This window comes from Arvicola amphibius, chromosome 3 (assembly GCF_903992535.2).
Source record: "Arvicola amphibius chromosome 3, mArvAmp1.2, whole genome shotgun sequence".
In the NCBI taxonomy this organism is placed as follows: Eukaryota; Metazoa; Chordata; class Mammalia; order Rodentia; family Cricetidae; genus Arvicola; species Arvicola amphibius.
In genome coordinates, this window is record NC_052049.1 from 185245154 (window position 1) to 185388354 (window position 143201).

Below are 143201 nucleotides of genomic sequence, written 5' to 3' on the forward strand. Positions count from 1 at the left end.
ATTGAAATGAGCTACATATCTTAAACCAGAAATGATGTAGCAATTCCATACAGAATGAGAACTGCCCCACAATCTTCTCTTTCTCCCTCTGTCAAGTTCATTTCAGGGAAGACTGTGAGCCCAAATATTTGTCGGATTAATTATTTGATTAGTGAATGAATGATAGAAACTAAGAAGGGTTTAAAGAAACAGACTTTGAGGACTGAGGCCATGACATGTGGGTAAGAACATCTGCCAGGACAAGCACGAGGAGCTCAGTTAGGTCTCAGCACCCATTTAAAGCCAAGCATGGCTGAATGCATCTGTGACTACAGCTGGGGAGGGCAATGGCCAGCAGAGTTCTGGGCTCAGCAGGAGACCCTGCCTCAAGGGAATAAGGTAGAGGGAGAGAGATAGAGAAGAATACCCAACATCCTTCTCTGCGCCTGTGTACATGCTTAGAAAACACCACACACACATGCACACACGTGCACACATGTACATGAACACAAAGTGTACCTTTTGCAATGCAATTAAATTTCCTGTGCTTTCTAGGTTTTCCCACAGTGAAGAGACATTACTTTGATGATTGGAATAGATTGAAAACGGGGTGTGGAGGAAGAGTTCTGGAAAGGAATTCCCTGAAGGGAACTGGTAAGATCTCCTGGGTCAGAGACAGTTCCCCCGAGCCAAGGATAAACCACGAAGGGACAGTTGGAGGAGGAGGCTGGTCACAAGACTGGGCCACCAGCAGCTGGGACTGGGCTCCTCTAAATAGAAACTGTGGCAGACAAGGAGGAGATATTAATATTTATTGCACATCACTCTCTCTGAGATTGTGATGTACATGGCAAATGCAGGGTTGGTGTGAGGCAAGACATCAGACAGGCTAGGGGCTGGGATGTGACCCTCTCCTGGCACGTTAGTGGCTGTGCTTCAGACACCTGTCCAAGAGAGAGCAGAGTTTTCTAATTTCCTTCCAGCCCTAGCCCCAGCAGCCACTCACCTACACAACTGTGCACTGATTAACTATGTGCTACATTGTTAGAGATTCTATTTTTTAGATCCATACTTGAACCTCATCGTTCAGTATTTTTCATGCTTACATCTTTTCTTTTAGTAGATTATAAACGAGGGCACTGGTTTGAGCTGTTGCCTCGCTCCTGGCACCTTGTGAATAATTAATTTCCAGTTTGCTAGCTATTGATTTGATTTTCGTGGGTGTGGAGGAAATAATTCACAATCAAACTAATCTGAAATATAAATCATAGAATCATTTTGACATATTTAATGTATGTGGAGCTCATGGAACTTTTTGAAGCTTATATTACATTTTTATGGTATGCGTGTGTGTTGCAGAACTCTCTGGAACATATGTGGAGGTCAGGGAACAACTAGCAAGAGTCAAGTTCCTTCCTTTCACCATGGAAGTGCCATGGACTGAGCTCAGTTTGTTAGGCTTGGTGACAAACACTTTTGCTACCATTGGCCAGTCCTCTAGGGACTTTTACATTAGAGATTCAGGGACACTGATGGAGAAATCAGAACGCTGATTTTGATAAGATCTGTATTGTTAAGAATTTCTGTTTAAATTTGCATTACTTATAAAAATAAAAAGATACCAGAAAGGGCACACTGATGACCCCTCTCACCCTGAAAATTAAGACTCCTGTGAGTCCTGAGCTAACTGTCCTTACCTATGACCATAAAAACTCACGCTAGGATGGGAGTGGGGACTGAGGGCAGCTGGAGGGAAGTGAGCCTAATAAGAAACTGTGATGACCTCAAAGAGGCATAGGCCTCAGTCAGAGATGATGGGGACACGGGAGCCACACAGACTCAGCAGAGGGGCCATGTAAGGATTTCCCTTGGAGCTGATGAGTCCTCATGGAACAACTGAGAGAGAAGGCAAGTGTTAGAAACGGAAGTGTCCCCCGATGTCTCATGTGCTGAAGGCTTTGTCCCCAGCCCATGGTACTATTGATGGATCCTGGGACCTTTAAAATGTGGAACCTGGTGTGAGGAGGTCAGCTCATTGGGGTGTGTCCTTGAAGGAGACGAGGCCAAGCCTCTGGCTTTGCTTGTTGCTTCCTGGTTTTTGAGAGCCTTCGAATATTTCTCTACAACATTCTGTTCTGATGTCTTAGCAGAGGTCTCAAGGGTTGGCACAAGCAATTGTGGACTGAAAGTTACTCCTATCGGTTACAGTTGGGGCAGGGGAATAGGTCTGGCAAGAGAGGCATCGAAAGCAACCTGAAAGAAGCCAATAAGCAGAAAGACTGGAAACCCATGCCCCCCAGGGCTGCCTGCAGTGGACAGAGCCTGTGCAGGACACAAGTGTCGTGTACAATGTATGCAAATGCCCCATAAAGGGTCATGGCTCCCCTGCCCAAGGACCTTAGGGCTTTTAACCACTTCTTTGGCGTAGTTCTATATCTCTTTCTTAATAACCCATCCCCATTTCTACCACCATCCGCATGTACCAGGTTGAATTCTTTGTTCTGAGATACCATAACCTAGAAATTCCAGCAGCTCCCCTCTGCATTCTTACCACCTTTAACATTATGTCATAGGGATAGGAAACTGAACAACACAAGCAAGGATACCTCCCAGATTCTTTGGAGGAGCCCTGTGTGGGTTCTGGAACCATCCAGGAGCCACCCCACTTGGTAAAACAAGTGTGTTCTGTCCTGCTGGCCACAGCTCCCAAAATGAGATCAGAGAGAGCCGCAGCAGGGCAATTGTCCAACTATAGGCCCCAAACTGCATCTGAATCCTCAGGTCCTGACCCAGGGTGATGGCAGGAGAGGTGGTCATGGGCGTCAGACAGCAGGGGTGCCTCTCAGGAAGATTGGAAACGGGCTCGCCATGGCTGTTTCTTTCCCTGAAAGGTACATCTGAGCTGAGCCTGAGCAACCTCAGTGGGCAGCCATGGAGAGCCAGACGACAGTGGACCCTAATCAGATCTCATGAAGGTAGATGACAGGGACAGCCCGGCCGCCCCACCTTCACCTGGGTTTCCTGAGTTCCCACAGCAGCCCCAGATACAACTGGTTCTCTCGCTTGCATCTAATTGCTTGCTTGTCTACTTGTGATGGGTTCCTGTGTATCCCAGACTGGCCTCAAACTCTCTGTGTAGCCGAGACTGGCCTTGAACTCCTGAACCCCCTGCCACCATCTCCCAAGCCTTAGGATTACAGGCCTGCACCTGTGTCTGGCTTTCTCTTGCATCTTAAACAGAAGCAGTGAGGTGCTAAGGAGGACTGGTCCAAGTGCGTGGGAAGATCTTTGGGAATATATCACCCCAGATTCTTAGGTCCCTCACATGTGGCTCCCTGCTGCAGTGGCATCCCAGGCTGTTCTACGGCGTCTTACGACTTCTTAACAATTAAGGCACGAAGCCATTCTTCAGTACCCAGTCACGGGGCTCCTAGAGGGACCAGAGCCTTCCTTCTGCCTTCTTTGCACCTCATACCAACCCTTCAAAGTTTAGCAAAAGTGCGTAAGGTGCAATCAATATTTGATACGGCCAAGTGGTGTTCAGTACTAACAGCTGCTGTGCTTATGACGCTTGGCTACCTCCCAAATCACCGTTGCCTTCGCTTTTTATATGATTAGAGACATGAGGAGAGGGCCACTCCCCGGAGCCACTGAACACCCTCACCCACAGACCGGCACTTGCTCAATTCAACCACATCTGTCCATTTCTGGTTAGTTAGAATCCAGTTTCATCCCCATTATTCCATTCTAGTAATAGATTTATACAAGAGAACGTTTGCTTCCCCCTCCAGGGTCTATGACACACCAGCGTGTCAGCTAGAAATCCCGCAACTATTGAGGAGAAGCTGGGAGGTGTAACAAACACTCGGGCATCCTTCACTCTGACGCAGTGCGGGAGCAGGTGTCCCCATGCTAAGGATGCAAGGCTCCACTTCTGTCAGGTCTCACCCGCGTTCCCTGTTTCTGCTTCCACTCTACTGCGGCCCTGCTTTCACATCTGTACCCCAGGCAGCAAGAAGGAGAAACAAAGGTACAGGCTTTTAAGATGCACATACTAGTGAATTTGTCTCTTTCACTTTTAAATTGCATTTTTTTATTTATTGGGGGATGCAGGCCATAGATGTTTGTGGAGGTCACTTCTTCCACCGTGTGGGTCCTGGGACCTGAACTCAAGTTGTCAGGCTGGGTGGCAAGAGCCTTTACTGGCTGAGCCATCTTGCTGGCCCATAACTTGCGCCTTATCTAGTGATGTCACACTTTATGGCTGGAGAGTAGGCCATAAAAGTATAAATTCAAGGCAGGATAGAAATCATAGCTTTTTAAAATCAGGTTGCTTTGATGCCACCAATAAAATCAGGTATGTGAGTGTGTGTGTGTGTGTGAGTGTGTTTATGTGTCTGTGTATGTATGAGTGTATGTGTGTATGAGTGTCTGTGTGTGTGCATGTATGTGTGTATATGTACAAGCACAGGAATTCCAAGTATGACACACATGTAGAGGCCTCAGAACAACCCCAAGCATCAGCCCTTGCCTTCTTGTCTGAGACAGTTTCTTTGCCATCGTTGGCTTCTATGCTATGTAGCCAGGCTAGCTGGTTACAATCTGGGTTTCCCCTGTCTCTGCTCCATCTCACCATCGGGGCCCTGAGATTACAGATGCATGCTACCTTATCTAGCTTTGACATAGATTCTGGGCGTTGAGGTTGACTCTTCCTCCTTATGAGTTAGTTGCTTTGCCCACTGACCCAGCTCCCCAGCCCCAGGTTTCTTTTAAGCAGAAAAGGACAGAAATCATCTTGGGATTCTATTGCTGCAATAAAAATACCATGAGTAAAAGCTGCTTGGGGAGGAGTTGATTTCAGTTTACACTTCCACATCACAGCCCATCATCCAGGAAGACAGGACAGAAGAACTGGAGCAGAGGCCATGGAGGGGTGCTACTTACTGACTTGCTCCCCATGGCTTGTTCAGCCTGCTTCCTTATAGCACCCAGGACCACATGTCCAGGGATGGCACTGCCCACAGTGGGCTGGACCCTCAGACATTGACCACTAGTTAAGAAAATGTTCCACAGGCTTCTCTACAGCCCTAATAGAGGCATTTTTCTCAATTGTGGTTCTATCTTCTCAGATAACTCTAGCCTGTGTATAGTTGGAAAAAAACTACCAACAAAAAGCCCCAAACAAAGAACAGGATAGGAATGAATATGGAGCCTGCTTCCCACCATCACTCCGTGGGTTTACTCGTGTGTGTCTGAGTTTGCTCTCTGGAGCTTTTCACAGACACTAAGCTGGAAGTCAGTCCACCATCAGAAAGAAGCCTTGGTAGTGATGTTGTTTGTGATCTAGCAAATAAAGCTTGCCTGAAGATCAGAGTGCAGAGCTAAGCCACTAGTTAGCCACAGAGGCCAGGCAGTGGTGGCACACATCTTTAATCCCAGCCCTCGGGAGACAGGAAGAGGGATCTCTGTGAGTTCAAGGCACCCTGGGCTACACGAGATTGTCTAAAAGAGAAACAGAGCTCACACAAAGGTCATCCCAACTCTTGGGATCACAGCCTTCAATCCCAGCACTAAGGAGATGGAGACAGAAGTGCTATGGCTGGGCGGAAAGAGGAGCATAAGGCGGGAGGAGAGAGGAGCTCAGTGCAGTCTGAGCATTGGTAGAGGTAAGAACTCTCTAGTGACTGGCTGCTCCGCTTCTCTGATCTCTCAGTTTTCACCCTGATATCTGACTCCAGGTTTTTATTATTTAGAACAATTAGATCCCTGCTATAGGTCCTTGGCTCTGTTTTGAAGCCTTCCTCCCACAGCAGCCTTCCGACAAAGCTGGGAAGGGGCAGAAAGGGAGAATGAGCACTTTTGGCTTGGCGGTACCCCAGTCTGTCTGTGCCTGAGGCCCCCGAATCAGCATTAATACCACTTATCTTAGCTGGGTGGTGTTGCTGTCATAGAATACTTCAGGTAGGGCAAGATGGAAAGAAGAAAAAAATATCTTTACCATTCTGGAAACGAGAGTCCAAGGTTGAATGTGGGCACCTGTTGAGACTTTTTTACTAGACAGAGGGCAGAGAGAGGCAAGGGGCCGGGCATACCCTATTAGAAATATTTATATTAAAATAATTAATCCTAGCCATGAAGGTGGATCCCACACAGCATAATCACCTCTCCAATGTGCCATGCCTTGGGGCCGGAAAGATAGCTCAGTCGGTAGACTACTGGACTTGAAAGAGTGAGCACTTGAGTTTGAGACCCCAGAACATACGGACAGTCAGGCAGAGTGGTGTGAGCGTGAGCCCAGAAGCAGGGAGGCAGAGGCAGGCAGATCCCTGGCACTCACCAGTCAGCCAGATTAGCCTACTTGGTTAATTCCAAGCCAGCGATGGGAAGTTCCTGAGGAATGACATATGAGACTGAACCTTTGCTGACTGCATGTACATGTATATATATATATATATATATATATATATATATATATATATATATATGCATTAATAAAAAAGTTTTGCTTTTTAATGTCGACCTGTATTTAAAGACTGTATGCACACATGCAGGCACACACAGATGCAGACAAATAGGTTCTCTCTGTCTCTATCTCTCTGTGTGTGTCTCTCTCTGGTTGTCTCTCTCTGTCTCTCTCTCTCTCTCTCTCTCTCTCTCTCTCTCTCTGTTCCACCACTTTAACACTGTTGCAATATTACTAAATACCAACACGCACTTTGGTGGGGTCAGGCCCTTGAGCTACAGAACTACATGTCTAGAGATCTTCTTTACCCCATGGGGTCCCTAGACTGGTGGGCAGCTTGAAAGTCTCCAAAGAGCTTTTGGAGCTCAGCCCCTCTGCCCACCACAGTTGCATTTTCACGAGCTCCTGGGAGACTCACAGGTGCAATGAGCCCTGAGAAGCCCTTGCTCCAGGGCTCTGGGACAAGCTTAACAGCGCCTAAGATGTCTGCCCCTCCGGGACTGCGGTTAGGCATTTGAGCTCAGTCTTCCCATGGCAGTTTGAGGGGTATGCCCCGTGCTCTCGGCTCCTCAAGCGTGGTCTTGGAATGAAGCATCACTATCAGCACCCCCTGAGAAGTGTGGAGCCCCAGACCCCACCCCCTGGGGGACTGAACTGGAGGTGCGCCTGTGCCCTGCACCCCGAGATCTGGGAGCCCTGGATTAGGATGGAGAAAGACAAAAGCTGGCCCCAGGTGTCATCCAATGATAGAGATTGCTTCCCAGAGCCTCAGAACTCAAGGGAGGTGGAGGTGACCCCCTTGATGGCTCAATAACTGGCAAGCTCATGGATTGGGGCTCTACAGAGAAGCTGTGCCCCTCTCCTGGGCTATCAGAACACCGAAACGCGGTCTCCAAGGAACTGGAAGCTCCACGGGAGTAGCATTGCTGAACACAGGAAAGGGTTGAAGCCTGGCGCCAGCCAAAGAGGGAACTCCCAGGAAGAGACTTCACACAGTTCTGAGGACTTGTCTTACAGGACAGGGGGCCAGGATAATGATGGGACCTGGTGGGTGGGGCTGCAACTTGACCAGGGATGCCTAGCGATGCATACCGCTTGCCTTCTAGTTACTTACTTATCTGTATGGGTGTTTTGCCTACATGCGTGTGTGTATATATAAGCACTGTGTGCATGCAGTGCCCAAGGAGGCCAGAAGGGGGTGTCAGATCCCCTGGAATCGGAATTACAGTGTGAGCTACCATGTGGGTGCTGGGAACTGAACCAGGGGCCTCTGGAAGAGCAGCCAGTGCTCTTAACTTCTCAATCATCTCTCCAGTCCCTTTCCTTCCATTGAAATCTAAAGTTCCTTCATATCAAGGACCCAAAGATGGAGTCGGGTGTCATCGGACCTCTATTTGCTCATTTTCCAGTCGTAGTCATGTTGGATAAATCACCTTTCTCTAGAACTTGTGTGTCTAAGCGGCCCATTGAGGATGGTGATGGATCCCGGCTTGTTGGGCCACTAGGGCCCAGGCTCTGACACTCACAGCCCCGTGCAATTTTGCTAGCCTTCTTGCCATGGAAGATTTATTTGTTAAAAAGAACCCTTTAAAACCTTTTGATGCTTGGGGCTAAATAAAGCTCGTTCCTGTTCCAACTGAACTCATAATGGAGACTAATTTTAAAAAGAAGCAATTAATAGCTTTGTAAATATGAAAGAAAGGATCTCTGCAGAGCTCCCCACCACGAATTCTTGACCAAAAGGCCCCAGAAGTTAGTCTGGCAAAAATGTCAGACTTTGCTCTAAAGAATGGCAGGACTTCTTGGAGGGAAATAACAGGAAGTGACTCACAGAGGGACACCCCGAGGCCTCTCAGCCTCACAAAGGGGCCCCCTGTGCAGTAATGCCTGGCTGCTGGCCTCAACCAACTGCGGGGAGGAAAGTCTCCCGCCTACGAGAGGGGGCACTGCCATCTTCTCCGGGCAAGGCTGCTCCCTGGAGCCTGGAGAGCGGCCAGCTTGTTTGCTGGCAGAGCCAGAACAGCACCTCAGCATGGAGGCCCGCAGTCAGGATTTGGTGCCTCGATTATTTACTTTATGAGTTGCTGAGACAAAACGCCTGACTTCTTAGGCAGGGAAATGTTTGTTTCGGCTCCAGTTTGAAGGTCCAGTTCATCATGGTGGGAACCCGTGGCAGGCAGCAGGTCACACGGCACGCCCAATCAGGATGTGGGGAGCTAGGGATGCCGACTTCAGATTGCTTTTTCCTTTTTATTCAGGTCCAGGAACCAGGACAGAAAATGGTGTCAGCTCAGTTAACCCAATCAAGAGCCTACCTCATAGGGTCTGGAGCGATGGCTGAGAGGTTAAGAGTGCTTACTCCTCTTGCAGAGGACCTGGGTTCGGGTCCCAGCACACACGTGGGAGTTCAGAACCACCCATAACTAATGTTCTGAGGGATCCGAGCCTTCTGACCTCCACAGGTTCCAGCAAGCACACGGTACATACATATACACACACACACACACACACTATATATATATATATATATATATATAATAAATTTTATATATATATAAATATATATTAAATATATATATATAAATTGATAATCTTTAAGAGCGAGTCCCTCCTAGACATAATGTGTGTTGTCTCCTGGGTGATTCTAGAGCCTGTCAAGTTAGCAACCAACATCAACCATCACAGTACCGTACCTGAAAGAAAATGCTTTGCAGGTAATGGTACAGCATGCACAGTGTCACAAGGCTGGGGACAACGTGTTATCTTCACAGTGTTCTCAAGGGCTCCTGTGGCGGTCTCCTTTGATGTGTTAGGTGGGTTTGCTGCAGAGCATAGACCCTGAAATGAAGGTTCCGTGTGTGCGTGTGTGTGTGTGTGTGTGTGTGTGTGTGTGTGTGTGTGTGTGTGTGCGTGTGTGGTTGTGTATAAAGGCCAGAGATCAATGCTGCTTGATCCTCAGGCATCATTAACCTTGATTTTCAAACACTCCCTCTCATTGGCTTGGCCTAGATTTTTTTTTCTTTTTTGATTTTTCAAGACCGGGTTTCTCTGTGTAGCCCTGGCTGTCCTGGAAGTCACCCTGTAGACCAGGCTGGCCTCGAACTCACAGAGATCCACCTGACTCTGCCTCCTGAGTGCTGGGATTAAAGGTGTGCGCCACCACCACCTGTTTTTCAGGTTTTTTTTTTAAATTAGCCCCCCCCCCTCTGGCTTCTCCCACCCTTCTCTCTTCTCATTTCTTCTTCCTCCCCTTATTTCCTCCTCAGCCCTGCAGCTGTGTACTGGTGAGGCTGGGGCTCATTCCAGACTTTCTAGGTATTTCCAGGATGGATGAAAAGACCCTTGGGTCAGACAGACCAGCACCACCATCTTGTCCCTGAGACAGCTGTGATGGTTTGAGCCTTCAGCATCCCTCCCAGGCTCATGTGTTTAATGTTTGGCTCCTAGCTGGTGATATTACTTCGAGAGGTTCTGGAAACTTCTGGAGGTACAGCCTAGATGTTGTAAGTGGGTCACTAGGGGCTGGCCTTGAAGGTGACACCCAGTTCCTAGTTCCCGCCTTCCTCTCTCCTTCCAGGCCTGTAGTAAACAGCTGTCTTCCACCACAAGTTAGCAGCCATGGTGTTCCGTCCAAGTAAAAGGGAGCCGAACAACTGCCGTCTGAATCTTCTTGATGTTGTGAGCCCAAAAAGCTCCTTTCTCCTGTAAGTTTTCTGCATCAAGTATTTCGCTCACATAAACAGGAACTAACTGGAAGTGTGTGCCTTCCATGCAGACTGCAGCCTTGAGCTATTAGCTAGCAGAATCCCCTTGTTCGTGCAACATTTTCACTACACGGAACCCATGCAGCCATGTGAGTCGTCTGTAGCGTGTAACGAATCACTCCAGCCCTTGGCCGTGTGAGACAATAGCATTTATAATCGCTCCCACCTTCCGAGAGCCAAGAATCTGAAATCGCCTTTGCCTGGTGGCTATGGCTCAGTGTATCTCTCAAGACTGTGGTGACTTGGGTGGGAGTCACCTCTGCAATCAGATTACTCAGGACTTTCCCATGGCTGCAGGTCTTTCTGAAGTAATTCAAGGAATTGTAGGCAAACTACCATTACTTGCTGTTCAGGATTTAGACGGTTCTGTGTTTAGACTTGGGGCTCTCGCTATAGAGCAGGTCATAGCCTGGGGGCCTGAGCCAAGAGAAAGAAAGTCAAAGGGTGTCCAAGACAGAAGCCACAGTCTTTCTGGGCATGTGTGTTTACATACGTGTAGGCATGAATGAGCTTGTATACATACATGTGTATACATGCACCTGCAGAGGCTAACCAACAATCAGCAACCTTGAATGTTGTACTTTTCCATTTCTTTTTCCTTTCCTTTCCTTTTCTTTTCTTTTCTTCCTTCTTTCCTTTCTTTTTCTTTCTTTCTTTCTTTCTTTTTTTGGTTGTTTTGTTTTCTTTTAAGACTGTACTAGAACTAGTCAAGTAGCCCAGACTAGCTAAGCAGAGCTGGCCAGAGAGCCCAGGGATCTGCCTGTCTCTGGTTCCCTAGCTCTGCATCATCAGAGGAACACACAGCTGCTTCCTGAAGTGCAGCCTGCCACAGGGAAGAGATGGCCAGGAAGGGCCCTGACCACAGCTGTCTCCTGCTGGGCCCTCCCACCGCCTAGACCCAACGGGAAATCAGGCAGCAAGGGAGAGGGTTTGAAGCAGCCTGGACAGGGTTCTCTCCTCAGACACAGACTGGAGAGGGGCAGATGTGGGTCTGAGGTGACCTTGCGATTAGAGGGCCCTGGCCAGCACCTTTACATGTTCTCTCCAGACACATCCACACCCAAAGGTACCTGGGATCCACAATGAAAGGGTCATGGCTGGCCATACCCTCAGCAGCCTCCTGCCTCTCTTTTGGCCAGCGTCAAGGACCCTCTCAAGAACTCCGGTAGCCTTTTCTGTGACCAGTGCCCATGACTTACCAGAGGAGGGGCATTTTGAGTATTGCCTCTGGCCAGAACTGGTAACTGAGAAAATAACACAGACCAAAGCCAGAGAATAACAGTCTAAGCAGAACTGGGTCAGGAAATCAGGGCCTACCCACAGGCCCTTGTATTGTGAAGCCAGCTCTTCTTTCTCTCGACGCAGGGAAGTTGCCATTTTAGATTTAAGATGGAACTTTCCAGATGACTGTGTGTTACCTGTGGGTTAGCATGTTCCCCATCCCTTCTTTATGTGTGTAGGTGCTCTGTGTGTGTGTGCCTGTGATATATGTGACTATGATACGTGTGCCTGTGATACGTGTGTGCCCATGATCTGTGCCTGTGTGTGTGTGTGCATGTGCATATTTGTGACTGTGAAACGTGTGCCTGTGATATGTGTGCCTGTGCATGTGTGTGCCTGTGCATGTGTGTGCCTGTACATGTGTGTACCTGTGCACGTGTGCCTGTGGATGTGTGTGCCTGTGCATGTGTGTTCCTGTGGATGTGAGTGCCTGTGCACATGTGTGCCTATGATGTGTGTGCCTGTGCATGTGTGTGCTTGTGCACGTGTTGCATGTGTGTGCGTGTGCATGCATGTGCCTGTGATGTGTGCGCATGTGCATGTATGTACCAGTAATGTGTGTGCCTGTGCATGTGTGTGTCTGTGGATGTGTGTGCCTGTGGATGTGTGTGCCTGTGGATGTGTGTGCCTGTGGATGTGTGTGCCTGTGGATGTGTGTGCCTGTGCATGTGTGTGCCTGTGCATGTGTGTGACTGTGCATGTGTGTGACTGTGAAACGTGTGCCTGTGCACATGTGTACCTATGATGTGTGTGCCTGTGCATGTGTGTGCTTGTGCATGTGTTGCCTGTGCATGTGTGTGCGTGTGCATGCATGTGCCTGTAATGTGTGCGCATGCGCATGTATGTACCTGTAATGTGTGTGCCTGTGCATGTGTGTGCCTGTGATATGGAGGCCCAAGACTGATTCCAGTAGTCTCCCTTCATGGTCTTTCTAGGTTTGTTCAGGCAGGGTCTCCAAACCAAACCCAGAACTCACCAATACAGCCTGTGTGTCTAGCTTACTCTGGCAATCCCATCTCCACCTTCTGAGACCACACTTACCGGTCGGGCAGCACACTCACCTGACATTCCTACAGGTTCTAGCATGCTCTTCATGCTTGCTCAGCTATTTTGTTTTGGAGGCTGACACACTTTGTAGGGTCCCAGTGGCCTATGGTGGGGTACTTTCCCACGTCCTCAGATGGAGCAGGTCCCTATCCATGACCACCATAGGATGAACGGAGTTAGACATCAGAGCTTCTAGAGATCGATTGCAAAGCTCTCCAGTGCAGATAACTGGTGGGCAAGGGGAGTGGGAACAGAAACCACTGGTGGTTTGAGTGGGAAGCCATTTCTGGGGCCTGCCTGAGCCACTCATCGGGTGCTTGTGGCTGGCTTGGCACCACTGGATCGACTACAAAGAAGTCTGTGTTAGGGGAAATGAAGTCAGATATTACCCTGAAAAATAGTCATACCCCTTTTGCATCCTGGTCAGAACAGGCTGCTTCTTCAAATGGCCAGAGTCCTCCCAGAATGTCTTCTTTTGGACCCTGTGGTTGGTGGTATTCCTGCCTACAGTCTGACCTCACAGACCTATAACACAATGTGTCCAGAGACAGAGTCCATGAGGGTGACTAGATGAAGCCCACACAATCAAAAATATCAGCCACAGCCAATGCTTCCATTTTTACAAATGTCAAATCAGGCCCAGAGAGGGGATGCTCTTGTTCAGGGTCACACAGCACATTGACGGAAAGAAAGAAATCTACCTGCCTTGCCTGTGAAGAAAGGCAGGGAAGCTTTCTTAGCACAAGGGGTCAGGGAGAGCTGCTAGCTGCAGGCCCCATGGTCAATGGCTCATCAGAGCGTTCTTAAGTGTAATTGACTTCCAGGCATTAAACTTTTACCAGAATGAGCTCACACGGTCTTTGGGGATAGGGAAAGTGCCTCTACCCCCTAGGGCAGCATCTTGGGTGCAGAAAGCCCATAGCAGTCACTGATGGAGGCTTCTCCTGGGAAAGATGAGAGTGGGGTCCCTAGAGATGCCGTAGGAAGGATACAGAGTGCTCAGTCGTGGCCAAGGGTTCCTCATCAACTCTGGGTGGAGCCAGGGAGTACACAGCCAGCAGCTCCCAGGCAGCAAGTTGTGCAATCGTGAGAGATGACAGCATAAGGGGTAGAAACGATGGAGGACTCCATCCCTGCCCCTGAACCACTCCTCCCCTGAGGTTCCCACATCCACAGCTTTAAGTCAGAATCCATCTCTGGGTACCACATTCTGGCACCTGGGCGATGAGGAGCCGGGCAAGGTGACGCCTGCTTTCTAAGAGTGGCGTTCCCTAATGAGGGAGCTCTCCTACTTCTTACATTAATTCCCCCCCCCAAAAAAAACATAAAGAGCCTGTCTACTCCCTCAGGGAGGCATCTTCCTTTGCTGTGTTTTCCGGGTAGTTGGAAGGCCTGGGGGCTTAGCATTAGCAGCCATCCCTGGAGCAGTAGCCAATGGAAGGCGTGGGGGCTTAGCATTAGCAGCCGTCCCTGGAACAGTAGCCAACTTTTTCCCCAGATTTTAACAAAAGAAGAGATTCAGAGGCCTGGGGAGATGATCATTTAAGGCTAGATTTTAAAAATAGACTCCTTAAGTTGGGTGTGGCATGTAAGCTCAATGCTGGAGCAGTGGGGAACAGATGGATCCCAAGGGCAGGCTGGCCAGCCAGTCTAGCCCAAATGGTTCCAGGTCCAGCAAACATATTTTGCCACAAAAAAAGGCGGAAACCAATATAGGAAGATACCTACACACACACACACACACACACACACACACACACACACACACACACCTTGAAGTTAGACTGCATATGTTTAAAGAGTACAATCCAAAGCTGAGTATGGTGGTACGCATTCATAATCCAGCTCTCAGGAGGCAGAGGATGTGTGAAATCGGGCCATAGAGAAACCTCATCCAAAAACAAACAAAAAATGTGCAATTTGACAGACTGGACATTTGTCTCTTTATATGTGATGCTGGCACCACAGCCAAGACAGCGATTATCCACATCTCGGAAAGTTTCCTCACAGAATATTTTTGTTCCTCTCTTCAACCTGGCCCCCGCCAGGTCATGACTAGTTTGGTTTTTATCGTTCTAGATTAGTTTATATTTTTTAAAATATACTCACAAAAATGCCTCTTCGTGATACCACTGTCTGGATGGCAGAGTCTATAGCAACAGAATTCTGTTGCCCGAGGCTATAGCTGTAACTCAGTGGGTAGTGTGCTTGCCTCATGGACATAACACCCTGCGTTCATCCTGAGCATTGCACAAGCTGGGTGTGGTGGTGCACACCTGTAGGCTAGCACTTCTCTCCAGTGTGCACATACATGCTTTTTACATGACTTTGAAATCAGGCATCCTGTTTCAAAGAGAAGAAATAGATGACAACGTTCCCAGATGCTAAGAGAAAGACACTGCATCCCGCCCCCTTCAGCTCCGCCCACTCCTTTCCTTTCTGTCTTCTCAAGATGGACAGCGAGAGCTCCCGAGCCAGGTGTTTGAGCTTGGATCCTGACATGGCCATGTGGCCATGAATAAGTTTCTTACTGACTCTGCATGCCTCAGTTTCCTCGTCTAGATGAAGAAGGCTAAAAGCAGTTTCTAATGGAGCTTCAGAGAAAACCCAGTGAGGTGTCAGGTGGCGGGATGACCTGGCCCAGAACAAGCACTCAGTAAATGTTAGCTCTCTCTCCTCACAGCTGCTTTGATTGCTCCTTGTGCGTGAGGGACAGGATTGCCCACTGAATGACCCCAGAGGTTCTATCCTGGTTGCCAAGCAACAGGCTACCTGAGCTCTATCTCTCCTCCGTCTCCATTAACAGGGAGAATGTATGGGACTTGAACTTTTCCTAAGGCCTGGGGTGCTTGGGGCTGCCATCCCAGGACTGTTCCTGGTATGAGCTGGCTCCAGAGCCTGGCTGTCTGTAAGGCAAGTGCTTACTCTTGCCCCACAAAGCACACAGACGGAAGGGCATGGCTCTGGGTGCTTGGTGGGGGGCTGGAGAACTCCTCAAGGCTTGGAGAAAGATGGAGGCTCATCCTCCCCAGAGATCGCTCTACCGGGCAAGCAGCAGAGTAACAGAGGGACCTTAGGAGGGGATGGCTGGGTTGAGGAGACACCTCGGTCAGTTAGAGTAAGGGCATGACCCCGTGTCTTGGACCAAACCAAATCAATTTGGGGGTTTCTTCCTCTCTAATCATGAAAACAAATAAAACAAAACCTGGATCTAACTACTCTCAGTGCCTTGGTATCTTGTTCCTTTGTTTTCCCCCTTAGATATTTATTTATCTATCTATTTATCTATTTATTTGGTGTGTGTAGTGTCTGTGCATGCTGTTGAACAAGGGTTCATGGGGATTCAGCGGTCAGAGGAGGGTGTCAAGGAGCAAGAGACCTACTCTCTTACTCTGCCTTGTTCCTTTTGACAGGGTCTCTCCCTAACCCTGGAGCTAGACCAGTGGCCAACAAGCTATTGGCGACTCTCCTGTTTCTGCCCCAGTGCTGGATTACAGGCAGGAGGACCAATCCCAGCTTGTCTATAGGTGCTGGATTACAGGCAGGAGGGCCATTCCCATCTTGTATAGGTGCTGGGTTACAGGCAGATGGGCCATTCCCATCTTGTCTATAGGCGCTGGCGATCCAAACTTGGGGGCCCTCATGCATGTGCAGCAAGCGCTCCTAGAATGGAGCCATCTCTCCTGCCCCATCTTGGGGTTTTATGCTGCCATCTCTCTTGCTACCAGTCCCCAACTCTGTGGGCTCCCAGACTCCTCTTCTAAGGCAGCCAGCGGGTCCCAGCATCACGGTCACACTACATCGCCCCTGTGCCCTCCACAGCTCAAAGTTTCATCCCCATCAGGACCAATGTCATGCCCACCCTGTCCAGGTATTTTCTCTGCACTGTTCCAACACCTTCAATGCTTCCTCATTACCAACAGGGCTGTAGCTCACTCTGGCATTTGAGTGTCTCCATGAATAGTTTGTGTGTGTGTGTGTGTGTGTGTATACAAATGAGTGTGTGGTGCACACAGATGTGTGTACATAGATGCAGAGGTCAGATGTCAACTCAGGTCCACCCTGGGACTTGCCAAGTGGGGTGGCTGGCAGGTGAAGCCCAGGTATCCTGTACCTGCTTCCCCAGCACCAGAGGAACACAAAACAAACCCCTGCAAGCATGACATATCACTCCCGGTCTTTGCTCACGAGTTCTCGGGACTGGATTTACATCCTCATGGTTGCAGCGAGAACACTTTGCTGACAGCTGTCTCCCCAACACAGCAGTTCCTTCCTGAGGTCATGCCGCCTGTGTTTCACTTGGTACACTCCGCGTGCAGTCGGTCGGGCGATTCAAACTGCCTCATGGATCCTAGCTTCCACAGTAAGGCTGGGGCTGTCTCCTCCACTGCAAACACTCTGCCACACCACCTCAACTTGTCAAAATCCTACCCATCCATCAAGCTCACCCAGCTGTCACTCTTCCCTGAAGCCCTCCTCCATCCACGTCCTGAGAACAGAGCTGTGCTCGGGTTCCGGCATTTGTTATATTGTCTTGTTTTATCACCATGCAAACACCTGTGTGTTTCTCTTCCTAATTAGCATAGATGCTCTGGAGGTCAAGGGCCATTGGCTAGCAGCTGTTAAACAAGGTGTGCCAGGCTGGTCCTCAGGACATGACTCTTGACAGGGGGCAATGGGTAGGGGACTTCTATGTCTGTGGAGTTTATTGGCACATTCAGTGTGTCCCCAGCCCCGGGGGGACAGCATCATTTACACCTGTTTCCAGAACTGGGATTATAAGCACACGACACCATCTGTGGTTTTTTCACAAGGATTCTGTCTAATTGGCCGAGGTGTCTCCCCAACTCAGCCATCCCCTCCTAAAGTCCCTATGCTACCCTGGTGCTTGCCCAGGGAGAGCCATCTCTCGGGAGGATGAGCCTGCAGCTTTCTCCAAGTCCTGGGGAATTCTCCATTTCCTGCCTTGGGTCTCCTCCCTCAGCCTTCTGGCTGTGGTGGTAGTATCAGGCTCTCCTGGATCACTGCGGGGGGCACTTAGGAAGAACCAGTTTGGTGTTTGCTGCCATCTAGTGAAGGAAGTATATTTCTGCCTCTGGCTAGAGCTGGTTTTACCTTCAGAGAGGGCTCTAGCAACCCATTTCTAGCTAGGACCCCTGTTGGGGAGGATAGACATATGTAAGGGGGATTGGAGCTTCTGCAGAGATGCAATCATATTCAGGAACACAACAACCCCTCCTGGCCGATTCTCCCACCTCCAGCAGAGAAGCGTTCCCCAAGAAGAAAGCCAGTCCATTTAGAAAACTGGGTGTGTGGGGGAGGGGGAGGGGATGTTCAATGCTGAGCAGGGGGGGAGGGGGGACATACATGAGCTCCTAGCCCTGGCCAAGACGCTGACTCCAATTGACAACTTGCGAAGGGAAAATTAGTTTTCTCCAACGGCATCTCACTGGGTACATAAACTACACTTAAGGGCAGGCCCCATGCTTAGCAATAAACACCCAACACAAAACAAACTCAGTGGTATTTTTGTAGATTTTTCTTTGTATTATATTGCTTTATTGGGGGATTTTTTAAATCTTACTGGTCTTTTTGCATGTATATTTTTATAGTGGTATATTATTTGTGTTTTAATCAATAAAGCTTTCTGAAGGTCAGTGCAAAGCAGCCATGCTAGTCAGCCATCCAGGCCGGGTGGTTGCACACACCTGTAACCCCAGCAGCCACACTAGTTGCTATAGAGGCTGAGCAGTGATTGTGCACGCCTTTAATCCCAATACAAGAGAGGAAGACAAAACATGAGACTGAACTCTCACACTCAGTCTCATTCTGAGGATTCGTGGAGACAGGATCTTCATTCCGGTTTGAGGTAAAGATAAGAGCTAGTGTGTAGTGATATTTCATTTGTGTTTTAATAAATAAAGCTGGCCTGAAATTGAGAGAGTAAAACAGTCACACTGGTCAGCCTTACAGACCAGGCAGTGGTGACACTCACCTTTAATCCCAATAGCCACACTAGTTGTCATAGAAACCAGGCAGTAGTGGTGCACGCCTTTAATCCCAGCCCTAGAGAGGAATATAAAACGGGAGGAGACAGGTCTCACACACAGTCTCATTCTGAGATTCCTGGAGGCTGAATCGCCACTTCAGACTGAGGTAGAGGTAAGAGCCAATGGCTGACTGTTTTGCTTTTCTGACCTTCAAGTTGAACCTCAATATCTGTCTGTGGGTTTTTATTACTCATGCTACATATTTTGGTTCCCAGTTTGTGTCTTTATGGGTTCTCTGTGTGTACGTGTGTGCACACACATGTGCATGAATGTGTCTTTCTCTCTCTGTGTATTTCATTTTCATTTTTGTGTGCTTTTCTTTTTTTATTCAGTTCTCTTTCTTGCCTGTTTGTTTTTCTAAAGGGAGAGAAAGGAGGTGTGGGGTTGGATGGGCGAGAAGGTGGTGAGAATCTGGGAGGAGACACGGAAGGGGAAACTGTGATCAGAATGAATTGAATGAATAAGAATTCTTTTCAATTGAAAAAAGAGAAACCTTGGTAGGGATCTACAAGGTCCCACTCTCAGAGGCATTGTCTAATCTGCTCCATCACTTACCAACCTGGACCCTGCGGAGAACTTGACCATGACTTTAGAACTGGTGACTGCCTCAAGGTCTCTACAGTCCTGCATGGGAAGCCCCGGGACTCATCTCACGAGATTCCTGGTCCCACAGCCACCTCCTTCTTCTTCCTATCAGGATTCCAAGGCTTCAAGGTTCTGCTCTCAGATGTGGTGACCAACACCACGACCAAAGACAACTTGAGGGAATGCAGGGTCAGCTTCTGCCACCAGGTAACAGGCCATTACTGAAGGAAGTCAAGGCAGGAACCCAGAGGCAGGAACTGAAGCAGGATCACGGAAGAACGCTGTTCGCTGGCTTACCCTCTGGCTCACGCTTGACTTTCTTTTTATACAGCCAGGCCCACCAGCTGAGGGATGGGGCTTCCTGCAGTAGGCTGGGCCCTCCCGTATCAATCTTCATTAAGACATTTCCTCACAAACCTGGCCAAAGACTCTCTGACTAAGACAATTCTTCAAACTTCCCTCTTCCCAAGTTACCCTAGGTAACTATAAAACTAACTGGCACCCCCTGTCCCCTTGGGTGCTGGGAATACAGGGGGCTTGCCACCCCTACATGACTGATAGTTCTAGCAGTGCCAGGGATCAAACTCGGGTCCTCATGACTGCCCAGCCTCCAAGTTCCCAACTGACCCATCCCTGGTCCTGGCTCTAACTCTGTAGGGACTTTCAGCAGAATCAGCCAGACAACTTTGTCAGTTCCATGGTGGACTGCAGCCAGTTCGGGCTAGCTCTTAAGCATTTCAGACATGCATTTCTTCCCAATTCCTCATCCAGTAACTTCTGTGTTTGTATCTTGGAACCAGTCATGGTGGGGACATTCGCATCACAGAAATCTGTGACTGCTGAGAAATAGGCCTCTTCCTCGGGAACAGCCCACTGCTAACACCTTGCTGACAGATGCCTGGCTCCAGGCCATATTAAACCACGGTTTGAACAACCAACAACAGGAGGGAAATTTCAGCCCACTGTCCCAAAGAAACGCAAGCTGGGCATTTTGTTTTTCTGTTTATTTGTTAAACGCCTGTGACAGAGATCAGAGCTTCTGAAGACGGTGCTAACTGGCATATCAGGATCATGCTTCAGGTTTGAGCTATATACCCGTTACTCCTAGTGCCGGCAGAGACAGCTGCGACAAGCTATTTGCTTATTGCAGGTTTTGACTTCTCACTTAGCATGCAAAAGAGACATGAAACATTAAACACGTTGGGAAGTGTACCAAGAACACAGCCTAAGATTTTCATGAGATTTTCCTTCTTCTCATTCTTTTATATTTACATAATTTAGACTGTATTTCAAGCCTACCATTCCTGTGGACATCCTTTGCGGCCCTTCCCAATGTCTTCATTAAATTAGTTCCAGTGGTTCACAGGTAACCTTATTGTAAAACCCTTCAAGCATCATTTTTACATGAACTCTAATATATTACCTCTTTTAGCATAGAAAAAAATTAAATGGCTTATTCAGTGAACCCACTGCTTGTTCGTATACAGAGCTATGGAGCTGGGGGGATGGGGGCTGGGCTGTGAGACTGTGAGGCAGGGGAGGGGGTAAGGGCTCAATCATAGTGAACCTTGACCTTGGCCATATCGAAGCTAGACAAGTCTCCGTTGCACAACTTTTGGTGGGATGGGCTTGACCTGTCTTGCAGCTTCAACCTGACCACCTTCTGCATGTGTTTTCGGTAAGCCCTTTGGATGACGGCAGCACACAGCTCCTCCTCCTTCCTCTTGGTGGTGGTGACGATGGGCTCATACAACTTTCTGAAAGGATTGGCCTCCATAAACTTCTCCTCCATCATTGCTTTCATGGTATCTAAGCCACTGGAGTTCCCGAGGACCCGAGTGGTGAAGGCAAAGAGGACGTCCATGCAGTGGAGCCGATCGCCCGTCACCATGGGCAAGTCCATCACTAGAAACTGAAACTTGTTAGGCTTGGCCACCCGCAACGGCTCCGGCAGAGCGTCGGCAAAGTCAGAGAGGGCCGAGTACTGGATGAACTGGGTTGCTTCGGGGTCAAACTTCTCCCAGATCTCATAGAAGATTTCAAAGTCATCTTCACCCAGAGGGTCCTCGCTTTCCTCTGTGGCTGTATTGAAGTTCTCCAGGATCACGGCGATGTACATGTTGACCACAATGAGGAAGGAGATGATGATGTAACTGACGAAATAGATTATAGCTATCCGTGGCTGCTGGCAGTCTTGGGAGGAGTTGGTGGAGCCTTTTGAAACCAGCATGGGGCCGAGGAGAGCATCCCAGCCAGCGGAAGTGGTCACCTGGAAGAGACAGAGCATGCTGCCCGAAAACGTTTCAAAGTTGAAGATGTCGTCAATCCCGGAGCCCCTCTCCACTTTGGAGAAACAGTTCATCCCGAAGATGGCGTAAATGAACATGACCAGAAAGAGCAGCAGACCAATGTTGAAGAGAGAGGGGAGAGACATCATCAGAGCAAAGAGGAGCGTCCTGATGCCGCGTGCCGCCCGAACCAGTCGGAGGATTCGGCCAATCCGCGCCAAGCGGACAATTCTGAAGAGCGTGGGTGGGAAAGGAATGTCGGTGTTCTCCAAGCCAGAAACCAGGGTACCTAGAGAGGGAGGACCAGTGAATTCCCAGCATGCGCTCCAGTTTGGAACCCAGCTAGATTTCCACCTCAGAATCCTACTGGGGCCAACATGTTATCCACACTTTATCATTTATACACAAAACTAAGAAATGTCCACCTGTGCTTTAATCTGAAAAATAATCTCTAAGAGCCATACATTTTTAGATGGGACTTTTGATGGGGGGTGGGATGCATATGCTATTGAAGGCAGTAAGAAAACTATGGTAGCTTATAAAGGGTTATTATCTATGCTACATTTTCTTTTTAGTCACCCATAGGGCAACACCTCCCATGGTTTTCCCTATTTACTGAATGTGGATGAAAAAAAACAGGCTTTTTTTTCTTCACACATTGAGTCTTTCAGACTGCACGGAGACATTCCTACTGAAGTTTGGCTCAAGCCTTGATTGAGTTACAGGGGGAAATTGTGGGATCTGAGAGACCCAAGTTTCATAGCAGGGAACATGTGCTCATTCATCTGGGCTTTCAATACAGCCCTCTGCAGGTGAGGCCAGCCTAACTGCTGGGAGCAGGCTGCAGGGAGGTAGCAGCCCTGGGATGCTGCCCTCTGAGCTCTCCTGTTTGATGGTCTGCTCACACCGAGGACCACTGAGGTGCTCAGACTCACAAAGCTCATATGCGAAGTTGAGAGACATGTCCTCTGTTGTGGACACCCCAGAAATGGAGTGAGTCCCAAACAGAGCTTTGCACAAGCTGATGAATATTTGGGTCTAAAATGTTACCCTGTTCTCGCCGTGCCTGCTTAGCAGGCAAGAGCTAAGGGGCACTAAGGAGTTTACATTTTGGCCCAAATATTATAGAATGGCTGGAACATGCTTGCCTTGTGTAGACATGGTTTTCCCCTTGCTCTGAGGTCATTAGGGATCGCGACAGTGAAATGTTTCTGCCAGTCTCCTGATGACTACAGAGGGCTCACTGCTGTACCTCAGCATCTGAGCATATAAAATACTATGCTAATTGAGCAGATAATCCTAACAAGGTAAGATGGCACCAGCCCAGCCTCACGGGCCCTTTTAGTAAAGCTTAGCCTTAAATACTTCCTGGACTAATCAGGCCTAAATGAATCTGTCCTTTCTCTGAGTTTTTTGGGTTTTTGTGAACCACATGACTCGGTATTCAAACTCAAACAAGTAAGTCCTGCTCCTCAATCGGCCTGCTCCCTCCTAGAGAGAGGCTCGCTTCTGCTCATTCCTCTTACATCTCTGTGAGCCGAGGAAGAAGTTTGGGGGAGTGTGGAGGCCAGATGTTGGCCGTGGACACATAAAGGTACATGGACTCCTGCCTGCCCACACGAGTGAACGGATTGGCTTCATATGAAGATTTTGTCCACTGTTGGAGCAAAACTCCTAGTAGCATGTGTGACTTCAGTCCCTTAGGAGCTGTTGGAAGTAAGAGAGAAGGCTGGGAGATGGCCCAGAGATTAAGAGCATGAACTACTGTTGTTCCCCTGAGCTTGGTCACCAGCACCCACATCAGGGGCTTCCAGCAACCTGCCACTCCAGCTCCAGAGATAGTCAATGTCTTTGGCCTGGGTCTCCTTGTTCACCCATACACATAAAAAAAATTCCAAAAAAATTCAAAAAGAAAACCAAAAAAAGAGAATCAAGTATATGATAATAATTATCTTTCTTCCATTAAGATTTATGGTTTATGGAGCATTCTGTGGTTATGAAATTCCACTGAGTGCAGAATGCAGCTTGCTGGTGGGTGGGGTCAAAGCAGCTGAGACACGTACAGCCCATGCCCTGGCTCCTACATATGGCATTTGGGATGGAGAATAGGGACTGCTTATCATGTGAGGAGGAGGCAAGGGAGCCCCCGCAACACCCTGTGGTCCGACAGCTGCTCTGGTACCCTTGTGGGTCTTGAACATAGGCACCAACATCAGTACTAATGGTCAAACTTCTAAAACCAAAAACCGCCCCCCAGGCTCACTGTGGCACAGAAGAGGAAGCATCCCAGTTCAGCCACCTGAGATGTCAGGAACCACTGCAATAACTGTTAGTGTGGCACTCCTCACCAGGGCACACCTTCCTCACACACTCCCCACCCCTTTCCCCAGACTCTACATTAAGTCTCATCTGTCACTCTGCAGAGAAACTTGACACACTTCCAAATGTTCATCTTTAAGGTTTACTTCTGCCTTGCCATGGAAACTCCTGGCTACCGATTTTACTTACTAATAATAGAAAGAACCACGACCACACAATCAAATAAATTCCAGCCATTGGTGAAGTAGTATTGCCTCAAAGCAAAGATTTTGATGAGACACTCTACGGTAAAGATGGTCACAAAGGCTATGTTGAGAATATCAAAGATTTTCTTCACTTGCTGGTCCTGGCCTTCAGATTCAGCCATCATGATAATCATATTTAGGACAATAAGACCCAGAATGATGATGTCAAAGACCTGGCTTGTGACCAGGTCGAACACAAAGGCTTGACATTTGTTCTGAGGAGGAAAAAGAAAGAATATAATTACGTCATTAAAACAACAAAAGTTGTTTTCTCTTACAATGAAGGTGGTCCCTTGAAATATACACAGACCCCTTTCAAGGGACAAGAAATTCCTATAGGCTCCCATTTTGTTTTGCTTCAAATTCAACTGGGTGACTTTTTATGTGCTTATGTTTTACTTTTAAATCTACCTTAAAACAAAAACATAAATCAAAAATATCCTCAGTATCAAGACAACTTTGGTGGTGTGATGGATGGTAGTGTGACGAACAGAAGTGTGATGGGCGGTGGTGTGATGGGCGATGGTGTGATGGGCGGTGGTGTGATGGACGGTGGTGTGATGGACGGTGGTGTGATGGATGGTGGTATGATGGGTGGTGGTGTGATGGAAGGAGGTGTGATGGGCGGTGGTGTGATGGACGGTGGTATGATGGGTGGTGGTGTGATGGATGGAGGTGTGATGTGATGGATGGAGGTGTGATGGACAGTGGTGTGATGGGTGGTGGTGTGATGAACAGAGGTGTGATGAACAGAGGTGTGATGGATGGTGGTGTGATGGACAGTGGTGTGATGGGTGGTGGTGTGATGAACAGAGGTGTGATGGGCAGTGGTGTAATGGGCGATGGTGTGATGGACGGTGGTATGATGGATGGAGGTGTGATTGATGGATGGAGGTGTGATGGGTGGTGGTGTGATGGGCAATGGTGTGATGGATGGTGGTGTGATGGGCAATGGTGTGATGGATGGTGGTGTGATGGGCGGTGGTATGATGGAAGGAGGTGTGATGGGCGGTGGTATGATGGAAGGAGATGTGATGGATGGAGGTGTGATGGAATGGATGGAGGTGTGGTTGATGGATGGAGGTGTGATGGACAGTGGTGTGATGGGCGGTGGTGTGATGGGCGATGGTGTGATGGACGGTGGTATGATGGATGGAGGTGTGATGTGATGGATGGAGGTGTGATGGACAGTGGTGTGATGGGTGGTGGTGTGATGAACAGAGGTGTGATGAACAGAGGTGTGATGGATGGTGGTGTGATGGACGGTGGTGTGATGGACAGTGGTGTGATGGGTGGTGGTGTGATGAACAGAGGTGTGATGGACGGTGGTGTGATGGACAGTGGTATGATAAACAGTGGTGTGATAGACGGTGGTGTGATGGATGGTGGTGTGAAGGATGGTGGTGTGATGGACGGTGGTGTGATGGACAGAGGTGTGATGGACGGTGGTGTGATGGGCAGTGGTGTGATGGTTGGGGGTGTGATGTGATGGATGGAGGTGTGATGTGATGGATGGAGGTGTGATGGACGGTGGTGTGATGGACGGTGGTGTGATGGGTGGTGGTGTGATGAACAGAGGTGTGATGAACAGAAGTGTTATGGACGGTGGTGTGATGGACAGTGGTATGATAAACAGTGGTGTGATAGACGGTGGTGTGAAGGATGGTGGTGTGATGGGCAGTGGTGTGATGGTTGGAGGTGTGATGGGTGGAGGTGTAATGAGTGGAGGTGTGATGGGCAGTGGTGTGATGGACGGGATAGTGGTGTGATGGGCAGTGATGTGATGGACGGGATAGTGGTGTGATGGGCAATGATGTGATGGATGGTGGTGTGATGGGTGGAGGTGTGATGGGCGGTGGTGTGATGGATGGTGGTGTGATGGGTGGAGGTGTGATGGGCAGTGGTGTGATGGGTGGTAGTGTGATGGATGGTGGTGTGAGATGGGCAATGGTGTGATGGGCGGTGGTGTGATGGATGGTGATGTGATGGACAGTGGTGTGATGGGCAATGGTGTGATGGGCGGTGGTGTGATGGATGGTGGTGTGATGGGCAGAGGTGTGATGGGAGTGGTGAGGGGCTGAGATAAAGCAGCTCATGTAGGCTTCCACAATATAAAGATGAGCCTTTATGTCTGCATCTGCAGAAGAACACAGAGAACATCTACTTATCTTGGACAAAATGGAATAGACAACTCCAAGGCTCCATTTGTCCATTCTGAATAATTAGAGCTTCAGCAAAACTCTGTATTAAAGCAGTTCTCTGCATTAAAATCAGTTGTTAATTCTGGTTGGAATAAGCTAGAAAAACAGCATCCCAGCCTAACAATTACTAAAGATGGAGAACTGATTACTTCATAGGATGACTAGGAGTGACATTGAACATTGGCTCCTTTTTTTAAGTTTTAAATTTTTTAAGATTTATTTTTGTTGGATGTAGGAATGCATGCATTTAATACCAAGTACTTGAGAAACAGCCAGAAGGGTCTCTGTGAATTCAAGGTAACCTGGTGTATATAATAAATTCCAGGCCAGCCAGAGCTACATAGAGAGACCTGTGTCAAAAGAAAATTAATATATTCTCTAGGCTCTTCATAATGAATATGCATGTCTAATTTTCTTAAGGACTTGGGTGCCTCTTGTTTTTTTTTAAGTTCTAAGATAGCACATGCAAATTTTTTAAAGATCCTGGGGGCCTAGAGAGAAGTCTAAGCAGTTAAGAATGTATGCTACTCTGACAGAGGACCAGAGTTCAGTTTCTAAGCATCCCTATCAGATGGCTCACAACTGCCTGTAACTTCTGCTCTGGGGATCTGAAGCCCTCTTCTGGCCTCTGTAAGAACTGCACTCACATGAACATACACACTTCCGCAAATAATTTAAAAACAATAAGAAGAATACTTCCTTTAAAAATTAACAGGAGACTTTTTTTTAAGAAACCTGTGCCCCTTGCAGTCTTGCATCCTGCGTGTGTATTTAGTATTGGTTGCTCTCACCAGTGGCCTTGGGATGGGTTTTTGAGGTTTTTTGGTTCCTAACTTCTTCATTGCGTTATAGTATTTCTTCTGTTCTTCTGTCATAAAAATGTCTTGGCCACCTAAGTGCATGGAGAAATCAACAGCTAGTTAGTCACCGCCAGCCATTTTGACAAGTCAAGTCCTGAATTTTTATAAATAATTGTAAAGTTACATGTCATTTTCATCAATAGTTCCTATTCCAAAGGGAGCTGAAGGAATATGGACCCAGGGACCAGAAGGAAAATTGATTTTAGAGTAAGGGATGAAAATTGCAGTTGTGAACTACTCAAGTGAGGTGCTGGACCCAAACTCTGGTCCTCTGCAAGAGCTGTGCATGCTCTTAGCCTCTGAGCCATCTCTCCAGCTCCCTTCCTGTAGAACTTTTAATTTTTCGTCATCTCCTGTGCTCTTGAGATCAATTTTCTCAGCATAGAAAAGATAAAGAAAGACATCAGAAGAGAGAGGGGTGAACCATTAGACACCTCTTCCTACATCTGTGCTTCCTTGTAGCTTTGAACTTGGAGTAGTTCTCTCTCTGGAAAAGCCTAGAAATGGTGTAGGAGTTACTTTTGTTTGTGTGTTGCTTTCATTGGATAATGAATAAAGAAACTGCCTTAGCCTAGTTGATAGGACAGAACTTAGGTAGGCAGAGTAGACAAAACTGAATGTTGGGAAAAAGGGCAGAGTGGCAGACACCATGAATCTCCTACCTGAGACGGACGCTGGTTAGATATAAGAATTAGCCAATAAGAAGTTAGAGCTAATGGGCCAGGCAGTGTTTAAATGAATACAGTTTCTGTGTGATTATTTTAAGTGTAAGATAGCCAGGTGGCCAGGATGACAAGCAGCCCATTCTTCCTGTTACAGAGAAACAATGGCAATGCCTATCTATACTAGACTGTGGCTTTGAAAAGCCCAGCATTCACTAGTAAACTAATCAATGGCAGACAGAGAGAAAGAGGGTCCAACATAAGCCTGGATCCTTCTGTCACTCCATATACAAAAATGCTGCCAAGTAGGAGAGTCTTGTTTTATTTCAATCCTCATGTGGACCCAAAACTTTAATATAAAGAAACAAATAAAAAAGATAAAAATTAACAAATCTTTCAAGAAAATTAAAGGTAGCTGTGAATGCTTATGTTAAAAAAAAGGTCAGTGATCTCAGGTGAAGAAGTTAATGATGAATCTGCCCAAAGGATTTAGGAAAACAAGAGCAATCAGTAGCCGGGAAGAGATAAGGCAGGTCCTGGCAGAGATTCGTGAAATGGGAAAAAGTGAAGAAACTAGGACTTTGTTCTCTGAAAAGACAAACAAGACTGAAAAACTTTCAGTCACTATTAGTTCCTCTAAGATTAAAATTAGAGCTTGAGACAAAAAGGAGCCATACATGCACACCACATGTAGAGACACACCCAAAACATTGCCAAAATGGAATTTGTTGTTTTATATACTAATTTAGAAAAATATAGCCAAACATAGCTTGTACATGTAATTCCGGTACCTGTGAGCTAAGGCAGTAGTATTGTTATGGGTTTGAGGCCAGCCTGGGCTAGCCTATGGGTTCCAGGCTAGCCTGTCTCAAAAAGTCAACAATAACAGTAATAATAATAAAAACAGCAGCACTAGCTATCTTACCAAAGAAAATCAAAGGGTGTGGTAACTGACTAGAGACAACTTGATGAATTTGAAGAATTCATGTAAAGGTTTTCTGGTGATATAACGACAATGCAGCTGTGTTTGAAACCAGACATGTGGGCAAGCAAGATGAACCTGCCTCACAAGCCTGGAGACCTGAGTTCGATCCCTAGAACCCACATAAAGATTGAAGGAGAGACCTGACTCCACAAAACTGTCTTCTGATTTCTGCATGTTCCATATACCCAGTTCACCATGCACACGTATATACAATAATAATAAATGAAGTTAAACATAAATTTGAAAAAAAGTTTGAGACCATCCTGGGCTTCATTGTAAAATCCTGTATCCAAAAAAAAAATCAATACAAAACAGAAGACTGCAAAGTTTAACTCTTCTTGAGACTGTTCTTCATTTTCTGTGATAAAAAAAAACAGATATGTTTTGAAATATTGGTGATAAAATGAAATAAGCCCCACAGTAGGGTCTGCGGTGGCGTTGCTGGCAGCAGAATATTCAGTAGTAAATGCTGCCCTGGGTGCTAAGGGTTTTAAGTTCATGCTAGAATATTCTTGTACACTTTTGAAATTTTCCATAATAAAAAATATCATAATAAAACAAAAGGATGCCACGGTGTGATCCACAAAAGGCTTCCCAGCCGCGGGGTCAAGTCGAGCTGCAAGGCTGACATCCAAATGGCTGGTATTGATCGCAACCAGGACATGCATTACAGAGGGGACCCAAAGCCATTTCTCCTCCCCGCACAGCAGACTCGGTAAATCTGTACCACAGCAGCACGGACTTCCTGCAGAGGCGGAGGTCAGTCTGCAGCAAGGCGCTATTCAGATGAGTTAGAACAGGACAACAGAAGAATATTACAAAGCCTTAGCAGAGTTATAAAACCCAAGATCAAACACTGAACAGGGGGCTTGAGAAGTGTCTGTGTGCTTAAAGGGAAGAAAGCCCAGGGGGAGCTTGATCGCACAAAAATACTCAAGTCTTTAAGGTTTTTTTAATGTTAATGCAAAAGTGTAAGAAGAGTGGCTGGAGAGATGGCTCAGTGGTTAAGAGCACTGGTTGCTCTTCCAGAGGTCCTGAGTTCAATTCCCAGCAACCACATGGTGGCTCACAGCCATCTGTAATGAGGTCTGGTGCCCTCTTCTGGCCTGCAGGCATACATGCAGACAGAACACTATATACATAATAAAACTTTAAAAAAATGTAAGAAGTGGGGCAGGGAGGACAGCTCAGTGGGTAAAATGCCTGTTATGCAAGAGCCAGGTGAGGGGCTGGGTGTTGTAGCTAAGTGGTGGAGCATTTGCCTAGCATCGACAAGGCCTTGGGTTTCACTTCAACACTGAAAAATAAAGTACGCACAAGCTGAGCGTGGCAGCCCACGCCTATAATCCCAGCACTGGGGAGGCAGAGACAGGCAGATCCCTGGGGCCAAATCAGTAGTTCCAGTTCAATGAGAGATTCTGCCTCAAAAAAAAATAAGGTGGAGAGACACCGGGGGAGATCTCAATGTCCAGCTTCCACATACATGTACACATGTATACAAACACACACACACACACACACACGATGTAAGAAGGGTCACAAAACAGATGCAGTAGGTTTGACAGACATAAGAGAAGAAGCGCAGCTTGTCTTTAAAACATTCAAAAAATGCAAACAGACGGTCCTTACTAGGAGTCGGGACCACCGATCTGGAACGAGGCATATAACCTCACTCCTGATCACTAAAGGGAATAGAGAACCATGGTTGGCACTTTCTGCATCTTGTCTAGGAAAGAGTCTGTAAGTGAGCCAGCAGGGCATTAGGACTCGGTGCAAGTCCCTGGGCACCACCTCTAATGTTTTCATTACAGGAAGTTACACTAAGAAAACAATCAAGGATAACCAGAATTTTAAGAGTGCTCAAGCCAGAGAGAAATGCAGAAACGATTTAACTGTTGAAAAAGAGACCAACAAACAAGAGAACGTATGGCCTGTAATCCAGCTCCTGTGTGTGTGCACACACGCATATGTATATACGTGTGTGTAGACAGGTGTGTGTCCATGTGTGTGCAGAGGCCTGAAAGACATTGTGTGTCTTGTCCTGTCTCTCTCCACCTTCTGCCCTTGTGGCAGGGCCTCTCGCTGAACTAAGCCAGGCTGGAAGCCAGAGGCCCTCTTGTCTCTGTGTGCCTCAGCACGAGAGGCTCTTTCCATGGGGATGGGGGATTTGAACTCAGGTCTTCATGATTGCACAGCAGGCACTCCTTCCCACTGAGTCATCTCTACAGCCCTGAACATTCTTACAGCAAAAGTGATCTTGTAAAATAGGCTACGATTAGGGGTCACAGGAGAGGGGAGAGGGGAGAGGGGAGGAAAGGAGAGGAGTGAAGAAAAATGTATAACTCAATAAAAATAGTAAAAAATAGGCTATGACTAATGAGCTCATACACCTCAAAATTAAAAGTATAAAATAATCCCAGTAATGCAATATATATAGATAGATACATACATGCATACATATATATATACATATATATATATGTCTACATATACGTACACGTACATGTACATATGCATATATCACAACCATCTATAACTCCAGTTCCAGGAGATCTGACACCCTCTTCTGGCCTCCATGGGCACTACGCACATAAGGTATGTAGATGTATATTCAGCCACACCAGCACACGCAGGTAATATATAATAATAATAATAAAATATTATTTTTTTGTTTTTTTAACTGAAGAGGATTATTTCAAATTAAGCCAAAATGGTGAGGCATTGTCTAAAGTGGTCATCCTTTGATGACTGATGTCGCTGGATCTAAAATTTCTTTTATCTTCCTTAATTTCCAATGTTAGTCCAGAGTTCTAGAGGTTTTTCCAGATCAGAAAAAGAAATATCAGATTGTTATTGCCTAGGAGGGAAGCCTCCCTTGCTTGCCTCTCCCTCAGTCATCTGTGGGAGCAGCTTCTGGAGATTCAGGCTGGTGGGAGCCAAGACACAGTAACTCAGACGGGAAGGCCTTTTCTCGTCACTGTGAATAACAACAGACTCTTGAGATGTTGAAATATGACTTCAGTGTCACACATGCTAATCATACTGGCTACGATTCTCTTCAGGGCCAATTAGCAACAGCCTGAAATTCAACAATAATAATCTGAATTAAGACAGAGCTCAAATACCATGTCTGAACAGAATCCAGATTCCATGCCCTTAGCTTTGAGAAGGCTGCTCTTGAGCAGATCAGAATGGCTGCCGTGAACAGCCTTCTACATGAGAATCACATCCCTCAAAACCTTGGCAGAACTGGGAGAGACAGCCAGCTGGGCCAGCATGAATACTTATCTTTTTCTGTTGCTGATTGAAGTTGTCGATAATAACGCCAATAAAGAGGTTCAGGGTGAAGAATGAGCCAAAGATGATAAAAACCACGAAGTAAAGATATGCAAAGCTATTCTCCTCAAAGCCTGGCTGCTCATCTTTCTGTTGGGGACATTTTAATGAGAGAACAACAATTACTGAGGAAAATTCAAGCTGCCCAAGCCGCCTTGTCTGGAAGACCAGAGTGGATTTCCCCCAACAAGTTAGGCCAGGTAGCATAGTGCCGGCAGCTGTGAGCCACAGGGTGCCCCTTCTCTGGAGCCCTTGCTTAGCTCAGGGTGCACACGGTGAAGAGGTGGGAGGCAGGAGGCTAGGGCTTTTCTCTCAAACAACGAGAAACATTAAAAGAGGAGAACAACGTGGTGGCATTTATCTTTGAAAGTCTCCTGAATGACTGCGTGGATATGCCATTGAGGATGAGGCCAATACGGGACACATCCACCTCAGGAAGAGGTGACTGGACTTCACAGCTGTTCCACAACTCCCAGATGTCAACATTCTGCCTGTGGCTGGTACCTTGTGAGTTACCAGCACCTGGCACACTTTTTGATAAGTAGATTCTTGAGACACATGAATGGACTGCGAATAGTGAGGGAGTGAGCTCCTATGTGGTCACCAGCTGATGACAGGCGTGTTTGCCCAGCTCAGGGCACGCTTCAGACCACACAAGATCCTTCTCAGCCCGGGCTCTCACTCACTCACTCTGTCTGTCTGTCTGTCTGTCTGTCTGTATAACTATCTATGTATTTTAAGTGCATGTGTGTTATGCATGCACATGTATTGTGAGTGTGCTTTTAAATCTTATGTGTGTGTGTGTTTGTGTGTGTGTGTGTGTGTGTGTGTGTGTGTGTGTGTGTGTGCAAGTACACCATAGTATATGTTATGGAGAACAGGAAAACCTGCAGGAGTTGGTTCTCTCTTTCTACCATGTGGGTCAAATGGATCAAACTCAGGTTGTCAGGCTTGATGGCAAACTACCCACTGAGCCATCTTTCTAGGCCTCGCTACCTTAGACAGAGTCTCTCATCTGAACCCAGAGCTCACCAGTATAGCTAGTCTAGCTCTCCCACTTGCACCTGGGATCCCATCTCCACCTTCCAAGTCCTAGAATTACAGGCAGGGAATGTTGCCATGCCAATCCAGCATCTATGTGGATTCTGGGGATCCTAACTCTGGTCTTCACTCATGCACACACATCATACACACATACACAAACAATAAACTTAAAAAAATAGACATTTTGATTGTATATACGGCGTATGTAATTATGAGACATAAATATTACAATAAATTGTAACATTACAGTTAAGTATTTACTGCTAACTTTGGCTTTCTAGGAACAAGACTATTAATGTACTGAGAATTATGCTAATTGATTTATTGCTGTGCACTATCACCATAAAAAAATGTTAGTCTGCCGGGCGGTGGTGGCGCACGCCTTTAATCCCAGCACTCGGGAGGCAGAGGCAGGCGGATCTCTGTGAGTTCGAGGCCAGCCTGGTCTACAAGAGCTAGTTCCAGGACAGGCTCTAGAAAAAAAAACTACAGAGAAACCCTGTCTCGAAAAACAAAACAAAAAAAAAAATGTTAGTCTGTGGAGCTATGATGAAGCGTTAGCCGTAAAGATTCTCCTTCCTCCGTGCTGCAGCTCTCCTGCTCCCAGACCTCCTGTCTGTAGCCCTCGCTACATCTCAGGCATCAACTCTGTCAATTCCCCAATACAGCAACCACACATGCGCCATGATGGGAAACTAAGAAAACCTCCCCCATTGGCTCCTTCCTTGGCTCAACTATCTGCTCACTGTCCGGCTCTGGGTAACTCCCTTCCCACCCTTCAGCTGAACCAAATGAGGATGGGAACATGAGAAGTTACTCCTTGCTCTATTTAGTCCCTATGGTAATGCTTCCCCATGGTTGAGACAAGCAGACTTTGAAGAGTGTTTTCCTCCTCCTCTCCATCAACTGGAGATGAGCTAGAGGGAGGTCCGGGTACCTCGCTATGATGCTTGGTCTCTGTCTATGTGACACAGACTAACGTCACCTAGGAAGAGGGAACCTCAATTGGCAATTCCTTCTGCCAGATTGGTCTGAAAGAAAGTCTGTAGGGCATTTTTTAAATCCCTAGTTGATGCAGGAGGACCTTTCCCTAGGCAGGTGGACGCAAGTTGTGTAAGGAATGTAGATGAGCAAGCCCGAGGAAGTGTGCTTGCTAGTTTTATGTCATCTCAACACAAGCTAGAGTCACTGGTGGGGAGGAACCTTCAACTGAGGAAATGTTTTCATAAGATGGGGTTGTAGGCAAGCTGGTAGGGACACCGCTCATTGTGGGCGGGGCCATCCCTGGGCTGGGGTAGGGTGTTCCTGGGTGAGTTCCCCCTTTGCTTCTCTGGTCAATGGATTGTGATATGTAAACCAAACAAACCATTTCCTCCCCAAGTTGCATTTCACGGAGTTTCATTAGAGCAATGGTAACCCTAAGAAGGACAGGAAGTAAGCCAGTTCTTCTCTGGGGTCTCTGCTCCAATTCACACATCCAGGTTCCTACCTGGAGTTTCTGCCCTGGTTTCTCTCAATGATAGCCTGTAACCTGTAAGTTTAAACAAATGAACAAACAAAAATTTCCCTACACCTCCCCGCACATTGATTTGGCCAGCGTTTTATAACAGAAACAGAAATCAAGCTAGGACACACGTGATTCTCTTGTTTCAGTCCCATCTCCTAAATGAACGTTTTTCATTTCTTCTGTTGCCATGCAGAGGAAATGTGGGGCGCTACAGAATTCGGGGGTGTCAGACCCAGCAGGATACATTAGAGCTCTTTTATCAGTCAATGTCTGTACCATCATTTTGCCTCCAGAAGGGCAGGATAGAGGATCTGGGGGGATAAAGCTGTCATGCAGGGAGTCTGGGGCCGTCTGGGTACTCGCAATGTCTCAGGTTTGAGCTTAACATTCTAGAACATAGTGAGACCCTAACTCACCCCTCTGGAGTCCACAGCAGCGTTCATAATGTCCAGCCAGCCCTTATACGTTGCCTGAAACAGAAGGAGAAAAACACAGACACAGCTGTAGATTTTTTTCATCGACCAATGCATGCCATGCCCAAGCTTGCCAAGCCCTGTGGGCTGGTGTCCATCAGCCACAGAGAAAGGTCCACACAAAAGAACAATATGAAGGAACTCAGTGGGAGATGCCATGCAATTTCTCTTTCTTCTTCATCCCCCCAAGACTAATGATTTTAAAACAAATATATTTCTACACTCTGGTTGCTTGGGAAGAGCCAGGCAAGGCTCTTTCGGACGGCACGTGGTTGTGCTACCTGCGGCTTGGAAAGAGCACGGTTGACAATGTCTACACTGAAGGGTTCTCCTGTCTGGCGGGTGCCCTCAGCATCGAGTGAGGGGCCACAGAAGACAAGGCCAATGGAAGAGACCCTGAAAGGGGTATTATCGTGTGTGATGTCATCTTCATTGCCAACCTGATTGGCTCTGAAGTCACCTAGGAGACACATATGGGGCATGTGTTGAAGGTGTTTCTGAGGATGTTTAATTGAGAGGAGAAGACTCATCCTAAGTGTGGGTGGCACCATCTAAGTGACTGAAAAGGAACAGGTGATCTGAGCACCCACATCCGTCTCCTTCTGTCCACTTCCTGACTGTAGAGCCAGTGTGGCCAGCTGCCCCACATTCCCACAGCCATCTCTGGAGAATTCTCACCACCATGTCTTCCCCACCACGATGGCCTAGTCCCTCAAACCACGGGCAAAAATAACCCTGCTGTAAAGTTGCTTCAGGTGAGAAATGCCCCTCCCTTGGTCCCAGTTGTTGGCGCACTATGAGAACTCTAGGAGACAGACCTTGCTGAAGTGTGACACTGGGGACAGGCTCTACAGCCACCCCTCCTGTGATCACAGTCAGCTTCCAGATCCTTCCCCCATACATCGCTCTGGGACAGACCTGGTTCCCTCTGGAGTTATAAGCCAAAATAAAACCTTTTTTCCCTGGCTTAATTTTTTGGGAGTATTTTATTGCAGCAACAGAAGATTAACTAACGTGTCGGGTAGTTTGTCAAAGAAATGAGAAAAGAAACTAAGCTAGGCACTGCCCATGGAGAACCGATTCCCAAAAACGCTGCCTCACCCCCATGCCACCCTGTGACTAGGACTGGAATCCACAGTCTCAGTGGAGTTACTATGTTTTTAGTGACCAATCAGTCTTCCAAGTTTTCTCTCCCTGGATGGAGATGGACCCACTTACCACCTGCAGCAGAGCGAGGTAGGCATTCCCCACGTTGTCGAAGTTGACTTTCGGGACCTCCCACGAGAAATTGCTATCTCTACACTGGCTTCGGTTTTTAATTTCAGTATGATTGAAGTATTTATTGATGTCTGTCCCGTTAATGCACCTTCCAAACCTCCCAGAAAAAAAATTTACTCCCAGGATGCAAAATATGAGCCAGAAAATGAGGCAGACCAGCAGGACGTTAAGAATGGCGGGTATGGCACTGATGAGGGCGTTGACCACAACCTTAGTGGGGGCGAGACAGAGGAAAACAGGTAACACACAGGGCAGCCCACAAGCGCTCCATCTTCCCAGCAGGGACCCAGCGGGCAGGACGGGATCTCCAGGGTTATTTTGTCTTTACTCTGACCATCCCTCTCCCAGCCCACAGTGAGCTCTACTTTCTGCTCAGATGGCCACCAAGGACGACCTCAGACGTGCCCTGTGAAGTCGACATTAGGCACACGGGATACGTCTTTACCTAGGATGTTTAAGGGAAGACGGTCTACCTGGGCTGTCAAGAGGCAGACCACGGCATAGTCTTCTCTCTACTTCTTGTAGTTCAGGCCCTAATCTGGTGACGAGGGACCCCAGGAGAAGCTTGACAAAAGAACAAGGGCAGTTGACCTCTGTTTGTCCTGTTAGCCACGTCTCCACCCATCCACCTGGACACGTACCTTCATTCCTTCGAACTGAGACAGCGCCCGCAGGGGCCTCAGGGCCCGCAGAGTCCGGAAGGACTTCAGGGTTGGTGAGTTCGTGAGACTGACCACAGACACCTGTGGGAGGAGACACTGCCTGATGAGGACAGCTGCCTGGGCAGCCAAGACTGCCGGTGCAGGCTCAACAGCCCCCTCCTCGTTTTTCCTCTTCATGTGTGTGCATGTCTGTCGCCTGTCTGTCTGCCTGCCTGTGTGCCTGCATGTGAATGTATGTGGGGACCAGAGGTCAATTTGTGGTGTTTGTCTCAATTGCTCTCCACATTATCGTTTGAAGGAGAGTTTCTCACTGCACGTGGAGCCACAATGGGCTAGGATGACTGCCCAGGGACATCTAGTGTTCTCCTGTCTCTGCCTCTGTAGTTCTGGGATTACAGCTATTTACCACTCTGCCTGGTTCCTAGTTCTGGGGTTACAGATGTGCGCTACTCTGCCTGATTTTTTACATGGACGCCAGGGTTCCACACTTAGGGCCTCATGCGTACACGACATCGCTCCAGCGCTCTCAAGGACCCTGTTTCTGAGATGTTGAACACAGTGGCAAGCCAGATCCTGCTGGAACGGCAACAGCAGTTACAATGAGAGAGGTATGTTTATGTCGTTTGAGTCTCAAAAGACACTGAGATGCTGGTATAAATTCATGGATGGCCATGACATCACCACACAGGACAAGATCATAAATCAGATTGGGGCAGGAACATGTGCTGGATGGCTAGATTACAAAATGTGTGATCAACATTAAATAGTTTTATTAAGAACTGGGGAGATAATAGAAAAGTGTCTGTCTCTCAAACATGAGGACCTGGGTGTGGGTCCCAGGTGCGGAGGCACATTTCTGTCATTCTAGTGATGGAAGGGCAGAGACAGGAGGACCAGCCAGGAGACCAGCTAGCTTGATGTACATGGTGAAATTCCAAGCCATGGGGAGGCCTTACCTCAAACAAGAAACGGAAGACACCTGAGGACAGATATCTGTAGTTGCCCGACAGCCATGCTTAGGCTGTGCACATGCGGTGCACACCCAAACCCCTCGTTGCACTCACACTGATACCATGCATGGGCATGCACACCCCAAAAATAAAAATAAGAAGTATATTAAAACATCATTTTTAAAATAAGGTTTTAACTTTGTTGGGAGCGTATTTAGGCAGGTTCTAGCAAACTCTCCTCTGCCTTACCCCTCTCGGAGAGAAGGAATGGAGAAGAGGGCTGTTACTGAGAACCAAAGAAAGTTCTCACCATGGGAGGGGCCATCCTGTGGGGACATCGTGCACCTAGTCATCTGTGCCTCAGGCTACTTTCTGTTCCGTCAGATTTGGAGATAGCAGCCAGCTTCTCACACTAAAGCAGCGTGATCTTTCTCATCTCAGTCACTGTTCAAAGGGACGAGTCCACTAGGATGACTTCGTTTTTTTTATTTTATCTTATTTTTTATTTTTATTTCCACTCTCAATCACTGTTCAAAGGGACAGGTATTCTAGAATGACTTTTTTATTTTTAATTTTTTCTGGCTTACATTGATCATTCTGTTCTTTTCTGAGACCCCATGATGTATAATATAAATTGTATATCATACACCCTAATCTACCTCTTCCCCATTTTTTAAATGTATGTGAGCACCTGCACTCACACCACCCAGGGAGAGGTCAGAGGACAACCGGCAGGCGTCTCTTCTCTCCTGCCGTGACCTGGCTCAGTGCAAGCTCCTTCACCTAACGTGCTAATCACTGACCCATACTATTCTAACTGTTGCATACTATCACAGGGCATAAGCGCTCCTGTCTTACAGACCTGTTCCCCTCTGGTGAATATCTAGGCTACCTCCTTTTCTTTGTTATAAAAAAATATCATAAACTGACAGACTTGTGTTTTTCTTGGGTTCATATCCAAGAGGCTCCATTGGATCTATACTAGGATTGGTATGTCTAGATTACAAATAGACACAATTTGTAATTTTACTGAATAATGCAAAATTTTCCCCATAATGGCTGTCCCAATTAAACTGTTAGCAGTGATTAGAGATTTTAATTTCCAATGCTCTTCTTAATACAGGTGTCAGTTAACTTTAAAATTGTTTCTCAGTCTGAGTAATGTAAACACTCACTTTTAAATGCATTTCTGTGTTGACTCATGGAACGAGTCTGCCATTACTCACACGTGTGTCAGCAGCCCGGGTTTCTCCTGTCTGCACACGCGTGTCAGCAGCCTGGGTTTCTCCTGTCTGCACACGCGTGTCAGCAGCCTGGGTTTCTCCTTTCTCCTGTCTGCATCCTTTGAGTGTCATTTTCCTTGTCATCTGTAGGTTATATTATGTATGTATGTATGTATGTATGTATGTTATATTATGTATGTATGTATGTTATATTATGTATGTATGTATGTATGTCATATTATGTATGTATGTATGTTATATTATGTATGTATGTATGTCATATTATGTATGTATGTATGTTATATTATGTATGTGTGTTATAATATGTATGTATGTATGTTATGATATGTATGTATGGATGTTATATTATGTATGTGTGTATGTTATATTATGTATGTATGTATGTTATATTATGTATGTATGCATGTTATATTATGTATGTATGTTATATTATGTATGTATGTGTGTTATATTATGTATGTATGTATGTTATATTATGTATGCATGTATGTTATATTATGTATGTATGTATGTATGTATGTATGTATGAATGTATATCTGTCATGCACATAATAAATACTAAGTCCTGGTTTCTAATTTGTCTTTAACTATAACTTTAGCATTGTCGAGTAGAAGTTGCATGTTTTAATGGAGTTAGGCTTACATATTTTTGTGTTTTAGGTTTGTGTTTTTCTTTTTCTTTTCTTTCTTTTATTTTTCCTTTTTTCCTTTTTGGTTTTTTTTTTTTTTTGGTTTTTCAAGACAGGGTTTCTCTGTAGCTTTGGAGCCTGTTCTTGTAGACCAAACTGGTCTCGAACTCACAGAGATCTGCCTGTCTCTGCCTCCCAAGTGCTGGGATTAAAGGTGTGCACCACCACCACCTGACTAGGTTTGTGTTTTTCTACTCCATAATTATAATTAGGATCATTGTATGGACTCTTTTAAGCTTTCCTTCCATTTATAAATCTATTTACTGTGGGAGGGCATTGTGTCGAGCTCAAGAGGGTGACTTGCAGGACTTGGCTCACTCCTTCCACCATAAGGGTTGTGGGGATTGAGCTCAGATTCTCAGGTTTGGTGACAAGCACCTGGACCTGTTGAGCCACCTCACGGCCCTTGTTGTATGCAATCTTGATTGTTTTGAATGTCATCTCAGTGGTTTTAATAAGAACGTCCCCCATACCATAGTTAGTGGAACTGTTTGATAGGATTAAAAGGATTAGGAGGTGTGGCCTTGTTAGAGGAAGTGTGTCATGCCGGGAGAGAAGTGGGCAGCTTTGAGGTATCCACAGAACATGCCAGAGCCAGGCTTGTTGGCTCTGTCCCTGCAGATCAGCTCCAGGACTGCACCTGCCATGCCTGCTATTCCTGCTGCCAAGCTCCCCAATGAAATGTTTTCTCTTATATGTGTTCTGTAGTTGTGGTTTCTCCACAGAGAGATAGGACAGCGACTAAGACACTCGCTGTGTCATAAATGAGATCAGACGTCCACAGGATCAGTTCCTGGTTTCAGGCATGGAGCTGATGGGCCGTGAAGGATTTTCCTGAGCACAGTCTACAGGGTCAAGGTCAACAATGGGTCTCACCATGGGTTGCCTTCTCTGTGAGTCAGAAGCATGGAATTACACATTTATCTTATGCTCTTTACATCTGTTGTTAGGGTTTGTCCGGTTTACTCTCTTACCAAGATTGTACTTGTCTTGGGTTAGACCTGCAATCCCAGCACACATGAGGTCAGGCAGGAGGAGCAGGGTTCTAGGTCATCTTTGGTTACACAGTGAGATTGAGGCTAGCCTAGGCTACATGAGACCCTATCTCAAAAACCAACAAACAAGGGTTATGCTTGTCTTATTTGGATGGTTTGCAGTTTCCCTTTTCCAGTCTTCAAAAGAACTTGATTATTATTGACTCTTCTTCATAACAACTTGGTTAGTATTGAATTTATTAAAACAGTAAAACTTGCTTTACAAACCATCTGGATCTTTTGATGTTTTTCTGACACCATGGGTTTAGACTGCTGTTTGATTTTTTTTAAGGATCTCTGCTAGATTTATACTATCTATTTTGAATTGGCTAAATTTAATTTTTTTACAGTCTTCACTTGTGTGTTCTTGTCTTCACCATGTGTGCACCACTGTGCGTGTGTGAAGGCCCAGAATGTCGTCCTCAACACGCTCCACCTTATCTCATTGAACCTGGGCTCACCGTTGTGGCTAGCCAGTCCCAGGAGTTCTTCAGTCTCTGCCTCCTCAGAGCTGGGATTTTGGCACCGTGTGGGTATACCTGACTTTTGTGCAAGGGAGCTGGGGATCCGAACTCATGTCCTCATGCTTGCACGTCAAGCGCTTTGCCAACTGAGCCACCGCCCCAGCACCTTCCCTCCTTTCTTAAATAGACATGGACTCAGTATAATGATGGAAAGAACACGTGTTGAAGCCCTGCACCCAGGAGTGAGACTTCCTAGATTTGAACCTCACCTCTACCACTTCTCAGCAGGTAGTCTTGAGCAGGCTTTAGCCTTTCGGAGTTATTTTCTTCCTCCGAATACAGGGAAAACAAAAGCCCTCCCACAAAGAGTGGCTACACAGTGGAAGGAAGAAGACATTGGCACAGGTGGCAGATAATGTGGCTGTTGGAAGATTTTTTTTGTCTCCAGACATAACATGATGCCATCTTGGGCTTTGTGCCTGGTAGCCATGGCAACTAGAGCAGACTGATAAGAATGCTAGCCAGGTCTATGGAAACACAGCTGTGGGCATCCCCTAAGGAGTCGAAGAAAAGAGACCTGAGATCCCCTCCTGAGACCCTCCTTCTCCCAGCACCGGTTATTTTGGGAGAGCGTAGAGTATATAGCTAGGGGATAGAAAGTTGATTGACAGCAGGGCTCCATGACTCGCCTTCCTACAGATGGGGTGGGACTTTGCAGTGATATAGCTATTCTAGGGGTCAGCCACACATGGTAAGAAAGCCCAACGGACTCATCCGTCTCACCAAGCTGGACTTCGAAATCATACTTCAGTGTATCGCTGCTCATAGGGGAACAGTAGACATTCATTGGCTGTTTCTTCTCAGGAAAAGTTAAGGCCACAGTGGTACAGAGGAAGCATCAGAACGTGCTCCACTACAGGCCTAGAGGGGTGGAGCCCATGCTGCTCTACGTCATCTGCTCTGCATCCTGAAGCTAGCTGTTAACCTTCTGAGCTGTGGGATTCTTCATCGGTCACTGCTGCCTATACTTATTCAGTGAGCACTGAATAAGGTAACATATGCAAAACCCTTCTCTCTTACTTCCTAAACACCAGCATCGGAAACATGGGAAAAGAAAAAGAAAAGTTGGAAGGAGAAGGAAAAATAGAGGATGTCCAAAGTTCCTCTAGGTTTTCATCAGACACAAGCAGGGTTCAGAGAGAGAGGTGGAGGAGTGTCACCGTGGAGGTGGTTGAGGTAGTCTGTGTGTGAGAGGCAGCGCCCAAGAGGGCTGGACCACAGGTGGACAGCTGTCAGTTCGCAGTAAGTGCTGTAACACTGTGTGAGATTCTTTGGAGAGGCACCCGTATGAGGAACACATGGACGGCAGCCCCCTTAGCGTTCCCTCTCCCATCCCTGCCCTAACCCAAACAGGGCGCAGAAACAGTAAACTTACGATTACAATGAGGAAATCAAGCCAGCACCAGGCGCTGGTGAAATACCTCCGGAATCCAAAGGCCACCCACTTTAGAATCATCTCCAGGATAAAAATAAATGTGAAAATATTATCGGTACACTTTAGCAATCGCTCAATATGGGGCCGTGTAGAGATGTTGACATCTTCAAATATCTGGAAGGATAAAGCCAGGATGGACCAGGGTGAGTATGTGCAGGGCTCCTTGTTAACTTTGAGTCTTTTCTATTTTATATGAATAAAAACTAGCTGGTATCTTGGTGATGGCATTTGGTTATAAAAAAAAAGATTAAGGTAGATCTTTCCCATTAAAATGTATTTCTTGATTAAATAAACAGAAAATTGCATATCCATATATCTGTTACCCTGGTGATTTCATGGTCTGTCCTCTCTGGCCTGCTCTGAGGTCTAATATGGTCAAGTTAACAGTCTAGAATCACTTAGCTGACACAGCTCTGGGCATGTCCTAGAGAGGGTTTATATGCTGGGTAGACCACCTAACTATGGGTGGCTCCACAGGCTAGGACCTTGAATAATAAAAAAGGAAGCAACCTGAGGACCACCATATTCTCTCTCTCTCTCTCTCTCTCTCTCTCTCTCTCTCTCTCTCTCTCTCTCTCTCTCTCTCTCTCTCTCTTTCTCTCTCACCTTCCTGACTATGGATGCAATATGAACAGCTGTCTCATGCTCCAGCTGCTGTGGCAGACTGTACCCTCAAAGCAAGAGCCAAAATAAATGCTCTCTCTCGTTGGTGGGGAATTTTAATTGTCAACACAGCCTGATTGCTCATTCTACTTGACTACGTCTTCAGTCTCCTGGAAAGAGAATGCATAACAGGTTGGCCTGTGGGTGTGTCTGTGTCTATAATCAATAGTCTGGGTTACAATAATCAGTGTGGGAAAGCCAGCCCATTGTGGGGCCACCCTTTCCTGGGCAGCGAGGGGATCCTGGATTGTATACATATGGTGTGAGTGCTAGCTAAGTGCGGATGTATCCATTTCTCTGCTCTTGACTGAGAATGTACCCTGCTAGGATGTGGGCTGTGGGCCTCCTAGCTGGTCAAGCTCCTGCTTTGACTTCTCCACAACGATGAGTTGTAACCTGGCATTATGAGCTGAGTCAATCCCTTCTCTTTAAAGTTGTTTCTGTCAGGACACTTCTGTCTTAGCAACAGAAGCAAAACTAGAACGTCCCCTCAAGTGGCCCTTTCCACATAGGTGAGAAAGGTAACCAATATACTCCCAATATAAGAGTCTTCCTACACAATAGATTGTCGGAGCATTTTCTGGGATTCCTAACCCTTTCAACTTTTGCCAGTTATGTCTTTCCAAGTTTCCCAGAAATACCTATGCCCTAGACCACTACTTTAACCCTCCAGGTCGCCTTAGCAACTGTACTCAGTGCCTGTCCATTGTGTTCCCAATTCCTTTCTCTATATCTCAGCAAGCCTAGAGTTCATCATCTCCTGCGACTAACTCCCGTTCACCACACACACACACACACACACACACACACACCACATACACACACACACACCACACATACACACACACACACACACACACCACATACACCCTGCAGATAATATCACTTTCTAACCATATTGAGACACACTAAAATGGAGATGCTCTGAACCAAAGCTCCTGGTGGGAATTTGACTATCAAACATCCATTAAGTGCGATTACAGAAATGGGACATGACACTTTGAACCTTCTCCATGCTACACCCAAACATCTCCCTCACCTACTCTGTGTGTCTGCGTGTGGACGTGTGTGTGCGTGCGTGAGTGCATGCGTGTATGTATGTGTGAGAGAGAATTTTGAGCCCGGGCCTATAGATCTAGGTGTGGTCTCTCATTTCAGTCTTTCTATAGTAAGAATGAAAGAAATGGGAGAATGGTTTAGGTACTAACCCTGCCTAAGATACTTAGGAAAACATTGAAAGTGGGCATAAAATCAGTCCCATTTTAGGTACAAAGTAGGGCCATATCCTAGAGGAAAAGAATTCAAAAGAATCTAACCAACTCATTTCCACCTACCAAATTGAGTTTTGACTAGAAAAAAAAGGTCTTTTTATTGTCCAGAAGTAAACTACCTCCCACGGGTTCTCGTATTTGAACAATTGGTTCCCAGCTGGTCCACTGTTTTGTTTTCTCTGAGGGATGTAGTAGGCGACCTTGGGTTGGGTGACCTTGAAGGAAGTGTAACTCGGAGTCTACAAACTCCAGCCACGGCTTCACTTCCTTTCATCAGTTTCTGATCCCTGAGGTTGTGAACGGCAGCCTCACGTTCCTGCCGCCATGGTGAGAGCTGCTCCTACCACCACGCCTTCCTCATTATGATGGGCTGCACCTTGAACTATGAGTGAGAAGACAAGGTGAAAGCCACTGCCATAGCCCTCGGCTCTTCCCTGTCCTGCGGGCTCCTGCTGAGCCTTGGGAACGTAGCTGAGTGGACACTCATCACTGGTCCTGCTCACTACCCTTCAGTCTCTCCTGCTCTGAGCCCGTCACTTACGACTGTGGCTGTCATGACCGCATTTGTCTTCGTCGCCATTACCTGCCCACAGATGGCAGGCAAATCTGCACAGCGTCACAGACTTGCTTTCTCTTTTGAAACCTTAGCCACAAGCTAGCTAAGTCGGTCAAAGACACGCAAATTCTGAATTGCAAAGTCTCCCGTGTTTTACCAGAGACAGTTTTTAATAAGAGACACTTGTTACTACTGTGCATTTGTCCAGATCCAACCTTCTCAGAGTCTAACAAGACCCACATCACCTAGGGAACTTATTTCAATGTAAGCTCTGATTCAGTGGTTTGGAAGGACTCAAGACTTGGCTAACTAGCTTCCAATGCTGCTAGACAGTGTTGGTCCTGAGGCCATAGGCAGTGGTGATGAATCAAATTTTTTTTTATTCTCATCTCTATGCAATCATGTACAGTAAGATGGGCCAGATCTTTCTCCTGATGCCCTCTACATAGTGTATTCTGTACTGCTCTGCCCAGCCTATACCCGCCTCTCTGAAAGCAGATTAGGAACTAGGACAGGGCTCTCTGCCTACTGGGAGGTCTCTGGTCATGTCATCTTTCCCTGACACCACAGGGCATGTGTCTATGGCCTTCTAGAAGCTCCACTGCCTTCCTGTGGCTTAACACCACTTAGGAAATAATATAAATTCAACTGTACTATTCACAACACACAAGCAGTAGAGATAAGTCCATCAGGAGAGATCCCAGGATGGTTCTAGAGAAACCTGTATTTTTGTTTGAGGAATAATTTCTATTGTATGTGGAACATGAGGGTTTATATTGGTGCCAGTCCCTGAGCACGGTCTATATGCCTCCTGCCATTTCCCTTAGGATTACACATGTATGACGCACTAGACAGAAGGCATGGGACCCAAGAGAGCACTTCTGTGGCATCTCTGCTACTACAAACTCCAAATCAAGAACAAGAACAATCCTGTTCCCTTAGCATGACAGTGAAAGTCTGAGCCATTTGAAGGCGAGATACAAGACAGGAGAGGGAGGACAGGAAACTGAGGAAGAGGGGGAGTTAAGGAAAAGGGGAGTATGTAAGCGATCAGGGAAGCTGGAGAGAGGACAGGAGTGCCTGGGAGGAATGAATTGAGAGCGGAAAGGTGTTGGGACCTGAAAGTGAATGCAGGTAGGACTCAGAGTGACTCGTTAGTCTCACTGAGATTTACATCGCACTGACGGGAAATACCCAAGCAACTGGTCATAACCTGATCTGTTCTCTGTAGCCCTTCCCTTAATATCTTCATCCTGATCTTCAGGGACAGAGAGAGGAGGAGCTGTCTGAAGTACTGATATAGTGGAGACATCTAGGAATCCTCCAGAAGTGGAGAGCAGGCGGACAAACTCAAGTCCAAGGGCTAGACATGAGAAGGTACTTTCACACTGGCCTGGTTAAACCTCTCCAACAGGGAAAGCACCTTCAGAGTAGGGACTCTGATTCTAAATGTGCAGACTCCCGCCCGCTAAGGAGCCCTCAGTGAAGAGCTCCCTTCGCTGCCCTTTTCCCAGGGTCACAATCAGCAGCGCCTCCAGCTGCCCCGCTGTCAACCTCCTCCCCATGAGCATCCTTTACCAGAGCACCGCTGCTCAGCAAGATGACAAAGATTATAAAGCTCTCGAACCAGCTGTGCTTCACGATCTGGTAGCAGGTTTTCCGAAGATTCCACCACACAACCCAGCAGGGCTTTCTCTTGTTTCTTTTGTGGCATAGAAAATGGCAGCCGAGGCCTGAAAGGAAGCATTTATGGCATGAGCGTCTGGAGTGAATTGCGTTAGTAACCTCAGCTCATCCCTTCGTGTCCCTCGCCTTGTGAACTGTAGCTTCCCCCATCAGAGGGGGAATTATGATTCTTTCCAAAACCTGAAATCTGGGCCACAAAGTGCAATCTCTGGGCCATGCCTATTTCCACTTGCCCTCTTGCCCCATCTCTTTGAAGGAGACAGTTGCAGGCTAGCCCATTGGTTCTCACAGATGCATAAGCTATGTGCAGCAGAGCCAACCTGGTCATGTGCTCAAGCTAGATCTGCTGAGGCCCTCACTGATACCACCCACATGAATAAAGTCATCTACCTTCAGCAGAGACAGCCAGCCCAGGTCAACTGATGTGAAGGTCTATTTTTCATTGTGCACCATCAATGATTTGTGGTTATTAACTATGCCAAAATTGTAGGGTGGGGAGGTTGTGACATACAGATAGTACCCAAAGAATTTCAAGAAACTTGAGGTGAGGACTTCCAAGGTTTTGTGGACTCTCCCCACACATGGGAGAACTTGATCAATTGCAAAGGGGTTTATAAGCAGCCTTTGCTCTCAACACACACACACCTTTATGATGGGCCAGGCTGCCCTTCAGTCCTCAATGCCCCTCCATTGCATGGATGTCCCAGGGGTCTACAGAGCAGCTGATCTGTTGGCCCAGCTAGTTCTCCAGAAGCACCTTCAGATATTTGCCCTGTTGGGCTGTGTGAACAGAGCCTATGGAAGCCCAGCGTCTTCTGAAACCCCCTCTACTAGAATCTAATAATCTAATAACGTTAGTGATAGAAATGAGCCATCCATCCAAACCACAAAGCCGCAGGGAACACAAAGGCTCCTGAGCTGTGTGCAGAAATGAGGCCACTTACTTTTGGGTAAGCATCTATCCGGTTGCTTTTTGGGGGTATCAGTGTTTCGAAAATTTATGAAGTTATTCAGATCAATGGTGCTGCATTCTGAGAGCACGCTTGCCGCATCCGACTTCTGCACACCAGAGTGGGGGAGGAGAGAGTCAGTCACCAGGACAGTCAGGTTAAAGCCAACAAGGCAAAGGTTGCTAGATAAGATGGCACTGGTAGCATGCTGTTCCCTGGGGGGACTTTTTCTCAAGTTCTCTGTCAGCCTCATTCAGGAGAAAATTAGCTCATCTCCATGGCTAATAAGCAGCAAGTATATGTGTGCACAGTAGCTCAACCCTTCCCCCTACAAATCATAACCCTAATAGGCTGCCAATTAGAGGGTAGGGAATGAGAAAACGACTCTACTGCCTGATTCCCAGCTCTCCCAGTTCATAGACCAATAGGTGAGGCCAGTGGCTCTGGCTGACCTAACCCTGTAGGAGGCGTTCTGGCCATGCCTCAAGTTAAATTTTTTTAAATAAAAGTGTGTGTGTGTGTGTGTGTGTGTGTGTGTGTGTGTGTGTACAAGCCAGAGTACAATCTTGGATATTATTTCTCAGGATCTGAGCATCTTAGGTTTTTTGTTGCTGTTGTTGGTGTTGTTTTTGTTTTGAGACAGAGTCTCTCATTGGTCCAGAGCTAACAGTTTGGCTGGTTGCTGGTGAGCCCCAGGGATTTTCCTACTTCTGCCTCCATAGCGCAGGGGTTACAAGCATCCACTGCCATGGCTGGCTTCTCATGAGGCCTTTGGAGATCAAACTCAGGCCCTTGTGTTTGCAATGCAGGCAATCTGCCAACAGGCTCATCTCCCCAAAACTAGAGACATTTAAAATTTTCACAACAAGAGGATACTCCTGATATCTAGTGAATGGAGGCCATGGGTTGCTGGCAGTCACCCTAGAATTCACAGGAAAGCCCACCACAGTGATGGGCTGTCTTGCCCCAAATGTCAGTGTGGCAAAACTGACAGCCCCTGACTTACACCTTTGTGTGAGACTCAGCCCTGGCAATGGTGTCTTCATTCTTTCCGATATTGACCCACAAGGCTGTTCTGGAGAAGCTGTGTGGAGGGGTCACGTGCTCCTCCCAACCATACCCTGGGAATATTACCTTCCGAGCACTCTGTATGGCTAGATGCGGATCTTCTTCAGAGAACACTTCAGTGTTCACACCTTGGTCATCTGGGCTGGTGGGCTGCTTGGTCTCCAGAGGGACGTCACAGGTCTGGCACACAGAAGCCCAGAGTGGAGTTAATATTTCTCTAGACAATCCATGCGACATGAAGCGAGAGTGAATTCTGCTCCTGAAAAACTCAACATGGAAGTAGACCGGGAAAACTACTGAACACAACAGAAATAGGAATGTATTGTAAAGTTACTTAATCAAAACAGTGTGGTTCCAGAATAAGACTCACCCCGTCCAATTAACTCAAAGATAAAATATCCCTGTGGGTGGGTGGGGGGAGATAGAGATTGTGTGTATGTGTGTGCATGCATGCATGTGCGTGTGCGTGTGTGTGTGTGTGTGTGTCTGTGTAGAGACCTGATGTCCTTCTGAATCATTTTTACCACCCTATTTTTGAGACAGAGTCTCTTACTGAACCCAGAGTCACCAACTGGCTAGGCTGGCTGGGCTGCAACGGGGAGGGATCCCCTGTCCCCATCTTCACAGTGCTCTAGTTATGGGAGTGTTGTCAGGGGCTTCTGACCTGCCCAGTTCCCACAATCGTTATGTCCTAAAGAAATCACTCAGAGGTCTACATTAGTTATAAACTGATTGGCCCATTAGCTCAGGCTTCTTATTAGCTCTTATAACTTATATAGCCCATTATTCTTATCTATGTTAGCCACATGGCTCAGTAACTTTTTCAGCGAGGCAGTCACATCTTGCTTCTTCTATGACAGGTTCACAACTGCAGAGCAATGGGCTTCCTCCTTCCCAGAATTCTCCTGTTCTCATTGACCCGCCTCTACTTCCTGTCTGGTTGTCCCACCTACACTTCCTGCCTGGCTATTGGCCAATCAGCATTTATTTAAAATATAATTGACAGAATGTAGACAATTGTCCCACACCACGGGCGCTATCGACCATGCCTGCTTTTGTTTGCTTCTTTTAAAGTGTGTGCTGGGGATCTGAACTCAGGTCCAAACGCCTTACCCACTAAGTAACCTCCCCAGCTGCAAAATGGAGATTTAATATATTCATAAAACTGGAAGGCTTGCTGTGGTGACCTACAAGGACATCTAAAAATGGTGTGTGATGGCTATTCCTGGTTATCAACTTGACAATGTTGGAATCAACTAAAACCCAAGCTGCCAGTTAGTCAAGCTGGAAGGGATTTTCTGACATTCCATGTCATGCAGGGACATAGCCTAGGATTAGGTTGATGTGTCAAAGAACACATACATTTTATAGCCAGCTATCCCTGAACAATACCTAGGACACACAGGTGACAAGTGCCCTATGATAACTGTATGTTTCGACCACACCTAATCTGACGTGTGGACCTTCCATACCTGAACTTCAGCACCAGCTTGGGAGATGCGTGAGGCTCTGAATTCACCAAAGTATTCAAAGTCATCCTCTTCCTCTGCAAGTGGGGCCAAGCGAGGCCTGCCGTGCCCAGAGTCCAAAGTCATTTGTGCATCAAATTCCTTCCAGGGCTTTGTATCCAGGGGAATAATGTCTTTGTTCTCACTATCAAAACTCCCTGGGATCTCTTTTGGCTTCGGTGAGTTTTGCCTCCGACATCTCTTACAACAGAAATTCTGAAGAGCGTGCCCCACGAAGGAAAAGGCCCGGTGGAACCTCTCCAGAGCCAGCTGCACTTTGGTTTTCCTGGTCTCTCCTTCGGGGTGCCCGTCCCTCTCCTCATTGCTGAAGGAATTGAGCAGCAAGGCAATGAAGAGGTTAAGCACCTGGGGTAGGTAGTAAGGGAAATTTAGCAAAGGAAGAGGCACTCAGAGTTCCTAGAACAACCTTCCCCCCAAGGCTCAAATCTCACCAAATGAGAATTTCCCTCCCTCCCAGCAAAGCTCTCCTACATTGTCCTGTCAGTGACAAGAGGAAGACCAAGAAAGATCAGGGAGAAAACACACGGAAAATGCAAGTGAAGGGACACAAACACAGGAAAGGGGCGTCAGAAATCATTATACCGAGAGAACCCGGACACCGAAAGACAGACACAGGTGTTCTCTCTCATGTGCAGGTCCCACTTTGAAGGTTTTGCAGATGAGTGTGTGTGAGTGTGGGTGGATGAGTGGGTAGGTGAGTGGGTGGGTGTCAGACATGAAATAGAGAAGAAACTACAAGATTAAGAGGTTTTTTTTTCTTTTTTTCTTTTTCTTTTCTTTTTTTTTTTTTTTTTTTTTTTTTTTGAGGCAGAGGTAATAATAGAAACGCGGGAACAGGGCCAGGAAAGAGGTCCACAGGGCAAATCTTGTGCATTAGAAAGATGGTTAGAGTTCAAAGCCCCATGTAAGTGCCAGGTGGGCATGGAAGCACACCTCTGATTCCGGGCTCAGAGACAGCTAGCCAAGCTCCGAGCAAGCTGGCTTGCCAGGACAGCCATATCTGCGTGCTCTGGGCTTGACTAAGAGATCTGGCCTCAGAGAACAAGATGGAAGAGTGATCAGGATGATTTCTGACTCACTTTAGGGCCTCTGCACACCTCCCTCCAATATACACATACTTGGGCATACACAGGTACCCACACACATGTAAACATGCATACACACTCATGACATATCTCATACACATGAAAATAAGAAAAAACACCAAGTTATATATGTAAATGTCACAATTAATATATTATGATTTATATACTTATTTTTTAACTTAAGACTCCTTTTATTGTTTACTCATGTGTGTGTGTGTGTGTGCGCGCTGTGTATACAGGTGCTTACAGAGCCTAGAAGGCTTCAGAACACCTGCGGCAGGGGCTCCCAGTGGTTGTGAGCTGCCCTCTGCTGAGCAGTTTTGTGAGGGTATGCATAGATCTCGTCAGAGATCTCCAGCTTCACCAGAATTCCTTGCCCTGAACCTTCGTTCACCTTTCCCCTGCACCTTCTCAACTATCACAGCCGTCCACAGATCCTGTCTCAAAGTTCTCCTCCACCTCCCATTAGTGATGTCCACTCCCCTGAACCTCGGCTCACTTACCAGCTGTGCAGACCATTTGCTAGGCACTCCGGATAAAGCTATCTGTGTAGACAGTTCCTTACATCTGCCCCATGACCCCTACTTGGTTCTGAAGTTTTGAGTCCAAGGATCTTTATATGCCCTTATCTCTTCATGTCCTCCTAATATGGGTCTAATTAGCCTCTTCACTGACATCCAAGCTGCTGGCTGTAGGAAAAGACTCAAGCTGCTTCCTCAGTAAGGAAGCCCAACAGTAGAAGGTTCTGGAGAAAGAACAAAGGCCTTTTTTACCTGCAGACAGATTTGCTCACTTTGTTACTTAATACTTCTAGGGATTAGAGTTATGACAAGACCCAGAGGGAGGACCATTTTGTGTGTGTGTCTGTGTGTGTCTGTGTGTGTACACATGTGTATGGGTGTATACATGTGTGTATATGCATGTGTGTATATGTGTGTGTGTACGTGTGTTGTGTGAGAGGGCTGTACAGACCGGAGATCAACCTCAGAGCTTGTTCCTCTGGAGCCATCTACCTGTTGTTTTTGTTTTTTGGGACAATGTCTCTCCCTGCTCTGACGCTCACCAGGTAGGCTAGGATGGCTAACTAGCGAGTCTCAGGGATGGCCTGTCTCCACGTTCCCACAGCACTGGCACAGAAGAGCCAGCCACCACACAAGGCTTTCATTTTCCTTCATCCTGGGATGGAATTTAGTTAGGCTCTTGAGCTTGTACATCAAGATCTTCCCACATGAGTTCTTTTCTCACGCCCTCTTGTGCATATTTCTAAGACTGAAAAGTCAGCTCCATCTTTCCCCGCATCTCTTTAGATCTTATTCACCACATCAAGTCATGAGGATTTCCCTTAGCCCAGGTCCTCAACCTGTGGGTCACGACCCTCACAAGGGTCACGTATCAGGTATCCTGCATATCAGATATCTATATTACAATTCATAACAGTAGCAAAATTACAGTTATGAAGTAGCAACAAAATAAATTTATGGTTGGGGGTCACCAGAGCATGAGGAACTGTCTTTAAGGGTCGCAGCATTAAGAAGGTTGAGAACCATTGGCTTAGTCAGTCACTGACCAAGAGAACATGATTTCTTACAAGAAGCATCAAGGAAAGTGTCTGTGGGCATAGCCAGCAAACTACATGCCAACACATGTCCCGTGTGTTAAAGAGGTTTTTTTCTCATGCCTGTACCTTTATCAGGCCAAATTCAAAAGGATATTTTTTTCAGTTTTATATTTTATGTGTGTGAGTGCTTTGTATACATGTATGTCTGTTCACCAAATGCTTGCTTAACGCCTGAGGGGTCCAGAAGAGGCTGTCACATTCCCTGGAACTGAGTTACAGAAAACTATTGGCTGCCATGTAGGTGCTGAGGATTGAACCCAAGTCCTCCAGAGGAGCAGCCAGTGCTCGTAACCACTGAGCCATAGCAGGGCAGCTGCACACGCAAACTCACAGCAGTTACGACAGCATGCACAAAACTGTTCAAGCCTAAACTGGACCAAATCCCAGCCTGGAGAGGGGAAGGGGACGTGAAGTCCCGCCCTTACCCAAGGAGACATTTGTAATTGATGACTGCCAGGAGAGGATCCCTTTTCTTTAAAAATGTTTCTCCTGGCTGAACTAGATCCTCTGAATGTGGGTGACAGTTTTGTGGCTTGGGCAATTTGTGGTATAAATACTGGTTCCACTGCTAATATTTATTCCTAGAGCATGAACTGGCTCTTTGGAGCCCGGTCCCTATGGAGGGATGTCTTGCTCAGCCTAGATACAGGGAGGAGGGCCTTGGTTCTGCCTCAAGTAATGTGACAGACTTTGTTGACTACCCATGGGAGGCCTCACCCTCTCTGAGGAGTGGGTGGGAGTGGGGTGGGGAGAATGTGGAGGGAGTGGGAAGATGGGAGGGAGAGAGAACTGGGAATGGTATGTAAAATAAGACTGTTTAAAAAAATAGTGTTGTTCCTGGTAAATTAACCACACTTCAGGGGAAGGCCACACAGCCAAGAATATGAGCAGTGCACACCGGACTTGATGGGTTACTGAGTTGAGTAGGAGGATGACAAAAAGGATGGAAAGGAAGCCGGGGACTCACCACGAGCTTTCCCACCACCATGATCAGCACGAAGACAATGACACACAGCGGAGAGCCGTCCATGCCCTGCATGCATTCCCACATGTTCTCGATCCACTCCCCGCAGAGGATGCGGAACACCACCAGGAAGGAGTGATAGAAATCGCCCATGTGCCAGCGCCGCGTGCGCTGCTCCTGGCCGGTAGAGACGGTCTTGTTGAACTTTGTGCCGAAAAGCTGCATGCCAACCACGGAGAAAATGAAGACCACAATGGTCAGGACCACGGTCAGGTTTCCAAGCGCACCCACCGAGTGGCCGATGATCTTAATGAGAGTGTTTAATGTGGGCCAGGATTTGGCTAACTTGAAGACCCTCAGCTGTGAAGACAGACAACAAACAAAAAGGGAAGGAGAGTTATGCTCGTACATCTGGGACTATGCTCACACACCCAGGGCTATGCTCGCACATCAGGGAGCTTATCCAGAAAGCAGGTGGCATTCCTCAGTTATGGCCTTTAGGACTTTCAAAACTGGTCACACTCACCTGGGACAAAGTCACCATCCTCCTAGCTAACACACTATTTTTTAATTTAAATCTCTTCTTTTATCTTTTTATTTTATATGTATGGGTGCTTTGCCTGTGTGTGTAGCGCACATGTTTAGCAATGGAGGAGACTAGGAGAGTCAGGTTCCCTTGGACTGGAGTTACAGACAGTTGTGAACCATGTGGGTGCTGGGAATTGAACGTGGGTCCTCTGGAAGAACAGGAAGTACTCCTAACTACAAAGCCATCTCTTTAGCTACTTATTTAAATCTTTTAAAAATTATATTTATTCATTTATTTGTGGAGAGAGAAACATATACATATGATGACTGTTGTTTGGGGAAATCTCAGTTGAAGGGCTGTCCATGTCAGCTCAAACCCTGAGGGATATTGTCTTGGTTGATGAGTCCATGGTGGGCATCACCACCCCTACACGTGTGGGATTGTGCTGTATATATAATATGTGTATATATTTGTGTGTGTGTGTGTATATGAGTTAGACAGCCAGTAAGTAGCATCCCTCCATGGCTCCATGGTTCGTTCTGTTCTGATTCCTTTTTTGTGAGTGAGTTCCTGCCCTAACTTCCCTCAATGATGAACTATGACCTGGAAGTATAAGCCAATAAACCCTTTACTCACCCAAGTAACTTTGGGCCAGAGTGTCGCGTCACAGTAGGAGTCCAAAACTAGAACAAAGGTCAAAGTACAGCTCGCAGGAATCAGTTCCCCTTCTGCCATGTGGGGCCCAAGGATCGATCTCGAGTCTTCGGGCTTGGCAGCAAGACTTTTACCCTACCTGAGCAATCTCACCAGCCTTATATTTTTATATAAAATAGCAGATACCTTGTTCTGGGGCTGGAAATATGGCTCAGCAGTCAAGAACTCTTGCTGTTCTAGTCGAGAACCCAGACCTGTAGTCCAGATCCCGGCACCCTCACTGGGTGCTAGCGTCCAGATCTGACCTCGTCTTCTGGCCTCCCCAGGCACCTGCGCACATGCGGTGCGCATTCAGATACACGTACACATACTAAACTTTCTGAAATTGTTTTTAAGAAATCAACCTCAACTAGCTGGGTATGGTGGCACACACCTGTAATCCCGACCTTGGAAAGATTGGGAATTTGAAGCCAGCCTGGGTTACCCAGGGAGGTGAGTATATATGCAAATTTTGTCCTGGAATTAAGGTGAGATGAATTAGTCCAAAATAGCTGTTGACCCCACCCAAATTTTTTTTTATTCAGAATGTTGTTACATGATGAATCAAGAAAGAGGAGCCAGGGCCAGGTATAGCCGTGCACCTTTAGCCTCAGGGCTTGGGAGGCAAAGGCAAGCGCTCTATAGGAATTCACAGCCAGGAGGGTCTATAGGGTGAGTTCCAGGGCTACCTAGTGAGGCCCTGTCTCAAAAAGAAAGAAGAGGGGGGGAAAATAAGGAGGAGAAGTGGGAAGGTACAGAAAGGAGAAAGGGAAAGGAGAGAGGAGGGGAGGAGAGGGAAGGAGAAGGCAGGGTAAGGGGAGGGGAGGGGAGGAGAAGGACCCAGGTGAAATGGCTCAGTGGATAAATGCACTTCCTGCAGAGTCTTCAGGCCTGAATTTGGGCCCCAGGATGCACAGGGTGGGGGGGCATCACCAACTCCTGCAAGCTGCCCTTTGACCTCCATTCCTGAGCCACTGCGTGCACCCACACACGGACGCAATAAAAGTAAATTTAAAACAGAAGGAAGCGCCTTACCACCCTGAAGGAAGCCAAGAAGGAGCGATTCGAGCGGCTGTTCTTGTCGGACAGGTTGGTGTAAAGGACGTCAGCGAGACTCAGAAGGGCGACAATGCTGTCGAAGACGTTCCAGCCGTGGCGGAAGTAGTGGTACGGGTCCAGCGCGATGATCTTTAGACACATTTCCGCTACGAAAATTCCAGTGAAAACCTGCAATGGGACAGAGGAGACTCCTGCTTAAGGATGGGATGAGCGAACCACAGCAGTTGGGAAGAAATCGTTAAATCAGCATGGTGGCTGGAGCCAAGCCAAGGTCCAGGGACCAGGCACACAGCGGCAGGCACCTCACTACATGACGGTAGCTGCAGCCCACGAGGAGGCGCTGAAAGTCGGGCAAGACCCATATTCTACCTCCAGCCACATTTCTGCCTTAAACCACTTTTATTAAAGTCTTAAGTCATCATACAAAGCAGTGGGTTCAACGGTGACATTTTGGCACATGCATGCTTTCTTGTTCACCCCCTCCTTCACCGCCTCTCCTTTCCTCGTGCTCTCTCTTGCTAGCCCCACCCCAGGAAAATACATAAAGTGGGAGAGTTTCCTTATTTTAAGAATCTAAAAGAACGTGTTGCTTTTTCAGCTAGAAACATGAAATTTTACGAGGAGAAGATTGGATATTCTGGTAAGATTTTTCAATCCATTAATCCATTAGCTAATTAGAGTAAAGCAGCCACTGACTAATTGTGTGTTGTATCTGATATCTCTGAGAGACTCATTTTCCCTTGAGGAAAAGAAGATGCCTCCCACAGGAACCTAGCAATTGTTCAAAGTTCGGCTTCCTCCCTATCTTCAATTTTCCATTTTAACTGAGACTCAGTCTGTTCAGTAAGAACCAGTGACACATACTCAGGAAGTCCCCACCCCACTCCCCCACCAAGCAATGATACACTCTCTCAGGAGCATGACCCTCCCATATCTGCCTGGTTCTTCTTCCCTGAGAATTTACCTATGGATCAAAGCCACATTGTTTTAAGACAACGGTGTCCCCAGAAACACAGGAGAGCACGGAGGTTATTACTGTGGGTCTCTGGAGATGGTTCACTTTTCTTTTCTGGGGGGGGGGTATTGTTGTGAGACAGAGTCTCACATAGCCCAGGCTAGCACTGAATTTACTATGGGACTGAGGATAACCTTGAACATATGATTCCCCTGCCTCTACCTTCTGAGGGCTGGGATCACAGGCATGCATCACCACACCTAATTTATGTGGCGCTGAGGACTAAGCCCAGGGCTTCATAAAGGCTAGGCAGGCACTCTGCCAACTGAGCCACATCCCCAGCCCTGGTCAGCATCTTCTGAGTTTTCTCAAACACACAGAACGTTATTTTCAGGATTGTCTACCATGGCTTCTACATGACTACAGAGACCTTAACATGCCAGAAGGTTAAACTAAGGCCCATGAAAAACCAGAGGCAAGCTGCGCAAATCTCTGATCCAACGCCACCTTTTCCTTTATTCCTTTACAGGAACCAAGGTTGCAGTCTGGGTTATGGTTACTGAAAGTGTCTGCACTTGGACAGAGTTAAGATTCAAGCTTCTGATGCTTTCCAAGAGCCTGAGATTACCCAGTTTGCAACTGGACAGAGTTAAGATTCAAGCTTCTGATGCTTTCCAAGAGCCTGAGATTACCCAGTTTCCTATTTTTAGCAGATTTATAAACGTGTCGTCCATGTCGTGATGCTCCATGGCCAGGAAGACGGTATTGACGATGATGCAGATGGTGATAGCCAGCTCAGTGAAGGGGTCCGTCATCACGGTCCTCAGGACCTTCTTGATGCACAGCCACTGAGGGCTACAGTCCCACACCAGGTACTTGGATGCCAAGTTTTTCCCACATGGGAGACAAGGCTCCTGGGATTTTTCTTGTTCTGGAAGAGAATGGAAAGGTGGGGAAGGTGTTTGCTCTGAGCCAGCCTGGCTGCTCTCTGCCTCCGTGCGCCCCCACTTCCCTCTTCCCCGGGATTTTTGTGACACGTAGCCAGTCACACAGGCTTTCCTGCCGAGCACGGCACAGAGGAGACACACATCTCTGCACACGGCTAACAGGCCGCAAAGTCAAGTGTATCTGACACAGATGCAGAGAGAGCAACACAGATTGGCCATGAGGCTGCGAGAGATAGAGGTAGCACAGGCTCTGCTTTCTTAAGAGAGGACTTGGTGGGGACTATGGTTCTACAGGGGTGGCCAGAGTTCAGGAGAAGAAATGGGTGGGGACAATGGATGGTTATGTGATGGTTAATGTCGACTGTCAGTTTGACAGGATCTAGAAATACCAAGGGGACGAACCTCTGGGCATGTCTGTGAGGAAATTCCCTAGATTAACAGAAGTGGGAAGACCTACCTTAAAAGAAAAAGCACTGTTTCATGGGAAGGTTTGAATTAAACAAAAAAAGCAAGAACACAAGCAATCTTCTCTCTCTCTCTCTCTCTCTCTCTCTCTCTCTCTCTCTCCCCTTCCCTCCTCCTCTCCCTCCCTCTCTTCTTCTTTCTTCCCTTCTCTTGCTCCCTCCTTCCCACTCTCTCCCCCTCCCTCCCTTCCTCCCTCTCTCTCCCTGTTGACTATAGCCACAATGTGACCAGTCACCTCTCATTTCTGCCTCCATGCCCACCCCATCATGATGGAGCTTTTCAAACTGTGATCTCAAATAAATCTTCCTCCCTTTCTTCCTTAGGCGGCTTTTGTTTGGTTATTTTGTTGCCAAAATGAAAAAAAAAAAGGAACAAATTCAGGCATTCTGGCAGCTACTTAAGCTCAGCCCCTTAGCTGCCTGCACCCCTGATTTGTTGGGTTCCATTTCAGGAACTCACAAAAGCCAAGTAAGTTCAGGTAATAATTCAGAAGTCTAAAGGGCCCACATATTCCCAGCTTTTCATGGTCTTGAGCGTTGGTCCCTTGCCTGGGGCTCCACTGTTAATCAGAGGGTCCTGGCTCAACCATAAGGTCTTCTCTGGCCAACACCAGGTTCCTGGCTCTGACTTAGCCAACAACTGCCACTTCCTGGCAAGGTCTTGAGTGCTCTTTTTTGGCTGACAGTTGTCATTCTGATCTTCGAAGGCTGCCCAGTCTGCCCGTCTATGCTCTCTAGCTAGTTCCCACTCAGGGACCCACGAGGAAGGGCTAACTCCCAGGAAGGTCAGTTCCCACCCAGGGACCCACAGGGAGGGGCATAAGTCCCAGGAAGGTCAGTTCCCACCCAGGGACCCACGGGGAGGGGCTAACTCCTAGGAAGGCCATCCACTCAAGTCACTCCACTGAGGGGCTCCTGGGACACGAGGAGTCTCTCTTCGCTCCATGGCACAGTGGGATGGTTCCCAAGAAGCCCCCTCTATGGAGGGCTTCTGGGGGGACACAAAGAACTCCAGTGGGGAACTCACCCTGCATGGTGATGGTCAAGATGCTGACGGCACTCAGCGCCCTCTGCCGGTGGAAGGGGTCTATGTGCTCATCAAAGAGGTCCACAGGCAAGTTCTGGGACAGTCGTTTGGTTTGCTCAAGGAGTTGTGGCTGCAAGAGAAAGTACAGTGGGCCTTTTAAAGGCCGGTGTTGACACTCCCAAAATTTCATAAAGACACCAAATAAAGATGCTGAGCATTTGTACGGAGCAGTGCACTGTATCTCCCCAGCATGTATGATGTTCAGGGTTTTTTTTGGGGGGGGGGTTGTTTGGTTGGTTTTTGTGGGGTTTTTTTGCCTGTGTGAAACAGATCAGAGAAAGGGGATTTGGCCATTTGCTGTTCTTACACACGTGTGTTTCTAGAGTCTAGCCTTGGGTTTTATGTTTTATTCACTTTCAACAAAGAGCAAACAAATACTCTCTACCTTAATGATAAGAATAATTTTTAAGGATTAATAAAATACTAGCATAGTTTTTTTTAAAAAAAAATAAAAGAATAATTTTTACTAGCGGGCATCAACCATGTCTCAATTCTGTCACTCACACGATCCACTCAGTATATTTTCTGGGATGTCCATGCGCATGTCAACACTTACATATCCAAAATGGAACTGGCCATCTCTTCCACCCCTAAAGTATGTCCTTTCTTGTCTCAACAAGTCACCAACTCAATAAGCCACGAGCGTGGAGCCTACTTCAGCTCGTTCACCGGGTATCACTTTCTGTGGATCTAGCTTGCTTATCTTTCTTCATTCTTGCCTTTAGCTATTTTGTATGAATTCAAACACTGCCTCCCAGAAGGACAGAGGCTCCTAAGGCTCAGAAAGCTAGGGAAACTCCCAAAATTCAAGAGATTTGGAAAATTAAAAGATCCACAAGGCCAAGTCAGGAGGTTCTTACAACATTGTATTTATTTGGCAGGTGCCTGTATCACAGCACGAGTAGTGGTCAGAGGACAGCTTGAAAGGATTGGTTCTCTCCTTCCACCCCACCATATGGGTCTCGAGGATTCAATTCTTGTCTTCAGGCTTAGAAGCACATCCCTCATCCCCTGGGCCATCTCATTGACCTGCTTCCATGAGACCGTAAATGCAGTAGGCAACTGCCAGAGAGTGCAGACTCTGGCTGAGCTGGACACAGCTGGACATAGGCTTCTGGGGGTGCAGCTTTTGTGAGTCATCTCTCACCCCTGGGAGGGCTTTTCGATGATACAGGAGTCTTTTAGTCCCCCCAGTGTGCCTAAGAAACCCCAATAAAATCACTTGCTCACCAAGCTAGGCTTGGGCGGAATTCTTTCTTTGATCTGTCATTGATGCCCTACCTGGGCGAGGAGATGTTTTATTCTCCCCAGGAAAAGTTGCATATTGCTCTAGTCCTCACGCAAGCTGCTGCCACCACCTCTTGCTTGGGGTTACTGTGACAACGTCTTAATTGGTTTCCTCTAGTCTCCTCCAATCTCCTCTCTTCAATGTGTTTAGCTTGTTGAAAAAGAAATTTCAGTTTCAGATCGTGAGCTTTAAATCATTATAACCAGGCTCAAACATACCTTCATTAATCAAACTGGCAGCCATTACAATCAACATGTTTTTGCCAACAAGAACTAAGTGTGTTTACCCAAATAGCATACAGAGCCAGGCGGTGGCTCATCGTGTAAGGCACTCACTCACGTGAGTGAGTGTGTGTGTTCCCGAGTTCGAATCCCGTGTGACTGTGATTCATGTCTATCCGTGTGTGCTTGTGCAAACAGTCTCCCACGCCATCTTGTGGGGAAAAAATAGCATACAAATCCCTGCCTTGGGCTTCCATGAACTCTCAGAAAGCCTGTTCTGCAACCTGCTGGCTGTGGAAGTGTGTTCCCTGCAAAACGTCAAGATGCTCGAAGACATGGTGGAAGGTTGGTGCGCCCAGGTGAATGTGGCAGGTGAGACAACATTTGGATTCATTTAACTTTTGAAAGGCTCAATGTGTGACGTACATTCAGGTTTTCTTGTGGGAAAGAACTGGCCATTTGCTGTTGGCCCAGGCCAGCTGCAGGTGGTGCGGTTTTGGGTGTGTCTCCCCTATTGAGAGCACTCCTCATGTGTAATGATGTCGCGTCAGGAAATGAGACTGGCAGCAGGCCACCAAAGAGTGCCCACGACTTTTATCTGGAGCAGGCTTGGCTGTCGGAAATGCTTTGCCATAACCAGTCATCCCTGGTTGTCGTATGAGATCTGCTGGTCCTCAAATGTTACAATCCAGTAGAGAAACGGCCTGTTGTTGTGTAACGTAAATAATGCACCTCTTGGATTTCCAGTCAGCTCATGAGGCATTCATGAGATTTTTCAGCTCTCCAATGTGCTTCAAATGTCAGATGGCCTTAAACGGTCCGTGCTGAGCCCACTGATGATTTCTCTCAAGTGGGAAAAGGATGGGCTTTGATGGCTGCTGTCAGTCAGTCGCTGTCAACTCTGATGACTGGACACTATGCCCTTCATCTTCAAGCCTCTTGTCTCCTTTGTGAGACTTGTTGCTGGGCCACTGTACATAAACTACGAGTCGCTGGGCTGGTCACTGATGTCACGAGTCTTCTCTGCTGCCTTGCAACCCATTTTGAAATCAAATAAGAAAACCACTAGCATCTTCATTTCATCCAACGTTGTTTCCACAGTACAAGATGGAGATCCTCAACCTGTAAGTAGCAACTCCTTTGAGGTCGCCTAAGACCATCGGAAAACACAGATATTTACATCATGACTTATAACAGTAGCAAAATTGCAGTTATGAAGTAGCCACACAAAGCAACTTTGTGGCTGGGGGTCACCACAACAGGAGGATCCCATCATTAGGAAGGTGGGGAGCCACTGAGATGAGGAAAATATAAAGCCCACAGCGAGTAATAAATCATTAGCAAGGGAGCACAGAGCAGGGGATGAGCATGGAAATGAGGGATAACAAATCTGAGGTGGTTAAGGTTGTACTCCATTAGCGAGCAGTAAATGTCAACAATGTAAAATCATGGTTACTTTCATATCAACCTGATGGAGGACTCTCATTGGTTAATAAAGAAACTGCCTTGGCCCATTTGATAGGCCAGCCCTTAGGTGGGTGGAGTAGACAGAACAGAAGGCTGGGAAGAAGGGAAGTTAGTATGCCTCTCCTCTCTGGGCCAGATGCAATGGAGCCAGCTGCCAGGTCAGATGTGCTGAATCTTTCCCGGTAAGACACCACTCGTGGTGTTACACAGATTATTAGATATGGGTTAGTCAAGATGTGAGTAAGAGGCTGAAACTAATGGGCCAGGCAGTGTTTAAAAGAATACAGTTTGTGTGTTGTTATTTCAGGGCATAAGCTAGCCAGGTGCCCGGGAGCCAGGTGAAAAGCAGGCCTGCCCGCAGCTCATCACTACATCAACCTACATCCAGGATTTCAAAAACATACATCTCCAGATGGGCCTGGACCAGCTGGGCCTGGATAAATATGGGTGGTGCACATATTTAATTCCAGGACTCAGGAGAGAAAGGTAAATGGATGCCTGTAAAATTGAGACCTGCCTGGTCTGCATAGCAAACTCCCGGCAGCCAAGGCTACATATTGATTCCTCATCTCAAAACAACAACAACAAAACCCACTAAATAAATAAAAACAAATGAACCTCTCCCTGGGTGTACTGGCACATGCCTTTAATCCCAACATTTGGGAGGCAGAGGCAGGGAAATCTCTGTGAGTCTGTGATCTACATAGCAAGCTCCAGGACAGCCAGAGCTACATAGTGAGACACTGTCTCAAAAACAAAGAAACAAAACAAACAAAAGACACACATCTCATTCTCTTGGTTACATCCCCTCCCAGCTTCCTACCACCTACCCTCAGCATGAAGACTGAGTGAACTCCTCAGCTCTGCTGTCAGGATCTTTTGTGATTGCCCCATTCTACCAATCCAGACTCTTGTCGTTGTTCCCTATATACACACACACACACACATGCACACACACACACACATGCACACATATGTGTGCATACACACAAGTGTGCGAGCACACACACACATGCACAGATATACACACACTCATGCTTTTAAATGGGCCATGTTCTCCTGCTCATTTTTGCTTCCAGACCTTGGCACACACTGGCAATGCCTGCTCTTCCTTTGCCTGGTGAATCCCACTTGGATTGGACATCACTGTCCTGGTGATCTTTCCTATTTGCTTCTAATTCGCTATTCTTCCTCCTGCTCCAGTCCCTTCTAGGTTGTTCTGCACCAAACAGATGCTGCTGGTTGCTCTATACATATGTCCTAGGGCCTCACCTTGAGCACTTCCTCTTGTAACCCTAAACCCCTCTGTCTCATTACATAGCAAATTAAAAGCACAATTATTATCCCCAGTTCCTAGCAATCTGTAACCAGTGATGGAGCCAAAATTAATAAATATATATATATATAGATTTATTTATATATTAATATATAAAGATGTAGAAATAAAAACAAATACAGATATAGAAAGACAGACAGGTAAGCAGGCAGGCAGATAAACTCTAACACCCTAACTCCATGAGGTTTAACCTCCAGCTACCCTAGGTAGTCGTGACTCTATAATGTGATTTTATTGGACTCCTTCCATTCCCCAAAGCACACTCTACTCCTCTCTGCCAGGGACATCTGCTCAGGTCATCTACATGTACTCTAATGCCTTTGGCTTTGCTTCAGAAGGAGCCAAAAGCCACACTGCCCTTTGTGAATTGTCTGTGCCAAAGGACACACCCTTATTCTGTCTGTAGCTAGTCTAAAAAAATCCCGTTTGGGAGACCTAAAACCAGGCTCACTTGTTCAGCTCTTGGTCCCACTGCCAGCCGAGATGCAGAACTTTCCATTTTAATATCTAGACTTATTTAAATAATGTGATAAAATGGAATGGAGGATGGTCCAAGGCCTCTCCTCCCACATAGCTAACTCCTAGCTCATCTTAACCTTCTCGCCCAGACATTCAACTCTCACCACACCAGAGCCGGAATACCAACCATTTCTACAGGGTCTCTGAATCTGTTCCTGTAACTTTCTCTTTGTGAGACTCCTTTGTCTTATGGCTATGATCTGCCTTTGTTTCTGCCCCACCAAGCCTGGATGCTTTCTCTTGCATTTTAATAGTTTTCTGTTAGATGCCCTCTAGGTTACATGTACTTATATTACTGGCAACTTGATATCTTCATAAGAGAAAAGAATACTTGTTAAGCTTTTCCGGTTCTCTGATTCCATCTGCAGATACACACAAAATAGTTATGGATGTGTAGGTCACAGGGTTCAGTCTTAGATTCAAATGTCTTTTTAGCATAGATAATATTAGAAAATTATTACATGTTTAAATTCACTGAAAAGCTAGCCCTGGAGATGCGGTTTTTGTCTGCCCACTTTAGACCCAAGCATGTTTATCTAAAAGTTTTCTCCAACATCTCTTGTCATAACTCTGTAATGGGGAAAACAACAGAACAGCCCAGGAAAAAGACTTTATGTGCAGATAAGAAGCGAACCACTTCCAACAGGGATTACTATTATTAATCTCACGGCATGGCATTTTTGTTTCCGTTTTTGAGGCAGGGTTTCTCTGTATCACCCTGGCTGTCCTGGAACCCATTCTACAGACCAGGCTGGCCTTGAACTCAGAGGTCCACCTGCTTCTGCCTCCTGAGTGCTGGGATTAAAGGCGTGCACCACTGCTGTCTGGACTTACGTTTTTTAATCAAAAGAAACATATATAAAAACTAAAATGGCTAATTATAATCACAGATGTCTAGCTTTCTGAATACTCAAGGTCATGGATATACTTGAAGCTTTTGCTAGAGTGTAAACTTTATCTCAGTATCTGTAATACTACTGTTTTAAAAAAAAAACTGCAAAATCCTAAGTAGAGAAAAAATTAGCTTAAATTTTTTAACAAAAAGGGTTAATAGTTAAAAACCTATGTACAGGTAATCTAATCTTAATTTGCTACAATTTGCCATGAATATAACTTCAATTCAACTCCTAGGAAAATAAGAGAAAATATTAAATAGGTTTGAGAAAAATGTTCAAGTAGATGTAAATTATAAGGTTATATTTTTAGTTTAAAAGGTAGCAGTAAATATTTTAGTAAGGGTAGCTTTGTTTGTTTTTTGAGATAAGGGTTTTTTATAGCCTTGGAACTCACTATATAGACCAGGCTGACCTTTAGCTCACAAGATCTGCCTGCCTCTACCTCCTGAATGCTGGGATTAAAGGCAGGCACAACTATCACCCAGCTAAGGATAGATATTTTATATGATGATTTTTGCCATAAGGACAAAAAAATAGTAGATGAAGACAGAGTCACAAAAGCTAAAGTTGTTGGCAGCGGCTACTCATTTATTCCTAGCTGCCCAGACTGAAATAACCACACAAAACTATATTAATTAAATCACTGCTTAGCCTATTAGCTCTAGCTTTTTATTGGCTATCTCTTACTAAATTAACCCATCTCCATTAATCTGTGTATCACCACGTGGCTGTGGCTTACCAGCAAGGTTCCAATGGGCTCCAGAGGAGGTATCTGTCTCCTACAGTGGCTTCATGGCTTCTCTGGCTATATTCTGCTAAGTCATTGGCCAAAATCAGCTTATTTATTAACCAATAAAAGCAACAAGTCTACAGAAAGACTTCCCACACCATTTCCCCTTTTCTGTTTAAGTAAAAAGGAAGGTCTTAACTTTAACATAGTAATATTACATATAACAAAATAGGTATCAAGCAAGAATTACAGTTACAATATTTATATCTACTTTATATTTTATCATAACTAAGGAAAACTATAACTATTCTTCAACTCCATCTGTTTAAGACATTTTGTATATGGATTCAATTTTAGGATATATTTATCATATTGCATTATATATTTCTACCACTGATGAAGATGCTTATACATTGTTTACATTTTGAGGTCACTGCCCTCATTTGCTGCACAGTTGTTTACAAATTGTTTAATATTCTGATATAAAGTCTTAGTCTTTAAGTTATATAGGTATTAAGTATTATAGGTCAGAAGTCATCCATGTTTGTCATACTTATAGTCAGACTAATTAGATTCTTCAGATACATAGAGTTTGTATTCTGCATTGATAGGTGATCTTCAACCACCATTTTGAAGATCTGCAAAACATGCCATATAAATAACTTAGGATTCTGTTGATGTGAGATATGATTGTTCCTGGCAACATCCACCTATTCCTGAGAGAATGTTGAGCACCAAAGACTCTCCACTTGGAGCTTGTTTTCTTATTGGTACAACTGGCCTTTGGGCAAGGAAATGCCCAAGCCTTGACCACTGACAAAGTGCATGATGTCCAAACTGAACAAGCAGGATACAAAAAAAAGACTATCAAACCTTGCTATGACAGAGTAAGATGGTTCTGAAATTTTTTCCTGCCTCTGAAAATGGTCTATCAGTTACTCTAGGCCTGAGCCAAAGTTGGTTGCTTAATATTGCAAAGGAGACTTTGGGTGATTGCCCAGGTAGCCAGTTGTCTCTGTCATCTACTGCACATTTTGGAAGCTGTTTGATTGCACTTCCTGCTTACTCAAGTAATATTATCTCCCTTCTCAAGCCTTCAATGGGGTTGAAGAATAGATAGTCATAGTTACCTTGCTCTTATGATCTAGCCAAGCCATTTCTAATACAAGACTTAGACTCCATAGAATAAAATTATTATTAAAATATTTAGCATATTCTTCTTGCTTAATATAGTTTACACTGGTTATAATTCTAATTTTTATACTTGATATCTGCTGTGAGACAATGGTATGTACCCTGTCACTTATATTTTAAATAAACACTGATTGGCCAGTAGCCAGGCAGGAAGTAGAGGTGGGGCAATGAGAATTGGGGAGAAGGAAAGGCTCAGTCTGCAGTTGTCACCCAGACAGAGAGGAAGAAAGATGTGACTGCTTCACCCAAAAAGGTACCAAGTCATGTGGCCAACACAGACAAGAATTATGAGCTAATATAAGTTATGAGTTAATAAGAAGCCTGAGCTAATAGTCCAATCAGTTTATAATTAATATAGACATCTGTGTATTCATTTGGGACTGAACAATTGCAGGACTGGGTGGGACAGAAACCTCAGTCAACAAATGGTGCCCAATATGTGGACAAATACATCCAGAAAAAAACGTGAGAGAGATTGGGAAGTAATTCTAGACACAAAATAACAGCATAAAACATGGCTTTTTGCTAGCAGCAATTTGTTGGGTTTGCTCTCTTTGCTGGAGGCAAGTGCATCTCATTTAAAAGGGGTTTCCTGACTCAGCTTTAGCTGCAAAACTTTGCAGCTCTTTTTTTTTTCTTTCTTTTTTTTTTTTTTTTTTTTTGGTTTTTCGAGACAGGGTTTCTCTGCAGCTTTTTTAGAGCCTGTCCTGGAACTAGCTCTTGTAGACCAGGCTGGCCTCGAACTCACAGAGATCCACCTGCCTCTGCCTCCCGAGTGCTGGGATTAAAGGCGTGCGCCACCACCGCCTGGCTGCAGCTCTTTTAAGAGGCCCTGCCACCAAACATTTAAATGGTGTTTGTGAATTGCTGACAGCATGTTTCTTGGTGTTGTCAGGGACCTTGAAATGCCATAGAGTGTGGTACTAAACATGGCTCTGGCCAGTACCTCTGCCATGAGGCTAGACTCTCAGAAAGCTAAGGAATGGGGTGGATCCAGCTGTCAAAGCCACAGCTTTAATCCTAGCCATATTGCTTAGCAAATTAAAGACTTATGTGATCAGAAAAAGAGAGATATACAGTAAAGATAGATTCGGACAAAAAGAAAACTTTAAACGGTTTACAGTGTGTTTAAATATATATGTGCGAACTTGGGAGAGAAAATAAAAAGGTTAAAGTCCTTAAAATAAAAAAGAAAGAAAGAGAGCAGTTGGGTGTGGTGGCATACACCTTTAATCCCAACACTTGGGAGGCAGAGGCAGGTGGATCTCTTTGAGTTCAAGGACAGCCTGGTCTGCAGAGTGAGTTCCAGGACAGCCAGAGATACACAGAGAAACATTGTCTCAGAGAGCCAAAAATTAAAAACAAAAACAAAAGAAAGAAGTTTAAAATAAAATAAAAGTTTAAAATAAAAGAGTTTAAAATAAAGCCACATAAAAGTAAAAACTACACAGAGAGTCTGGATACTGTATGTTATTGTGTTGTTGTTAAATTGTTTTATGGCTGAGGAAAGAGCAAAAGCTGCTAAAAGACATTTGATTATAAATGCTTATGGATTAATCATATATATATATATTGTTTTGACTTTAAATTTTAAGTCAAAAGATATGTTACTTTGGAGAAGAGATTTTGGTTTTGTTTCCACAGGAAATGAGAGGCTGTGGATTCATTCTGGGCTAAGAAAAATCAGGTTTGATCAAGGAAGACCCCCCCCCCCCAAAGAATCTCCAATAGGAGTGAAAAACCCAGATGTCAGAGTTCTACATCCAGAACAGATTCAAGACTGCTGCCGAAAATGACCAAGCCTCACAGAATACTCCAGTCAGGACTTGATCACAATTCTAAATTTTCTTTAGGTCCCCATAAGATTATCAGTGTCCCCAATCAGCAGGAAGTAGCCTGGAAAACTACACCCACATTCCCAAAAAATGGACTATGGATATTTGCCTTTGTTTAGAATGTTAGTTACAAGCTGTTATGGATAATGGTCAGGAGAAAAACTAAACAAAGGAGATTTGATTCCGAGTTCTTGTTTTTGTGTTTTAAGGAGAGGAGTGCTGTGGGACAATGGTCTGTACCCTATCAGTTGTATTTTAAATAAATGCTGATTGCCAGTAGCCAGGCAGGAAGTATAAGCAGGAGCAACCAGGCAGGAAGTAGAGGTGGGGCAATGAGAACAGGAGAATTTTGGAGAAGAGGAGACGGTCAGTCTGCAGTCGTCATCCTGGCAGAGAGGAAGCAAGACGTGACTGCCTCATCAAAAAAGGTACCAAGCCACATGGCTAACACAGACAAGAGTTATGGGTTAATATAAGTAATAAGAGTTAATAAAAAGCCTAAGCTAGCCAGGCAGTGGTGGTGCACGCCTTTAATCCCAGCACTCGGGAGGCAGAGGCAGGCAGATCTCTGAGTTTGAGGCAAGCCTGGTCTACAAGAGCTAGTTCCAGAACAAGCTCTAGAAACTACAGGGAAACCCTGTCTCGAAAAACCAAAAAAAAAAAAAGCCTGAGCTAATAGGCCCATCAGTTCATAATTAATGCAGACCTCTGTGTGTTTATTTGGGACTGAACGATTGTGGGACTGGGTAGGACAGAAACCTTGGTCAACAGATATCTGTTCTTAGTGTATATAATTTTGTATTGGGTTTGGAACTCTCTTATTTAGACAAAAGGGGATGATGGGGAACCTCCTTCAGCCAATGACCTTTAAGAGGCTGGACCAGGTTAGGGCGTGACTCAGGGTACCAAAAAGCCACAGTCCCACCAAGCTTGATCTCTTCTTCCCACAAGCCACACCTGGATGGTGAATCCCATTTCTATTTCTTTGCTGTGATCTGTGAGTTCCCTTTTAACAAAGAAAAACCTTAGAATACTCTATTTGGAGTTATCTTGGGATTATTTGCATCGTGTTCCCCCCATTTCATGTGTTCTGCATCATAAAGTCAAGTCATAGACGGTCTAAATAAGTTACACAATGAAAAACAAGACTTAAATAATAACATGTGTTTGATGATTAAGGTTTATAAATTCCTAAGGATATAGTGGTCTATTCGTACTAACAAAAACTGATTTAAAGATGCATATCTAACCTGTCTTTGTTAATTTGGTAAGTTTTAGCCATTTGTAGAAACTGAGCCATATAAAAAATTGTGACGTAAGAGTAAGCAATGAAAGACCAGGAAAACGAGGTTCCCAGTCTCTCTGGGAACTGTGCCTATGAATTAAAATTTATTTCGATGCTAAAAGTTCTTCAGTTCAAGACTGTAATTTTTGAGACTCAAAACCTTAACAGGGATAAAATTACAAAATATTCTAATTCTTATAAACGCTGCTAACTTATTGTAAATTGTTAAAAATAATTAAGACATAAAAATTAATGATCTGTCACCTCGTGAAGTCCAGCCACTTGTACAAATGCATTCAACCTTACTAAGTAAAAATGATGATAATGTTAATGTAAAAACTTTTCCTTGCTAACTTTGACTCTTACAGTTGCCCCCATAGCTGTACAGCTCCCAGCTCCTGACGTAGGTCAGGGATCTACGCCACCTGCTATGTTTTACTGTGGCCCCTGGATGCTCTCTGACTGATACCAGTCCCTGATAATGGCCCCCACGTGGACAGTGTGAAGCAACTAAAAGGAGATCAGTGCCCCCAAGCTGCTGGGGACAGTTCAAGTGATCTCTGAGCGGGGTCTGATGGGACATGGGCCATCCAACTCATCCTCTGTGCCACTCTGGGGATTGTTTTCAGAACTAAACAACTGAACCAAAACCCTCTTTACATCAACAGACCTCTGACCCACAAGCCGTCTGCTTAGCCTTCAGGACCAACTGGACTCTGGCTGCTGTGGTACTCCAAGGCTAGCACTGACCCTGCTGAGGATGGGACGGGTGCCCTCCTCCATGAAGCATCTGCACCAACAGATCCTAACCGTTTGAGATGGGGCACAAGGACCAGACAGAAATTCAGCCACAAGCCTCCTCCTCTGTGCGAGCTTCGGGTCCCTCCCACTCTGGCTCCGCCTTTCCATATCTTTCTCCTTATTATCCCCACACTTACATTTTCACCCTGTCCTTTAAATGTTTTACTTACTGAACGTCCCCTAGACCCAAACAAAATGTTCCACATAATGGTTCCCAACGGCTCCATTTGTTCCTGATACATCTGAGGAAAGGAAGCCATGGAGAACTCTGGCTGCAGAGTTTAGAAGCCATGGAGAAGCTCTGGCTGCAGGGACCATCCTCCCTTTTACCTCAGCCCTGACTTCTCCTGCTCCCTCCCTTGGACGCTCTGCAGCTCCCTGCTGCTTCTGCTGGCTCACTCTGGTACTGCAGTCCTGGCAGTGAGCACCCTGAGCCTACTCTGTACCCACTTCCCAGCTCGCTCCCAGCTTGCTGGCTCTCCTACCTCTACCCCTCCCTCTCTCTCCATCTTCCTGGGCAATCGCTCAGTTTTTCTCTGTAACTTCATCCCCAGATGGTAGTCCTATTTTTGGAAGGTTAAGGACCCTCGGGAACATGGTGCCTCGCTGACTGACATAGGCCGCTGTGGGCTTTGAAAGTCACACCTCCTGTTCCAGTTTAGCTCTCTGCTTCTTGGTCATTCGCCACGTGACCAGTCACCATGCTGCCTCAGTCTCTTGCTCACATAGTCTGAGCCGATCTTGAAGCCATGCCTTGCCTGCCAGGTAGGACGGAGTGCCCTAAAACTGTGGTCCAAGACACACCTTCCGTCCCTGAAGTTGCTCTATCAGGAATTTTGTCACCGTGACAGCAAATGTAACTCTCACACACACAGTGACTGCTCACACAGATATTTATAAATGTGTACTGGAATCACGGCACAGATGAAGGAGGGTGCGCCCGAGTGCACAGAGAAATGACAGGCAAACAAAGAGAGGAATTCCTTCACTGGACTGTCGGCAGATCCGTGGCCCTGCGTGCACGGGAGAACGGCTGATCCCTGGGCAGATCACAGCCCTGTGTGCCTGATAGAATGGCTGATCCCTGGGAGCCGACTTACGTTTTTAGCAGAATCATCCTCCGACTCCGACGCCGAGGCCCGGTCCCTCTTAGACCCTCTCATAAAGAAGGACTTTCTTGTCTTACTACTAAAAAACTTTTTCTTCTTTGGGGAAAAGGACGATGCTTGAAGGGAATTAAGTGAACTTCTGTCAATCCCCATGGCAACCAGAGCCTTTGAAAGAGAACAGAAGCAATTAATGAACAGATTATTCCCCCATGAACATGCAGATGACCTCAACCTCAGTGGGCTGTTCTCTCTCCCTTAATACTGAACCCTTCAGATTGCTCTTCGCCCTGTTTGAATGTGTTACCTGGGCTCTTAGTCATCCAGTGAGTGGCTCGGTTTTGCACAGCCTCACATTTGTCAAAGGCAGAGTTAACTCTTGCACAGTATCCCCATGAGCCCTAGGCTGTGCTAGGGGCGATACGTATTTATGCCTGAGGACACTAAGGTCTTACCAGGGGCTTCCATCTGACAAATCTGTATTATACAGACAATAACACAGAGTATAAAAATATGGCTCCTACCCTGGAAATCCTAGAACTGGAGTAGAGGGTGTAAGGTGCCAGGGAAACTTCATGGGGTGGCCTGGAGCTGTGGTGCGACCCAGGGAGGGAATAATGAGCCTGCCTCTAGTGGGAGAACCCAGCCCTCCAGCATGAGGAAATAATGAGCCTGCCTCTTGTGGAAGAACCCAGCCCTCTACCATGCAAAGGTTCTGAAGACAAATATCTTCAGATTCATATAAGAAAGTTTGTAGCTGAGTGGTGGTGGCGCACGCCTTTAATCCCAGCACTTGGGAGGCAGAGGCAAGCGGATCTCTGTGAGTTTGAGGCCAGCCAGTTCCAGGACAGGCTCCAAAGCTACAGAGAAACCCTGTCTTGGAAAAACAACTAATTAATTAATTAATTTTAAAAAAATTTGCAACAGAGCCTGAATTTGCACATAAATAAATTACATTCTGTAACCAGTAATTCAGTGCGTGTTCTAGATGGTACAAGCTTCCAGAATTAAAAAAGCATCGAGACTACGTTCTCAAGAATCCTGTGTCCAGACCAGCTTAAGAATAACAGCAGCATAGCCAGCCTGCAAAGGGCTCAAATTCTCAGTAAAACACGGGGTACAGAAGGGCTGAAAACTGGCCCCAAGAGGCAGCCTTCAGCTTCCATCACACTGCATCTGGGTCCCTCTGACTCTACAGCCGGTCCCACAGTCTAAGCCCCACCTCTTTCTCCTCCCTTAACAGCTGCTGGGCTTCTTGAAACATCTTTTCCTTGGCCTCTGTCTCTGCGGCCACGTTCCTGTTCTGCTCTTCATACGCCATGGTGACCACGGCCAGGGTTAAGTTGAGCAGGTAGAAAGAACCCAGGAAGATGACCACCACAAAGAAGAAGACGAAGTAGATGCCAGAGGTCCGAAGGATCTGTGAGGGACAGAGCACAGCTCGTATCTGTTTTATCTCCCATAGCCCAGCACGATAAAACAGTCTCAGATAATCAGACATCCAGCAGGGGTGTCCAGCCGGTGGCCAGGACAGCTCTGAATGCGGCCTAAGACAAGATGGTGAACTTATTAAAATGTAAGCTATTTCGCAACATGATTTATTTCTTTATGTGTATGTCTATAAGGGTATGTGCCGTGTGTGTGTGTGTGTGTGTGTGTGTGTGTGTGTGTGTGTGCACCAGAAAAGGGCATCCGGTCCCCTAGAACTGGAGTGATACGCAGTTGTGAGTTGTATGACAAGGCTGCTAGAAACTGAGCTTAAGAGGGACCAGTGCTCTTAGCTGTTGCGCCATCTCTCCAGCCCCAAATGCGTGGTATGTAAAAGAAATATATGTATGGTCTACAACCTGCAAGCGCAGCGTGGCCCTGCAACCTGCAAGTGCAGTGTGGCCCATGGTGACTCAGAGAAGTCACAAGGTTGGACACCCCTTCCAGCCTTCCAATCACACAGCCACTCCTAACGTCCTCTCTCACAGTGGAACTGCCTAGGCGGGGGAAATGCATGTAGAAAGAGATCTGTTTGTACGCTTCGGTCAAACACTTGCTTCATTGTCTAGGGGTTTTTAACGCTATTTCGGAAGCAGAATCCAGTTGTGCTAGATGACAAAGCGGGAGCGGGAAGGTAGGTTTGAAATAAATGATGCATGAGTTGTTAATCCAGGGGAGAGGTCAGGGTAGCACGAGGGAGAGAGAGAACATAAACAGGGTTGGTGATCCAGGGCAGAGGTCGGGATGGTGCAAGGGAGAGAGAGAGAGAAGGTAAACAGGAACCTGTCGGTACAGCTTCTCCCAGGAGTCCTGAGTCATGACCCGGAACATGGCGAGAAAAGACCAGCCGAAGTTGTCAAAGTTCGTGTAGTTATAGTCTGGGTTAAATGAGGTTTTGTTGCATGTAGAATCATTGGGACAGGAGCTAGATGTTGGAAACAAAGGAATAGAGAATAGGTTTTATTTCTCCCAGCCCAACTTTCCTGCCATGGCACCAACCTTCAGAGGGCCTTGGGCTCCCTCAAGAAAACAGGAAAAATGGCCACCTCACCACTCCCCCTGCCTGCTGAGTTTCCATGACGTCCCCTTGGGGTCTCTCATTGACCCTTCCAGTGGATTGATGAAGAAATCATATTAGCCAGGCTTTCACTGAAAGACTAAATGTGGACACAAGGCACAATAGCAATATAAAAGCCCATGTTACAGGAGCTGTGGGTATCAGCACAAGATGGGACCTGCCAACCTCCATCATGGAAACAGGAGGAGCTCAAGAGGCCCCGCCCTCTCCATGAGGGACTATTAACAGTTAGGGGTGACTGGAGAAGGGGCAGGCACCCCTTTCTTCAGTGGTGTAGCCGCTGGTAATATGCCAGTGCTCCACTAGAAAACCACACACCCGTGTTTGTGAAAGCAACCCTAATTAAACTGGGTGGGACACACACACGCGCACACACACATACACACACACGTACATATACACACATACATGCACATACACGTAAACACACACACGAACACACACAAGCATACACACATCACAAATGCAGGAGAGGGGGCATTTTTGGAAAGAAGACAGATTTCATCAGGAGGAATGGGAATAAGGAGGCCATGGGCAAAATCGCTAAAATTCATCATATACATGTACAAAACTGTCAAAACAAACTGAAAAGCAAAAATGAAATTAGGTGGAGGAACAGAAAAAGAATGAACTTTGGGACAATGGTGATTTTCGTGATTTAAAATAAAAATTCTGCAGCTTAAGGAAAAGTATACACACTGGTCATTAAGTCTCTCTCTCCTGTCCCTGGGTCCCACCCACTTAACTACAGGTGCCAGGAACAATTAGGTTTATAAGCTTCCAGTTTTCCATGAAGAGAGAAACACACACTTTTTATTTATTTATTCATTCATCCGCACATACCTTTTCTAACAAGCCCACAGAAGCATGACTTAACCACTCTTATGGAGCTGTCTCATGAAAGAGTAGCACCTACTCTCTTACAGATAAATACAGGGAGTATTTCTTTTGGTGTCTTATAGTTTTTCCATTTATTTAAATTCTCAGTCCCCTTTTAGAGACTTGCAGATCCATCCCCCAAATTTGAAGTATCATCAAATTTTCTGTACATTGCTTGTGAGCTACCAGCTCCACATAACTAGGGGGGAAATCCTCTATCAACACTTGGAAACAGTTTGTTGTTGTTCGTTGTTTTGGGTTTTTGTTTTGTTTCTCAAGGCAGGGTTTCTCTGTGGAGCCCTATCTGTCCTGGAACTCACTCTGTAGACCAGGCTGGCCTTGAACTCAAAGATCTGCCTGACTCTGCCTCTTGAATGCTGGAGTTAAAGGCGTGCACCACAACTGCCCAGTTAGAAACAGTTCTTATTTGAAGAACACAAGCCTAAGATTATGTAAGCCAGGCATGGCATCAGTGCCTGTAATCCCAGCTGTTTGGGAGGCAGAAGGATCCTAAGTTTGAGTGGTCTGTAATGAGACTTTGTCATTAAAAGCAAAAGGTAGGAGCCGAGAAAGATGGAGTTGAGGTTACTGGCTGCTCTTCCAGAGAACCAAGTTCCAGTCCCTGCACCTATGTGTCAGCACACAGCCTCCTGCAACTCCAGTCCCTGCACCTACGTGTCAGCACTCAGCCTCCTGCAACTCCAGTCCCAGGGAAGCTGCACCCCTCTTCTGGCATCTACAGATGCTAAATGCACATGGCACACAGACATGCATGCAAGCAAAGAATCAACACTCATAGAAATGAATAGAATTTTTAAAAATAATTTAAAACTAAAGAAAATTGATCAGTAAGCATGCTCAGTCCTCCCTGGGCACTCCCACCGGGCACAGTCATTACACGAAGACTGCACATATTCCGAAAGGTCTTGGGGTGGTCGACGTGGGAGGAGCGCGGTGGGGACCTCTTACCTGCTGCCGAACCAGGTGCCACACATGATGAAGTCGTCACTATTGTTTTCCTTTACAAAGCAGTCCTCTAAGAGATGAAAGTCATAGAATCAGATTAAGAAAAACAAAAAAGAAAGACTGACATAAAAAAGAATAGCAAATATATCTGAGTATTTTTCAAGCAGCTGACTTTAATCCTCTGAAATGACCAACATGGGCCTCCAGAGGGGAAGAAGGTCTTAGAAAGGGAAGAGGGCAAATGGAAAGAAGGTAGGAGAAACGTCCCTGTTCCGCATGTAACACACATCATCACCCCAAACAGACCAGAGGCCAGTCCTAGGGAAAAGCTGGGCAAGACTCAGCCGTGCCCAACATGAAGAGGATGCAGCTATGTGAAGTTCAAGACCAATCAAAACACAGTAAGTTTGACCTCAAGCCAGAGCAGGTGGGCACAGAAAAAGCACTGACATTGTAAAAATAATAAAATACTTGAAGTGGGGAGGGGTCTTATTCCCTTTGACCAAATGTCTGGTTCTCTTTAGCCAAATCCAGGCATTCTGCACTCACTCTGAAAACCATGATGAATCAGTGGACTGAGATCTAAAGAGCAAATAAAGCAGAAGTCTCTGCTCTTGTGGAGGTGAGTCTGAGATTTTTCCTTCTCCAAAGAAACTCAAAGAATGAGGGAATTCCCTTAAAAATATGTGGAAAGCTCGGGGTGGATAGACAGAATAACCAAACGGTATGAGTGGAGAGCTGATGAGGAGCAGTCAACCACACACAAACCAAAGGGTAGAGGGGGAACTCACTGTTGGCCGTAGGGTTAGGGCCACAGTTGGTCTTGACACATTTCTGGTTCAGAATCCCCATGAAGAGCTGCTGCCCCACCAGGGCAAAGATGCTGAGGCAGAAGAGCGTGAGGATCATGACATCCACCAGCTTCTTCACAGAGCGCAGCAGGGCCCCGACGATAACCTTCAGCCCTGAGGGGATGAGACATTTGGGGAGAAACACCCCTCAGTCCCTGGCTAGAAACAGGCAAGGGTGAAGGAGGGGTTAATGAAGGTCTCGGAGGCCATGTGGAGAGAGCCATGCTAAGCAATGCTGTCAACATCACCGTACGTGATCTCCAATTACACGGCGGAGCTATGGTAGCAAAGGCAAACAGAGGCGGCATAGACACCAACAGGACAGAACACAAGACCCGGAAATAAAGCCACACAGGTGCAGTCACCTAAATGTCGAAGACAAACATCAGAAAAGGAGTGTCTAACTTCAACAAATGATGCCGGGCAAACTGAAGGTCCACTTACAGGCTATCAAAACTTGATTGGTACTTCTGCACAAAAGTCTATTCAAAACGGGTTAGAGACCTTACCATAAGACCAGAATCTCTGAACCTGCTAGAGAAAAACGGGGGAAACCGGGCAGTGGTGGCGCACACCTTTAAGCCCAGAACTTGAGAGGCAGAGGCAGGCGGATCTCTGTGAATTTGAGGCCAGCCTGGTCTACATACTGAGTTCCAGGGCAGCCAGGACTGTTGTACAAAGAAATCCTATCTTGAAAAACAGAAGAAAAAAAGATAGAAAGAAAGAAAGAAAGAAAGAAAGAAAGAAAGAAAGAAAGAAAGAAAGAAAGAGAAAGAAAGAAGGAGGGAGGAAGGCAGGGAGGGAGGGAGGGAGAGAGGGAGGGAGGGAGAGAGGGAGGGAGGAAGGAAGGAAAAATGAGGGAGAAACAATTTCTGACGCAGGGGTAGGCAATGACGCTCAGGAAAAGATGCTGAAGGCTCGGGAGACAGTTCCAAGAACAGCAGCAAAGGAACAACCAACAAAACTGTAAGGAGACTCATAGACTGGGAGAAGACCTTTGCTGCTGCACAACCGCACAGGAACAGTATGAAGAAGCGAAGAACTTAAAAAATTAAGCACTAATAAAACAATTCAGTAACTAAGCGGGCAAATGAATTAAACAAGAAATTTTAAATTAAATTAAGTATATTTTAATTTCTCAACCCATACTTTAAAAATAGCAGTCATGGAATGATTTAATACAGTCTTAAACAGAAGAAGAACTAGAAAAGTTTCAGGTTATCAAGCCCCCTTTTCTCAAAACAAGCTGCTCTTTAAAATCACGTTTTCTGAGTGGGTCACCAAGAGAAGCGCATTTGGCCGTGTCTGATTCCAGTTGCCCTAACGGTCCAGGGAATTAAAAAGAAATCCCAGTGTCCTCAGTGACCACCTCAGAGGAGTTACACATGCTGGATTCTTCTGGTTGTGTGGTTCCTGCCACTCCAAGAACAAATGGCCAGCTTGTGTACAGAAGAATGCTCGGCATCCTTAACCATAAGGGAGATGCAAGCTAAAAACTCACAGAGAGAAAAATACTTTCTTGAGAGTGTCAAGGTATGAGTCACCAGCTGGAGGCTTTACTTCAGATTACTGCTACCGGATGGAGGGAGGAGGAGAAGAAGTCTGGAAGGACAGACGGGATGGGGGGGGGGGGGGGGAAGAAATGGGAAGGGAGGGGGAGGGAGGGAGAGAGGGAGAAAGGAGGAGCAAGGGAAGGAGTGAGAGAGGGGCTGGCAAGACTGGGTGTGGAGGGAGAAGGTATCCCTGTACATTGCTGGTGGGGTTATAAATCAATGCAGACGCTATAAAAATCAACATGGAGGACCCTCAAAGACTAAACGTAGAGCCACCAGAGGACCTCCTGGGTGTATGATCTCCGAAGTCAACATGCAGTAGAGGTGTCTGCACACCCAAGTGCATGGTGGTGTCACTCACAGTAGCAAAACCAGATAGATGGCTGTGAACCCACCCAATGGGGTGTGGCTGTGAACCACCCAATGGGGTGTGGCTGTGAATCCACCCAATGGGGATGGTTCGTCTGAAAAATCAAAAAGAGCTCCCACGCATGGAGCCATCTCTCTAGCCCCCCATTTGGAAATGTCTTATTAATATCAGAGAACATTTTAGCTCCGAGTCAGTCTTGAAAGTGGCTCACCTGAGACGACAGAAATTGCTTTCAGAGCTCTGAACACTCGGAAGGTACGGAGAGCCGATAGATTGACTTTGGTACCTGGAAAACAAGTTGCGATCCTAGGAGACAAAAGACAGGGAGAGTCCAGGTTGCTTAGTGCAGCTCCTACATCACGATTCCAAGAGGCCAGGGATTGGCAGCAGCTTTCTTCAATCTCTGTCCATCTTAGTTGTGAGACAGGATTTCTCACTGAGGGCTCACCGGTTAGGCTGGACTAGCTGATGGGCAAGCCCCAGGGGTCTGTCTGCCTCACAGAACTGGTGTGTACAGGCACATGCGGCCACAACCAGCTGCTTTCATGTGGGAGCATGGAATCAGTCTCAGGAGCACGGCAAGGACATTACCGACTGAGCCATCCTCCCTGCTCTGGAGCCCATGCTCTTAATCACTGAGTCGTGCTGTCAACAGCCAGGAGCACATAAGTGGTGATCTTCAAATGTGAAACTCTGAGATGAATAGCACTGCTCTAATGATTTCTGCCACTGAAATGGGGAAGACATAGGCAAATGCTAACCCCATTGCCTGTTATGTGCCAGGCAGTGAAATATTGTCACGCTGACTTGATTTTTTTTTTATTTTGTTGACTCCATCATTCAGATGTCAAGACGGTGCTTATTTCCAGGAAGAATTTCACCACTCACCTTGGGTCATCCACAACTGATTCAAAATGAGCCATGGAAGTTAGGGATGTGGTTCAGTGGTAAAGGTACCAGACATGCAAACTTAACAACCTGAGCTCAATGCCACATCAAAAACCAGATGCTGTGGCACACGTCTATCATCCCAGCATTCCTATAGCCATAAGGGAAGCAGAGACAGGAGGATCACTGAGAGGCTCGAAGATGCAGTGCAGCAGAAACAAGAGCAGCCCTCCTCAACAAGACAGAAGGTGAGAACAGGCTCCCAGCAGCTGTCCGTTCTGTAGTGTGAAAAGTTGGGGGGGCTGGAGGTCTAGGGAGGTGGCTTAGTGGCTACAATGCTTCCCTTGCAAGCAGGAGGACCAGGGTTTTGATCTCTGCTGGGTAGGTGTGGCGGTTTGAAAAAAAATGGTCTCCATAAGCTCACAGGAAGTGGCACTGTTAAGAGGTGTGACCTTGTTGGAGCAGGTGTGGTGCTGTTAGAGGAAGTGGGTGCTGTGGGATAATGCTTTTGTACACTGTAAAGATTTGTCACTCATATTGGTTTAATAAAACACTGATTGGCCAGTAGCCAGGCAGGAAGCCTAGGCGGAGCAATCAGACTATGAGAATTCTGGGAAAAGGAAAGGCAGAGTCAGTCACCAGCCAGATGCAAAGGAAGCAAGATGAGAATGCCTCGCTGATAAAAGGACCAAGCCATGTGGCTAAACATAAACAAGAATTATGGGTTAATTTAAGTTGCAAGAGCTAGTTAATAATAGGCATGAGCTAATAGGCCAAACAAGTTATAATTAATGTAAGAAGCCTCTGTGTGTTTCTTTGGGATGGAATGGCTATGGGACCAAGCAGAATAGAGCTTCCTCTACAAGTCTTTCTCAGTCTCTTCCTGCTGCCTATAGATCTGGATGTAGAACACTCAGATACCTCTCCACAACCATGTTGGCCCACATGCCACTATGCTTTTCACCCTGACTGGACCGAACGTCCCAATTAAATGTTTCCCCCTATAAGAGTTGCCATGCTTCTCAACAGAAATGAAATGGCTGAAAGATACTGAAGGAAATGTTCAACATCCTTAGTCATCAGAGAAATGCAAATCAAAACAATTCTGAAATTCCATCTTACACGTGTAACAATGGCCAAGATCAAAAACACTGATGACAACTTATGCAGGAGAGGTTGTGGGGAAAAGGGAACACTCCTGCATTGATAGTGGGAATGCAAGCTGATACAGCCTCTTTGGATGTCAGTGTGGTGATTTCTCAGAAAATTAGGAAACAAAATTCCTCAAGACCCAGTAATATCACTTTTGTATATATATCCAAAGGACGCTCAATCGTGCCACAAGTACATGTGCTCAACTATGTTCATAGAAGCATTGTTTGTCATAGCCAGAACCTGGAAACAACCTAAATGCCCCTCGACCAAAGAATAGATAAGAAAAATGTGGTACATTTACACAATGGAGTACTACACAGCAGAAAAAAAATAATGAAATCATGAATTTTGGAGGCAAATGGATGGAGCTAGAAAGCATCGTTTTAAGTGAGGTAACCCAGACCCAGAAAGACAATTTTCACATGTACTCACTGGTAAGTTATTTTTAAACATAAAGCAAAGAAAACCAGCCTACAAACCAATCACAATCCCAGAGAACCTAGACCCTAAGAGAGACATACATAGATCTAATCTACATGGAAAGTAGAAAAAGACAAGATCTCCTGAGTAAGTTGGGAGCATGGGGACTTTGGGAGAGGGTTGAAGGGAAGGGGAGCAGCAGGGAGGGGAGCAGAAAAAAATTAGAGCTCAATAAAAATCAATAAAAATAAATAATGAATTTAAAAATAAAAATTTGAAAAAAAAAGTTGCCATGCTCATAGTATCTCTTCACAGCAATAGAAACCCTAAGACAGTGGTAACCTGCCAACCATATTGTAACTGTCATTAATTCTCTCTTTCCCTCTGGACTGTGAGCTTCATGATGGTGAGGGCCACACTCTTAAGTTATATTGTGTTTTGTTTTTACAATCCTGTACTTATAGAGCCTGGCTTGTAAGAAGCCACGGTCGGTCAGTGAATGAGTGAGAACACGAGAGATGGGTGTGTGCCCGTAGGCCTCTGGCCGGTGTCTGCCTGGTGTTGTTCAGGATCAAACAGTGCTACCCCGAGAGACCCTCCCCCCCCCCCGCAACCTCAGGTCACCTTGGCCATTCTTGTGCATCTACACAGAGCCCCAGAGGAAGCTAAGGGACCTTGCTGCTCCTACCCCAAGTGTCTCCCACAAAAGTCGTCTAACACTCTTACGCTGTTCCAATGACAATGAAATCCAGCCAGTTCCATGGGTCTCGGAGGAAGGAAAACTCATCCAGGATGAAGCCTCTTGCCAATATTTTAATCACAGCCTCTAAAATGTAAATCCCAGTGAAGATGTATCTACAAAACAAATTGTTCATAAAAAGAAGGTATGCAATCAGTGAGGAGAAAAGAGAGGATCCACTTGGGATGTGGCTCGGCAGGCAGGGTGTTTACCTAGCCATGTATGAAGTCCTGAGTTTCACCCCCAGATCCACATAAACCAGGCTTGCTGTGCAGACCTGTAGTCCCAGCACTGGCGGGATGGGACAGAAACAGGAGGGTCAAAGGGGCTGGAGGGAAGCCCAGTGGTTAAGAGCACTGCTTGCTCTTCCAGAGGAACAGAGTTCTGTTCTCAGCAGCCACTTGGAGTCTGACAGCTGTCTATAACTCTAATTCTAGGGGATTCAATGCCCTCTTCTGGCCTCCAGCTGGTGCAGACATACATACAAGCAAAACACACATACACATAACATATATAAATAAAAATAAAGTACTCTAAATGCAGAAAAACAAGAGTTGAAAGCAAAGGATAGAAAATGATATACAGCACAAAGACTGTTAAGAAAGGTGAATCAGCCATGCCCAGTGTAAAGAAATTTTAAAAAAAAAAAATTTTCAAATAATCTCACTGTGTGACCAAGACTGGTCCTTTTGCCTCTGCAGAACTTCTCCCAAGTCCTGGGATGACAAACATGCGCTGTCAGGCCTCATCCCAGATAGAGAAGTGTTTTTAAAGATTTACTTTTATTTTATTTATGTGTATGTGTGCATGCATATGTGTGGGCATGTGCACATGAATGCAGATGCACTCAGAGGCCTGAAGAGTGGTCAGACCCCCCAGATCTGGAGCTATGTGTATAGTTGTGAGTCTAGTTATGTGTATAGTCTCTCCGATGTGGGTGCTGGGATCTGAACCTACTCTTCCTCAGAAGCAGAGTGCTCGTAACCACTCAACTTTCCCTCCAGTCCCCAAGAAATATATGTATTTTAAACACATATTTTTTTCAGATCAAGTCTCCATATGTAGTCCAGGCTTCCCTCCAATATGTGAGCGTCCTGTTCTGCCTCCTGGGTGCCAGGACCGCAGGCTTCTGTCACTGCTGCCTCCTGGGTGCCAGGACTGCAGGCTTCTGTCACTGCTGCCTCCTGGGTGCCAGGACCGCAGGCTTCTGTCACTGCTGCCTGGCTTAAAAAGGGAGCATGCTGACCACAGGAAAATGTGAATTTAAACCGCGATTTGATTGTTTCCTGTGCTGATGGTGGCAGAATGAACTGACACAAACTTTTCGGAAAATATTGCCAGCATATGACTATGTATTTGAATGCATTATAATGAATATTTGATCCAGGAAAGCCATTTCTAATCATCTATCCTGAAAAAAACAATAAAAGGTTTTTTTTTTCAAAAAGATGGCTGTGAAGATGCTAAAATACTAGAGCTTTTGAATGATTATAGTTTACCAAGTAAAATATCATATAGCCACAAAAATAGATCCTTACAATAGGTCTTTTCTTTGCAGGCACAAAGAAAATCATTTAAAATCTAGACACAAAAATGCATGTGTTCGGAGGTGAGGCATATGATCTAAATACATTCATGTATGAAATTACCAAAGAATAAATAATGAAAGTTTCTATGTGTTGTTTGTTACAAAATTTTTAATGTTACAAATATTTTTAATTCTTCTAAAGCCAATTTTTTTTTAATCTACAAAGATAAAATGGAGTCTGCCACCATTTATGCTGGGGAAGTAGGACCCACACTGCCACCCCAACTCCAATTTAAGACAGTCATTCTTAAAAGAAAGAATACATTGTTTTAAAATAAGAGTCTCACTGTAGCCCAGGCTGGCCTTAACTTCAATATATATCTGAGGATGGTCTTGAACTTCTGATCTTCCAGCCTTACCTCCCAAGTACTACGATCATATGAGCTGGGAGGAAACATACCTCCACCATACTGAGAGGCTGAGAGAGGTGGAACCAGCATTTAGGGCCACAGAAGCCACACCACTTAAAAAAAAAAAAAAAAAAAAAAAAAAAAAAAAAAAAAAAAAAAAAAAAAAAACTGCTCCTTGCCGGAAAAGGGTTTCAGATATACAAAAAGGACAGATTCAGATGTAAAAGACCTCTAAATGAGACACAGTGTGTTTTAAAAATGTACATGGGCTCAGGAAACAGAGAAAAAGAGTACAAACAGTCATAGGTTAAAGGAGTAAAGATAATAAAATAAATATTAAAAAGTAATAGAGTAAAAAAAAGCCATGTAAAGATGGAAAACACACAAAGATTCTGGATTGTGTATACCATTGTGTTTTCTTTGAATTTTTTGACTGTGAATGCACTAACTACAGAGAGACATTTCACTGTAGGGGCTGGTAAGCTATACCAACATATATATTTTAAAGGGACCTTGACTTTAAAATTTGAGTCTAATTTGGAGAAGAGGTTCTGCTTTTGTTTATGTCATGCTGGGGATGGACCCAAGGGCTTAGTGGTTTTGAGGCAAGCACTCTGCCAACTGAACACATCCCCAAGCCCTCAGCTAGACTTTAAAAAAAAAGAAAAAACTTTAGAATATGTGGGTGCAGGAACAATACTCACTCAGAAATTTCCATGTCTGAAATTCTGTCCCCAAAATTGGCCATGAACATACAGTTGACGACCACCGTGCAGATGATAAACACGCTGAAGAGTGTGATGCGTACTGATTAAGGCACATACCCTCTTGGATGATCCTGACCGTGGGATGGTGATGGGAGCCTCTGAGCTGCATGCATGCAAGCGCATCTAGTCTCTGTGAGAGTTGACGCCAAACAATGCAGGCCTCTCCCCATCTCTGGAGAAGATTCCCTGCCAAACAGCAGCCTTCTAATCTGGACGGCTACCCTCTCCTTCCACACATCTGGCTGATAGAGATGAAAAAAATAATAATCTGGCCCTAAACTGGAGTACATGTAGCTCAATTGGTAGAAGTCCTTACCCAACTTGCACGAGGCCCTGGCCTCGGTCCCCAGCATTGCATGAACCAGGCTCAGCAGCTCACACCTGTAATCCCAGCAGTATCAGTAATATAACGCCACCCTTGGGTCACAGAGAGTTTGAGGCCAGCCTGGCTATGTTGTAGTGAGGAGCTGTGGGCCAGATTCCCGCTGTCCTGCTCCCGCATGCTTAGCCTTACACGCGAAATAACAACACACAAACTGTATTCATTTAAATACTGCCTGGCCCACTATTTTCTGCCTCTTACTCACATCTTGACTAACCCATATCTAATAATCTATGTAACACCACGAGTGGTGTCTTACCAGAAAAGATTCAGCACGTCTGTCCTGGTGGCTGGCTCCATCGCATCTGTCTCCCTGAGGAGAGGCACTGCAGTCTGGCCCAGAGAGGTGAGGCATGGTGATTTATCTCACTTAGGAGAGGCGTGGCATCTGACTGAGCCATCTACCTCACTTCCTTCTTCCTGTTCTGTCTACTCCACCCACCTAAGTGCTGGCCAAGGCAGTTGCTTTATTAAAACAGAAGACCCTCCCACATCACTATGTGAGCCTCTGGTGCCACGTGTTCTAGGGACTCCCTCACAGAGAGGACTCAGGCTCACTTAGCTGGGACTGCAGACTTGCTCGGTACATCCTCATCCCATCTCCTGCAGTGCTGGAGGATAAAGCCCATAGTGTTCTGCATGCTAAGCAAGAAAGCGCTCTGTCTTGAGTACACTCCCAGCCTGCTCAGTGCTAAGCAAGCTGTCTGTCCCCTCCCCAATACACTCCCAACCTTCTTGGCCCTTCCTCTTTGCCAGCCTGCTTTCTTTCTTCCCTCTCTAGAGAGTTCTTCTCTGCTAAATCACTTAAATAAGAGTTTCTACCACAAACCCTGTTTCCAGGGGACCAGCATAAACACTTATTATCATTCTCGGCAGTATGCCTCTGTGTTCTGGTGCATGTTGGCCTTCCCTCTCATGGCTTAGCCTCTCACCAACCTCCACACAGGCAGAGTGCGTAATAATCCCCATATGTCTTTGCCCTTTAAATCTGTGGCTACTAGTTCTGCATCTTAAGAGCCCAGAAGATCATATGTGTTTATGAACTGAGCCACGGCTGGCTTCATGGGGTTAGAAATGTGGTTGAATGGCCAGCATAATCTCCCTAAGAGACAGAGGCCTCTCAATACACTGTTTTTGCCAGGGAGAAATGCAGGCTTAGCATTTAGATACTTAGAGGTATCTCTTGTTTGTGTATGCACAAGTATGTGAAGTGTGTGTGTGTAATGTATGTGTGTGTAATGTATGTGTGTAATGTATGTGTGTGTAATGTATATGCGTGTAATATGTGTGTGCAGTGTGTGTGTGTGTAATGTGTATGTATGTGTGTGCAGTTCAAATGTGGACAGGTGCACATTTGTGCTGACTTCAGGCATCTTCCTCAATAACTTCTCATCTTATACAATGAAGCAAGGTCTATCAATTGAACCCAGAGCTCACCCATTCAGCTAGTGTAGCTCCATATGTCGCTCTGGCGATCCCAAAGCTGGGATTATAGGCAGGTTATCATAGGTGCCCAGCATTAATGCGAGTGCTGTGGATCTGAATCCTGGTCCTCACACTCATGTAGCAAATGCTTGACCAGCTAGGCCATCTCCGCAGCCTGTAGGGGGGCACTAAGCCATCTCCCCAGCCTGTAGGGGGCACTAAGTCATCTCCCCAGCCTGAGGTAGGGTCCTTTAAAAAAGGAAGAAAGAAAGAAAGAAAGAAAGAAAGAAAGAAAGAAAGAAAGAAAGAAAGAAAGAAAGAAAGAAAACCTGGAAATAGGACTATCTATGTTAGAAAACATCTCCAAGATGTTTCAAACACTGTGCTGGTCCAGCAGGGTGCATCCTTCAGCACAGTGTGCTGATGTGGGATTCCCCTCTGTATGCTGTGAATATGTTTTATTAGCATTGGTTAATAAAGAAGCTGCTTTGGCCTGTGGCAGGGCAGAATATAGGTAGGCAGGAAAACTAAACTGAAGGCAGGGAGAAAGAATGCAGAGTGAGGCAGATACCATGTAACTGCCAAAGAAGAAGGACACCAAAATTTTACCAGTAAGCCACAACCTCGTGGTGATACACAAAATAATAAAAACGGGCTAATTTAAGATGTAAGAGCTAGCTAGAAATACGCCTGAGCCATTGGCCAAACAGTGTTGTGATTATTCAGGTCTGGGTGGCCAGGAAACATATGCAGCCTCCATTACAGTGTGCTGCACGGGCTGCCAGCGTACAGTTCTCACAGGGCGTCCTCTGAGATGCCTCTGCTCCTGGAAGCCGCTTTGATGCCTCACGAATTGTGCAGCATCTGCTTGTCCTGCTGCTTCTGTGCTCACTTAGAACCGAGAGCCTAAGGGTCTGTCTCCTGAAGCTGAGGCTCCCGGACCACAGACACTCACTCACACCGCCCCACGCAGTACCAGACGCACCGCAGTAGCACTGTGGAAGCAAGGACTGTTGGCTTCCTCTGAAACTGGAGCTGAAAGGAGGCTCGGTTGGTAGAGTGCTTGCCTGGTGTGTTGAAGCCCAGTAAGCCTGGTGTTCGGTTCCCAGCACTGCATAAACTGTGTGGAGGTGCATTCCTATAATCTCAGAATGTGGGAGAAGGGGCCAAAGATCAAAAGTTTGAGATCATCCTCTGCTGCTGCATAGGGATGAGACCCTGATTCAAATTAATAATAACAATAACAATAGTACACCCATGGATCCCTGGGGCTTGCATGTTTCCCACAGCCTGGACTTAGGAAAAGGATATGAATGGACAGAAATTCGAATCACTAAACTTCTGACAGGATTGAAAGGCCCCAAAATGAACAACGCCCGCTTGGCACTGAAGCGATATATCGTCCTCTTCTTGTTCAGCACCATGAATGTCTGTGAAAAAATCACAACACAGACATTAACATATGGACAGACAATATTCTCCAAGAACACATTTGGAGAGAATTCTAGGGCACCGCAGCCTGAGCCCTAGGTGTTTACTGCCAAGTCCGAAGACCTGAGTTCGATCCTGAGGACCCACATGATGGTAGGAAAGACCTGATTCTGGCAAGTTGTCCTCCAGCCTTCACACATATGCTAAGACATGCACTTGCATACAACACACACAGACCCACACACACATATACACTCACACACACTAAAATTAATTGATTGATTGATTGATTGATTGAACAAATAAATTTCCAGGGAGAATGCCAGTTGTGATGTAGCATGATGGATGATGTTGACTGTTGAGCTGACAGTATCTGGAATCATCTATGAGTTTCTGTGCATCTCTGAGAAGGGCTTTCTAGATTGTGTTAATTAAAGTGGGAAGACCCATCCTAGATGTGGGTGACGCGATCCCGTGGCCTGGGATCCTGACTGAGTGAGCAGAGCGGCAATTTTAGCCCCCACGTCCTCACTGTGAATGAGATATGACCAGCCACCTCACACTCCAGCCACCAGGACCACCTGGCCTCCCAGGCCGTAGTCCCACGGGGTGACGTCAAAAGAACCCTTCCTCCGTTAAGTTGCTTCCTGTCAGGTGTTTAGTGACAACCACAAGAAGAGTGGCTGCCACACAAAGGCCCTCGCTCTCTCATCCCTGACACAAGCAGGGCAGATCTGTCTGTGGTCCTCGCCTGAGGAAGGAGGTGGGTACTGTCCCTAGGCGTGGAGGCGCTGCCATCTGTCAGTGGTTGGGGCTCTGCTGGCTCTTACTGGGGAGATACACAGGTGCTAGACACGGGACAAACATGACACATGATGAGTCTCCACCTCTACAGAGCCCAGCGGGCTATCTTACTTTCCTTTCTGTTCCTCTGATAAGACCATTATCAAAAGCACCTTGGGAGTAAGGGGATTAAACATCAGAGTCACAGTCCGTCTTGACAGGAAGTCGGGGCAGGCACTCCAGGCAGGAAGCTGGAGGCAGGAACTGAAGCAGAAACCATGGAAGAACACTGTCTACTGGATTTGTTCTCCATGGCTTGCTCAGTTTGCTTTCTTATACAACCCAGGATGATCTACCCAGAATGGCACCTCCTGCTGTGAGCTGTGCCCTCCTGCACCAATCATTATTCAAGAAAACACCCCACAGATTTGCCTACAGGCATTTTCTCAACTAAATTTTCCTCTCCCCAGATGACCCTAGCCTGTATCAAGTTTACAACCAACCAGTGCACATATGGTGCTCAGCTCTTCCTAACTTGTGCTCCTGGGCTCCGGGAACAAAGCAGCCCTGGACACCAGCTCGTCACTCACTAGCTTCTGCCATCTGCCCCTAATTACCTTTTCTGTTTAACGGTAGACCTGCTTTCCTAGCTGTAGGGAGAGCAGCAGTCACAACAGCCTCACAGAGGGGGAGCCATCACTATCTTCTACTCCATTGCCCCCCTGGTTTTAGGGGAAACACCACCCATCCTCGTGGTCGAGCATGTTCTCAGATAAGAAGGACAAACCATGATGCCCAGGCCCTGAACTGGGAGAGTCAGAGAGTTCTGGCTCTACACCAGGTCATTCCGGCCACCACTCCCATCAGTGAGTGGCTGGGCCACTGATCTCGAAGCCATCTGTCTGCAAGAGAGCCTTTCTTATCCCACACAACAATATGAAACGGGCCATGGGGGTCCTTCAGTGCTAGGAGCCTATGAGTCCAAGACTTCTTAGAAGGGCCCTGTGCCTTCCTTTGAGTAAACTGAATTCCAGAGCAGAGAGTGGCCTTCTCTCTGAGGACAGTCACCCCTGACGACAGGGGGACCACACTGTCCTGCTCCTGTACACTTTGGCTGTCCTGAGGCTTCCTCTCGCTGCTTTAAATATTTTAGCTAATGGTGCATTTAACAACACTTGCCAGGGCTTTAACAACAGAAGGATAGGGTGCAACCTGCTTGCTGACCCACCTCCACCTCTTTCCTGTGGAGGAATCCCCAAAGGAGGAAGCAGGGACCTAAGTCGCCAAGAACTAAGTAACTCTTAAGATTATGTCCCCATTGTTGAACCTTATAAACATCGGGGTTCCTCGTCTTTAGGGTGGCGCCTCTCACATCAGTGTTGCGCACACATACCACCTGAGATGATAGGTGTGCGGGGCTCAAAACAAGCTCCTTGCCTTCCATTTCAAAGAGTAAGCCCAGGCTAAGAAGTGATGGCCCTAAACCCAGAGCCTGCCCCGCTCCATGAGGAGTCCGCAGCTCACAAAGTCATTGCCTGTTCTGTGGGCTTCCTACCCAGCTCCAAGGCAGAGAGAATTCTCCCAACCAACTCTCCTCCAACAACCATGCCTTCAAGAGGCACCTGGGTTTCTAGAGCATAATAAAAAAGAGAAATGAAGCCTTCTCTTTTTCTTGTCATCTCTCCATCCCTTCCACATGTACTCCCCATTTCTTCTAACCAGTTCATCTCCATCCCCATTGATCTGGCAAGTCTGATGTTTCAACTTAAACGACATACACCCAGGCAACCACTCTTCGAGAGGTCAGGTTTCCACTGGTGTTAGCAAAAGATGCTATTAGCACCATGGTCATTATACTAAAACTACCCCCAAGTTCCCATAATCCTCTGCTGGACCATACAAATGAGGACAGCAAGGTCTTCTGAGCCTTTTAAAAGAGAGAATCTGAATCCTGGCAGGGTGATGGCCTCACAGCCCAGGGTCCCAAGGAGCCAAGGAGAGCCCAGAATTCATATTTCCTCATTCTATAGTCATTCTACAATTTCCTGCGGGGGAAAAAAAAATACATCTAAGAGTGTAGAAGGAGCAGCGAGCTGTGTTCCTGCCACCCGGCTCCAGGCCACCTGGCTAGCTTATGCCCTGAAGGCTGGAAAGATGTCTCTGTATCTAAGAACATTGACGATTCTTCAAGAGGACCTGAGCTCAGTTGCCGGCACCCACATGGCAACTCATAACCATCTACAACTCCAGCTCAGAGCATTTTACCCCCTCTTCTGACTTCTGTGGGCACTGCACACACATGGTACATAGACACACATATATAGACACAACACCCAAGCACATAAATAAAAACTAATTTAGAAAAAGCAGAATTACATATAGGATGGAAGATGGCTCAGCAGGTAAAGGCTCTTGCCAAACCTGACAACCTGAGATTGATCCCAGAAAGCATATGGTAGGAGAGAGCCCACTCCCCAAACGCTGCTCCGTGACCTCCACACGTGTGCCATGGTACATGTGTACACACGCATTTACACAAAATAAAAAAGTAAATGTGACAAAATTAAAAAGCAGAACTATGTGCAGTAGATAAATCGTGGAGCCTCCATAGGGTCATCTGGGGCTTGTGTACAATTTGCGTGTGCCCACCTGATTACCACGCACGTCCTTCACTGACGGAGTGCATACTCCACATCAGTCCGTGTGACTTTCATTTTTCTCACCTAACAGTCTAGAAAGCCTACTGTCCAGCTGTTTTTAAGATGCCATTCTGAAAGGGGCATCCCTTCACAGGGCTGTTCATTGCTGATGTCAGCACAGTTTACAGTTTAGAAAGGGCTTTCACAGCTTGTCTTGCCCTGGGGTACGGACATCAGCCATTTGTTCCCATGTTAGAGGCAGGAAGTGTGGGTCTCGGTGACCATTTGTCTGGAGTCATGAAGCTAGTGGCCTGACCTCCCTTCCCTGTCTGCCACACTGGCCTATTTCCTGTGTTGACCTTTTAACCTTTCTGCCGACTAAGCCTCATCTCCCTCCCCAGGACAAGCGTTAGAGAAAGCAGATGAGACCACAAGTTGGTTCTCAGAGTTACAAAGACAAGGTGACAGCAAAGGAGAAGAGAGGAGCAGAGGTGCTGCCTGCCCCCCACACAGCCCAAGAACCAGTGTAGTTGTGAGCTCAGGGCAGGGACACCCTTTGTCCGTGAGGAAGTACCTTATGGTCTCTGTAGAACGGGTCCAGGTCTTCCAGAGGCTTTGCGATCAGATCACGAGGAATGTCGCCGTAAAGCTTAGGTAGCTTCCTGGAGGCCTTGAGGTCAAGCTGAGGCCGAGGCTGGGGCTCAGCTGTTGTATCTTTGCTCTTCCTCTTCTCCTTCTTGATGGCGATCCGCTTCTCTATGGCAGCCAGGGAGTCAGAGGTAAAGGGACGGAAATTCCTCTCATCTGGGAAGATCACCGGGTAGTACCTGTCCTCCATCTTCACCCTTGGGACAGAGATGTGCAGCAAAAACGGAGCTCTCAGGGTGGGGACAATGTCCTGGAGGTCTATAGATGCTGACGTGACAAGGGTTGGGTATTGGCTGTCTGTGGAGTAGACTGGAGAGGGCTACCATATGGACACAGTAGAAACATAGGGCATAAAATTAATTGATAGGGGACAAGAGGGAGAGACGAGGGTGCTTCATATTCTGTGTGTTTTTCATGTTGTAGAAAGGGTCCTGTGTGTACATCGCAAGCAGGTCCTCAAAAAAAGCAGCATGTGCTCTCAACCACAGAGCCATCCCTCCAGCCCCAGAGCCAGCATCTCGACGCACAAACACCTTCAATCAATAAAAGGATAGGGGAGATAAAAAGCACCAAACTGGAAGCAGAATCCATGTATGTCTGAGGGCCAGGAGGCCTACTCCAGCTGCAATAGCAGAGAGAAGCAGACCAGGGGCCCGGCGCTGTCAGAGCCCACAGCACAGGGCACTCCATCCCTTCGGAAAACACATGGCCTCTGAGAGCAGAACTGGAATTGCAGGCAGTGAAGCACACTGCCCGTGGAGTATCGGTACCACATGCTGTGATACCACACTCTTGAGGAACCCACAAGAAAAGAAGTAACTTACGTTGATTGAAAATGTATTCATCTCCTCAAAAGAAGTAACGAGGAGATGGATCTCAGTGTCACAAGGCTGATGGGCTGAGCCCACTCCCCCAGACCTGTATGCTGGAAGGAAAGAACCAACTCTAGTAAGTCCACACCATGCTGTGGAACACGGGTGGAGGGAGAGAGAGGTGTCGCGTGGTAAAATGTTGTAAGAGAGTAACAAGGAAATGTCTACAAATGCGGTCAGAAACCTCTTCAGCACTTCACAAGAGCCCAAGCCTCAGGTCCCATGCTTCAGAGATGACTATTCCTACAAAGACTCACACGAAAGTGGGGCTAGGGAGATGGCTCAGCGGTTAGGGGCTCTGACTGCTCTCTTCAAGAGGACCTGAGTTCAATTCCCAGCACCCACAAGATAACGATCATAATGATCCATATATCTAGTTGCAAGGGATTCAGCGCCCTCTTCTGGTCCCTGTGGGCACTTCAAGCATGTAGTGCACAGACATACATGTAGGCAGCACACCCATACACATAAAACAAAAGACTTTTAAAAATTAAAAATTTTTAAAGTAGGAAGTATATCCATTCCAACACAGCAATTGATCCAATGTTGGATTACCAATACAATGAAGCGGGGCAGCAGTGGCTCCAGGGGTTAGCAGTGCGAGCAACTGACCCAAGAGACGTTGCAATGGGTAAATGCTACATAAAGAATTCAAAACTATTAGTTTTTTAGAGATCACTGAATTGTAAGAAAATAGTGGGACAAACTAAGAGAGACGAAATAGGAGAGAAATTCAATAAAAGATTTTTTTTTTCAAAAAGCAAAAGCAAGTCTTGGGAATGAAATGCTCATTGAGCCAGTAAAAATATCTGAGCAGAAAGCCCCACTCCCTCTGGGACCAGCTCAAGCATAAGAGAGCCTCGGGACTTGAGCACAAGTGAGGAGCTAGAACGGTAGATAGTGATAAAGAAAAAAACCTGAGAAATTATGAATGGAACACACAGAACTCTGGAGGGTAAAGGTAAAAAACCAGGAGTTCAACGTCATTCTGGGCTACACAGTGAGTTTGAGGCCAGCCTGGGTTACATGACATTCAGTCTCAAAAAATCGAAGACCTAATTTACATATTATTGTGCTAAAGACACAGAAAAGTGTTTAGGGAAATGGTGTCAAAAAAAAAACCCTCCCAAGTCTTGGGAAAGATATGGACATACATGTATAGGAGGCGTCATGACCAGATAAGAGTTTCCCCCCACCATATTATAGCTACACACAACAAAGAACAGAGGGAGAAATGGGGCCCTTCTGAAAAAGACTCCAGTATCTCAGAAAATAATATCAAGAAGTGAGAACTGGGATTATATCACACTGAAAAGTATCTTATAATGGTGGAAAAAGAGTGAACAGACAGCCTACAGTATGGGATAAAAATCTTCCCTGGCCATTCGTCCAGCATATGATTAATATGCATCATGTATAAAGAAGTATACCAAGTAAATAAGCCAATCAAGACGTGAGCTACAGGTCACAGACAACTCTTTAAAGAGGAAGGACAAGTGGCTAATGTATAGGAAAGGTTCACTGTCTTTAACCACCAAGGAAGTACCAATCAAAGACACACTGAGGTTCCATCTAAGGCTGGAGCTTACAACTCATTGGTGGAGTGTACATGTGTGTGGCCCTGAGTTTACTCCCCAGTATGATAGATAAATGATAGATAAATAGATGACAGATGATAGATAGATAGATAGATGATAGATAGATAGATAGATAGATAGATAGATAGATAGATAGATAGATAGATGATAGATAAATAGAAAATAGATAGATGATAGAAGACAGGCAGACAGACAGGTGATAGATAGATGATAAATAGAAGATAGATAGATAGATAGATAGATAGATAGATAGATAGATAGATAGATAGATAGATGACAGACAGACAGACAGACAGATAGATCTTATCTCACCCCAATTAGATTGCCTATAATTAAAACAAACAAACAAACCAAGGCCGTTGAGGAGGCAGAGGGAGCAAACTGCACACACTGCTGGTGGGAACAAAAATTGTTAAATTGCTATGGAAATCCATGTGGAAGTTCCGACGAAAACAGAAGTACCGTGTGAACCAGATACAACACTCCTAAATTTACACCCTGATAACTCAGATGCACCCAGCAGGGATATCTGCACACCCACGGCTTTTGGGGGCACTCACAATATCCAGCTTTTGGACTCTCCCTCAAAGTTTGGCAATGAACGAGCATCTCTTTAAATGAAATATACATGTGCTATTCAACAATAAATAAAAATGAAAATATGGTGCCTGCAGCAAGACAGATTGGACAGGAGATTGCCATGTTCGTTGAAACAAGCCAGACTCAGACAAATACTACACTTTCTTTCTCTCACGAGTGGAACCTGGATAGGGGACAAAGTCCTAAGGGACGACTACTGAGGAAGAGGAAGGGGATGAGTGGAGAGCAAGGGAGAGATGACTGTGCTCAAAGGTTATTATGTGCGCATGTGAAAATACAGGGATGCCCGCTGTTCTGTGCAGTCAACGTACACTAATAAAGTGTTAAAGTGAGCAGCAATCACAAGTGAGAAAACTGGAAGGGCCAGAGAAGGTGGAGAAAGTAATGGTTAGCAAACTCCATCCTTGTCTTACTAACGGACAATTCAATAACTGTTACTTAAGCTTTGATAAATTAAGAACCTGGAAGTTCAAACATCAACGGCCGGGAGCAAACATGGGTTACACAGAAGCTGCGCATAGGGACAAAGGTGGGATGTGAAGAGCTGAAAGCTACTCCCCTAGGAGGAGAGAGGATGGTACCCTAGAGAGCCAGAGTCACAGCATGAAGCCACTCATGCCTGCACAAGGCCTTTGGGTTCCATTTATAAAGTTTATTAAGGTCACATGACCACTGTTTGGTGCACCACCAGTTCACCCTTCATCCCCTCAGCCCTGCTCAGTGCCCTGAAGGGACCCATGTTTAGCTCTCAGTTGGGGTCCTTGGAGGGTCAGGAATATCTTTCTCCCTCCTTCCTTGTCCTGGCCGTCAGCCACATTGGAAAGTTGCCATCTCTCCAGTCAGTCCTGCTGGCCTTTCCTTACCCCTTCTGATACGGGGTTTTGTAGCCCCCCACCCTCACCAGAGGAAGAACTCTATCATTGCCTGTTTCCGTGACTGGGACCTCCCTGCACCTTTTTACAAAGTCCCTTCAATAAAACAGTCTCCAAATGCCCAATTTGAAAGTGCCATCTGTTTCCTGCTGTAGCTGGTGAAGCCATTCATCCAATAGCATTTAGAGAGCGCAGAAAGGAAATGATCTCCCGCAAGCCACAGCCACCAAACACATGCAGGGTCAAAGTGTTGGCCTACTTCTCGTCAGTCTCCTTTGCAGGCTCATGTTCTACATGGCTATCATTGCCACTTGCTCGCCGTTATACGTGGTCATCTTCTCGCTGTGCCCTGGATCATAAACACTTTAACAGCCGTAGCTACCACTTAACGGTGTTTATTCTGCTCCAGGTAAAACTGTGGGTGTGCAAATCTCATTTCATTCTCGAAACAATTTCATGAGGTCGTCTGAGAGAGGGGCTCTCAGCTAGGGGCTTTCATTTTCTCTCTGACTGGTCAGACCCTCACACTTAACCCCAACCAGTAGGAGAAGTGACTAAGAAATCACGAAAGGTTTGCAACTGCCCATCAAGAACATCTCGGATGGAACCCATCAAAGGTCGACCCGACACGTCGTGGATTATTTCTGAAAATCTATAAGGTAGGCAGCATTACAACATGGCAATTTGACAGCAGTAGGCACCGGGGTTTAGAGAAACCAAGAGCCAAGAGCCTGTAAGCAAGTTCTCGAGAACCTCAAGCCCAGCCAATCACTTGCCAGGTCTCAAACTGTCAGCTGCCCTGTAATTCCACCTAGTTGTTCATCCCCAAGGAAGGCAGGAGGAGGTGATCAGGAGGAGAAAGTCATACCGCCTCCAGCGGGACTGAGCAGAGCCTACAGCTCCTTCACTGTGTGTGACATGCCTCCCAGGACCTTCCTGTTTCCACATTTGTCTCAGGCATCCCACTGCCCCCACCAGGTCAAGCTTACCCATGCGCAAGGACGGTAGGCTAACAGTCAGTATGTTCCATGGTGCCTTCTTGTCCATGCTGGGTGATGGTGCTGACCAAGTTCTCAGCTTTGGTGACCCCTAAGCCATGTTTATCGATGTGGATTACGGCAAAAAGGATGCCATCCCCATTAATAGATTCCATAAGTAAGCCAGGAAGCAAGTGAGCATGAACAGATGCTCATGCAATGACCCCCGTAGAATGCCAACCACAAGATTAGCTCTTCAACAAAGACACCACGCGATAATTTCTGGTTAAGAGTCCGTAGGGGACCCAGAAAATATCTGGGAGATTTGTACCAGAGTCTCTTAAATGTGAGACAAGATTTATGCATATCTTGTCTAGAAAACCCCAATTGCTGGCATCAAGTCCCCAGAGTGGCGAGTACCCATCAGAGCAGGGCAGCCAGCCTCTCCCGTCTCCTTCTCCCAGGCTCTCTGAGAAGCACCTAGTGGGTTCTGTCACCTGACCATGTATCTCCTGTCTGGTCTCCACCTCTGGTTTCAGTGGGGTATGGTCCACAAACTAACCTGACACACACACACAAACAAAGCTCTCTGATGACAAAGGAAAGGACAGAGGATCAAGGTAGCCCCAGCCCATGGCTTACCTGCCCTTCTGTGAGGAGGCTCACGGCTGAGTCCGGCTCCAGAGGCTCTCACTCTTGGCAGTGGGCTGGAGCTCTGGGAGGGGCAGCTGGGAAGCTGGGTGGAGCGTGAGGAGGACAGCAATTGGGAAGAAAGCCAAAGTGATTCTAAAGAGTGGAGAAGGAAGCCCTGCAACCAGAGGAGTGACTGAGAGGGCACTTACATCTTGCCTTTAATCAGTGCTTAATCTAACTCTGCAGAGAGCATCATTAATAAAGAAACAGGTTGGTTTTTCTCTTTAGCCTCATCCAAGAGTGTGAAAGAAGACAGAAAATTTTCTCTGAAAAACCATTCTCTGCTCGGCCTTGGGCTTCACCTGTGGGTCACCTAGGCCTATGTGGGCCACCTGAGCCTGGCTGTTGAAACCTACATTTCAACATGTTGTCCCTTGCAAGGGGTCCAGTCAGCCTACTGCCCTCTTTCTTTTTCTTGTGCATTTATACCATCATCTAGACCTTGGAGACTTATATACTCTGCTTATGTGGGAACCACAGAGAAGCCAAGATGACAGCCTTGGCTACCAAAGCAGCTCTGCAGAGGTCCTGTCACCAAGCCCCAAGACTTCCAAGTAAGCTGCTGGTTTGTGTGGTTGTTGCTCTTATTGTTTATTTTTCATTATTTTAGTTTCTGGAGAATGAGATTCATGCAGCTCTCAGACCTCCTCAGAGAAGGCTCTTTGTGCAGAGGATGGAGATTAATGCAGAGGTTCCCAATTGGTCAGAGTGCAGAGATTAAGTGTCGTGTCAGGAACTACGAATCCACAAAGGAGGTGTCTATGTCACACCCCTAACCCCAGGACTCAGCGACATCAAAGAAGAGGGCGTGGAAAGGTTGTAAGAGCCAGAGGCCAGGGAGGCTCACAGGAAACAGAGCTCCCTGGACAGACAGAACTGATGGGCTCAGAGCAGCTATCTGCAGGAGACCAAGCCAATCCTCTTTCCAGGGTGGAGGTGGGAGGGGCTCAGGAGACAGGGACAGTTGTTGGCTGCTGAGAAAGGAAGGGTTTTCTTTAAGGGTGTGGTTCTTGATGGATCAACCACACTCCAGTGAGTGGTCACACACCCATGGCATATAGGCCCAACAAACTGCACTTAGAGTATTAAATTTAAAAGAAAAACTCAGGTGGATCTCTAAGTTCAAGGCCAGCCTGGTCTACAGGGCAAGTTCCAGGACAGCTAAGACTACACGAAGAAAGTCTATCTTGAAAAACAACAACAATAACAAAAAATTTAATTAAAAAATGAGGATATGAAGTTGTGAGGGGTGAGGATGGATCCGGAATGAGTTCTGGGGAGGACTGGGGGTAAAAATGATCGAAACGGAGTGTAGTCATGTATGGAAAAGTCTGCCTGGCACATGTCCCTCTATAAACCATTCTCAGATGCTGTCCTAGTCAGGAGATCAGCAGATGCACAGCTAGCTTCTACCAGCAGACAGTCAATAGAAGTTGCTCTCCAAAGGAGGGTGTGAAGGAAACTGGACAAATGCCAGCTCTGTCCCAGGGACACTGGAGACCACCTTCTCCCCACTTTTCTAAGCTGAGATGCTAGACAGATGCTGAAATTCCCAAGCCTTAGTTTTCTCCCGTAAAATGGGATAACTCTTTCAAATCTTTTGTTGGGAATGACTATGGCCATAACTGGCAAATACCTGGCAACCTCACAGACCCTAACTCTGTGTGTGTGTGTGTGTGTGTGTGTGTGTGTGTGTGTGTGTGTGTGTGTGTGTGTGTGTGTGTGTGTGTGTGCTGTGTATAGAGGTCAGAAGATAACATCTCATGTCATTCCACAGGCACTGGCCACTTTCCTTTTTCTCTTCCTTTCTTTTAAGACAGTCTCTCACCTGCATGGATCTCTCTCAGTATTGAGACTTCCTGGTCAGCAAGCCCCAGGGATCTGCTTTGCCATTTTCTGCCTCTCCAGTGCTGGGATTAAAACACACACCACCACCCCTGGCTTTGTTTGCTGTTTTGTTTGTTTGTTTGTTTGGGTTTTGAGGGGTTTTGTTGCTTTTTTTTCTAAGATTTTTTTATTTTTGAGACATGGTCTCACTATGTAGCCCAGGCTAACCTTGAACTCACTGAGATCCACCTGTTTCTGCCTCTGCCAGGTTAAAGGCATATGCCACCACAAGCAGTAATCACGCATACGTGTTCATGTCTGCATTTGGGTATGTGCAGATGTGTGCAGGTGTCCGCTAAGTCTAGAAGCAGTTGATCTCTTGGAGCTGGAGTTACACACAATTGTGAGTCACCATGTGGGTACTAGAACTGAACTCAGGTCCTCTAGAACAGCAGCACTCCTAACCACTGAGCAATCTCTTCAATCCATTGCCTGAGCATTGCTTTCTCATCCTACCAACCCAGCATCCTAGGTCCTGCGGAGAAGAACTGAGAACTCAGACCTGGAGGCAGCCTATGGCCTGACACAGTGCACATAGCCTGGCTTTTAGAGAATGAATCAGAACTGGCAGCCTTTGTGTGAGTTAGGACAGCTCTCAAAATAAGAGGAGGGTAAAGAAGGGGAGGCGTACTCAGAGCCACTAGGCATGTTTCTTATGTGGATGAAAGCCCGTGCCTTTGAAGAGGTAGGAGACCTCTACGCCCATTATCTTTAAAGAGCTCCCATGGGTTTTTTTTAATACCAATTCTTTTCAAATATTTTTCCAAGCTATTAAGTTGTATCTGGGCTTCCTGAAGTTTCAGAGAGTCCTTGCAGATTCCTCTTCGAGGTAAATGCAAATGACTTCAAGTATAAGGGTTAGTGACAGGGAGAGACATACACAAGCACATGCCACATGAGCAAGGAGCCTTGTGTCTCGCCTTCCCCTTTCAGCTGTTCTTGCCAGGGTGTTTTCGCACAGCAGTGGGAAAGAAGCCAAGACACCGAGACAACCCGGTGCAAGCCGCTCATGTTTAGTGAGTACAGCGTGCATTGGAACGGTCAGTTCCATTCCGTTCCCAAACCCTTCAAGACCTTCCCTCTCAGTTCAGGGCTGTGCTCCTCTTAAAGCATCAGACAAACATTTCAGCATGCAGGCGCTCACTCAGAAGATGTGTACAGGAAACGGGACCAAAGGAGAGAGAGAAGGAACCCAGGGAAGGAGCAGAAGCCAATAATAATGTGTCTTTATGGCAAATATGGTGATCAGTCTCTCTGGGGACCCTTGAGGAGCCATGAAGAATATATATGCAGAGTAGGAGTCTGGAACATTTATCCTCTAACTCACATTCCCTGGTGGCAGTGTAGCAATGGTCCCCAACCTCCACAGTGATTCCAATGGTCTTAATGTCCAGAGTATCATCTTCTTAAGTAGTATCCTCTCAAACTAAACAGACTGACCCATGTCACCGACACGCTATTTAAGACATGAACGTGTGTGGTCCCTGAAGCTTGGATGTAGAAGTGGCCTGTTCTGTGCCACCCTCTCAGCTGCCTGCTTTGGTAGGAAGCTAGCCACAAGACTGTGAGGACACTTAGCCCTGTACAGAGTCTGCAGCTGGAGGAATTGAGGCCTCTTGACAACAGCCAGAGCCAACTTAGCAGCTACATGAGTGAGTCACCTTGGGAGCAAGGGTGTCACTGTCAACTAAAGTTCATCTCCTTCCAAGCCACGGGTTGTCCTTGTTCAGGGGCTGAGCTTTCAAAGCCCGCAGAAGTCATCCACTGAGACAGAAAACCAAGGGACACAAGGCAAACCTCAGAGTGGGAGGCTCTTAGTAAACAAGAAAGCTAGCCAGCATGGGGTTAGCTGAAATCAATGACAGGCTGAGAAATGCTGCAGGGGTGCTGGAGACAGCTAGTGTACTCAGAAACACCACAGAAAATGGTTCTTGCAGGTGGCTTGGGCGCTAGCTCAGCGAGAATCCATATAAAAAGCTAGCCACGGAGGGCCTGAGTTCAGTTCCCAGCATCCAGGCCAGGATGCTCAGAGCCACCTGTAGCTCCAGCCCCAGGGAATCTGGGGCCCTCTTCCGACCTCCACATGTACCCACATAAATTAAATAATAAAAAGGAAAAGAATGGCAGCTGCAGCGCTGGGGAGGCAGGGACTGCGGAGCTCAGAGGCTCACTGGCCAGCCTCTCAGAACCAAGGAACCCCGGGACCTGCGAGAGGCCATGACTCAAAACAAAAGGTGGATGGCCCCTGAAGAATGGCACCCAAGACTGTACTTTGCCCTCCACAGATGCCTGCGTGCACGCGTGCACACACACACACACACACACACACACGCACGCACGCACACACACACACACACACAGTAGAGTCCATGTGGACAGGGTCTCCTAAAGGGCTGTGCTGCACCCCAGTGCTAATCAAGGCATCAAACCCCAGCTCCTACAACTCCTTGAAGTACAATAAGAACTGCTCTGTCCGCTGACTCCACACTCCATCCCTTGGACCTGGATGAAAGCTCCGTGCACCCTACTTCCCAGCTGCTGATGTCTCTTATCAGAGATTCTTCTGGCTGCACGTTACTGATGCCTAACCTTAGCTAATTCAGCAGAACGGAGACTTCATTGTCAGGGAACTGGGGTGTCATAGGGAAGTCAAGGGAAACAACACTGCTGGTCCTCGTGGGGTTGAATTCAGATTCTGCTTGTCTCTTGTTTCTGCAGCTATGCAACGGCCTCTCTGCTCTCTTGTCTCCCTGTGCTCCTGTCAGACCTAACAGAAACATGCACCCTCTGCTGTGGTCTTTATGTGTCCACCTCTTTTTCTTCCAGGTGAAAAACTCCTAGAGAAGGGACTGGCTGGTCCTACTTGAGCCAGGAGCCCAACTCGGAACCAATGTGCAGAGGGAGGGAGATGGGGTCAGGATGCTGTGCACCACCAGAAGGATTAGGAAGAAATTATCTTACAGAAACCTCAAATTCAAGTGGGGGTGCTGGAGCGATGGTTCAGACAGCGTAGTACTGACGTGAGAGGTGCAAGCACTGCCCATCTCTGAGCTCAGTGCTGGGAAGGACAGAGATGGGATGGGGGTCCCTAAAGCTTGCTGGCCAGCCAGTCTACCCAAATCCATGAACTCTGTGTTCAGTGGGAGACCCTGTCTCCAAAAAACAAATCAAAAACCGTGAGGCTGGAGAAATGGCTCAGTGATTAAGAGCACTTGCTGCTCTTCCAAAGGGCCTACATTTGGTTCCCAACACCGCACCACAGGGTCACAACTGCCTGTAATTCCAGCTCCCATGAATCTGATACCCTGCTCTGGCAACCACAGGTATCCACTATCAACAACAAACCAGAGTAAGAATACCACTGAAGTCCAACCTGGAGTGAGTTTGACAGGGCTTAGTTACAGGAGTAAGGGTGAGGAGTTCCTGTTTAGAGTGTTCAGCTGGTTTCCTAGTCCAAAGTCCCAAGGTCTTTCACGTTCCTCTAAAAACAGCATGGTCAGGCCTGTTACAGCGGAAGTCTACTCCCTGGCACCAACGCCTGTCTTAGCTACTTCTCTCTCGCTGTGATAAAACACCATGACCAAGGTGACTGACCGAGAAAGTCTATTTGGGACTTACAGGGTCTTACAGGGTAGCAAGCATGGCAGCAGGCAGGCAGACATGGCTCTGCAGCAGTAGCTGAGAGCTTACACCTTGATCTACAAGAACAAGAAAGAGAGACAGAGACAGAGACGGAGAGACAAGAAAGAGAGAGAGAGACAGAGACAGACAGAGACGGAGAGAGAGACAGAGAGAGAAAAAAAACACTCAAAATGGAGCCAGTTTTTGAAACCTCAAAGCCCACCCCCCAAGACACAAGTCTCCAAACATGCCACCCTTCTTAATCCTTCCCAAACAGTTTGACTGAGGACAAAGTATGCAAATATATCAGCCTATGGGGGCCATTCGCATTCAAACTACCACAAACGGAAATGATTTAAAGACGGTTGCTTCACAAGAAGCCCAACCCATGGGAGTTGAGGGACCTTCAGGAGATGGGGTCTAGCTGGAGAAAGCAGGTGGTCTGGATGTGAAATGTCCCCACAGGCTCGCCACGCTGGGACACTTGGTTCACAGGTGCTAAGGAAGCAGGTGACCAAGAGATGGGCCTTGCAGGGTTAGAGCCAACCGACTTCTAGTCGGGACTCTCTCTGCCTGCTGATCTATAGGACTGTGCCAAGCCGTGCTGTGAGTTTCTGCTGCCACAGGCAGAGCCGCAGCCACCACGGCTTCCCCACCACAGCCAACTGTATCCCCTCAACTGCTTCAAGTTGCTGCTGCTGGGTGTTTTGTCATAGCAACAAGGAAAGTAACTAACACAGAGCTTCGGTGAAGGCTGTTAGAACCCTGCCTCCACCTCTCTCCTCCTCGCGACCTGGCCACCCCTGAGATGAACACCTTCTTCTGCCATGCTTGTCTCTGGGTGTCCTCCTCATCATGGGCCCAGAGCAATAGGAAGAGATATGGACTGAGACCTCCAAACCCTGAACGGAAAGGATCTTCCTTTGAAAAGAAACGATTTACTCACTTATTTTGTTTGTGTGCATGTTCACCCACACCTGACACACAGGTAGAGGTCAGAAGACCGCTTCCCGGAGTTGTCCTCTCTTTCCAGCAGGTGAGCTCCAGGAATCAAACTCAGGGCATCGGGATTAGCAGCAAGCACCATTACCAGACAGGCCATCTTGCCAGCCCCTTTCCTTCTTGAAGTTATTTATCTTGGATGTATCTGATTTAGCTGTCACAGCAACAGGAAGCTGGCCAGCACACAAGTAGATGCAAAACACATAGACACCGAATTCAGAATTAAAATTAAGACCCAGCCTTGACTCCACGCTGCTCTTCCGCCTTGGTCTTGGTTTTTCAATGATAACATCTAAATCTGTGAGATTTAAATGATCACAGGATCAGGTAACAATGGATTCATTGGTTCACAGTATGGATAGGAACAAAGGCAAGATAAGTGTCTGTGGCTGTGTTGAAAGCTAGCGTTCACATGTTCACATGTATGATCTACTCAGCACCACAGCCCCACTCTACAGAGGTAAATGTTCTACATGCATTCCACATCTTTGGCGGGCATGCGTGCCTGTGTGCACGTGTACAGACAGGGTCTCTCAACGAACCTGGATCTTGGCTGGTGGTCAGAAAGCCCCTTCAGTGTTGGGATTACAGATGTGTGTGACCACAAGTGTTTACTGTTATTGTTATTATTTTATGTGGGCTCTGGGGATTTGAACTCTGGTCCTCATGCTTACGCAGTAAGCGCTTGTTACCTGCTGAGCCACCTCCCAGCACACACTTGACATTCTCTGTGCCCACTGCACCATCGTCTAACGAACAGTTGCTGCAGTGAGCTAGCCATCAGTGAGAGAGCCAGGCAGGCAAGAGCTGCTAGGAGGGAGCTGGGCCTATGCAGGCAGACAGGCATGCCGCCAGCCTGGGGCTAAGCTAGATGCCCAAGTCTCTACGGAGGCTTCCGGTGAAGGGACTGGCTAGGAGTCAAAAGGGATATAATCAGCTTAAGAATCACAATAAACTTGTTGCCATGCTAAATAGGCTTTAAATATTTCTTCAGTTTACTCTGGCTTTATTCTTCTTGGTTGGCCCTAACTGGGTAGGTGGGGGAGGTGGAGTCTTAAAGGGGCAGCACATAAAAGCGGGTGCAGCAAAGTGGGGGCCGCCCAGCAGAGACCGGAGGATCCTGGAGCCTGCTGGTCCACCAGCCTAGCCACAAAGGCAGGTTCTGAGCACAGTGACAGACTCTTTGTGGGAAAACAGGGAGGGAAGGACTAGAGGAGGACGCACAAAGTGGGCCTCTGGCATGCACACGTGAGGACGCATGCACGGGTGCTCAAGCAGACACACACACACATACACACACACCAACTTTTTTCTTCAGTGTCCTGCCATGACATCATACCTTGGGGACCACTCCTTGGGGAACACAGTGGAGCTGAGCTGCAGTGACAGGAAGAAACACACTTGACCGCTAGAACTCCTGGGGAAATTTAACGGCATCTGGGAGTAAATCCGGTGACTCATGTACGCGAGCAGAGACATCGGAAAACCCAGGTCCAAGGGCAGCAGCAGGATGATTAGGGTCTCAGACAGACTGACTGGAAGTCCCTCCTCCATCTCTCTCTCAGCCTTGAGTTAATCACTTGATGCCAGAGTCGATCCTGCTGTGTCAGAGAGAGCCAGTTTTCTTCAGAGGTGTGACCCCTGTGGGAGGCAGACAAATAAGGAATCTTTCTCGACCTTCCCCAAGCCCACTAGACCTCCAGTTCGTCTACTCTCTCCCAAGACCCTCCTCCATTTTGGCAATGTCTTTCAACATCTCCAGCCTAACTTTGTTTTTAAGACAAAGGTTCATGTAGCCCAGGTTGGCCTTTAACTTGAAAAGTACCTGAGGATAGCCCTGAACTGCTAGGACTGCAGATATGCAGCACCACACTCGTGTATGTGGCACCAGGACTCGTACCCAGGACTTCACACACGCTAGGTGAAAGACCTGGATAAATTCAGACCCCTCTAGCAGAAAAAATAGAGCCAAAAATCCAGCAGGAAGAGAAGAACCAAAAATCTAGGTTGGTCATTTTTTGACTCTGTTCCAGGAACTGGCTAACATTTCTTGCTAGTTTAACCCATCTCTTTCCACATCTGACTTCTTTTTTCTTTTTTTCTTTCTTCCTTTTGGTTTTTTGAGACAGGATTCCTCTGTAGCTTTGGAGCCTATCCTGGAACTCACTCTGTAGACCAAGCTGGCCCCGAACTCAAGATGCACTTGTCTCCTCCCCCCCCCCCCTCCTCCTCCTCCTCCTCCTCCTTTAATCCTGCTGGGATAAAGGCTAGCGCCACCGCCTCCCGGCTCCACATTTGACTTGTGTCGGGCTCCAAGCCTATCCTACATCATGGGCCCTGATACACACCACACCCTGCCTGTCCGTAAATGACCCAGTTAGGCTAAAAGCTGGTCCAGGACAAAGACTGTATTTTCTTCCCCAAATCCCTCAAAACCCAGCCTGGAGTTCATACTAAGTCAACCCACAGAGACTAGGGACATGGTTCACTTAGTAGAGCGTTTGCCCAGCATGAACAAAGGCAATTCCCAGTGCTGCATAAAACCAGGCGTGGTGGAATGTGTCTGTGATCCAAGCATTCAGGAAGTGGAAGCAGAGAGAGCCAGAAGTTCAAGGTCATCCTCTCACACGTGCTGAGTGTGAGGCCAGCCTGAACTGCAGGAGACCCTGTCTCTTAAAAAAATAATTAATTAACACACGTTTCGTGTTAAGTAGGACAGAAACTATTAGGTGAGAGATGGTGCAGCTGCTTCCACAAAAAAAAAAAAAATGCTAGTGCCTTGAAACTCAAAGACGGCAGGAGTGGGGAGCAGAAGGAAGGGAAGAGGAAGGGAGGGAGGGAGACTAAAAGCTTATGCACAGAACCGAGCGTCAGAACCAGAGCTCATTTAAAAGGCGAAGGAAACACTAGATGGCTGTTAATGGCGTACTGAATATGAGAGATTATTACTTAAATCACTTGGTTTCGCTCTTTCTTATTATGAACAGTTAATTGGAGGGGAAAAAATGCTTTGGAGAAAAACCTCGGAGCTGGGCCTGCCTCTGTGGGGTGGAGGTGAGAACACAGAAAACCTCCTGCAGGTCTCTCCAGGACCACGCAGCCGCCTGGTGGCACAGCTAACCCCGTGGACCATGGCTCAGTTCCCAGCCTCAGCAGCGGCCACACCCCATTTACCTGCACTCTGGTCCCCTAAAAAGCTCGAACCATTGATAGACAGAGTGGCCCAAAGAGGATCAGAGCAGTGTGATGCTCATGGCACCGAGCACCGTCCGTCCCCTGGCTGAGCCCCACCCTGCCTCACCTAAGGAAATCTAATTGCTGGTCTAGGGAGACAGCTCAGTGGGTCAAATGCTCGCCATGCAAGCATGAACACCTGAAATCCGTCCTCAGCGCCCACATTAGAGACAGGGTGCAGTAGCATGCTTGGATCCCAGGGTCCCAGAGACAGGTTAGGGCTCACCGGCCTCCTTTGGAACAGGAAGAGACCCGAAGTACAGTAGATGCTGGTGAGATGGGGCTGAAGTTAAGAGCACTGTTCACAATTCCGGGTAGCTCTCCATCACTGCAAGAGATGTCAGAATGGCAGGAACGTGATGCATCTAGTGACATTAATTACATCCACAGAGTTCAGATCCTAGCATTCACAAAGCAAGCCAGGTGCCCCGGACTCCCTGTGACACCGGCTCCCTGGTGTCCCAGGGATCCTGCGACACCGGCTCCAAGAGAAACAGGGACCAGGGCTTGCTGGTTTCCAGTCTAACCAAGAAAGCACAAGTCAAAGGTTCAGAGAGAGATCCTGCATCAAAGTGCCAGGAAGAAAGTGACGGAGAAGGGCACCCAATGCCCTCCTCCTGTGGCCTCCACATACATACACAGGCAGACAAACTGGAATACACACCTGTGTCTATACTCATACGGACACAGACACATACAAAACCAAACAAATAGCTATTTGTTACAAACTAATATTCACATTCGACTTCTGTCCTCCACATACATATGCATACTTGTACATGCATGATCATACACACACGTATATCCCCATACATGATGCTCATGCCATTAATGTTGGTTTTTTAATTATGTGGGGGTGGGTAGGTATGTGAACGTGAGTACAGGTGACCCTGGAAGTCTGAGGCTTCAGACTCATTGGAGCTAGAGTTACATGTGGTTTCATGTAGAGTTACATGTGGTTTCAGTCTGCCTATGTGGGTTCTGGGAGCCAAACTCGCGCCCTCCATAAGAGCAGTAGGCACCCTTAACCACTGAGCCATCTCTCCATCCCCCTCTTACTTTTTAAAAAATTATGTATATAACTATGCATAGGTATTTGCATGAGAGTGCAGTGTCCACAGAGGCCAGAAGAGGGCGTGTCAGATCCCTGGAGCTGAAATTTTGGATGATGATTGTGATCTGCCTGATGTAGGTGCTGGGAATTAAACTCAGACCCTCACGCAAGTGCAGTATGCACTCTTAATTGCTGAGCCGTCTCTCCAGGCCCCAGGTAACATTCTTAAGTTATACGACTAACAAAGAAAAGAAAGAAAGAGAAGGAGGGAGGAAAGAAGGGAAGAAGAGACAAAGGGAAAAGGAGGAAGGAGATTTGGACGATAGCCTGCCAGTCTTGGATCTTATTACTAACCCCGTTATAGACGAGAGGAGAACACCTGATAACATCAGCAGCAAAGAGGGAAACTGGGGAACATGGAGCTGGGTGACAGAAAAAATATCCTATGTATGATGTTTACCTGACAACCTTCGAAAAGTCTGAGTGACACCGTCTTGAAGTCCACATAAACATGTTGAGATTGGCATATCTGTGAGCTGTTTAACCAGCACGAGGGATGGCGATTCGGCGGCCGCTGAAGCAGAGGAGGTGGGCACTGCGATTGGTGCAGGTGTGAGGTTAAAGACCCGAGTTATTACTCACATTTCATATTTAATCTCACGTTTAAAGACTATTCCCAACCTCCAGTGTCATCACCAGAAAGCAGTCAAACATTTCCATTAACCAGACTCCTTTGAGTAAAGCTTTCATTCTTCAGGAGAAAAAGCTTTCTCACAAGCTTGTTAATTAGAGGCTCACAGCCTCTCCTTGTAAATCAGAAGTTAACACCAATACCAGATGTGTGGTGTGTGTGTGTGTCTCTGTGTGTGTGTGTGTGTGTGTGCAAATCAAAATGCTCACAAAGAAGGGCAGATAAGACAATAACTTTATATTTAAAAACCATGGTGCTTAAAGAGCCCAGAATTATATTTCCATCAAAATGGAGAATTAAATACCTCGAATAATTCCTGAAATCAAAACAACTAACACAATGAATAAAACAATCAAAGATGGAAATTTAAAACATTTTAAAAAGCTGCCATGATTTAAAGAGCAACCTATAAAAGAAGCAGGAGCTTTTGTGTCTAAGTTTTACTTCCTGTTCATATGTTAAATAACCCAGCAAAAGCGACTTACAGGGCAAAGGGTCACAGTCCAGGGGACAGTTCATCATGCCAGGGAAGTACCTTGCTAGGAATGTAAAGCAGCTGGTTACAAGACATGTGCAGTCAAGAGCACAGGGCAGTGAGTTAACAAGCAAAGGCTTGCACACTGCTCACATCCTCCACTCTTACACAGTGCAGGATCCCCTGCATAGGGAATGGCGCTGCCCACAGTGGGCTGGCTCAGCTAACAAGCAAGTTTGTCTCTGCACAGACATAGACCCCTGTGATCTGGACGATCTCTCAAGGAGCCCTCCTTCCCAGGTGATTGTGCACTGTGTGAAGTTGACACTAGCACGAGCTGCCTCTTGCTGGAAGAACGAGTCGGAAACAGTTTTCACCTGGCACACCTCTATCAAGCTCTGGGTGCTGGGTGCTTCCTTTCAGGTGGCTTCACAAGACAAGAAAGGCAAAAATCCCAGGGTCCTTTAAAGTCAAATGCCTAAGGGAGTCCAGTGTCAAGGGCTACACCTGGAGTGGAAGGTAAACAAGTGCCCAGGGGCCTCTGGGAGGGCTTGAGGGCACAACACAGGTCCTTTCTGATAATTCAGTATTAGAATTGTAGATGGAAAATTTTAAAACAAAAAAATAAAATACAAGAGACCATAAAGATCTTACAAAATTCAGTTTCAGTGTGACTTACTTGCAACAATGGACTGTCTCCTGGAACTGAGAGTTAAGTAAACCCTTTGTTTCTTAAGCTACTTTTGTTGGAGTATTTTCTCATAGTAACAGGAAGTGAAACCGAGATACACACACACACACACACACACACACACACACACACTTAAATACCAGATTAGACACATATGAAGAGAAAATTAGTAATCTGGAAGGTTGACAAAAGTAAATTAAGTGAAAATACACAGAAATACAAAAGACACAAAAATTTAAAGATGTTTTTATTATTCTCTCTTTCTCTCTCTCTTTCTTCTGTGTGTGTGTGCATGCATGTTCATGAAAAGCAAAAGTTATTGGATCCCAGGTAGCTGGAATTACAGGCAGTCATGGTCTAACAGGTGTGAGTGCTGAGAGTCAAACTCTGGTCCTCTAAAAAAAACTGTATACACCATGAACAGTACACACCATGAGCAGTACACACCATGAGCAATACACACCGTGAACAGTGCACACTGTGTGCAATACACACCGTAAACAGTACACGCCATGAGCAGTATACACCATGAACAGTACACACCTGAGCAGTACACACTGTGAGCAGTACACACCAAAAACAGTACCCACCATAAACAGTACACACTGTGAACAATACACACTGTGAGCAGTACACACCATGAGCAGTAAACATGAGCAGTACACACCATGAGCAGTACACACCATGAGCAGTATATATTGTGAGCAGTACACACTGTGAACAGTACACACTGTGAGCAGTACACACCATGAACAGTGCACACCATGAGCAATACACACCGTGAACAGTGCACACTGTGTGCAATACACACCGTGAGCAGTAAACACCATGAGCAGTACACACCATGAGCAGTACACACCGTGAGAAGTATACACTGATGGAGGAGAGTTATCTGTCTATGTTTCTTTCATTGGTTAATTAATAAAGAAAACTGCCTTGGCCCTTTAAGAGAGGTGGAGTAGACAGAACAGAATTGTGGGAACAAGGAAGTAGAGTTGGGGAGACGCTTCAGGCATTCGCCATAGTGAGTCTCCATGCTGCTCCTCTCCGAGATGGACGCAGGTTAAGATCTCTCCTGGTAAGCCACACCTCGTGGTGCTACCCAGATTACTAAATATGGGTTAAAGGAAGATGTGAGAATTAACCAATAAGAGGCTGAAACTATGGGCCAGGCAGTGTTTTAAAAGAATACAGTTTTCCGTGTAATTATTTCGGGTGTAAAGCTAGCTGGCGGCCGGGTGGCAGGACACGGCCCCGCCGCTTCCTTCTACAGATTGGCGCTCCAACGTGGTGACTAAATCCACTCAGGTTTTTAACCTGAGAGGGCTTTAAATAAAGGAGAGAGAGCTTAACACAGCTTTCTGCTGTTTGCCTGGACGTGCCGTAGAGAGATTTTCTGTTTCTGCAATAGCGGCAGAGAAAAAGCTGAGTCATTTTAAAACGCGGCTTCCTGGTGCTGTGCTGCCAGTGCAAATTCTGGCTATAAACCATTTCAGTGGCTTTTATGGACTGGATGTTTGTGTGCCCGCTTGGGATCGGGGAAAAAAAGTACTCTGAGACCATGCCAATGGCTCACTGCTCCCTGCCTGCACCTGGGCAGATGGCGGAATCAGGCTTAGGCGAGCGGGACAGCATTTGCGGATTCCTGCCGCCATAGAGAGAGAGGTGTTTTCAGACTGCGCGGTGCTCTGCGCGTCAGATTCGGCTGTGACTTGGATTAAAAGAGTTTCTGTGCTGCACGCTCAGTATCAAAATTAAACTGCTGAGTGCAGCTCCAATGTGGACTGCTGTGTACCTGTAACTGTGTACAGCTCAGGGACACCAAATGACTGAGGCAGTAGCAGCTCTGGCTCTGCTCCGCCATGCTGAATTGTGCTGAGCTCAGACAGGTCTATCGCAATTACCATAATAACAGCGCAGTTAAGGTTTAGACTTGGCTGTAAACAGGCAGTACTGTATTACCTCTACCTGGCGCAACTTAAGATTTTAAGAAGTGGTTAACCTTTTAAGAAGTGCTCCTGGATAGTAAAAAATTACAGATTCACAATAGAAAAGATTCAGACATAGAAGGCCTTTAAATGGCTCATGTAGGCTTAAAAGAGAGAAAAAGAAAATATAGAGAATAAAGTTAATGCCTTAAAAAAAAAGGTTAAAGTCTTTAAAGAGACAGAGTACAGATAGTTATAGATTAAAAGAAGTAAAGTGATAGAGTAAAAATAAGCCACGTAAAAATGGAAAATTCACAGAGAGTCTGGATTATGTATTTTGTTGTGTTTTCTTTGATTTTTTTGACTGTAAAGGAGCTAAGTACAGAGAGACATTTCATTATATGGGCTGCCAGGCTAGACCAGAATGGACATCTTAACGGTATGACTTCAGGATTTGGATCTAAGAACATGATGCTTTGGAAAAGAGTTTCTTCTTTTGTTTTCACAGAGGACGAGACTCTGTGGATTGCTTCTATCCCAATATGGTATGATAGACCACGCCCTCCTGAAAGGTTGCTATGAACATCTTCAAAAAATTACTTCACTCAACTGCCAACTGAGAGGAACCTAGCACACAGGTTACACCATAAAAGACCTAAATAACAGCACCCCCATTCAGCAGGAAGCAGTTTGGAGAGAAAAAACTGCGCCCATTTTCCCAAATATTGTTTATAAATGTTCTTTTACATTTAAAGGGGGAGATGATATAGATATGAATTTGCATTGGTATAGATTTTAAGGTCAATTTTGTTATATGTATATGTATTTCTGATCTTGATTAAGCTATTGTGATTGTAGTTCATTTTAAAAACTGTAATGTATAATTAGGAAATATAGGTTGTTAATGGATAATCATTGATAATAGTTAAGCTTGTAGTCATGTTATTAGATTTTCTAGATATGTAGAGATATATTTCAGTTAGATAGACATTCTTCATATCTTTCAAAGACTGCAGAATATGGCATTTAATGTTTTAATAACTTAGGGTTTTTCATGACAATGAGACACGTCTGCTCCTGGCAGCACCAATCTACTTCGAGAGGAAGATGGGCATCGAAGAGGCTACTTATGGAGTTTGTTAGCCATTTGGGCAAGAAACTGCTCTTGGCTGGACTGTTCCATAAACTGGACACAAAAAACCCGCAGAGAGAGGACTGCTGAACTTGCCTAAAGGTGAGATGGTCTTTCGGGGTTCCTGATTCATGAAAGAGTCTGCGAGACGTTCTGCAGGACACAGCAGAAAGTGACTGAACTGTCTTTGGAATTTTTCTGCTTCATGGAAATGTCTGCTGGATACTGTGGGCCTGAAGCCCGAAGATGGATGCCCCAACGGTACAGAGGAACTTTGGGTGACTCTCCAGGCAGCGAGTTGTCTCTGTCATTTCTAGAGTTTTATAAGTTACTTATTTCTTGTTTATTTAGGTAGCATTATATCCTTCTGGAGTCTTTGATGGAGTTGAAGAATAAATAGATAGTTATAGCTTTCCTTAAGTTATGATAAAAGATAAAATAGATTTAAATATTGTAACTGTAATACTTACTTGATAACTGTTTTGTTATATGTAATTTTGCTATGTTAAAGTTGAAGCCTTTCTTTTTTGTTTAAACAGAAAAAGGGGAAATGATGGAGGAGAGTTATCTGTCTATGTTTCTTTCATTGGTTAATTAATAAAGAAAACTGCCTTGGCCCTTTAAGAGAGGTGGAGTAGACAGAACAGAATTGTGGGAACAAGGAAGTAGAGTTGGGGAGACGCTTCAGGCATTCGCCATAGTGAGTCTCCATGCTGCTCCTCTCCGAGATGGACGCAGGTTAAGATCTCTCCTGGTAAGCCACACCTCGTGGTGCTACCCAGATTACTAAATATGGGTTAAAGGAAGATGTGAGAATTAACCAATAAGAGGCTGAAACTATGGGCCAGGCAGTGTTTTAAAAGAATACAGTTTTCCGTGTAATTATTTCGGGTGTAAAGCTAGCCGGCGGCGGGTGGCGGGACGCAGCCCCGCCGCTTCACACTACAATACACCATCATCTATCTCTCCAGCCCCTGACATAAACTTTTAAGAACAGTTAAGGAGCCTGGAGGGGGGAAAACTGAGAGTGTAAGAAAACGCAGTACGGAAGTGTTGTGGTAGTCATGGAGAACATTCCAGAACTGATAGAAAAGCACCACCCTACAGATCCAAGACGCTCAATAAATCCTAAACCAAATGACCAGTTTAAGAAATGAATAACAATGCCTATGAACATGAAATCTCAGGACTTTAGCAGCTAAGTCTGAAAGTCCCCCGAGAGAAAAGACAGATCATGTCCCAGTGAATGGCAGTTTAATTGATGACTGCCATCCCAGTAGCAACAGCAGAATCCATAAAACAATAGGGTAAAATGCCTAATATGCCGAGAGAAAGGGGGAGACACTCAAGACTGTCAGCCTGAGATTCCATGCTGACAAAACCGTCCTTCAGGAACAATAGTGAGATACAGACAACTTCAGTCAGGAGCTAAGGAAAGTTGAGTCACCCAAAGATCCCCACCAAAGAAAATAATCAAACAGATACTTCAAGCGGAAGAAAAACTTTCCTACATGGTAAGTCTGAGAGACGGAGGGCGGGGGGATGGTGAGGAAAAAAGATGTTAGCACATGGAGGTGGCTGAGCACACGCTGCTGACAACCCCAGCAGCCACAATATCTGATGTGAGGCTCGAGAAAGCTGGCAAACGTACAATACAGGATTTCAAAAATATGTTAGTCGCAAGAGGTTAATAGCCTCGAAGCATTCTGGAACCCTCGTATTGTCTAATTAGGCAGGAGGATGACCACACAGGTCTGTAGCATGCTAAAATAAGTCGCTAAAGAAATAGACAGAGATTGTATAGCTTTTTCCAAGCATGTTGGGAGGGAAATCATAACAAGAAGAAGAAAAGATATTATACATGGGGGTTGTCGAGCATTATGCAACGTGAAATGAGCCATGAGCTCATCACAAAATGGCAAATACTAGGGTCTAGACAAAGGACTCAGTGGTTAAGAGGGTTGGCTCTGCAGTCCTGGGAACCCATTCTAGGAGCCCACATAGTGAGGCAGGCATGTCATGCAAGCCTGTAACTCCAGACAGGAGAGGGGACAGAGACAGGAGGATCTCTGAGGCTTGCTGCCTTCCAGTCTAGCCAAGGAAACTTGAGTTCCGGGTTCAGGAAGAGACCTACCTCTAAGGAATAGACAAAGATGGGTATAGGAAGACACTCAGCGCCCCCTTCTGGCCTCTGAGCACATGTACAGGTCATGTACCCACACACACTTGTATACACTCACACAGACACAAACACACACAAACACAAATAAATAAACAAATATTTAAAAAACACTATTACTTAACAAGCAGGTAAGAGTCTGGTCATAAGCTCAAGGCCAGCCTCAGCTACATAACAAGTTTACAAGTTTACCTGCCCTACATGAGCCCCTGGAGGGAAGAAGGGAGAGAGAGAGAGAGAGAGAGAGAGAGAGAGAGAGAGAGAGAGAGAGAGAGAGAGAGGGAGGGACGGAGGGAGGGAGGGAGGGAGATAGAGAGAGAGAGAGAGAGAGAGAGAGAGAGAGAGATTCTGATAGGTAGAAAGTGGCAGAATGATAGCAATTGTCAGAGTGTGAGCAGAGGAGAGGGCGGGAAGTCATTAGGTGGTTACAAAGTTTCCATACTGAAAGATGCAAGCCAGGAAATTAATCTCACAGTCATGTCTGTGCAGGTACCCTCTCAGACTCCATACCTGGAATAAGATGCTGTGATGAAGCATCTTCACTGTCAGCTTTCTGGCATTTGGAGTCCCCTGGGAGATGCACCACTGAACCTGTCTGTATGTATGTATAACCAGAAAGTATGTAAGGGTAAATAGTTGAACAACCCGATTACAAATGGCAGTATTAAATTTTACTCAAAATTTAAACCCTTAGGTTGCGGATGTAGCTCAGAGGTAAAGGGATTGTCTATCATACAGAGTCCTGGGTTTGAACCTCAGTGCCACAAGACAAATAAATAATATTAAATAAAAATCCAGTTATCACCTTCCATCAATACAATTAAAATAGAAGAAGATAGAAATGTAGAGATCCACACACTTTCTATGATGGCCGTTCTTTGGGGTTCACCCCCACAACATCTTGCAAGTCGTGTTTTATTTTAAAGATTTGTTTATACTGTGTGTGTGTGCACGCGCGCGTGCGTGCACACGTGCACGTATATGTAAACCACATGTGTACAATGCTTGCATCCAGAAGAAGGCATCTGATCCTTTGGGTACTAGAACTGAACTAGGTCCTCAGGAAGAGTGGCAAGTCCTCTAACCCCAGAGCCATCTCTCTGGCCCCTGAAGACACTTTAAATGTCTCAGACTTCAGGAATCGCTGGGGAAATGACATGAAATTCTCATTACAGAAATACTAGTCATCTGTGGCCCAATATCGCATCTCACTGGCTTGTCCCTGCTCCATCCAGCCTGTGCTGCCCACTTGAACCCACGGCCTTCAATTCTTCCTGCCCACGAGTCAAGCAGTTTGACTTTCTCCAGACACCACCTTCTCATCCTATGCACACAGTCATATGTGTACCCTCACACATGCCAACACGCACACACATACAAAGAGTAAAGGCGACAGCAGCAGCCCACAGGAGGTCTCTGCTTCACTCCTGGTTCTCACCGTTTGGGTTTAAACAGAGAGCCAGTGGTATGCACAGCTAAGCTGTCCTGGTCATCGTGTGTTCCCATTCGTCATCGCTCTGTCCTGATGTCTGTTCTGCAAGGTGGTCCGAAAAGTTGTCAACCTAGAGAGACCAGTCCTCTCTCTGGCTAGTCTGAGGCTTCAACTTTTTCCCCTACCAGCATGAGAGTTCTGGTGAGTTCCAATTTCTGATGTCCATTGTCTGGATAGTCTGACGGTCAAAGCTGCCATCTTTTCACCTTTACCCCAGGGGGCTGGAGAGGTGGTGCCGCTGTTAGGGGTGCTTGCTGCTCTTGCAGAACCCTGAGTTCAGTTTCCAGCACCCACAGTCTTGGGGCGCCACAGATCCTGTAACTCCAGCTCTAGGGGACCCTCTTCTGGCCTTCTTGGGCACTGCATTCACAGGCACATATCCACACACAAGCATATATACACATAATTATAAAATAACATAAATAAATCATTAAGAGAGAGAGAGAGAGAGAGAGAGAGAGAGAGAGAGAGCATCTTCACTCCAGCCAGGACACTTGAAATTACCAAGGAGTCAAAGGAATAACCAGAGCTTTGCTCTCTGAGAGGTGGAAGCTGGATCAAAACAGATTTTCAGATGGTCACAGGTGTGTGTATGCACGTGCATGCATGTGGGTGTGTTGTGTGCAGTCATGAGTGTGTGTGTTCACGCACATGTGTGTGCATGTGTGCACACGTGTATGCATGTGTGCGTGTGGATGTGTTGTGTGCAGTCATAGGTGTGTGTGTTCACATACATGTGTGTGCATACATGCACACATGTTGAGGGAGGAGATTCACTTGCTGACATGGGCCTGTGTTGAGGACAGAGGTTGGTGCCAGGATGCCTCACCCCTTCTCTTCTCCCCTCTATTGTCTCCAAGACAGGGTCTCTCACAGAACCTGAAGCTGACCAGGATGACCCAAACAGCTGGCCATCGAGCTACAGGATTCTCCTGTCTTAGCCTTCCTAGGTCTGGGGTTAGAGGCGTGTGCTGCCGCATCCAGATTTTACATGAGTTCTGGGGAGTCAGACTCCGGTCCCCAGAATCACACAGCGAGCACTTTATCCACTGAGCTGTCTCTTCAGCTTCAGACATAGTTTTAAAACCAAAATATATCTGAAACCTAAAATTCCCATTGCAGGGAACAATGGCCTGTCTAATGCCCAGATGCAGCAGCTCACTCTCTCAGTGGTGGCTGGACAACTGTGCTTCTCTCTAACCCTCCATCAGCCACCCTCCGGAAGACACGGGCAGTGGCCAGCATCCTTTACCAGGGACACAGTTTCCAAGGCTAACGTTGATCTGACTTGGCTCTTGATTTTGTTCTCTTGTCTTCCTAATTCAGGAAGTCCTAATGGGAGCCACCACGTTTACAGGCCTCCCCCGAGGGGGGCCTCTCAGCCGTTATGTGTTCCTTCAGGAATGTCACTTCCTGACCTGGTGGGCAAACTCTGAAAGTAACTGTCTCCCTTTGACCTATAATTACATTTCCAAGAAGTCACTCAGAAAGCTGGAAGTGACTTGCAGCTGGCTCCAATGTGACCTTAGCTCTGTGAGCTGGGAAAGGCTGACCGGCAGCCACAGTGGCCAGCACAGCAGGTCGGTGCTGTACCCACGCTGGCAGGAGTGGGCACTCTGAAGATACGCTGTGCCCCTCCTTTCGACCGTCAGACTATTAAAATAATTGAAATTTCTCCTGGAATCCCATGCTGGGAGGAAGAAAAGGCCGAAGCCTCATGCCAGGCAAAGGGGGAGCCTGTCCCCCAGGAAACGATGACCCACGGTTTTAACAACTTTGCAAGACAGACTGGAGCCCAGCGGTGATGAGCGGGGCCAGGACCGCTTAGCTATGCAACTTCTTGCCTGATACCTAACCCTAAACCTCACATAAGGACCCTGAGATGGGTTTGAGGGGTCACGAGGTCTCTTTGTGCCTCTTCTCAATGTGACCACATTGAATAAATCTCCTCATTCTGCTTTTCAATGCCAGGTGTTTGCTTAATTGGCTTACTGGGCTGAGGAGATGTTCAACCGGTGAAGCACCTTCCATGCAAGCATGGGGACCTGGGCTCAAATTCCCAAGACCCACATTAAAAGCCAGATGCAGTGACAGGGGTCTGTAACCCCAGCCCTGGGAAGCAGGGAGACCAATGGACCTCTGGAGATCACCGGCCAGCTAGTCTGGCTGAATCTGTGAGGTCCAGGTTCAGTGAGAGACTGTTTTAAAACATAAGGTGGAGAACAGTAAAGAAAGATGCCTCTAACCTCAACATAAAGACACAGGTGAACCCTCATACGCTTGCCATGCGCACACCACACACACACATACACACACACACACACACACACACACACACACACACACACACTGAAGCTATTCTGAGCCCTGTTTGACGTTGTGAGGACCCGAAAGCTGTGTGATGTAGATGAATTGGCAGCCACTCTGCATCCCCAACACCTGGACCACCCCACGCCCCAGAATTCCTGGAACTTTTAATGGCGTGCAGGACATTTGTTTGCACGGAGCAAGGGAAATTGACTTCCTCTCCAACAAAGTGCACAAGTCTCTCCGGCTCCTGAAGGCACCATTTTTTTTCTTAATGGTTTAATGGGCCCTGAGTAGACAGTAGGTGAACCCCTGGCTGAAAGGGGAAAGTCTGAGCTGGTATAATACAGCCCTGCAGCGCTAATAAGGTGAGGCAGGAGCTGCTGCAGAGCCTCCACTGCCCCAGGAACCCAGAGACAGGAAAGCGCCCTGCAGCCTGCTCCATTGACGCGGGCTTAACGAAAAGCTTTGTTTATTAAAGGAAGAAAATGTCTCTGAGAGCAGGGGATCTGCTCAAGCTTTGAGCAGCCACAGCCACGAGGCAGGATGGGGTCACCTGAAATGTGCACCACTACACAGCAATGCAGGCTAGAAACAGGATGAGATTCGTCCGGAGAAAGCACCCAGGGAGGAAGTGCCTACGCCCAGGATAGGGAGCCAGGAAGCCATACGCCCTTGACTACCATCTATTCGGTCTTAGGGGAATTCATCTGGGCTGGGTATTCGCTGACACTTAGACAAAGGTGCCCCCACATGCCATAAACACTCCAAGCACTTGTTTCTCTTTTCTTCTCCTCTCTGTCTCTGTTTCTGTCTCTCTCTGAGCCAAGGATGACCCTCAGTCTTGCCAGTTTGTACAGTGCTGAGGATGGACCCCGGGGTCTGTGTGTGCCACTGAGCCACAGGCCCACCCACTCTGAGCACCATTAGTGAGTTACTTCAATTAGTGGTCATAATAATCTCACAGAAAAAATAAAATCTGGCTTCTCCTGGAATAAGAGAATTCCAATCTAACCAGTGAGACATGTCAGGACTGGGGCAGACCCAAATGGAGTGAGCTCTCCAGGTGAGCCTAGGAGCCACGTCAGTCATACAGTTTACTTCATTTATGGTACCTGAGTGCGTGGTTTTGCGGCCCCTACCTCAGAAGACCTCAGTGATTTCTCCTCCACCCCAGTGAGCTGTCATTCTCTCTTTGTTTAATTCTACTTTTCCCAAGGTGGTCAGATCACTGAGGTTAAACCCCAGGCAAAGGTCCTGGGCCTTGGGATCTCCCAGCCAAGGACTCAGAGGAAGCAGGGCACTGGAGGCTGAGGAAGGATGCTTACTGACCACCCTGTGGAATGGAGTCACAGGGGACACTGGGCCCTCTGCCGCCTGCCCTCTCAAACTGTGTCAGGTGCTTGGGTCTCACAGAAGCAAGTTATTTAACGTATCCATCCCTCAGTTTCCCCATCCAAATGTTTATTTGTTTGTAGACAGGATCTTGGAAAGCCCAGGTTGGCCTGCAACTTGCTATGTCACTATGTAGGATGACTCTGACCTTCGTCCTTCTGCCTCCCCTCCCAAGTGAGGGGATTATGGACTGCACCACAGTACCCGGTACCCCTCGTCTGAAGTTAAAAACTGATCCTGCCTTGTGAGGAGGTTGGGAGGGACACAGCAAAGATTTCTTTGGGTTGTTTGTGACTGTCAGGTTTCTGGTTTTAATCCTTTGGCCCTGATGACAGTTTGTCATTTTTTGAAGAGACAACAAAACCCTTTCTGCCTGAGCTAGGCAGTGTGGCATTCTCCACAGGGAGTCAGGAGGAAGTTACTTGGAGACAAAGTTCTACACCACAGGCCTCAGTCCTGTGCTATTCTAAATTGGTCTCTGGTGATAGGAATGATCAGCTCATCGATTTGTTCCCAAGAGAACCAGCTAAAGTGAGGTCCCGCTGAGGATGTCTCTAGCTCTTCTTCATCCCATTGCTTTGGGAAGGTGTCCACACCAGCCACGTTCCTCAGCTCTCCATACACTCCCTCACACACCCCACGCCAACTACCAGTTCACAGGGGAGGGGGCTAAAATGTCCTGGACGGAGATTCAAGACAGACAGATGTCATAGACAGACAGGTGGACAGCAGCAAGGCGGGGGCTGTGAGGAGAGGAAATGAGCTTCTGTTGCAGAAGTGGGGATCTCTTCTTATGTCTTCTGAGGATGGAGGAGGTTTGACAGCTGCTATAGAATGAATACTTTGTATTGGTATGGATCTTGGTTTATTGATACAAATTTAAGATCAATTGTGTTATACTGTGTAATTGTATATTTCTGATCTTGATTAAGGTATTAAAAGTGTAATATATAATTAAGAGATATGGGGTAATAGATAATCATCTATAATAGTTGAGCTTGTAGTCATTTTAGTTAGGTTTTCTAGATATACAGAGATTTATTTCAGTTAGATATTCTTCAAATCTTTCAGGGACCTACAGAATGTAACATTTAAAATGCTTTAAGCCGGGCGGTGGTGGTGCACGCCTTTAATCCCAGCACTTAGGAGGCAGAGGCAGGCAGATCTCTGAGTTCGAGGCCAGCCTGGTCTACAAGAGCTAGTTCCAGGACAGGCTCTAGAAACTACATGGAAACCCTGTCTCGAAAAACCAAAAAAAAAAAAAATGCTTTAAAACCTTAGGACTTTTCATGACAATGAGACTCATCTGCTCCTGGCAGCACCAATTACTTCAAGAGGATGATGAGCACAGAAGAGGCTCCTTATGGGGTTTGCTAGACATTTGGGCAAGAAACTGTTCCTGCCTGGACTGCTTGGTAGTATGTTGTGTGAACTGGACATGCAGGACCCACAGAGAAATGACTGCTGAAGTTGCCTAAAGAAAGTGAGATAATCCTTCAAGGTTCCAGCTTCAAGAAAGAGACTTCCAGACATTCTGCAGGACACAGAAGAAAGTTACTGACAAACTGCCAATATAGGTGGAACTGTCTTTGAAATTTCCTGCTTATGGAAAAGTCTGCTGGATACTATAGGTTTGTAGACTGAAGATGAATGCCCCAATGTTACAGAAGAGCTTTGGGTGACTGTCCAGGCAGCAAGATGTCAGTTCTAGAGTTTGGGAAGTTGTTTACAATGCACTTCTTGTTTACTTAGGTAATGTTATATCCTTCTGGAGTCTTTGATGGAGTTGAAGAATAGATAGTAATAATATAGTTTTCCTTAGTTATAATAAAAGATAAAGTAGATATAAATATTATAACTGTAATTCTTGCTTGACACCTGTTTTGTTATATGTAATTTTTCTGTGTTAAAGTTAAAACCTTCCTTTTTACTTAAACAGAAAAGGGAAGGTAATGTGGGATTTCCCTCTGTATGCTGTGGTTACCATTAATGAATAAAGAAACTGGCTTGGTCTGAAAGGGTAGAACAGAGCTAGGCAGGGAAAACTAAACTGAATGTTGAGAGAAAGGAGGCAGAGTGAGGGAGAAGCCATGTAGCCCTGCCAGAGACAGACTCTGGGAACTTTACCTGGTAAGCCACAGCCACGTGGTAATACACAGATTAATGGAGATGGACTAAATCAAAATGTAAGTGTTAGCCAATAAGAAGCTAGAGCTAATGGACTAAGCAGTGTTCTAAATAATATAGTTTCTGTGTGATTATTTCAGGTCTGAGCTGCAGGGCAGCCGGGAAACAAACAAGCTGCCCTCCTTACAACAGACAGCACATGCCTGAAACCAGGCAAGTGGCAGGGAAGGAAGGGGGTTAGGGGCCAGATGTGTGCCCACCAACTCCCCCTGATGTAAGCTCACTTCCCAAGGAGGGATACTGGTACCTGGAGAGCATTTAGCCCTGGACTGAGCCAGGGCCTTGTAGGAACCTTTGTCATCTGTGGAAGGAAAGGCTGCTGCCAGGGGTTGTGGCCTGGGTTGCAGCTGGGACACTCCATTCTCACAGCAGCGGGGGGCGGGGGGGGATTTCAGGGCAATCTTGCTCCTGGCCAGCAGGTCCTCCTCACTACAATCTCCGTAGACTGACCTCTCCAAACTTTGGTTACTCCTCCTTCAACTGTGATCCCTCCAATGAGTCAAGTACCCCCCTTGCCTGGAGAACAGCAGGCAAAGATCTGTCTGTCTGCTCTCACAGGGGCCTCCCACCCCTCAGCACATCCTTTCCCAATCTCATCCTAAAGGAGGAATCTTGTTCACTTGCTGCTGGACCCCACACCTGTTTGGCTTCACAAGTGTCAGAATATCTCCCCCATCCCACCCTATCCCTGCCTGCATCCCACACCCGTGGAACAGGTTCACAATTCAGCCTTGCCATTCCATTTCCATAAGGGATTGGGTACCAAATCTCCAGCTGAGCACTGGAAGTAAGCCTGAAGGCGACAAGTTTATCCAGCCTGCAAGCCAGCAGCATCCTTCCTATGCTCCATGCAAACAGTAAGTCAAAGCCCCTTCTTCATATATAATTAAGAATTTCAAAACACTAAGAGCACTGTGTTAAACCAAGCACAGGTCCCTTCTAAGTGTGTGCCCTGTGTGATCCACAACACACACGCATGCACACACCCAAGCCCTGCCTGCCTGTGACTTCTCCTGAGTCCACAACCTTACGCCCAGTAATGCTCTTCCAGTTAGATCCAGTCTTGGCCTGGGCCACACAGGTCTGTGAAGGGGAAATACTTTGCCTTCTCCGTTGGTCTCCCACACACTCTCTAGGCCTACTCCTGCCTTCTTCACACCCCCTGGGCCAGGCATAGAGCCTGTGGTCTTCTCCTCATCTCTAGTCTAGCCCGTGCCTCCACTCTCTGACAAGAGTGTGATCTTGCAACTCACATCTGCTCCCCTGAAGGTCTACTTCTTATGGTTTCCGGCCATCTTCACAAACACCTCTTCCCTCTGTCTCTTACTCCACCTCCCCACCTTTAGAGTCCTTCCCCCCCCCCCCATTGCTCCCTCTGTGGTCTCAAGTACCTGCTCAGCAGGGTCCAGCCTGAAGCTCGGGAGTCCTCCCCTCTGACCCTCAGCACAATCCTGTTCGGGGTTTATGGGGTGACTGTATTCTAAAGACAATTGGTAAGCGGTGAAAGGTATTTAAAAGTTTTATTTTTATTGCGACTGTGATTTTATAAAATGAGATAATACAGATTTGGATGGACTAAGTGGCCAACCCGAGGCCACACCGCAAGTTAGTGGCAAAGCCAAGGTGGGAGACTGGTGAGGTCATAGGGACAATAAGGACAGGCATAAAAGAATAAAACAATACAGCAGCTTTAAAAGAAAAAAACATCATTGGGGGCTGGGTGCAGCTCAGTCAACAGCGTTCTTACCTGGTATGCACAAAGCCATGAGTTCAAGTCCCAACACCATACAAACTATGTGTGATGGCACAGGCCTATAATCCCGCACTAAGGAGGTAGAGAAAGGAGGATCAGAAACTCATTGTCATCCATGGCTTCATAGTGAGTTCTGGGACAGCCTGAGGATATATGAGACCCTGTGTCCTCCCACCCCCACTAACCACCACCACCAAAAAAACTTGCCTGCGTGTTCTTGGCATCATTGAGAGATGGAGGCCTGTGTCCCTTCCCTTGAACAATGACCGAGTACCCTTCAGTCTGGCATGCTGAGATCTCACCTTGGTGCACTGGTCCATTTAAATATCCAGTTGAGAACCCTACCATGAGCTATCTTGAGCAACCAAACAGGTGGGATTTAACTTGTAGTCCCAGCTGATGTTCCCAGAAGGATCTCTGAAGGAGAGTTCAGCTATCTCCACCCCCATTCTGCTGGAATCACTGACCCACACAGAGAATCTGTGAGTGTATAATAAAATGGTTCCTCAAAGACAATGAGGTCGGGTGATTTAGTGACGTGATTTCCTCACGCAGTCGCTGGGATTCCCCCGAGCAGGTGATGAAAAGGTGTTTGGGGAGAACCACGCTCAGAGAAAACGGACTTAGGGGGAAGCCCTCTCCATCCAGTATGTGGGTATGTGGGTGTGTGGGTATGCCAGCGGCTGAACTCTGCTTCCAAATTTAACTTCTCAGCCTCGGCCCCTCCTCTCCAAAGTAAGAGTCAGGGGGTGATTTTTACTTGATGGAACTGTAGGAAAGCAAAAGTACTACCGTGTTCAGGATGGTTGCGAAGCCACCTTCTGCTCTCCGCCTTGGCAGATCCACCCTGATTCTGTCAAAAACATTCTCCAGCCCAAGCCATTAGCTCCGGAGCCTCCCCTGGCTGCCTCCTTCCTCCGCAGTTTGCACCTTTCCAATAAAAGCTTTGCCTCTTGATTACAGAGCAATGCTCCACCCTAATTGACTTCCAGGCATTAAAGTTTTACCGAGATGATCTCAGAAGCTCCCCGGGGAGCAGGGGAAAGTGCCAAGCAGCTTTGCGCCAGCCCGTGGGGCCCTGGTGCTGGCAGAGTGCTTCCAAAACCATGGCCCGACATTTTGTCAGAGCCTTTTCTAGGGAGCCAAAGTAAGGCAAGGGTTCTCTCTCCTGCCCTAAGCGCTGGAGTGGAGGACCCCTGGGGTCTTGGATCCTGGTCGTTCACTGACCTGTGCTGTCAGGGCAGAGCTGGACAGAGACAGACAACCCTCGCTGAGTCGCTGGCCACAGTTGACATGGAGTCTGTTGAGATGCAATGGAGTGAAAGGCACCTGTCTGACCCCAAGAAGGCAACAAACACAAAATACAAGTCCTCTAAGGCAAGCAGGTACTCGGCAGATGAACTGGCCAGAGCCAGGCCTTGGGCTCAGATGTATGTGGGGAAGGTGAGCTCCGGGTTGCTCACGCAGAAGGAGCTGGGAGGCAGCTATACTAACTCAGAACACCATGCTCCAGACTGGAGAGATCAGCTTCACCCCTCCTCTCCTCCCCCGCCTCAGAGCCTCTATTTACACCTCACACCTTGTGTCTGTGGCGACCACAGAAAGAGTAGAAGCTACATCTTTGGTATTGTTACCTGCGGTTTTCTGTACGTGTGCACTCCCTCATCATTCTCGCCCCCCCACCGCCCGAGACTAAACTCAGGCTCTCATTCATACTAAGCATGTGTTCTAAACCACTAAGCTACATGCCCGACTCCAACCTGATAACCTGATTCCTTTTGAATGTCCTCATATCCTTCAACCCATCCTCATGGTTGCCATAACCTACGAAAGTGCTTTTGTGCCTTTAATCTTAATCCTTTTTTATTGCACTTATTTAGTGTGTGTTTGTGTGTATATATGTGTGCAAGCACATGTGTACCTGTGGAGGTCAGAGGGCAGCTTGTGGGAGTTGGTTCTCCTCTTCTACCATGTAGTACTGGGGTTTGAAGTCAACTCATCAGGCTTGGCAGCAAAATGTCTTTACCCACCAAGCCACCTCTCCAGCCCAACTTCAGTCCTTTTTTTTTTCTTTTTTCTTTTTTTTTTTCCTCATGGTTTATTTTTTTTATATTTTAAAATTTTAAAATTTTAAAAAATTTCCATCTCCTTCCCTCCTCCTCCCCCCTCCCTCCTCTCCTCCTCCCCCTTCCCTCCCCTCCTTCTCCCCCTTCCCTCCCCTCCCCTCCACTCATACCTCCCCTCCCTCCCTCTCAAGGCCAAGGAGCCATCAGGGTTCCCCTTTTTGGTTTTTCAAGACAGGGTTTCTCTGCAGCTTTTTTAGAGCCTATCCTGGAACTAGTTCTTGTAGACCAGGCTGGCCTCGAACTCACAGAGATTCGCCTGCCTCTGCCTCCCGAGTGCTGGGATTAAAGGCGTGCGCCACCACCGCCCAGCTCCAACTTCAGTCCTTTAAAACTCTTAATATAGTGGTTCATTTATTTGTGTGTGGACATAGTGTATGTGTGTGGGCATGCATAACACACCACGGGTGTGGAGATCACAGGACAGCTTGCAGGAACCGATTCTCTCCTGCTAACCCATTTGTCCCAGGAATCTAACTTAGGTCGTCAGTCATGATGGAAGACACCTTTACACCTGAGCCATCTCCCTGGCCCCTTAAACCTTTTGTTTTGTCTTGTTTGAGGTTTTTGTTTGTTTGTTTATTAAAACAGGGTTTCATGTACCCAAGACTGGACTTGACTCACTAAGTAGCTGAGGATGATTTTGAACTCCTGACCTCCTACCTCTACCTCCTAAGTGGCGGGATTACACGTGTATACTATAGTCCTCAATACAATCTCAAACCTTACAGCACCCCCCAAGAATGGCATGGTTGCTCTGTTCCCTACAGGGGATCAGGCACAGGCTGGGTGGCTAGCTTACCAAACATTCCATCTCCCATCTGGGCCTGAATCTAGCTTGGTCCTTTGCTCTCCGTACTTGGTCCTTTGCTCTCCGTGCTTGGTCCTTTGCTCTCCGTGCTTGGTCCTTTGCTCTCAGTACTTACGGACAAGCAAGGTTTTGCTGGCACCGCTCCTGCTTTTCACCTTGTCCTCTCCACAGTTAGTCTTTGGCTGTGCCACCCTGAGGGTTTCCTGGGCCTTCCTTCTTCCCTGCCGCCCACACTCATCAGCTCTGTCACTGAGCCAGCTCCCTCCCTGACCTCAGGAGCCCTGGCCCCAGGGTGGACTCAGCAAGCCCTATGGCATTGGTCCCTCTTGTGACCTAGGGAGAAGAGAGAAGGGAAATTTCAACCCCTCCAGGCTCCGCTCTGCTTCACAAAGGTGTGGGGCTTGTGATTATGAAGCCAAAATTTTAATCTCCACTATACACACAACATACCCAGGGCACTTCCATGCCTCATGAGCCCTAAAAGCACAGATGGAGAAGATTTAAGGCTTAGAGGAAGTCTATTTGGTGATAAAATATGTCCTGGGGAAAAGTTCACTTAAAGCAAATCTCCTTAATGGGAGGTGACGTTTTTATAATAAGTAGTGAGACTGAAGGGGACTGGAGGCTTAATCTAAAAAAAAAAAAAAACTGAGGCTTACGATTCTTGATTTATTATACATTTAAATGTATTTTTATTATAATTTACTCTGGGACAGTGTTTGAAGGATAGAAAGGTAAATCAAGACTTGTTTGGGGTTCACTTTTCCAGGAGAAGACAAACGCAACATGGCTAACTGTAGGGATGGAGAAAGGCAGCAGCAGTCAAAAGCCCACCCTGCTCTTGCAGAACATTGGAGTTTGGTTCCCAGTGCCCATGTCAGGTGGCTCACAACCACCTCTAACTCCAGCTCTAAGGGGTCCGATGGCCCCTTCCAGCCTCTACTGACACCTGCATTCACAAGGGCATACCCACACACAGACACACACATATACACATAATTAAAAATGAAATACATTTCTAAAAGATAGCTAACTATGGCACACATATTTGACCTTCCCAGCAAGAGTTCTTAAAGATTTGTTTATTTTTATTTTATGTGTATGGATGCTTGAGTGTGTATATATGTTCAACGAGCTGGCAATGCCTATAGGAGCTAGAAGGGCGTTGGCTCCCCTGAAACTGGAGTTACAGATAATTGTGAGCTGCCGTGTGGGTGCCAGGAACCATCCTGAACATGTCCCCGGCTTCCCACGGCTTTAAAAAAAAAAAAAAAAAAAAAAGCAGCTTCTGCAAAATGGCCAAGGGCTTCTCCAGGGAAACACCCCCCTTCTGAATCAAGGGTCTCTTATGTCTCTACCTGACTTCCTTCGGTTGTAAGCAGACATTCTGCCAGACCCTCATTTCCTTGGAGACTTTGTAATAATTACGGAATCATCCCTGAGCCATCACTGTCACCTCCCTCAGGGAAGCCCTGCATCTGTTGTCACACGGGCGATTTCACTTCGCGACTGGTTGGCATCGTGATCACAGTACCGGGCGAGAACGGCCACGGGAAGCTACAGAGAGCTGTTGAGTGGAGTCAGCTGCGCAAAGATCTGCCCGCGAGTGAAGATTTCACGGATCCTGACCCCTGTGTCCTGACTTGTAATTATGGGTAGTCCAAGAATAAATGCCCAATGCTGGGGTTCCCTGTGCTCAGAAATAGGAATTAGCAGTGCAAGTTCCAGGTAAAAAGGCTCCGCGGGGAGAGGTATGAAGACGGGCTCACCGCAGGAAGGCGGTCTGCTCTAGACGGTGCTCCGCTGCCCTTCAGGCAGAGCCTGGAGGTTTGAACCCTGGAGCTGCGTCCCACACCTAAAGCTAGGACACTGGGAGTGTAAAGAATGCAAACAACTGCTTTGCACTACTGCCATCTGCTGAGCAGGACGCGCTTCTGCAACTTCGTCGTCGCTGGGACTCACTCCAGAGAGTGACAGACAGGTCCCCTGCACTTACCTCCGACCTCCCTTTACATAGGGTGTAGACTTTGCAAGCGCTAAGAAGGCTTCAAATACCTTCCTTCCTCAAGATGATCTTGAACCCCCTACACAGCTGAAGATAACCTCCATTCACCTCCCCTAAGTAATGAGATTACAGGTGTGGGTTCCCAAGACGGGTTTATGCGGGTTTATGTAGAGCCAGGATCAAACTCAGGGCTTTGTGCAAGGGAGGCAAACATTACCAACAAAGCTGCATCTTTAAATTGTTTAATGTTTGTTTATTGTGTGTGCATGTGCACATGTGTGCACCACAGTGCTCAGATGAAGGACAGAGCACAGCTCTTGGGAGTCAGTTCTCTGCTTCCACCACATGGGGCCTGTGGATCACAACACGTGATTATGTGGATCACATTCAAGTGTCAGGCTTGATAGCAAGTGCCTTAGTCCACTGAGCCAGCTCATTAGCCCTTTCATTTTCTTATTCTGGATATTTCTCATAAATTAGACCACACATTACATGGCCTTTTACATCTGGCCGTATACATTTGGTATATCCATTCACTAATTACTTGATGGCCATTTGAGCTGTTTCTTCCTTTTAGCTGAAGTAGATAATACTGCTAAAACTCTAGTGGACAAGTTTTTATGTGAACATACGCTTGTTTTCTTTAGATAATATGTCTAGAAATGAAGTAGCTGTGACATTTGATAATCCCAGTGTCTTAGTTAGGATTTCTATTGCTAAGATGAAATTGTCATAACCAAAACACAAGACGGGGAAGAAAGGGTTTGTTTGACTTATACTTCCCTGTCGCTGTTCATCATAAAGGAAGCCACAGGAACCCAAACAGGACTGAAACCTGGAGGCAGGAGCTGATACAAAGGCCATGGAAGGGTGATGCTTACTGACTTGCTTCCCATGGCTTGCTCAACCTGCTTTCCTAGAGAACACAGGACCACCATCCCAAAGATGGGACTACCTACAATGGGCTGAACCCTCGTACATCAACCACTAGTTAAGAAAATGCCTTAGAGCTGAGTCTTAGGGAGGCATTTTCTAAATTGAGGCACCTTCCTTTCAGATAGCTCTAGCTTGTGTCAAGTTGGCATAAGACCAGTCAGCACAACTGACCCCTTGTCAACTTGACACAGAAACACATCACTGTAAGCCACAACCTTTCCTTTCTCATCCATCCCCAAGATCTCACATTAAAAACGTACATAACTATAAAAGTCCCACAGTCTTTACAAATTCAAACACATTAAAATTTTCATCCCTTTAAAATAGCTGATGTCTTTCAAAATCGGAAGTTTAGTCTCCCATTGTGGGCTTCAGACAGTTTCTTTTTACTATAAGCGATATCCTTATATCCTGTGTGTGTGTGTGTGTGCCATGACATGCATGTGGAGACCAGAGGACAACTTGGAAGAGTCAGTTCTCTCCTTCTATAACGTGATACCTCGATATCAAACTCAGGTTGTCAGGCTTGGCAGCAAGTGTCTTTAACCACGGGGCCATTTTTCTGGTCCCACTTTTGTGTATGAGTGTTTTGCCATGGGTGTATATATATCCTGTGCATGTGTGGTGCCTGCAGAAGTCAGAAGGGGGCAGTGGGTCTCCTAGAAAGAGACTTACAAATGGTTGCGAGTCACCATGTGGGTGCTGAGAACCAAACTCAAACAAGAACAAAAAGCAAGTCAGCTCTCCAGCCCCCTTCTTTCATTTTTGAGACAGGATCTTGCTATGAAGCCCAGGCTGACTGGGATGCACGCCCATTTATCTTATCCTCCCAGGAGCTGAGAGCATAGGCTTGCACCACTCACACCTTGCACAAGCACCTTCGAAGTTATTTTTAATTCCCTATTTTATAGATATCTTGTAATTTGTTTAGGATTGTCAAAGACAAACTGTTTACTTAGTACATATATTATTTCCCCTGTAGAAAAAAAAAAAGATCAGAATCTGGAGAACAGATTAGAATAAAGAAAGTCGGGACTATAGCCTAGTGGCAGAACACCTGACTCCCTTGCACATTTTTGTCCTGGCTTCTATACCCAATACTACACACAAAAAAAGGGGACCATAAGAGATCCCACTTTGGGGCTGGGGAGATGGCTCAGTGGATAGGAGGCTGGGGAGGTGGCTCAGTGAATACAATGGGCTGGGAGGTTGCTCAGTGAACACACAGGGCTGAGGGTTGCTCAGTGGACACACGGGGCTAGGTGGAGTGGCTCAGTGGACACACAGGCTCAGTGGACACATGGGATTGGGGGTGGCTCAATGGACACACAAGGCTGGGAAGGGTGGCCCAGTGGACAGGGGGCTAGAGAGGTGGCTTAGTGGACACACAGGGCTGGGGAGGAGGCTCAGTGAACACACGGGGCTGGGGTGGTGGCTCAGTGGACACACGGGGCTTAGGAGTTGCTCAGTGGACACACTGGGTTGACGTGGTGGCTCAATGGTTACATGGAGCTGGGGTGGTTCAGTGGTTAAGATCACTTCCTGCTTTTGCAGAAGCCCCAAGTTCAGTTCCCAGCACCCATTTCAGATGGTTCCCAACCACCTGTAACTCCAGCTCCAGGGGGTTACATATACTGCTCTAAGGATACTCACATACCCCTTTCCATCTGAACATACATAATTAAAACTTTGGGAGGGAGATAACAATTTTTAAGAGAGAGATAGCACCTTGATTTTTTTTCATGCAGCCTGCCATCACAGGGAGGCTGAGATTTTTCAGTTTTACTTGACAGATGGGAGGTGATAATGCATGTCTTTCTTCTGGAGAGAGTGAGCACGAATGCCAAAACACAGAGGTGGGAAGCTTAGGCAGGGTGTGTGTGGTCCGAAGTGAAGGAGCAACAGCCCTACTGTTCCTGTGAGGCCGCTCCTGCTCCTGTCGGTGGGCAGCAGGGACAGGACAGCTCCCAGCTCTGCCACTCGTCCCCCTGACTCAGCATAGCCCTTGGTCTCGGCTTCCCGCGGGACAGGAGAACTGCGCTTGCTATCACTAAGCTGATCATTAAAGTCCAAAACTTATTTTGAATTTAACCAGTTACATCCTGGACAGCAAAGGCAGGTTAAGCCGATCCATTCAGACAAAGCTTTTCACCTTCAAAACAGAAATAAATGCTTTTGGGGGAAGGAAAGCATGCCTAATTGGGGCTTTGAGATGCATGAATTGAATAATACAGCATTCTGTTGTTGAATAAAATCATTGTGCTGGTTTCTGCGCACCTCGGTGGTTTCCGTCTAAGCTCCTTCCCTGCTTTCTGCATCCCACGAGAGAAGCTGTTTTCTCTCGTCCATCTCTGTGTAGGTCACCGTGCTTAAGAAACTACAGCACTCATTGCTTGCTTTCCCTCTCGCTCATTTCTATAGTCTCTCCTGCAATTATGTTGCCTTACTGAGGACGGCTAAAAATGTACCTGGAGCGAGAGCTTGTAAATGCAAGATAAATGCTTGATGAGCTGCAATTAGGGGTTCCCGAAAATAAATACCAGGTGAAGGCTGGCGCTGCGCATCAGAGAGCGCGGGAAGAGGTGAGGGGCACATTCCCTTCGTTTTTAACAAAGGACCGAAATGAAGGAGATTCATCAGTAATACTGCCACTTAGAGATAACTACCTTTAATAGATGACATCATTAACAGAGGCTACTGACCCTCTGCCTTGGCAGACAGATCAACCCAAGTGTCCCAGAAAGCAATTTCAGAGGTGCAGGACACACAAAGCTTCTCGTGTATGGAATTTGTGTTTCAATGTGACAGCTGTGGAGGAGCCCAGCCTGTGCTGGAGATAATGCCAGGGCAGAGAGGAAGAGAAAGAAAAGCCCTGTGTTCTCCCTTCCTTCCTTCTTCAGTCTTATGTCGGGGGCCAGTCTCGACAAAATTACCTTTCTTCCAGAGTGGAGGCATGGGGATTTAGAAATATACAAAGACGCGAACGAAAATAACAAAACACAGAAACATATAGGGTAGTATCGGGAGGGAATTTCTGTGAGTACTGAAAATTGGTCCGTGTTTAGTTTTCAACTGGTTAATATACCCCTGATTTCAAAAGCTAGGAGCAGAACAAAAGGACTGTATTAACATACAAATTGAAAGTCTTGGGGTATATTCACCGCTCAGGGCTTGACTCAGGCCCTAGACCAAACACTGTAGGCAAACCATTCCCTGCGTGGAATCCCAAGTTATTTCCCTTTATAAAGGGAACTGGAACTTAGTTGGATCCTTAGACTTTTGTTTTAGGTAGGAACCAACTACCTCCCTATTTCAGGAGCACAAGGTCTGGCAACTAGCCACACCTGTTGGACAATAGCCTTGACTGAGCAGAACTTTGAATTACCTTTGAGTTAATTGTCAATGAACTAAAAACAAGTCCCAAACTCTCTGACCTTTGGCCTCTTTGGGCCTTCACAGTCTTACACACACACACACACACACACACACACACACACACAGGGATAGTGTGCTTCAGAAGAGGTTAATCTTCATCTTGATCCCACAGGAGCTCCATAAGGTAGTTTGTAACACACAGTCCACCTTGGGAAAGGCAAGGGCTTTTCCTCCACTCCAGTCAGGCATTGGTCCTGGGCTGCCACGGTCAGGAAGGCAAACAGCGTGCTTTCCAGGTCTCAGTGGCCAGGGTGTCCTCAGCTGTTGGAGGGCAATCCCTAAGGCAGATGAAGTGTGGGGTGCAGGCTGCAGTGCCTGCTTCAGCTCAGGGTCTGTACACAGGAGCAGTAGAAGCGCCTGCTCCCTGCACTCTTTGCCTTGTGATGCAGGACACCCTTCCATGTTCCACCCACGGTGTCAGGTACTGGAGCTAACTTGCTCCAGCCTTGGTTATGTCTGAAAGAAGTTTCTGGATGCAAAGCAAGCGCTCTTTCCCCTCCCCCACCCAGCCACATCCATAGGATGAAGCTCCTGTCTCCCTCATTTAAATATTGAGTTCATAACATCAATATGATGGTAGCGGGAAGGCTCTGCTGAGAGCATTAGGAAACCAGTGAGTAGCGATTCAGAAATGAATAGGATTGGCATCCTTGGAAACACGGGGGGGGGGGGTGGTGTACGGTTCTCACAGAAGACCAGAGTTCAGTTCCCAGCACCCACATCAAATGGATCACAGCTACCTGTAACTCCAACTCCAGACCTCTTACGCCATCTTCTGTCTTTGGAAGGCAACTACAACCTATGCGCGTGTGCATGTGCACACACACGGGTATGCATGTGTGTACATGGGTGTGCGTGTGTGCTAAGCCAATGTTTAAATAAAACACACGAGAGCTTGTTTCTTCTCTCCCTGCCATCTTCTTTGTGTGAGATGATACAGCGAGATCTGCAAACTTGAAACAGGTGTTCCTCAGATACCAACTCTGAGGAGGACTTGGATGTTCGAGCCATGATTTGTTCGGAACACCACCATCTGAGAAGGAACTGCATTAGCTGCTTTTCTCCTCCCTGTTATTAAACACCTGGCAGAAGCACCAGAGAAAAGAAAGGCTTATTTGGGCTCACAGTTTTGGGGTGCGATCCACTGAGGTTGCAAAGGCACAGCAGCAGGTGGCTGGTCACGGCACAAATGCAGTCAGGAAGCAGAGAGATGCACACTGCTGCTGGCTCATGTTCTAATTTCTGTTCACTCTGGAGCACCCGGTCCCTGGAATGGTTCTGCTCACATTTAGGGTGGGTCTTTCTACTTCAATAAACCCAGGCTAGGAACCTCCCTAAAGACATGTAGTGATGAGCTGCCGGCTGGGCTTCCCCTTCAAAGACATACACCAAGATGCATCTGCTGGATGATTCTAGATCCCATCACAGTGGCAATCAGTATTGCCATCACAGCACAGATTGCCACCCTAGAGGTCTGCCGTCTGTCTCCGCTCCAGGCAGCAGGTCACGTAGGGAGCAGAAACAAAGACGGCCAGTCATTGCCAAGTTTAGTCTTGACGCCCGGTCTGAAGATCTGCCTGGATTTTGAACTTCTCAGTCTCCAGACCCGTAATAAACGCTGAGTCATCCCATGTACAATAACTATGTCATCCTAAGACAACTGTCTTTTCCTTAGAATTATTTCAAACAAAGTATTTGAAAGCTAGGGGTTTGTAGCAAGCACCTGTACTTCCAGGCCTCCTACAGTAAGACTGAGACAGAATCCCTGGAAGCTGGCATAGTGTAAGGGAAGAAACAGCGAGCAGGGAACCATGTCACAAGGTAGACAGTGAGGACCAACATCCAATGGTGTTCTCTGACCTCCAAATCCATGCTATGGCAAGTGCACACACACACACACACACACACACACACACACACACACTACACATGCACAGAAAATGATTTTTAAAAACAAGATACCTGAAATTTAAAGTTGCTCTTAAGATTTTTCTCTTTATCACTGTTTTTTGTTTTATTTGTTTGCTTTAGTTTTTGAGACAGGGTTTCTCTGTGTAGCCCTGACTGTCCTGGAACTCGCTCTGTAGTCCAGGCTGGCCTAGCACTCACAGAGATCCACCTGCCCCTGTCTCCTGAGTGCTGGGATCAAAGGTGTGTGCCACCACCACCCAGCTTTATCACTAGTTTTAAGTAACTATGGTATCCTCCATAGTGCTTGTGTGTGAGTGTGTGCACATGTGCACACTTGGCTATTCCTAGAGGATCTTGAATCCATAAAGTTCTAGTTTCTACCAACCTTGTGAAATGTTCATTTATTATTTCTTTAGCTTTTTCACATAGGGATTTACTACACAGCCCAGGCTGATCTGGAACTTGCAATCCTCCTGACTCAACATGGCATCTTCAACTTTTTTTAAAGATTTATTTATTTGTTTATTTATTTATTTAATTTTTATACATGGAACGCATCACGAATTTGTGTATCATCCTTGCGCAGGGGCCATGCTAATCTTCTCTGTATCGTTCCAATTTTAGTATATGTGCTGCCAAAGCGAGCACGATTTATTTTTAATCATCTATTCACTCGGGAGAGGTGTGGGTATCTCCATGGGAGTGTGGTGTCTTGTGAACCTCCCTAAGTGGGTGGTGGGAACTGAATTGGGGTCTTCTGCAAGAGCGGTTGGCGTTCTAACTGCTGAGCCGTCTCTCCAGCCCCTTCCAATGTTTTCTCATGTCTCTTCCCACTCTTCCTCTCCTTGGGAGCTCCTGCCGTGCTGCCCTGTTGTGGAACATTTGCTTACCCGACAGAGATCTGTTACATTTGTTTGTGCTTCATTTTTTTTAACGATGTAAGAATGGGTAATTACTTATGTAAAGATGTGTTGCATCTGTTTCATCTTGCCTTCCAAAGGCACCTAATTGGTCTAATAAAGAGCTGAATGGCCAATAACTAGGCAGGAGAGGGATTAGCGAGGCTGGTGGGCAGAGGGGATAAATCAAAGGAGAAATCTAGGCTCAGGAGGAGGAGAAAATGATGGAGAAAGGGAGGGACACACCTGGGGCAGGAAGTCGGTAGCCACCAGCCAGCCGGAAGGGCAGAAGCAGTGAAAGCAAGAATACAGAGGCAAGAGAGGGAGGAAGCCCAGAGGCAAAAGGTAGATGCTGAGAAACAGGTTCTCCTAAGTTAAAAGAGCTAGCCAGAAACGAGCCCAAGCTAGACCGAGCATTCAAAACTACTAAGTCTCCACTTCATGACTTGGGAGCTGGGAGCTGGCTCGTGGCCTAACAGAAAAAAGCCTGGTGCATTGCCCTAGGTTCTTTCTCTTCCAGTTTGTCCACACTGTGGCTCTGTTTGACCCTTTTTGTATATTCCACATCTGTACTTAATTTTCCCAACACATGTGTTCAGTTTTAATAACCTCTCTAATTATAGTATCTCTGTCTAGTCCGGGTGTTTCAACGGCATAATTTCTACCATCGCTATGGGTCATATTTTCTTGCCTCTTTATTCGCCTGGCAACTTTGTACAGGAAGATAGCAACTGTGAAATTTACATTGGTGCATGTCAGTGGATATTTCTGCGTTCCTGAATTCCTGGGCTCTGCTCTGGAATACCAGTAAGTTACTTGGGAAGGATTAGTTCCTTTTGGGTCTAGCAATTCAGTGTGTTCATTTGCTTTTCTTTTGAGAAAGGGTTATGGATCCCAAGCTGGCCTTGAATTCACAGGGTAGCCAAGGATGAGCTTAAACTCCTGATCCTCCTCCCTCTACCAGGCAAGTGCCAAAATTGTAGGTGTAGAACCCACGCCCGGTCCTATCTGTGTGACTGCCTATCTGTCTTATCTACCTATGTACCTCTCTATACGTGTGCATGTGTGTGTGTGTGCGTGCACATGCATGTGCTTGAGCACATATACTGCATGGAGTGTGTATGGAGGACAACTTGTAGAAGTCAGTTCTTTCCACCACGTACGTTCCCTGGACCAAGCATGCACACATATGATAGAGTCTGAGAAGCCTGTAGAAGATGGTTCTTTCTTCTTACCTTGTGGGTCCTGGGAATCCACCTCAGTTTGTCAGGCATGGTACCAAGTGTTCCAACCTGCCAAGACATCTATGGCCCCCCACATGTGTGGGTTCTGGGGGTCAAATCCAGGTCCTCATGCTTGCAAGGCAAGCACTTTATCAACTGAACCACTCTCCAAGTATTCCTTCTAGAGTGAGACTTGGTGCAGCCGCAGGCTGCCTCTCTCCAGGTATTCCCCACACATTTAGTCTGTGGAAAAGCCCCACCAAATGTCTTAGTTAGGGGTTCTGCTGCTATGATAAAGCACCATGACCAAAAGCAAGTTAGGGAATAAAGGGTTTATGTGGCTTCCACTTGTATATCATAGTCCATCATTGAAGGAAGTCAGGACAGGAACTCCAACAGAGCAGCAACCTGGGGGCAGGAGCTGATGCACAGGCCATGGAGGGGTGCTGCTTACTGACTTGCTCCACATGGCTTGCTCAGCCTGCTTCCTTATAGAACCCAGGACCACCAGCCCAGGGGTAGAACCACTCACAATGACCTGGGCCCTCCCCTGTTAATCACCAATTAAGAAAATGCCTTACTACCAGATCTTATGGAGGTGTTTCTCAACTGACTCTCCCTCCTCTCTGATGACTCTAACTAGTGTCAAGTTGACATAAAACTAGACAGTACACCAAACCCTTGTTCCAAAACTGTGGTACAAGATCTGTTCCCAGCATGCCTCTTAGTTTCACCAAAGTGGTTGCTGTGGCTGGCTTACCTCTCACCCTCTAGAACTGAAATCCACCCATACCCTGACACTATGGAGCCGACTGGGGACCTAGAACCAGTTCTCAGGAGACTTTTCTTCCTTCAGCTGCACATGGGATCTGCTTTATACTCACTTGAGATTGCATCTTAAGCTGATTGTGACCCTGACTGTCAACCTGACAGGATAATTAAAAGACAAATGTCTAGGCATGTCTGGGAAGGACGGTCCAAATTTGGTTAACTTGGGTGGAGAGAACCCCACACATGGGCTTGGGTCCTGACTCCAGACCCAGTGTGATCGGCTGTGCCCTCGGGCCCCTGCACCAACTCTCCTACCACCGTGGATTCCACCACCGTGGACTGCATCCCTCAGACTGTGGCCAGAACCCTTTTATCTCAAGTTGCTTTTGTCAGGTGTCGGGTGTTTGGTTTTGAGACAGGATTTCCCTGCTGACTGGCTGTCCCAGAACTATGTATGTAGACACTGCTAGCCTCAAACTCACAGACATCTGCCTGCTTCCTCTTAGCTGCTGAGATTAAAGGCATATACCACCACGCCCAGGATCTGTCAGGTATTTAACTAAGAGAAAAGCAACTAATCCTACTCCTATCTCAGGCTAAACTAAGATAGAAGGCTGTCCATTCCATACCACTCCCTCAGCTGCACTAACGGTACGTGACGGGCGCATTGGCTGTCTGCATCTTTACATTCCTACCAATCACTCCTTTGATCTGTCCCTGTCGTTTTCTCCAACGATGCTTTCCCCGTATAACTGTAAGTACAGCTGGAAGATGAACTGCTAGAAAAGGAACCGCTAAGTCATCTTCTGGGTGATTATACTGATTTACCCTCGCACTCCGAACGTGTAAATGATGGCTTCCCCACATTGCCTGAACACGGTGTCTCATGAAACCTTCAGGTCTTTTCTGAGCTGTGGGAGAAAAGCGGTGCTCCCTTAAACATATTTTCTTCATTATGAATAAGATTAAGGACATTCCCATACAAATTCAATCATCTCTTTTTCTACACGGTACCTATTCATGTCCTTTGCTCATTTTTTTCTATTGTGTTTTGATGTATTCTGTGTTAGTTCATAATCCATTCTTTGTATTATTAAAGAAACCAGTCCTTTGTTGTGTGTGCTGCAAATGTGTTTTTCCCCAAGTGGTCCAGGGCAACCAAAGGAGGCCAAAACACAGCTCAGTGGGCTGAGGATGCAGCTCCAGGTGCTCAGGACTTCACCCCTCCTGCTTGCACAAGGCCCCGGCCCTCACCTTCTCATACACAGCAGCTCAGCAATGAAGACCTAATTGGCTTGCAGGAGAAAAGGATGCATTGGACTGTTGCTATGGAAACTGCCCCTCCCACCGCATTTGCCATTCAAAGGCTTCTTTGGGCATTTGTGTACAACAAATTAGTGAAGGGAGATTTCCAGACTTGTGGGCCTGATTTTCAATGCAGTTTGAAGGTGCTTGGAGGCACGAAGAATGCCGGTGGCTTCTGCTGGGAGATTACAAGGAACAGAATAGTGTTAGACTCCAGCTTCAGGGGAGGGCTGATTTGTTGAAGATTTGGCAGGTCTCAGCTCTGCTTGTAATTTTCCTTCTTTCCTCAGCTTCCACTGATGGTCGTTAATCCACAGAGCTTGCTGGTCTCAAGGGTGGTTTATGTTGCCCCGCAAAAAGCAGGAACTCCTCAGGATATGTTCTCATCTGGACTCTAGTGAAAGCCAAGACCACTGAAGACAGTCCATTAGAACGTTAGGTGGGGTGAGGCATCAGAAGACAACGCTCTTTCGCCATTTCAAGGCTGGGGGAGGGGTCAGTGAGAGTAGAAAGGTGCTAGGTGCTGCAAGGAATGAAAACCATGAGCATCACAGACAGCACCCGTGCTGATGATGGCACTGGGACTAGCTCTACCAGTTCTAGGATTCCCAGCGCTGGTAATGGCCACTCCAGGTGGAAAAAAAGGCCCCTGGCCTGTCACTCCCAAAGGACCACATTTCTGAGGCACTGGGTTCTAAACACTGTGGTTTCAGGGTTTTTGGTGCCTCCCAAGTGTGATCCTGAGATTGACGTGTGACCTTACAATTGCTGCAGCACAGGTATTTTGACTGCCACTGAGGAGGAAGTCCCAATCATTTTGATTAGGTGGGAGCCTCAAAGAACACTTAGTTTGAGTTTTAAAATGTATCCTGACACCTGGGGCCGACACAGCATGCGTGTGGAGGTCAGAGGTCAACTGGCAGGAGTTACTTCTCTCCTTCCACCATGGGTTTCCATCAGGCTTGGCAGCAAGCACCTCTACCTGCTAAGCCCTCTTGACGGCCCAGAATTACACTGAAGTTTAATAACCTGCTATGGCATCTCCTTGGACACGTGCAAGTCTGTGGGTGAAATTCCCACCTACTACACGTTTCTCCCACGAGCTCTAAAGCCTCGTTCAAGTCCTTCGTAAACACCACAGGCCAAAAAGAGAACATTTGTGGCAATGTCTTTACATTGTTTTTATTTTGTCTGCTTGGTAAATCATCAAGTTACCCCTCTTATCTATGGTGACTAGTTTCAAGTCTCCCTTGGGTACCAAAATTTATAAGGATCTTATAAAACACAGTGTAGAAGCTCCCTGTACACTCTAAACCATCTCTAGGAGTAAAATTCAAATGCTATGTAAAAACTGTTTGGTTAAACGAATAATGGTAAGAAAGAAACTGTGTGTGTTTGTAAATGTGCAATCTTTTACCAAACACTGTTAATCCGAGTGGCTTACACCTACAGATATGGGACCTGCTGACCTTACCAAATTATGCTTTATTTTCATTTAGCTTGTCCTCCTAATAAATTACGGCATTTCTATGAAAGAAAATCCATTTCTCGTAGAGGTACTTTGTGACTTTTCATCTGCGGGGAACAAGTATCAAACATTCTAAGGTCTGTCCCAGACAGTGACTGCCAAATCAGGGACCGCATGGATGGCTCTCTACTGCCCTCCAGTGGGAGATCTGGACTGAGCATTCGCGACACCAAGCCCGAGGTAGAGGCTGCATTCTTCTCAGTGTGCTCAGGAATAAGCTAGCTGCTGCACACTGTGGCTTCTTTTCACTTGGAAGGGAAATTTCAAGACGGCATTTAAAGCAAGTCTCTCTGACAGATGAAAACATCATACATTTATGTTTCGACATAAACATTTCCAGCGTCTTCTTAGAGTTTCTATGAGAAAACACAGAGATTGCAGGGGATGGGATCCCCCCCCATATCAAGTGGGCAAAATAAAAACAATCTAAAAGACGTATCACAAGGATGGGGAGATGGCTCAGTGGTTAATAGCATTGGCTCTTCTTCCAGAGGACCAGAGTTCAGT

At 46.6% G+C, this 143201-nt stretch overlaps 1 protein-coding gene and 1 non-coding gene across 2 annotated transcripts; both read right to left on the reverse strand.

Moving 5' to 3' along the window:
- Window positions 1-20176: 20176 nt before the first annotated feature.
- On the reverse strand, window positions 20177-93297 carry Scn11a (sodium voltage-gated channel alpha subunit 11). Its single transcript, XM_038322442.1, has 26 exons — window positions 93034-93297; window positions 88918-89036; window positions 85737-85829; window positions 83082-83210; window positions 80104-80198; window positions 77910-78083; window positions 77122-77188; window positions 74979-75120; window positions 73930-74127; window positions 72702-72875; window positions 59970-60099; window positions 58224-58462; window positions 56553-56744; window positions 54299-54655; window positions 50572-50973; window positions 49166-49279; window positions 48026-48140; window positions 46974-47128; window positions 42846-43019; window positions 37009-37110; window positions 36308-36577; window positions 35033-35086; window positions 32014-32155; window positions 27014-27114; window positions 23966-24236; window positions 20177-21746 (listed from the first exon to the last, which is right to left on the reverse strand). The coding sequence occupies exons 1-26, from the start codon at window positions 93295-93297 to the stop codon at window positions 20722-20724; spliced, it is 5298 nt and encodes a 1765-aa protein (XP_038178370.1). The 3' UTR covers window positions 20177-20721.
- Window positions 93298-137509: 44212 nt separating this feature from the next.
- LOC119810994 lies at window positions 137510-137616 on the reverse strand. Its single transcript, XR_005284914.1, has one exon. It is a non-coding gene; the product is annotated as a U6 spliceosomal RNA (small nuclear RNA).
- Window positions 137617-143201: the final 5585 nt, after the last annotated feature.

Excerpts from the sequence above, each read along its gene's own strand:
- Scn11a (XM_038322442.1), bottom strand. The coding sequence starts at position 93,297 with ATGGAGGACAGGTACTACCCGGTGATCTTCCCAGATGAGAGGAATTTC. Across the intron at positions 89,037-93,033 it reads CGTTCTACAGAGACCATAAG|ACATTCATGGTGCTGAACAA; the intron begins GTACTTCCTCAC and ends ATTTTTTCACAG. Across the intron at positions 50,974-54,298 it reads TGGTGGTGGGAAAGCTCGTG|GTGCTTAACCTCTTCATTGC; the intron begins GTGAGTCCCCGG and ends TACCTACCCCAG.